Below are 144,179 nucleotides of genomic sequence, written 5' to 3' on the forward strand. Positions count from 1 at the left end.
ACAGGGACCAGCAGGTCACTACATCCCTCCCAAACGTTATTAAAACTGGAACAACAAAGTCCAACATGTGGAAGAGAATAAAACAATATTAGAAACTTCCACTGAGTCCGTTCAGCTGCCTGCAGAAACAAGTCGATGGGACAACTGCAGCTAGGATCACCAGTTCTGCTGGGCACAGTTCAGTGTTGCCCTGCAGGTCCTGTCCTCCTTGGGCTCAAGACATGGAAGTTGACACCAAAGTCTCTAACTTTACAGTTCTCTCTGACGGTTCAGGTGGAGTGATAGTGAATCTGGTAGATGTCACATTTTCACTAACCAGTCCTGGTTATTGACGTTGCATCTTCACAAAGGTAGCATTGCTTCTAGCTACAGAATGGTGGAGTACTTGCAAACATCCCCCTCTAACCAAGATGCCTTTCTCCTGGGTGTTCACCTCTTATGGGATGTCCCGGAAGCCCTCTTTACCGGGAATCCACTGGACTGGGTTCACTCCAACACCACACTCTAGGTTTGTGAAGGAAGCGCAACGAGTCCCACCTTCAAGTCCCTCGCTCCAACTGGAAGGCAATTGTTTCCTGATAGGATTAACCCTGCCACCAAGCACAAGATCTTCGTCTTCCTGGGACCGACGCAGGAGCAGCTGTAGACTCATCTCTTGTGGCGGGACCCACTCTCACGGGCGTCCCTGAGGCCTTTTTCCCTGGGTCACCACAGTCTGGTATGAAATGGTCGGATCCTCTTCTTCAGGACGACTGAGTAGTCTCACCATCCAGTCTCCCGTGCGACCCCAAAGGGGGATGTCACCAGTAGTCCAGCTTGCTCACCTCTGCAGTCACCAGGTTTGCTTGGCGTTACGAAGACTCCTGGTTGGTTAGCTTCTCATGGTGCCACGGATGTTACCAAGGTATTGTGCTCCATTCCAGATGTTCTTGCACTCAGTCATCTTCTTTATCTTCTGGTGTGCCAGATGTCTCATCGCACACTCCATTTTTTAAATTTCTCGTCTCTTCTTTGAACGTCTGCCGTAGCCTCTTGCCACATGATTTCCTCTTTCTGGTTCTTTCACTTCGCAACGCGGTCTAGTCCCTTCAGGTCTTGCACTTCTTCTCTGACCAGGCCTCTCCATGTGACCTGCACTTCACACGGGTCTTCCTGGCCCTGTTCTACCCCAAGGACAATGTATTCTCTTTGTTCGATAAACAGACCTGTTGTTGCAACCTTCTTCCTTTCACTACTTCTAGTAGGCTTTCATCCTCACTGGCTTCTTGCTCTCGGGCTCCAGAGCATACCGTCAGTGTCTGGGGTACAATCTTTGGCGCACTTCTATCCTTGCACCCTTCTTTCTTAATCAGAGGGTACTCCTATGTCAGTCAACTTGGTTACTCACTTCTTTCCAGGGCTCGAGTCGGGGTACCACGTGGGTGGACGGCGTCCCCCCACTTATTTTACCGGGAGCTCCATAACTATAAACTGCAACTGAGTGCAAGCCACCTTTCGTGACGTCACTTCCTGTCGTGACGTCAGCGTCCCCCCACTTCTTTTTTTAGGACTTGTGCCCTGCTTCTTTCCCTTCCAATGGTGTCCTTCCGCCACTGTGCACGCATGCAATGCACTTTCGTCCGTTCTCCAGGGACTTGCTGCTTAGGGCTGTTGTCCTGTACCACACCTTCCCTCCTGGTGGCATAACTTCCTGTGTCCTTGCTGCTGCAGTGACCACCCATGGCCACTAGGCATCACTGCAAATCTCCTTTACAGGCCTTGGTAACCTTTTGCTTCAGGTTCCTCCAGTGTTCACTTGCTTAACTGGGGCAACTGTCTGCTAATGCCCTTCCCCCTCGAGGTTCACGGTGGCAGTCTTTGTAGTGCTGCAATTTCCTTACCGTTCCTGTAGCTATTCCCCCTCCTCTATAAGCCCCAGCAGCATTCCTTGTGCTGCGGGCCACTTCTTCTGCTCAGCTTCTTCTCCCTTTATCTTTTGTTTTTTTTTCTTCTGGAGTCACCCCAGGGCCATCAGGGTTGCACTCTATCGTAGTGTTTCCTTGTCTCCATCCTCTAGCAACCATTCTGTCCATTGCTGGGGTTTGATAATTGGCTTTATTTTCCTCACATGCATTACTACCAACTGGCCACAAGGTGGCACTGTCAATGCTTTGAATTCTCTGCCTCCAGGCCACAGCCTCTGCCTGGCTGCCATCGGCATATTTTAAGCCCCTCACAACCGCTCTCTTAAACTTCGCGGGCCGCGCAGGGGCCTCGCCCAATGCTGGCACAGCAGGAAGTGTTCACTCAGCGGCAGCATATCCTCAGGATTCGTCATGCTGCCAGCAGGGCTCCCGCTAGCGTGGTAAGTGTATGCTCTCTTTTATCTCTCCATTGTGAGCGGGCCCTCATGCTACGTCGTGCTCTGCAGCGGCCCCACAGCTCACTTCCGTCGCGACGGCCGGGCAGTGGAACAGTTCGTGAAACCCGCCGGATACCTGTAAAATTACTAAAGAACTGTAGCTTGAATAAAACATAATATGTACGTTAGGCTGCAACAAGGGCAATACTGTTGTAACATTGAGGAGTTGTGCAACATGTCTGATTTATTACCATGTTAATCATTTTTCGGCTGACGCCAAAGCTATTCTTGGGTTATAGGATTTTGCGTGACTAAAGTAGCATGTACCTATTGTGCATCCTTCTGTATCCAGCAGCAACAAGCATGCCTTTATTGGCGAAACTTGCTTTGGCACAGAATGCAGAGTTCACTTCTCTCGTCAAAGGGCAACTGTTCTCGCAGGCAGTAATTTAGCAGAATAGTGGATTTCCTTAAAGGTGCCAGCAGCACAGCATCCTGTAAACAAAAAAAAACAGAACGCTCTATTCCATGCCCTGCAAACAATCACGGGGGACAGAATATGGCTGGCAGGAGCTCTTTGAACTTGAGAACTCTGAACACCATGCTACATACCTTTCTAAATTTAGACCCATGTTTCAGAAGGTTGGGGCAATTTGGCCGGTATAAGGTTTGTCTGCGTGAGACGTCAATTGTCAGAGCGCGAGTTTTGTTCGATGCTCGACGTCCAAATGGCCGAGCGGCATCACGTGGTACTCGACTTTCAGGGGGTCCACGTGTCCTGCAGTCATCAGTGGTGCAGCGGCTCTACAAGTTAAGAACCTGGCAGAGTTGCATCCCTCACAGGCCGTGACCTGTGCAGAATATGTTAGTAGTCCTAATCCAGTCACAACGGACGGTCTCTAGTTCCTTGGGCCCCAGTTGGAAGTTTCAAGGTACTGGGGCAAACTTGCGACACTGTAGATTTGCATACAAATTTAATGTTACTTTGCAAATACCTACCAAGTAGCATGCAGTTACGAGCTAAACGCCATGGAATGGTGAATTACCATTTGGGCACAGTTGTTCCAGCCATAAACCCACAAGGAATTTTCAATTCCCTGGAGTTTATCTTGTATATTTAAATATATACTGTGGACTCTGTGTTGGGTGGGGAAGAGAGGGGGGGGGGGGGGGGATGGGTGGAGAAGTGAAGCGGGAACATTTTCTAACAGCACGAAGCATGTTATGCTTCCGCCACTTAGAAAACAAGCATTTGCAATACAATCGGTCTCGCTTTAGGGACTTTATGTGTTTAGCCATGCCGCATATCATCCTGAGTCATGTGCAGCTAGGGATGGAAGAGCTATACAATTACTACACACTTGGCCATGTAGTGCGGCACAGGAATACATGCTTGCCTCAGCCGCGCGAAAGGGTGTTGAAAAGGTGAACATAACCAACAGTTATAAGGGGTCTACTGGGGCCAAGGCACGTGTTAGAACTAAAGTCTGTGGTTAAGTATGGTACCTGAGGCCTACAGACAGATTCACTAGTAGCCTTGGCTGTAAGAGATCATGGTCACTGGGGGCCAGCTACTTATATATTCACCTAAGCAAAGAACAATATGCGGGCCACTGGAATGATGTGATTTTGTGGTGGTGGTATTTTCTGCAGAATCAAGGATTTAGTGTATTTGCTACATAATCCATCAGCTGTTGAGTAATTTGCAAATTTTAACAAAAAAGTTTTTGCTAGCTGAAACAGATTAAAGTTACTGACAGGTTAAAATGCCAATAAAATACCACATGGAACTAATAAACCCATTGCAGGATTGTGCGTATAAACTGCACAAAATAGGCTTCAATGGGTTCGAGATAGCTCAGTGGGTCAACAAGCCAAATGAGGACTTACGTGTGAAATCTGAGAATCCTGTTACAAATAGGTATGTTTGTATCCCGTAGGTAAGATTATATTCTAGGTAAGAACAATCAAGAGAATAATAAACTTGCTGCATATAATATATAGAACGGTAGTGGTGGCTAGAACAGTCGCACATCAGACCCTTTCAGTATTCTAAGGTAATTAAATGGATATCAGAAGGAAAAATAAATTACGGTGCCATTCAAGGTGATGCAAGCATCCCACTACCACGGATGCCTAACCCACAGGTATAAAATACCTGTGATCAAATGTCTTTAAAGTCTAACGTACCTCACCACTCTAATATTTAAACACAAGCAATTAGCAAAAAAAAAAATCATAAAATGTCTGACATGAAAAAATCAATGTTCTAAGTCTTACACAGGCGTAAATCACATAGGTGGAGAAACAGTTAAGGTTATATTTCAAAAGAAGAGAACATCCAAGAAATCCAGTATATATCGCATTTGATTTAATATGTGCAGAAAAGTATCACACATCGTACAGGATTGCCCCGAACCACTTTTCCCAAAGAGTGACAGAAACATTTCTTTTGCATCAAAGATAGATGCCATAACTCATTTGGGTGGGGCATATAACCATCAGACAGTACCATTATCACAAGCCTTGAGAAAGTTACAAAAAAGTAACGAAACACGTGTCGGCTGTCATCGGCTGTTCTCCAACTATCAAAACCAGGAAGGCCCTAGGACTAGGAACCCCTCTTGCCCGTCACTTTCTGTCTATAGTGCTCAATGTGCTCAATATAATGATGTATCATGTACTCATTGTAAATACTTTTTGTTTTGCCACCTCGTTCTCAATGATACATGGTATCTAAATACTTTTCTGAACATATTAAATAAAATGCGATATATACTGGATTTCTTGGATGTTCTCTTCTTTTGAAATATAACCTTAACTGTTTCTCCACCTATGTGATTTACGCCTGTGTAAGACTTAGAACATTGACTTTTTCATGTCTGATATATATGAATTTTTTTTGCTGATTGCTTGTGTTTAAATATTAGAGTGAGGAGGTACGTTAGACTTTTAAGACAATAAAGTCTCTGCATATGTTTGAATTAAAGAAATTTGCCACACAAGTTCTAATATAAGTGAGGTACGTCAGTGGGTTAAAACACTTTACTGCAGAGAATCGTGTATACAAATATGTTAGAGTTTCCAACACTAGAGCGATAGCTTGGACCCAGTAGGCAAAGCAAGGCCAGCGTGAGCTCTAACATCAACATACCAAAAATTTTAAAAGTACACTTTTAAAGATTTCATGTTTAAACAAGTGAAGTTTCAAAATGTAAATAAAAAAACTTTTAAAACTTGGCTTTTGCATCCCTAAAGGGTACCAATGTCAGCTACATCATGTACAACTCGATGACCCACCTACACCCAGGGAGCTCTGTGTCTATTAATGTAATCTGTCACTAGCTTTACCTCTCGCTGTATCAAAGCAATTCAGTGTTGAGCTGGTTTTGGATGCCAGTTTTCTTCATTTGGAGATATTTAGGTGGGCAGGCAGGAGTAGTGACTACTTAGCAGGACGCAGGCTTCTGCGAAGGAGGCTAGGACTGTCCCTGAGAGACTGCCAGGTTCCCTGGACTTTTTTGGCACATGCTGGCTTCGCCAACAAGCAACACCCTATTGTCTGAAATTCCTTAGTCAACCATGCTGCACTCCCTCTGAGTTGAAGCGATCCAAAACACTGGAGTGCTAAACCACCAAAATGGCGCTTCCCGGTAGGATCGCAAGCTAAAATAAGGAAGTGGGAGCGGGGAGTGCCCATGTTCTGGTGTTAACATGGGCTTCTATTGGAAATCTCCACAGCATATTATCAAGCCCATTATCGCCGTTTTAGCTGCAGTTTCCTGCTGCTAAAGCAGCAATAATTTTAACACCGTTCCTTGATAATATGCCCCATAGAATGTTGTAAAAGTAAAATTGGGAGAGCTGTGCACAATTAAACTAAGGAGCACTTACACTGGAGTAAAGCATCCTCACAATAGCCCTCTATGCTGTAAACCTGTTGAATGATTCACCCAGCTTGAATACTGTTGAATTGTGATCTGCGTCCTGGTGAGTTCTAAGGATGGTAAAAGTGAGTTGACTGCTTAACATTTTTTAGGGATCCTTTCACCATCATGGCGGCCAGGCAAGATAACAAGTTAAAACGAAGATTCTTTGCTACCAAATTCGACAAAACTTGTTGTATTAACTTTCATGGGGATAGGTGAAGTTTTCTAACACAATATTTCAATGTTTGGCTATTTCCTATAGAGGTGCCTTCCTCTCAGGATGTTCTCGATTGGCAAGCACTCCCAACCCCCGTCCCCGCGACAAGATGGTGCAGACAACTAAATACGGTTTTGTAATTAAGTTTAGTTTAATTAAGTTTAATTAAGTTAAGTAATTAACTATGCAGCACATTCTCCTGGGGTGCAACACCATCTAATGTTATTGAAAGCACACTCAGGGAGCCAAGCCGTTGCCCAAGTCTGTCTGCACACTAGGAAACAAGGTTGTGTGTTACGATGTGCAAAATTGATGAAGATGCATTACGTAAATAAAGCAGTACATGCAAGGCAACCACCTGTGACAGAACATTGTTAACCACCTACCAATATCTTGGCACACCATACTGATGAGGTGCTAAGTCCATGAATGAAACACTGCATTAAAATACTGCCCTTACCCTCAGTAACAGGACCAGCGACCGGAAGGAATCCCACTTATCCGAATATGAGAAGCTTGCTGGATCCAGAACGTGCATTATATACGCAAGTATCGCCATAGATCTTGGAGACGGAAGGACCTGTAATTGGTGAATGTGGTATACAAGGGAAAGTAAAAAAATCCCTTAGTAATGGTGCCCGGATCAGAGGTGTCTGCACAAGGAGGCCGCAGGTTACATGATGTTTGCGCAGCAACTGTTGATCCCCTTCTGGGTGAGTGTGTGTGGATGTATGACGGTACAACGCGTACCGTTAAACGCGTCCCTTTACGACGCAGTTTTAACAACGCAAATCGTTACAACGACTTGCGTTGGGGGGGCGCTGATAGTGAATAGTTTAATTTACTATTCCAACACCAGTCCCCGTGGATAGTAGGGAAGGTGTTGGATAGTAAATTAAACTATCCCCTATCCTAGAGCGCCCTCCAGCAAAAGTCGTTGTAACGACTTTCGTTGTTAAAGCTGCGTCGTAACAGTACCGCGTTGTACCAGTTACGTTGTAAAGGATGTTTCCTGTGTGGGTGTACAGAGTTTTTCTGGTTTTGCCCTCAGTACATGTGCACTCCAAGGCAGGGCGAGTGGGGGTTAAAGTGAGGCGAGGCATGCCAAGCAGCCATTACGAGCGTCTAACTTCTAATTCTAAAAACAAGCAATAGATAATGCCAACTAGAAGCATATACCATAAAAACATTTTTTATTGTAACAAATTTCCAGGCTATAAGTGTTTATTTAACTTTGCAGTGCTTTCTACTAGGGTCGGTACATATAAAAGAAGTTAATGTTTGGTGTACACTAACATTTCACGCCCCTGGTTAGGTGTGATGTCCTCGCCTACGGTAGAGTTTCCAAAGTGAAGCTTGAAAGCTACGGGTATTTTTTGTCTGTTGGATTCCGTACCTTGCGCCATTGTGCTGCAGACAGGGCTGAGATCTCCTTATGTCTGAGTGCCAGGAATCAACCCTCCGTGCAGCAGCTGAGCCTGCTCTCCCAGTATTGGGGAGGTTCATGGATCCTTCCTCCTCCCCCTTGTCCATGCGACTGCGAGCCTGAAAGTGGCAAAGGCACGTGGGAGAACAAGGGCGTCTGTAGATTTTTTTAATTAAAAGGGCGCCGGCTTCGGGCGTCCGTGCAGCGGGTGAGAGGGGGTGAAGAGCATATTTAAAAGTAGTAGCCATTAAAGTGAAAGCGCTGGAGAACTTCATTAAAACAAAGAGCGTCGTGTTTGCATTAAGAGAAACTCAATAAAGAAAATAGTGCTTACAAGACTAATAAATACGTACAGTGTAACAACAGAAGTAAAGGGGCCAGTAGCCATGGGAGGTTTCTACCGGCGATCCTGCGGCATTTCCGTTGTGGGCGGGGTAGGTGACACACGCCTTGCCAGAAGCTTGCAGGTACAGACCTCACAACACTGGCCCCACCAGGTCAGCCGGTCAGACTTCCTACCAGGGACCACGGTCCCAGGGAGGGCCTCAATGAAGGGTTGATTCTACGACACCCCACAGGTCGTATACTTCCTTAATTTTTTGAGGAATTCATGAGCAATCTTATGAGCAATTGGGCCTGAAGAATTGCCTTAGAGGCAAGAAACATGTCGACCAGACCCGGACTGAGGGTTGACTAAGGCCTGATTATCCTTATCGTCACGCCTTAATACCCCTCAACCTTTCACGGTTTTTAATAAGGCAGTGAGCGATACTATTAAAGGTTCCCCAGTTGGACTCTACTGACCTTTTTTAACCTCACTCACGCTCACTCATTGCACTCCCTAGGTCCCTCACACACATGCACTCATTGGCTAAAGGAATAAAAGATCTCCGCTAAAGTGCAGCACTTTTGTGCTGCCCGACGGGCATTGCATCGCCAGCCTGCCGAAGGAGCAGGATAGCCAATGATGACACTGGACAATCATCGGGTGGGGTGACAGTAGTCATCCAGCCTTTGACTTGTGTGAGGCATCCTTGATTCCGATAAGGGACTTCCACTTTCCCTGCTCTATCACACATTCAAGAGAGAGGTTTTAATGGGTTAATTTAGCCAATATCCTTTTTGGGGAACTCTGTACATTCTTTGTTGTTATAGGTTACAAAATAAGACAAGGCCGTACTAAGAAGGGACTAACAAACCAATTACTGAAAGAAGAAGCTTGCATTTACGAAGGACAAAGACAGAAGCCCATGGAAAATATGGGCAGAGAGGGGGCGGGACTTCTCTTCCATACTCCACTACAGCAGCTCGCCAGAGCTCGACCTAAAAATGGAAATGAGACTTAGCTGCTGCTGCTGCAGTCAAAGGCTCATGCGATTTTTCTGGCAGGTTTTACCAGCCTAAAAAATCTATTCAGGTTCTTCCACACCTGAAAAAACCAGTGCGGAAACACCTAACAACTAATAATGAGGCGGAACAAAATGAATCCAGGAAAGTATGCAGTTATCTTGTTGTACCTTACTAGTAGGGGCCTTGGTGTCTTGCCCAAGATGTTAATTGTTAGTAAGCGAGCTTGGAGAGCTAAGCCCTCTTGATGAGATCTGGATAATACTGCAAATGACATCATTGAATCCCAGCATGACCATGCAACCCGATGTCTCTGTGGAGTCAGTTAAATGAGTACTGCTGAATTCAAGCATCTATGGTGTTACAGAATGTGATTAATAGATGCATGCTTGCAGCAGTGAAGAATGTACAAATATTGCATTACAAGATGGTGACTTTCTAAAAGTAGCAATCCTATCAGATCTATGTTAGTTAGAGCTAGCATTAGTTCAGCATGTGTGGCACCTCAGAATTCACACCAACCTCAGGTCGGCCTTCATGCAATTCTGTATTAGTGTTGGTCAAGCTGGCAAATTAGTAGGAAGAGCTTTGTCAGCGCGAACCAAGGGTTTGACTTGGCTTTGGTAGCCATAAAATGAGCTGAGCAATCCACATATTTGGCATGTAATTCATGCAACAAACATCATGTAAAATTATGATAAATCCTCTTTAAAATTCAAAACTGTATTTCTTTAACATGTGGAAAAGTTTCACATTAGTAAATTAGCTTGTATCACTGTATTCAGCGATGTTTATTAGAAATGATAGGGGCAGATTTACAAGCCCCTTGCAATACATTTACGCCACCGTTGCATCACTTCTGTGACGCAGCTGCGGCATAAACCATGCGCCACGTTGCAACTTATTTACAATGTGACGCATCTAGGGAGATGCGTCACGTTGCAAAGTCCTGCGGCACATTAAACCTGTGTCAGGTTTAATGAATGCAGGGTGGGCGTTCAGTCTGAAAAAGCCTTGTAAAAGTGACACCGTTAAAGCTACAAGATTTCACGGAGTAACTTTTCAGAGGCCACTGCAATGAAACCTTACAACTGCTTGAAGCAGGCGTAAGGAGTTGTGCAGCACGTTAGGTATGGGTGGGCCCTGAACATTGCTGGAGTTGCGTCGGTCTTGCGACACGACTCCAGCAATGCGCTGTCCTTACTCCATCAGATGCAACACGCATCTGTCTATCCCTGTGCCACAGTGCACCGCATTGTAAATGCGACACATCCGTGGTGGTGCAAGGGTAGAATTGCGTGCCGCATCAGTACTGGCGCATCCCTGCTAATATGCAGAGATGCACCCGCCCTTGTAAATCTGCCCCGTCAATTTCTAAACATGAACTTAGAAAGTTGACGCCCCTCAAACCCCCAAGGCTGAGGATGCTTTTACGGAACTTGGAGATAAGTCCATGTTTGTGCACCTTATGTGTGAGCTAGGGAGTTATTGTACATGGAGCAATATTATAGTCTATTAAAACCATATGCAAAATATGTTTTTGTACAGCGCAGCTCCTCAACACGGAGAATTGCCTTATGTATTAACTTTTACTGCCTGCCCAAGCTGCAGCATGTTATAGAACATAACTACGTCGTAAAAGACCAAAACTCTAATTCAGACTGTTCCTCTAGTCTACATGAACCCCAGCCATGCTCTTTCCTTCCTGTTTTATAATCTGTGATGTACAAAGTATTCCAGTCAATCTCTGAATCAGATCCACTTTTCTTAAAAGTCTTCCTATTTTAAAGCACATTCTACTTTTGCTCCCCACACCTCATTGTCTGTAAATTTCAAGAAAGTAACATCATATATTCTGTAGCTTTAAAACGGTGAAATCAACTTTACTTTCTTTTTCAAATTTGTATACATTTTTGCAAAATACATAATCAAAAAGCATTCTATAAAATTGCGCTCCTTCCTGTAAAATTTTAAAGATATTTTATTTTAATATTTATTGATCCATTTTTCTCTAAAAAAGAAAGGGAGAGAAAGGGGGGATAATGCTAGCCTCAATGTCTTTAATGAAAACAGATCCCATGATAACTTCCAAACAAGAAGGTTCAACACACCTGACAAAACTATGTTCTTCCCTGCCTGGCCCTACCAACAAATCCTGGTTTACAGGAATAAAAAAAGGTTAATCTTTTGCCAATTTCTACACTCTGGGGACCCAAGTTTATAATGTGTAACAGCTCTCTCTTTTCAACTTCATAAAAACTCTCTGGATCATTGCAAACAATGAGAGTGCATAATGTTTCATAAATCTCCAACTAGGATGAAAAGCATTCACCAGACACGCTTTTGGATCTGGTCTTCAACTGTAGTATTTCTCCACTTGATATGTAAGCCTGTTCACAAACAAATCTACTTCTACGAGCTCCTATTCCCAAGCAATTCCACTAAAATAACACTGATTTAGTATCCAATTGCTAAAGTTTATGAGATCTGTATGACGGAACATCTTCGCTCTGTGCTCGACTCCAGTCAGACTGCGGCACTGGTACTCCTTGACCTTAGTGCCGCGTTTGACACGGTCTCGCACAGAATCCTACTCCAACGTCTACGAGAGGCGGGTGTTGAGGGCACTGCACTCGATTGGTTCCGTTCCTTCCTAGCTGATCGGACGTTCAAGGTTGCCACTCCACCGTTCGAGTCCAAATTCTATCCCCTGGAGCTGGGTGTGCCTCAAGGTTCGTCGTTGAGCCCCACATTATTCAATCTTTATGTGAGGCCGCTGGCTGCTGTCGTCAAGCATTGGGGTTTGACCATGGTCTCCTATGCTGACGACACGCAGCTGGCGGTCACCTTGAGTGGGGACTCCGACCTTGATGCCCCCAGATTTTGGGATGGACTCTTGGCAGTAGCCAGCTGGATGAATACCAACTGTCTCCAGCTTAATGCTAAAAAAAGGAGGTCATGATAGTGGGCAAACAAACGGATCTTTGGGGTGATACGTGGTGGCCCCCTCAGCTGGGTGTACCCCTACTCCAGTCACAGAGGTAAAGAATTTGGGGGTCTGGCTAGATCCTGCCCTCAGTTTCTGTGGCCACACGAAAAAAGTAGCGGCCACCTGTTTTGGCATCTTACGAGGGCTGAGACCTATCCTGAGGTTCTTTTATGCCTCAACTAGGCAGCTGGTCATACAAGCATCCATACTATCACGGCTCCATTATGCCAGTTCACTATTGTTGGGGGCCAACCAGGCTGAAATCGCCTGGATGCAACGTATCCAGAATGCTGCAGCCAGAGCCCTGGTGGGGTTACCGAGGTTCTGCTCTGCAGAGAGTACCATCCGCTCTCTACACTGGCTGCCTATAGCACAGAGGATCCACTTTAGGACCCTGTGCCTGTCCTTCAAGATCCTCAAGATGGCCTCTCCCCAGATTTTTGATAATCTTCTGAAGCCTTACGTGCTCTCGCGCTCTTTGAGATCCCTGGGCCAAAACTTGGTCGTGGTCCCACGGTTTAGACTGTACAGGGCGGGAGGTCGTTCCTTCCGGGTTTTGGCTGCAAAACTGTGGAATTCTCTTCCGTCCCACATCCGCGAAATAGATGAGCTGCTGAAATTCAGGAGAGCCATCAAAACGCATCTGTTCCCTCATAGCTCTTAGGATCATGATCTGTGTGTTTCCACTCTCATACTGCTATGTTGTGTCTGGGTACCCTTCCGGAAGCGCCGGGACGCCCCTTGGCTGGGGCAGCTGTGTGCTATAGAAGTGTTATTAACATAACATAACATCTCTCAAACTCCAATCTACAACCTGATTTTCTACTCCTAGTAAATATTCTGCCATCAAAGAAATCTAATGTAGCAAACATAAATGCCACAAATCCCTTGCCAAGTCTGCCAACTACTTTGATATGATCTCAACTGAATGACTGGTGTACGGTACAGCAGATACACTGTCCATGCACATCAGAACCACGTAGCCTGTCGATGAGTACCTGAAAATCCTCAAGGCATGCAATCCTGCCCTCACCTCTAGACCATTTATATGCAGAAGTATGTTCAAATGCAGACTGCCTCCTGACTACCTAATGAAAATCTCAAACCAGGCTGCTTGCATTTGTCTCCAGAACAAATTCAGGAATCGAGTCAAAGTAGGCCAACCGTTCATGCTTCTAAGCTTTTCAACCACCAAATGTACTCCTTCCTTGTGTACAATAACAAGAAAGGTTGTCTGCATACCACAAGCCTTTTCTCGGGCCTGCAGTCTTCAATATCTGCAGTGCCCTATGTGCAAAGGACCCTTAAAAATTGCCTGAATAGATATAGACAGACAAACAATCACGTCAGCTAATTTTCTCTGATTCACCTCAGAGAACTTTTCTCTTTATCAGCTTCCTCTTGCTTTCTGGTAATATCAATTTTGCTAATGTGGTATTCATCTGAAATCCTAGAAAACCCACTGAACGGTTCAGAATTAAAAAAAGATTTCTCTACATTGACAATTAATTTTTTTTTTATTTTGTTGTATTTTTTTTATTTTAAAGAGTTTTATATAGCGATGGCTAGACCCGGAGGTATCAGAGCGCTTTACATGAGAATCAACAATGTAATAGAAAAAGTTCAACAATTACACAATAAATCCCCCAAAAATAAGCAATACAATTAGGAGAGGAGCGAAAGGATAGAGAAAAGTAGTGGAGGGGCAGGGGAGATGAGAAAGGGGGATAAGGGAAAAAACAATACGGAGATACGAAAAGAAGTCTGTCTAAAGACCGACTGGGTAGGTGATGACCAAGGAGGGAATCCACGGCCCATCTCACCTATAGCTAAACAAGGTAGCTCCATCGGGCATCAGACAAAAAAGTTCAGTCTCAATACATTGAGAGAGGGGAGAAGGAGAGACATAAATAAAGGGAGGATGCGGGAGGAGACGACAGGAGGGACGAAAGGAAGTGCAACAATGTGGTTATAAGTATAACAGAAAAAGATCAACAATTACACATTACATAAAACAATCAGCAATACATTAGGAGAGGAGAGAAAGGAGAGAGAAAAGAAGTGGGTGGTAGGTGAGGTGAGAACGTGAGGATAAGGGAAGAGACAACAAGGAGAGACGAGAGGAAGTCTGTCTAAAGACCGACTGGGTAGGTGATGGCCAAGAAGGGAATCCACGGTCAATCTCCCCTATAGCTAAACCAGGTAGCTCCATCGGGCATCAGACAAAGTAGTTTGGTCTCAAGTATTGATGGAAGAGGTTCGCAGAAAAACAGGATGGGAGGGAGATACCGCAGAAAGACCAAGGAAAGTCTGCCCAAAAACCAGCTGGGTAGGTGACGGTCGAGGGGGAAGTCCCAAAACCCATCTCCTCTATAGCTATCAGGTAGCTCCACGGGCTTTGGCCAAATAGCTAGGTCTCAATGGGAAACATTTAAATAACATGGAGGGCAAAAAAAAATGGAGCGTAGAGGGGAGGGAACAGGGAAGGTGAGAAAGGGAGGATAGGGGAAGAGACAACAAGGAGAGACAAAATGAAATCTGTCTAAAGGCCGACTGGGTAGGTGACGACCAAGGAGGGAATCCAAGGCCCATCTCCCCTATAGCTAAACCAGGTAGCTCCATCGGGTATCAGACAAAATAGTTTAGTCTCAATACATTGAGAGAGGAGAGAAGTAGAGATATAAAAAGAGGGAGAAATCGGGAAGAGAAGACAGGAGAGACGAAAGGAAGTCTGGCTAAAGACCGACTGGGTAGGTGACGTCCAAGGAGGGAATCCCCGACCTGTCACCCCAATAGCTAAACCAGGTATTTCTAACACATTTCTTATCAACCTCAAATGAACCAATAACTCTGAATTATACTGTGACATTAAATAATGTTGTGTGTTAATCAAAAGTGGGAATGGACACTGGTATCTACAATAACCATTGGTTATGTTTGAAAACCCTCATAGACGCTGTGATTTAGATGTTGCGGTGTATCTTTTTGTCCGCTCCTCGTCAAGCGTCACGGCATAGTGATCGGGTTATCAAATGACGTGCTATATGCCTGCCTCACCCGAGGCAACCTCTGGTAAGTGTAGAAGTGTCCAGAAATTATAGGGACAGCCACAGAGGGAAGATATGTAGAGCAGCCAAGAGAATTATTAAAAAGCAGTGTCGCACCAAACCAACATTTATTATAAAGAGGTGGGCTCTGTAATTTAAAACTGGAAGAGTAGTATATTAGGTAATTGAGTTACTGGATTACCATATGTCTCTATTGGTAGGTCGACATGTTTCAGCTCACCTGGGCCCAAAAAGGGTCTATGGAGCTTTCATCAGTACAGTACATAAAATAAGGTTGAATACTCACACAACTTGTGTAAAGTTCAATTACTGTATGAAATTCTCATACTGAGATTCCTGCATTGTGGGAACAAAATCAACATTACATTTCTCAATGTGATAGTTATAGTAGCATATAGCGCGCATACAAACAGTCTTTGTCATAGCCAAGAAAATAAATGATCTTATAACTAGCGAACATTCATTTCTATGTAACGTGCACAGTACTGTGGGCACTCGAAGGGAAGTGAGACTAAAAAGAGGAGAGTAATTATATAAGGTCGGTTCACTGTCAGTTAGCAAAGCGCAGAAATGTGTATATACATAACATGCAATGTGGTCACTATGGCAAAACATATGTAATGACATGTGTGTCTCTCGTAATGCATTATTGGAAGATGTCGGTATCATTAGGCACCCTTCAATAATGCTGCGAGTATCGCAAAAGCGTATGACAGAATCTAACAAATATCGTGCTCAGCTCTCTCAACGCCTAATTACAGGGAACGTGGGTATCATTACGCATATTGTAATATTCAGCACTTTTGAACATGGCCGCGAGACTCGCAAACGCGGGAGGCAGATTTATACAAATATCGTGCGGAAGCTCGTATATGTTAACGGGCTGTTACGATATTAAAGGTGCTAGTTCTGGGCAAAAACGAGGGTCTTACTAGTAAATAGTATTACAAATACACTAGGCAACAAAGAGTTATCATGCATCAAGAGTCATAAGTGCATCGTAAATACCTTCATTATGGGTCAATCTCGCCACATCAGGTTGCAAGAGAGTCGCATTTAGAGTGGTCCCTGCTGGGATATTAACCAATGCAAATTAGTGCGTTTTACTTTAAGCTTCACCATCTTTAAGGTATGTTTACGAGCTAGGTGAACCCCTCATCTATTTCTATTAGAATTTAAAGAAGAGGAGGAAGGGCCATACCCCTAACCAGGGGCAGAGTCAGCACTAGAAGCTAATGCTTCCCTACGCGTGGGTAAGAATGGCGTTTGTTCGTTTTCGAAACAGCCACTGCCTGAAACGTGAGTATTAGTCCAAAGGGGCGTGAATAGTTAGCGTTTTATCTGCTTTAATATCCCAGCAGGGACCACTCTAAATGCGACTCTCTTGCAACCTGATGTGGCGAGATTGACCCATAATGAAGGTATTTACGATGCACTTATGACTCTTGATGCATGATAACTCTTTGTTGCCTAGTGTATTTGTAATACTGTTTACTAGTAAGACCCTCGTTTTTGCCCAGAACTAGCACCTTTAATATCGTAACAGCCCGTTAACATATACGAGCTTCCGCACGATATTTGTATAAATCTGCCTCCCGCGTTTGCGAGTCTCGCGGCCATGTTCAAAAGTGCTGAACATTACAATATGCGTAATGATATCCACGTTCCCTGTAATTAGGCGTTGAGAGAGCTGAGCACGATATTTGTTAGATTCTGTCATCCGCTTTTGCGATACTCACAGCATTGTTGAAGGGTGCCTAATGATACCGACATCTTCCAATAATGCATTACGAGAGACACACTTGTCATTACATATGTTTTGCCATAGTGACCACATTGCATGTTATGTATATACACATTTCTGCGCTTTGCTAACTGACAGTGAACCGACCTTATATAATTACTCTCCTCTTTTTAGTCTCACTTCCCTTCGAGTGCCCACAGTACTGTGCACGTTACATAGAAATGAATGTTCGCTAGTTATAAGATCATTTATTTTCTTGGCTATGACAAAGACTGTTTGTATGCGCGCTATATGCTACTATAACTATCACATTGAGAAATGTAATGTTGATTTTGTTCCCACAATGCAGGAATCTCAGTATGAGAATTTCATACATTAATTGAACTTTACACAAGTTGTGTGAGTATTCAACCTTATTTTATGTACTGTCCTGACGAAAGCTCCATAGACCCTTTTTGGGCCCAGGTGAGCTGAAACATGTCGACCTACCAATAGAGACATATGGTAATCCAGTAACTCGATTACCTAATATACTACTCTTCCAGTTTTAAATTACAGTGCCCACCTCTTTATAATAAATGTTGGTTTGGTGCGGCACTGCTTTTTAATAATTCTCTTGGCTGCTCTACATATTTTCACTCTGTGGCTGTCCCTATAATTTCTGGACACTTCTACACTTACCAGAGGTTGCCTCGGGTGAGGCAGGCATATAGCACGTCATTTGATAACCCGATGACTATGCCGTGACGCTTGACGAGGGGCGGACAAAAAGATACACCGCAACATCTAAATCATAGCGTCTATGAGTGTTTTCAAACATAACCAATGGTTATTGTAGATACCAGTGTCCATTCCCACTTTTGATCAACACAGAATCTACCCAGGGGAACTGAATGGACCTCAATTCCTCTTCCCTCCTTTGTGATGAATGAATTAAATAATGTTGTTCAGATAAATAAACAATCAAACTTCTTGCTCCCTCAGAAAACTCATCATTGGTCCCAAAACATTGGTGAAACACTAAGGGGTTGAAACAATCTGAAGCGTAGAAAGCTATGACTCTTTCTGTGCACTGGTATTGTGAAATAAACTTCTTTCAAGCCTCTCTTCACCAACCAATCCGTTTCCTACAATATGTACCACCATCTTGAAATGTATAAAAACCAAAAAAACATTTTACAGTGTTCATTTTTTTTCTTTTACTCACATAGCGATAAAAACAAACATACATTTAATCAGCTAAGTTCTTGAACAAGATAGCTCTATATCCTTACCTTTAGCACATTCCACTTAAAAACATATGGTAAGCATTATCAGTATAAATTAATTTGGTCAATTTTAACGTCATCTCCATCTGAATAATTTCTGGCAGTCTGCCGTAGCGTTTGCGGACTTTTATGCAGCTTCTCTGTATCTAACAGTCCTAAACTTTCAAAGAGTTGCTGTCTCCCCCTTAATCACCAGTATCAATAGTTTGGTCAGTTTGCACACTTCCTTAGGAACTGCCTCCACATATCCAAGAAGATCCACATCTGTGTATTTTCTATCTTTCATTCCCACTATCTGCGTAACTGTACCCAACCCCTCTACCTAGAATTTCTGAATACGGGGGTGTAGAGCCTTGTAATTGAGGAATGCTGGTTCCCCCTGTACACCTTAAGCCTGTGATATAAATTTTGGAAGGATGAGTTGAAGACAGGCTTAGAATCTTGAGTTCTGACCTACACACAGCGGAATAAAGACATGTAAAATTAGTCTCTGTTGGGGCGTAGTTATTGGCAAGTGCATAGGCTAGCAGAACTCTACAACTGCTGACGAGATAAGGGATCCAAACCCCATAAACTGATAGTGCTCTTCCAGAGAGTTTGCCATGGTCCAACAAACTACTCTTGCGTGCCACGTGTGCCACAGTCGAAGGGTCGTATTGACCCTGGCACAGGTGGTGACACAGCAAGTCTGTATATAATGCTTGAAGACAAAGAAAGTGAAGTTGAAAGTCAACATGTCGGTGGCCAGGAACTGAATGAAAATGCCGCCAATTAAAAGGTACTGCACCACGGCGGAACGTAATGGCCGTGGATAAAAGTAGCTCCGTGATTTTCCCCCTCCCTTCAACATCCGCCGCAAATATTGGTGAGCCCGACAGGTGATTGCGGTACTGGTGTACGTCATAGATCCGACCTGACTGTACCAGATACTGGAGCTGCAACGAGAAACTTGAAACGAAGGTGCTGTGTATTGTGGCCTGCACGGGGAGAGACTCCGGGGCCTTGCGTGATTGAGTGGGCGGGGTGCTGCCCTACAGCCTACGCTCATAATACCTTCGACTGCGCAGTCGGAAGATCGACTTGCCAGCATTGTGGGGGGGAAGCTGTCGGAGGCTCCCTCCGGAGCTCCTGATCTACATCCACTGCTGGAGCCCTGTTGCTACTGCAATTGTGACCTCTGCCCGGCCCCCTGTGGGGACATAGTCCGGATTTGGCTGCGAGGAGGAGACTGCGGTCAGACGACGTGCGGGCCAATTGAGGCCCGCGGCAGTAAGTCCCCAGCTTGGGGGGCCCTGTGAGTGACATTCTGGTGCGGATTGAACCCCAGGTGGGGGAGGGAATGCAGGGTTGAGGTGCAGTCTGCAATGGGGACCCCCAGGAGTTGATAACAGCGTAACGGGGAGGCGGCCCACCCACAGTGGGCTTGATCTGCTGGTTGCATGGGCTTAGCGCCTGAAAGCAAAGACCTTTGGTAGCACCCGCCCTCTACTTTGCCGCCGCCAATGAAGTACACCACTAAGAGGCCCAACGCCCGGCATAGCCTGACTCCATATCAAGGCAGAAGGGAAACCGGTGAGAAGGTGAGCGCGTGATTACACAGCAGGGGAGAAGCTGATACCCGTGGACTACAGCCCATGTTGAGAGGCTTTTGCAAATTGGCGGAAAAGCTTTGCCATTCGCCCATGGTTCCACAGTGTGATGCTGTTCCCGGAGTGAGAAACCAGAATTAGGGAGTATTGACTGGTGACTGCAGGTGACTGCCATCTATCGGAACTAGAGTTCAACTTTTTGAATAAACAGCATCCACGACTGGCTACAATATATACAATACCAAAGATTCATAAATCCATGACGGACCCCCCCGGTCGTCCCATAGTCTCGGGGTGCGGGTCCATCCTTGAACCCCTGGGAAAGTATATCCATTTCTTTTTAAAACCATTGGAAGAGGCCACTCCTGCATATCTGCGCGACACTATGCACACCATCAATATTATTGAAAATGTACCCTTTGATTCTTACCAACAACGATTGGCCACTTGCGACGTGGTATCACTTTATACGTGTATACCTCAACATGAAGCTCTAATGGTTATCACACGTTGCCTGCACCAACGACCTGCACCGGTCCAGGTACCGACTGAATTCATTGTGGCTTTACTCCGCATAGCCATGACTAAAAACTTTTTCATATTCAAAGACAAATTCTATATCCAAACATCAGGAGTAGCGATGGGGGCCCCCTTTGCTCCGGATGTAGCCAACCTGTATATGGCAGCTTTTGAACAAGACACGGTGCTCAACCAAGTGAATCCATTCAGAGACCGTCTCGGCCTCTGGATGCGATATATAGACGATATTTTATTGATTTGGAACAGTGATTTGGAAGAACTTATGTCGTTTTTCAGTTGGCTAAATGAGCAGTCTGAATATCTCAAGTTTACCATCCAATCTGATAATCATCGAATAAACTTTCTGGACCTCACCGTTTATGAACATTCTGGACATTTACTAACTATGCTGTACCGCAAACCCGCAGAAAGGAATTCGTTGCTACACTATGGTAGTCATCACCCCAGAGCTCTACAAGATAACTTGCCTTTTGGGCAGTTCTTATGTATACGTAGGAACTGTTCAAATAAGGACCATTACTTCACGGAGTCGGAAAAACTAAAAAGTAGACTTTTGAGTAGGGGATATCCCAAACAATTGATCAAGCGGGCAATGAAAAGAGCTTGGTTCTATCCCCGTGATGAATTACTCACCCCAAAGATTGAAAATGAGCAACAAGACAACAGAATTGTGTGCGTTACTACTTTTAATACAAAAAGTAACAAAATCAAACGCATAATTAACCACCACTGGGAACTAATTTCGGACGATGTCAAGCAAACTGACCCACCGTTACACGCTTTCAAAAAAGTAAGGAGTGTCAAAGATCTTGTGGTCCGTTCCTTTTTAAAGACACCAGAAGAGCCTACCGTCACCACCCTCTGGAACCTACCTCCAGTAATTGGTCACTTCAGGTGAGGCAATTGCAAAGCATGTGATAGTACTATCCAAACCAAGGAATTTATATACCGTCACCACAAAATTCCTCTCAAGTCACATACCAACTGTAATTCTTCGAACATTATATATGCCATCCTATGCCCGTGTCTTAGGATATACATTGGCCAGACACAGCAAAAAGCCAAAATGAGGATACTGCATCACATGAGCAGAATTAGATGCCAAGTACAGGGCGCACCACTGGTGGATCATTTCTCCTTGGAGGGACACCAACCTGAAAGTCTCAAATGGGTAGTGATTGAGAAAGTCATGTTGGGACCCCGTGGTGGCAGCATTGCAAGTATCTTGAATACCCGTGAGATGAAATGGATTTTTACATTTGACTCCATTGAGGACGGGCTCAATGAACAAGATATCTCTTTCTCTCAATTAGCCACCCTTTCCTGAGTACAGTTAAAATCTAACTTTAAGTGGCACGCGACTATATACCTGGAAGTCATCTGACCTTGCCTGTCACCATTAAGCGGTTTATTAGGTTCTATATGACGTTCACAAAGGCACTAACTTATGTTAACAACCACTAACCAAGTATAGCACCCAATTGATGTCAACAATACATGGCCCTTACCCCCCTAGAGAGGGACGCCACTTGGTGTTAAATGTATCAATCTTTGGTTAATCATAAGCAGAGTCCAATAATATATAACTGTTGGTAATGGTAAATGGCCTTTACCCTCTTGAGAGAGGTACGCCGTAATTGTTGTTTTTTAAGCAACGCTACTGCTGCTGAAATGTATGGTGTTGAACGTATCAATCTTTGGTTAATCATAAGCAAAGTATATTTTATAAATAACTGTTGGCAATGATAAATGGCCTTTACCCTCTTGAGAGAGGTACGCCGTAATTGTTTTGTAAGCAACACTATTGCTGCTGAAATTTATGGCTAAGTTCTCTAACCTCTTGTATGTACTATCTCTGATCAATTCATCTCTCTTAAAAATCACACTAGTCGCAATTACATGTGGCTTTTACCCTGTTGTGAGAGGTACGCCATTTTTTGTTTTATGTAATAATGTCTAGAATGTTCAATTGATGGCAGCTATGTGGTTTTACCCTCTTGTGAGAGGTACACCGCAATCGCCGTTTAAGCAACGTCTATCTTGCTTACGTTTCAACAATGCATGTGATCAATTGACTGTTCTTATGCCAAGAGTTTTTTTCCCCCCTTTTTTAATTAATCTGTCTTTCTCAGATCATGCTAATTCTATGTTGCGCATTGTTGGCCAGTTGCAATATATATATAGCTAATCCCATTCGTAAAAAGTCTGATTTGCCAGATATGTCTCAGTCCGCAAGTTTATTGCGAGGCTCTCTCCAACCCGACAAGTCTTTCCATTATGTCTATACGGGTGCTCGGCACCACGTGACCGCGTTTCCGTGGTGATAATTCCAAACCCGGAACTCATCTCGCCATTGCGAATTGGAGCGGCGACCGGGACGCGATTCTATCCGTACCTGGTAAGAAGTAGTTCAATCGTTTAGGCACCAGCTATTGCAGCAATGCGTTACGGCGGCCCCCGTTTCCAATACTCCACTTTGCTCATTTCTTGTAGATGCCTCGAGCAACTTTCTGAAATAATTTAAAGATTTACTTGATTCCTGGATAACGCGTATTCTATACTACTACTCGGTGAGTGATCTCTCCTTTGCGCATCATTATGTTTTTGATGCTGTAAAGATGTTTACAAATTTCATAAACGACTATATGTCTTTATTATTTCATTTTCTGCTAGATATCACAATACCGTGGATATAGTGGACCACGACTTACCTAACGATCCAATATAGATTCAGTCTATTGATGAAGATGCATTACGTAAATAAAGCAGTACATGCAAGGCAACCACCTGTGACAGAACATTGTTAACCACCTACCAATATCTTGGCACACCATACTGATGAGGTGCTAAGTCCATGAATGAAACACTGCATTAAAATACTGCCCTTACCCTCAGTAACAGGACCAGCGACCGGAAGGAATCCCACTTATCCGAATATGAGAAGCTTGCTGGATCCAGAACGTGCATTATATACGCAAGTATCGCCATAGATCTTGGAGACGGAAGGACCTGTAATTGGTGAATGTGGTATACAAGGGAAAGTAAAAAATCCCTTAGTAATGGTGCCCGGATCCGAGGTGTCTGTTGAAGGAGGCCGCAGGTTACATGATGTTTGCGCAGCAACTGTTGATCCCCTTCTGGGTGAGTGTGTGTGGATGTATGACGGTACAACGCGTACCGTTAAACGCGTCCCTTTACGACGCAGTTTTAACAACGCAAATCGTTACAACGACTTGCGTTGGGGGGGCGCTGATAGTGAATAGTTTAATTTACTATTCCAACACCAGTCCCCGTGGATAGTAGGGAAGGTGTTGGATAGTAAATTAAACTATCCCCTATCCTAGAGCGCCCTCCAGCAAAAGTCGTTGTAACGACTTTCGTTGTTAAAGCTGCGTCGTAACAGTACCGCGTTGTACCAGTTACGTTGTAAAGGATGTTTCCTGTGTGGGTGTACAGAGTTTTTCTGGTTTTGCCCTCAGTACATGTGCACTCCAAGGCAGGGCGAGTGGGGGTTAAAGTGAGGCGAGGCATGCCAAGCAGCCATTACGAGCGTCTAACTTCTAATTCTAAAAACAAGCAATAGATAATGCCAACTAGAAGCATATACCATAAAAACATTTTTTATTGTAACAAATTTCCAGGCTATAAGTGTTTATTTAACTTTGCAGTGCTTTCTACTAGGGTCGGTACATATAAAAGAAGTTAATGTTTGGTGTACACTAACATTTCACGCCCCTGGTTAGGTGTGATGTCCTCGCCTACGGTAGAGTTTCCAAAGTGAAGCTTGAAAGCTACGGGTATTTTTTGTCTGTTGGATTCCGTACCTTGCGCCATTGTGCTGCAGACAGGGCTGAGATCTCCTTATGTCTGAGTGCCAGGAATCAACCCTCCGTGCAGCAGCTGAGCCTGCTCTCCCAGTATTGGGGAGGTTCATGGATCCTTCCTCCTCCCCCTTGTCCATGCGACTGCGAGCCTGAAAGTGGCAAAGGCACGTGGGAGAGCAAGGGCGTCTGTAGATTTTTTTAATTAAAAGGGCGCCGGCTTCGGGCGTCCGTGCAGCGGGTGAGAGGGGGTGAAGAGCATATTTAAAAGTAGTAGCCATTAAAGTGAAAGCGCTGGAGAACTTCATTAAAACAAAGAGCGTCGTGTTTGCATTAAGAGAAACTCAATAAAGAAAATAGTGCTTACAAGACTAATAAATACGTACAGTGTAACAACAGAAGTAAAGGGGCCAGTAGCCATGGGAGGTTTCTACCGGCGATCCTGCGGCATTTCCGTTGTGGGCGGGGTAGGTGACACACGCCTTGCCAGAAGCTTGCAGGTACAGACCTCACAACACTGGCCCCACCAGGTCAGCCGGTCAGACTTCCTACCAGGGACCACGGTCCCAGGGAGGGCCTCAATGAAGGGTTGATTCTACGACACCCCACAGGTCGTATACTTCCTTAATTTTTTGAGGAATTCATGAGCAATCTTATGAGCAATTGGGCCTGAAGAATTGCCTTAGAGGCAAGAAACATGTCGACCAGACCCGGACTGAGGGTTGACTAAGGCCTGATTATCCTTATCGTCACGCCTTAATACCCCTCAACCTTTCACGGTTTTTAATAAGGCAGTGAGCGATACTATTAAAGGTTCCCCAGTTGGACTCTACTGACCTTTTTTAACCTCACTCACGCTCACTCATTGCACTCCCTAGGTCCCTCACACACATGCACTCATTGGCTAAAGGAATAAAAGATCTCCGCTAAAGTGCAGCACTTTTGTGCTGCCCGACGGGCATTGCATCGCCAGCCTGCCGAAGGAGCAGGATAGCCAATGATGACACTGGACAATCATCGGGTGGGGTGACAGTAGTCATCCAGCCTTTGACTTGTGTGAGGCATCCTTGATTCCGATAAGGGACTTCCACTTTCCCTGCTCTATCACACATTCAAGAGAGAGGTTTTAATGGGTTAATTTAGCCAATATCCTTTTTGGGGAACTCTGTACATTCTTTGTTGTTATAGGTTACAAAATAAGACAAGGCCGTACCAAGAAGGGACTAACAAACCAATTACTGAAAGAAGAAGCTTGCATTTACGAAGGACAAAGACAGAAGCCCATGGAAAATATGGGCAGAGAGGGGGCGGGACTTCTTTTCCATACTCCACTACAGCAGCTCGCCAGAGCTCGACCTAAAAATGGAAATGAGACTTAGCTGCTGCTGCTGCAGTCAAAGGCTCATGCGATTTTTCTGGCAGGTTTTACCAGCCTAAAAAATCTATTCAGGTTCTTCCACACCTGAAAAAACCAGTGCGGAAACACCTAACAACTAATAATGAGGCGGAACAAAATGAATCCAGGAAAGTATGCAGTTATCTTGTTGTACCTTACTAGTAGGGGCCTTGGTGTCTTGCCCAAGATGTTAACTGTTAGTAAGCGAGCTTGGAGAGCTAAGCCCTCTTGATGAGATCTGGATAATACTGCAAATGACATCATTGAATCCCAGCATGACCATGCAACCCGATGTCTCTGTGGAGTCAGTTAAATGAGTACTGCTGAATTCAAGCATCTATGGTGTTACAGAATGTGATTAATAGATGCATGCTTGCAGCAGTGAAGAATGTACAAATATTGCATTACAAGATGGTGACTTTCTAAAAGTAGCAATCCTATCAGATCTATGTTAGTTAGAGCTAGCATTAGTTCAGCATGTGTGGCACCTCAGAATTCACACCAACCTCAGGTCGGCCTTCATGCAATTCTGTATTAGTGTTGGTCAAGCTGGCAAATTAGTAGGAAGAGCTTTGTCAGCGCGAACCAAGGGTTTGACTTGGCTTTGGTAGCCATAAAATGAGCTGAGCAATCCACATATTTGGCATGTAATTCATGCAACAAACATCATGTAAAATTATGATAAATCCTCTTTAAAATTCAAAACTGTATTTCTTTAACATGTGGAAAAGTTTCACATTAGTAAATTAGCTTGTATCACTGTATTCAGCGATGTTTATTAGAAATGATAGGGGCAGATTTACAAGCCCCTTGCAATACATTTACGCCACCGTTGCATCACTTCTGTGACGCAGCTGCGGCATAAACCATGCGCCACGTTGCAACTTATTTACAATGTGACGCATCTAGGGAGATGCGTCACGTTGCAAAGTCCTGCGGCACATTAAACCTGTGTCAGGTTTAATGAATGCAGGGTGGGCGTTCAGTCTGAAAAAGCCTTGTAAAAGTGACACCGTTAAAGCTACAAGATTTCACGGAGTAACTTTTCAGAGGCCACTGCAATGAAACCTTACAACTGCTTGAAGCAGGCGTAAGGAGTTGTGAAGCACGTTAGGTATGGGTGGGCCCTGAACATTGCTGGAGTTGCGTCGGTCTTGCGACACGACTCCAGCAATGCGCTGTCCTTACTCCATCAGATGCAACACGCATCTGTCTATCCCTGTGCCACAGTGCACCGCATTGTAAATGCGACACATCCGTGGTGGTGCAAGGGTAGAATTGCGTGCCGCATCAGTACTGGCGCATCCCTGCTAATATGCAGAGATGCACCCGCCCTTGTAAATCTGCCCCGTCAATTTCTAAACATGAACTTAGAAAGTTGACGCCCCTCAAACCCCCAAGGCTGAGGATGCTTTTACGGAACTTGGAGATAAGTCCATGTTTGTGCACCTTATGTGTGAGCTAGGGAGTTATTGTACATGGAGCAATATTATAGTCTATTAAAACCATATGCAAAATATGTTTTTGTACAGCGCAGCTCCTCAACACGGAGAATTGCCTTATGTATTAACTTTTACTGCCTGCCCAAGCTGCAGCATGTTATAGAACATAACTACGTCGTAAAAGACCAAAACTCTAATTCAGACTGTTCCTCTAGTCTACATGAACCCCAGCCATGCTCTTTCCTTCCTGTTTTATAATCTGTGATGTACAAAGTATTCCAGTCAATCTCTGAATCAGATCCACTTTTCTTAAAAGTCTTCCTATTTTAAAGCACATTCTACTTTTGCTCCCCACACCTCATTGTCTGTAAATTTCAAGAAAGTAACATCATATATTCTGTAGCTTTAAAACGGTGAAATCAACTTTACTTTCTTTTTCAAATTTGTATACATTTTTGCAAAATACATAATCAAAAAGCATTCTATAAAATTGCGCTCCTTCCTGTAAAATTTTAAAGATATTTTATTTTAATATTTATTGATCCATTTTTCTCTAAAAAAGAAAGGGAGAGAAAGGGGGGATAATGCTAGCCTCAATGTCTTTAATGAAAACAGATCCCATGATAACTTCCAAACAAGAAGGTTCAACACACCTGACAAAACTATGTTCTTCCCTGCCTGGCCCTACCAACAAATCCTGGTTTACAGGAATAAAAAAAGGTTAATCTTTTGCCAATTTCTACACTCTGGGGACCCAAGTTTATAATGTGTAACAGCTCTCTCTTTTCAACTTCATAAAAACTCTCTGGATCATTGCAAACAATGAGAGTGCATAATGTTTCATAAATCTCCAACTAGGATGAAAAGCATTCACCAGACACGCTTTTGGATCTGGTCTTCAACTGTAGTATTTCTCCACTTGATATGTAAGCCTGTTCACAAACAAATCTACTTCTACGAGCTCCTATTCCCAAGCAATTCCACTAAAATAACACTGATTTAGTATCCAATTGCTAAAGTTTATGAGATCTGTATGACGGAACATCTTCGCTCTGTGCTCGACTCCAGTCAGACTGCGGCACTGGTACTCCTTGACCTTAGTGCCGCGTTTGACACGGTCTCGCACAGAATCCTACTCCAACGTCTACGAGAGGCGGGTGTTGAGGGCACTGCACTCGATTGGTTCCGTTCCTTCCTAGCTGATCGGACGTTCAAGGTTGCCACTCCACCGTTCGAGTCCAAATTCTATCCCCTGGAGCTGGGTGTGCCTCAAGGTTCGTCGTTGAGCCCCACATTATTCAATCTTTATGTGAGGCCGCTGGCTGCTGTCGTCAAGCATTGGGGTTTGACCATGGTCTCCTATGCTGACGACACGCAGCTGGCGGTCACCTTGAGTGGTGACTCCGACCTTGATGCCCCCAGATTTTGGGATGGACTCTTGGCAGTAGCCAGCTGGATGAATACCAACTGTCTCCAGCTTAATGCTAAAAAAAGGAGGTCATGATAGTGGGCAAACAAACGGATCTTTGGGGTGATACGTGGTGGCCCCCTCAGCTGGGTGTACCCCTACTCCAGTCACAGAGGTAAAGAATTTGGGGGTCTGGCTAGATCCTGCCCTCAGTTTCTGTGGCCACACGAAAAAAGTAGCGGCCACCTGTTTTGGCATCTTACGAGGGCTGAGACCTATCCTGAGGTTCTTTTATGCCTCAACTAGGCAGCTGGTCATACAAGCATCCATACTATCACGGCTCCATTATGCCAGTTCACTATTGTTGGGGGCCAACCAGGCTGAAATCGCCTGGATGCAACGTATCCAGAATGCTGCAGCCAGAGCCCTGGTGGGGTTACCGAGGTTCTGCTCTGCAGAGAGTACCATCCGCTCTCTACACTGGCTGCCTATAGCACAGAGGATCCACTTTAGGACCCTGTGCCTGTCCTTCAAGATCCTCAAGATGGCCTCTCCCCAGATTTTTGATAATCTTCTGAAGCCTTACGTGCTCTCGCGCTCTTTGAGATCCCTGGGCCAAAACTTGGTCGTGGTCCCACGGTTTAGACTGTACAGGGCGGGAGGTCGTTCCTTCCGGGTTTTGGCTGCAAAACTGTGGAATTCTCTTCCGTCCCACATCCGCGAAATAGATGAGCTGCTGAAATTCAGGAGAGCCATCAAAACGCATCTGTTCCCTCATAGCTCTTAGGATCATGATCTGTGTGTTTCCACTCTCATACTGCTATGTTGTGTCTGGGTACCCTTCCGGAAGCGCCGGGACGCCCCTTGGCTGGGGCAGCTGTGTGCTATAGAAGTGTTATTAACATAACATAACATCTCTCAAACTCCAATCTACAACCTGATTTTCTACTCCTAGTAAATATTCTGCCATCAAAGAAATCTAATGTAGCAAACATAAATGCCACAAATCCCTTGCCAGGTCTGCCAACTACTTTGATATGATCTCAACTGAATGACTGGTGTACGGTACAGCAGATACACTGTCCATGCACATCAGAACCACATAGCCTGTCGATGAGTACCTGAAAATCCTCAAGGCATGCAATCCTGCCCTCACCTCTAGACCATTTATATGCAGAAGTATGTTCAAATGCAGACTGCCTCCTGACTACCTAATGAAAATCTCAAACCAGGCTGCTTGCATTTGTCTCCAGAACAAATTCAGGAATTGAGTCAAAGTAGGCCAACCGTTCATGCTTCTAAGCTTTTCAACCACCAAATGTACTCCTTCCTTGTGTACAATAACAAGAAAGGTTGTCTGCATACCACAAGCCTTTTCTCGGGCCTGCAGTCTTCAATATCTGCAGTGCCCTATGTGCAAAGGACCCTTAAAAATTGCCTGAATAGATATAGACAGACAAACAATCACGTCAGCTAATTTTCTCTGATTCACCTCAGAGAACTTTTCTCTTTATCAGCTTCCTCTTGCTTTCTGGTAATATCAATTTTGCTAATGTGGTATTCATCTGAAATCCTAGAAAACCCACTGAACGGTTCAGAATTAAAAAAAGATTTCTCTACATTGACAATTAATTTTTTTTTTATTTTGTTGTATTTTTTTTATTTTAAAGAGTTTTATATAGCGATGGCTAGACCCGGAGGTATCAGAGCGCTTTACATGAGAATCAACAATGTAATAGAAAAAGTTCAACAATTACACAATAAATCCCCCAAAAATAAGCAATACAATTAGGAGAGGAGCGAAAGGATAGAGAAAAGTAGTGGAGGGGCAGGGGAGATGAGAAAGGGGGATAAGGGAAAAAACAATACGGAGATACGAAAAGAAGTCTGTCTAAAGACCGACTGGGTAGGTGATGACCAAGGAGGGAATCCACGGCCCATCTCACCTATAGCTAAACAAGGTAGCTCCATCGGGCATCAGACAAAAAAGTTCAGTCTCAATACATTGAGAGAGGGGAGAAGGAGAGACATAAATAAAGGGAGGATGCGGGAGGAGACGACAGGAGGGACGAAAGGAAGTGCAACAATGTGGTTATAAGTATAACAGAAAAAGATCAACAATTACACATTACATAAAACAATCAGCAATACATTAGGAGAGGAGAGAAAGGAGAGAGAAAAGAAGTGGGTGGTAGGTGAGGTGAGAACGTGAGGATAAGGGAAGAGACAACAAGGAGAGACGAGAGGAAGTCTGTCTAAAGACCGACTGGGTAGGTGATGACCAAGAAGGGAATCCACGGTCAATCTCCCCTATAGCTAAACCAGGTAGCTCCATCGGGCATCAGACAAAGTAGTTTGGTCTCAAGTATTGATGGAAGAGGTTCGCAGAAAAACAGGATGGGAGGGAGATACCGCAGAAAGACCAAGGAAAGTCTGCCCAAAAACCAGCTGGGTAGGTGACGGTCGAGGGGGAAGTCCCAAAACCCATCTCCTCTATAGCTATCAGGTAGCTCCACGGGCTTTGGCCAAATAGCTAGGTCTCAATGGGAAACATTTAAATAACATGGAGGGCAAAAAAAAATGGAGCGTAGAGGGGAGGGAACAGGGAAGGTGAGAAAGGGAGGATAGGGGAAGAGACAACAAGGAGAGACAAAATGAAATCTGTCTAAAGGCCGACTGGGTAGGTGACGACCAAGGAGGGAATCCAAGGCCCATCTCCCCTATAGCTAAACCAGGTAGCTCCATCGGGTATCAGACAAAATAGTTTAGTCTCAATACATTGAGAGAGGAGAGAAGTAGAGATATAAAAAGAGGGAGAAATCGGGAAGAGAAGACAGGAGAGACGAAAGGAAGTCTGGCTAAAGACCGACTGGGTAGGTGACGTCCAAGGAGGGAATCCCCGACCTGTCACCCCAATAGCTAAACCAGGTATTTCTAACACATTTCTTATCAACCTCAAATGAACCAATAACTCTGAATTATACTGTGACATTAAATAATGTTGTGTGTTAATCAAAAGTGGGAATGGACACTGGTATCTACAATAACCATTGGTTATGTTTGAAAACCCTCATAGACGCTGTGATTTAGATGTTGCGGTGTATCTTTTTGTCCGCTCCTCGTCAAGTGTCACGGCATAGTGATCGGGTTATCAAATGACGTGCTATATGCCTGCCTCACCCGAGGCAGCCTCTGGTAAGTGTAGAAGTGTCCAGAAATTATAGGGACAACCACAGAGGGAAGATATGTAGAGCAGCCAAGAGAATTATTAAAAAGCAGTGTCGCACCAAACCAACATTTATTATAAAGAGGTGGGCTCTGTAATTTAAAACTGGAAGAGTAGTATATTAGGTAATTGAGTTACTGGATTACCATATGTCTCTATTGGTAGGTCGACATGTTTCAGCTCACCTGGGCCCAAAAAGGGTCTATGGAGCTTTCATCAGTACAGTACATAAAATAAGGTTGAATACTCACACAACTTGTGTAAAGTTCAATTACTGTATGAAATTCTCATACTGAGATTCCTGCATTGTGGGAACAAAATCAACATTACATTTCTCAATGTGATAGTTATAGTAGCATATAGCGCGCATACAAACAGTCTTTGTCATAGCCAAGAAAATAAATGATCTTATAACTAGCGAACATTCATTTCTATGTAACGTGCACAGTACTGTGGGCACTCGAAGGGAAGTGAGACTAAAAAGAGGAGAGTAATTATATAAGGTCGGTTCACTGTCAGTTAGCAAAGCGCAGAAATGTGTATATACATAACATGCAATGTGGTCACTATGGCAAAACATATGTAATGACATGTGTGTCTCTCGTAATGCATTATTGGAAGATGTCGGTATCATTAGGCACCCTTCAATAATGCTGCGAGTATCGCAAAAGCGTATGACAGAATCTAACAAATATCGTGCTCAGCTCTCTCAACGCCTAATTACAGGGAACGTGGGTATCATTACGCATATTGTAATATTCAGCACTTTTGAACATGGCCGCGAGACTCGCAAACGCGGGAGGCAGATTTATACAAATATCGTGCGGAAGCTCGTATATGTTAACGGGCTGTTACGATATTAAAGGTGCTAGTTCTGGGCAAAAACGAGGGTCTTACTAGTAAATAGTATTACAAATACACTAGGCAACAAAGAGTTATCATGCATCAAGAGTCATAAGTGCATCGTAAATACCTTCATTATGGGTCAATCTCGCCACATCAGGTTGCAAGAGAGTCGCATTTAGAGTGGTCCCTGCTGGGATATTAACCAATGCAAATTAGTGCGTTTTACTTTAAGCTTCACCATCTTTAAGGTATGTTTACGAGCTAGGTGAACCCCTCATCTATTTCTATTAGAATTTAAAGAAGAGGAGGAAGGGCCATACCCCTAACCAGGGGCAGAGTCAGCACTAGAAGCTAATGCTTCCCTACGCGTGGGTAAGAATGGCGTTTGTTCGTTTTCGAAACAGCCACTGCCTGAAACGTGAGTATTAGTCCAAAGGGGCGTGAATAGTTAGCGTTTTATCTGCTTTAATATCCCAGCAGGGACCACTCTAAATGCGACTCTCTTGCAACCTGATGTGGCGAGATTGACCCATAATGAAGGTATTTACGATGCACTTATGACTCTTGATGCATGATAACTCTTTGTTGCCTAGTGTATTTGTAATACTGTTTACTAGTAAGACCCTCGTTTTTGCCCAGAACTAGCACCTTTAATATCGTAACAGCCCGTTAACATATACGAGCTTCCGCACGATATTTGTATAAATCTGCCTCCCGCGTTTGCGAGTCTCGCGGCCATGTTCAAAAGTGCTGAACATTACAATATGCGTAATGATATCCACGTTCCCTGTAATTAGGCGTTGAGAGAGCTGAGCACGATATTTGTTAGATTCTGTCATCCGCTTTTGCGATACTCACAGCATTGTTGAAGGGTGCCTAATGATACCGACATCTTCCAATAATGCATTACGAGAGACACACTTGTCATTACATATGTTTTGCCATAGTGACCACATTGCATGTTATGTATATACACATTTCTGCGCTTTGCTAACTGACAGTGAACCGACCTTATATAATTACTCTCCTCTTTTTAGTCTCACTTCTCTTCGAGTGCCCACAGTACTGTGCACGTTACATAGAAATGAATGTTCGCTAGTTATAAGATCATTTATTTTCTTGGCTATGACAAAGACTGTTTGTATGCGCGCTATATGCTACTATAACTATCACATTGAGAAATGTAATGTTGATTTTGTTCCCACAATGCAGGAATCTCAGTATGAGAATTTCATACATTAATTGAACTTTACACAAGTTGTGTGAGTATTCAACCTTATTTTATGTACTGTCCTGACGAAAGCTCCATAGACCCTTTTTGGGCCCAGGTGAGCTGAAACATGTCGACCTACCAATAGAGACATATGGTAATCCAGTAACTCGATTACCTAATATACTACTCTTCCAGTTTTAAATTACAGTGCCCACCTCTTTATAATAAATGTTGGTTTGGTGCGGCACTGCTTTTTAATAATTCTCTTGGCTGCTCTACATATTTTCACTCTGTGGCTGTCCCTATAATTTCTGGACACTTCTACACTTACCAGAGGTTGCCTCGGGTGAGGCAGGCATATAGCACGTCATTTGATAACCCGATGACTATGCCGTGACGCTTGACGAGGGGCGGACAAAAAGATACACCGCAACATCTAAATCATAGCGTCTATGAGGGTTTTCAAACATAACCAATGGTTATTGTAGATACCAGTGTCCATTCCCACTTTTGATCAACACAGAATCTACCCAGGGGAACTGAATGGACCTCAATTCCTCTTCCCTCCTTTGTGATGAATGAATTAAATAATGTTGTTCAGATAAATAAACAATCAAACTTCTTGCTCCCTCAGAAAACTCATCATTGGTCCCAAAACATTGGTGAAACACTAAGGGGTTGAAACAATCTGAAGCGTAGAAAGCTATGACTCTTTCTGTGCACTGGTATTGTGAAATAAACTTCTTTCAAGCCTCTCTTCACCAACCAATCCGTTTCCTACAATATGTACCACCATCTTGAAATGTATAAAAACCAAAAAAACATTTTACAGTGTTCATTTTTTTTCTTTTACTCACATAGCGATAAAAACAAACATACATTTAATCAGCTAAGTTCTTGAACAAGATAGCTCTATATCCTTACCTTTAGCACATTCCACTTAAAAACATATGGTAAGCATTATCAGTATAAATTAATTTGGTCAATTTTAACGTCATCTCCATCTGAATAATTTCTGGCAGTCTGCCGTAGCGTTTGCGGACTTTTATGCAGCTTCTCTGTATCTAACAGTCCTAAACTTTCAAAGAGTTGCTGTCTCCCCCTTAATCACCAGTATCAAAAGTTTGGTCAGTTTGCACACTTCCTTAGGAACTGCCTCCACATATCCAAGAAGATCCACATCTGTGTATTTTCTATCTTTCATTCCCACTATCTGCGTAACTGTACCCAACCCCTCTACCTAGAATTTCTGAATACGGGGGTGTAGAGCCTTGTAATTGAGGAATGCTGGTTCCCCCTGTACACCTTAAGCCTGTGATATAAATTTTGGAAGGATGAGTTGAAGACAGGCTTAGAATCTTGAGTTCTGACCTACACACAGCGGAATAAAGACATGTAAAATTAGTCTCTGTTGGGGCGTAGTTATTGGCAAGTGCATAGGCTAGCAGAACTCTACAACTGCTGACGAGATAAGGGATCCAAACCCCATAAACTGATAGTGCTCTTCCAGAGAGTTTGCCATGGTCCAACAAACTACTCTTGCGTGCCACGTGTGCCACAGTCGAAGGGTCGTATTGACCCTGGCACAGGTGGTGACACAGCAAGTCTGTATATAATGCTTGAAGACAAAGAAAGTGACGTTGAAAGTCAACATGTCGGTGGCCAGGAACTGAATGAAAATGCTGCCAATTAAAAGGTACTGCACCACGGCGGAACGTAATGGCCGTGGATAAAAGTAGCTCCGTGATTTTCCCCCTCCCTTCAACATCCGCCGCAAATATTGGTGAGCCCGACAGGTGATTGCGGTACTGGTGTACGTCATAGATCCGACCTGACTGTACCAGATACTGGAGCTGCAACGAGAAACTTGAAACGGAGGTGCTGTGTATTGTGGCCTGCACGGGGAGAGACTCCGGGGCCTTGCGTGATTGAGTGGGCGGGGTGCTGCCCTACAGCCTACGCTCATAATACCTTCGACTGCGCAGTCGGAAGATCGACTTGCCAGCATTGTGGGGGGGAAGCTGTCGGAGGCTCCCTCCGGAGCTCCTGATCTACATCCACTGCTGGAGCCCTGTTGCTACTGCAATTGTGACCTCTGCCCGGCCCCCTGTGGGGACATAGTCCGGATTTGGCTGCGAGGAGGAGACTGCGGTCAGACGACGTGCGGGCCAATTGAGGCCCGCGGCAGTAAGTCCCCAGCTTGGGGGGCCCTGTGAGTGACATTCTGGTGCGGATTGAACCCCAGGTGGGGGAGGGAATGCAGGGTTGAGGTGCAGTCTGCAATGGGGACCCCCAGGAGTTGATAACAGCGTAACGGGGAGGCGGCCCACCCACAGTGGGCTTGATCTGCTGGTTGCATGGGCTTAGCGCCTGAAAGCAAAGACCTTTGGTAGCACCCGCCCTCTACTTTGCCGCCGCCAATGAAGTACACCACTAAGAGGCCCAACGCCCGGCATAGCCTGACTCCATATCAAGGCAGAAGGGAAACCGGTGAGAAGGTGAGCGCGTGATTACACAGCAGGGGAGAAGCTGATACCCGTGGACTACAGCCCATGTTGAGAGGCTTTTGCAAATTGGCGGAAAAGCTTTGCCATTCGCCCATGGTTCCACAGTGTGATGCTGTTCCCGGAGTGAGAAACCAGAATTAGGGAGTATTGACTGGTGACTGCAGGTGACTGCCATCTATCGGAACTAGAGTTCAACTTTTTGAATAAACAGCATCCACGACTGGCTACAATATATACAATACCAAAGATTCATAAATCCATGACGGACCCCCCCGGTCGTCCCATAGTCTCGGGGTGCGGGTCCATCCTTGAACCCCTGGGAAAGTATATCCATTTCTTTTTAAAACCATTGGAAGAGGCCACTCCTGCATATCTGCGCGACACTATGCACACCATCAATATTATTGAAAATGTACCCTTTGATTCTTACCAACAACGATTGGCCACTTGCGACGTGGTATCACTTTATACGTGTATACCTCAACATGAAGCTCTAATGGTTATCACACGTTGCCTGCACCAACGACCTGCACCGGTCCAGGTACCGACTGAATTCATTGTGGCTTTACTCCGCATAGCCATGACTAAAAACTTTTTCATATTCAAAGACAAATTCTATATCCAAACATCAGGAGTAGCGATGGGGGCCCCCTTTGCTCCGGATGTAGCCAACCTGTATATGGCAGCTTTTGAACAAGACACGGTGCTCAACCAAGTGAATCCATTCAGAGACCGTCTCGGCCTCTGGATGCGATATATAGACGATATTTTATTGATTTGGAACAGTGATTTGGAAGAACTTATGTCGTTTTTCAGTTGGCTAAATGAGCAGTCTGAATATCTCAAGTTTACCATCCAATCTGATAATCATCGAATAAACTTTCTGGACCTCACCGTTTATGAACATTCTGGACATTTACTAACTATGCTGTACCGCAAACCCGCAGAAAGGAATTCGTTGCTACACTATGGTAGTCATCACCCCAGAGCTCTACAAGATAACTTGCCTTTTGGGCAGTTCTTATGTATACGTAGGAACTGTTCAAATAAGGACCATTACTTCACGGAGTCGGAAAAACTAAAAAGTAGACTTTTGAGTAGGGGATATCCCAAACAATTGATCAAGCGGGCAATGAAAAGAGCTTGGTTCTATCCCCGTGATGAATTACTCACCCCAAAGATTGAAAATGAGCAACAAGACAACAGAATTGTGTGCGTTACTACTTTTAATACAAAAAGTAACAAAATCAAACGCATAATTAACCACCACTGGGAACTAATTTCGGACGATGTCAAGCAAACTGACCCACCGTTACACGCTTTCAAAAAAGTAAGGAGTGTCAAAGATCTTGTGGTCCGTTCCTTTTTAAAGACACCAGAAGAGCCTACCGTCACCACCCTCTGGAACCTACCTCCAGTAATTGGTCACTTCAGGTGAGGCAATTGCAAAGCATGTGATAGTACTATCCAAACCAAGGAATTTATATACCGTCACCACAAAATTCCTCTCAAGTCACATACCAACTGTAATTCTTCGAACATTATATATGCCATCCTATGCCCGTGTCTTAGGATATACATTGGCCAGACACAGCAAAAAGCCAAAATGAGGATACTGCATCACATGAGCAGAATTAGATGCCAAGTACAGGGCGCACCACTGGTGGATCATTTCTCCTTGGAGGGACACCAACCTGAAAGTCTCAAATGGGTAGTGATTGAGAAAGTCATGTTGGGACCCCGTGGTGGCAGCATTGCAAGTATCTTGAATACCCGTGAGATGAAATGGATTTTTACATTTGACTCCATTGAGGACGGGCTCAATGAACAAGATATCTCTTTCTCTCAATTAGCCACCCTTTCCTGAGTACAGTTAAAATCTAACTTTAAGTGGCACGCGACTATATACCTGGAAGTCATCTGACCTTGCCTGTCACCATTAAGCGGTTTATTAGGTTCTATATGACGTTCACAAAGGCACTAACTTATGTTAACAACCACTAACCAAGTATAGCACCCAATTGATGTCAACAATACATGGCCCTTACCCCCCTAGAGAGGGACGCCACTTGGTGTTAAATGTATCAATCTTTGGTTAATCATAAGCAGAGTCCAATAATATATAACTGTTGGTAATAGTAAATGGCCTTTACCCTCTTGAGAGAGGTACGCCGTAATTGTTGTTTTTTAGGCAACGCTACTGCTGCTGAAATGTATGGTGTTGAACGTATCAATCTTTGGTTAATCATAAGCAAAGTATATTTTATAAATAACTGTTGGCAATGATAAATGGCCTTTACCCTCTTGAGAGAGGTACGCCGTAATTGTTTTGTAAGCAACACTATTGCTGCTGAAATTTATGGCTAAGTTCTCTAACCTCTTGTATGTACTATCTCTGATCAATTCATCTCTCTTAAAAATCACACTAGTCGCAATTACATGTGGCTTTTACCCTGTTGTGAGAGGTACGCCATTTTTTGTTTTATGTAATAATGTCTAGAATGTTCAATTGATGGCAGCTATGTGGTTTTACCCTCTTGTGAGAGGTACACCGCAATCGCCGTTTAAGCAACGTCTATCTTGCTTACGTTTCAACAATGCATGTGATCAATTGACTGTTCTTATGCCAAGAGTTTTTTTCCCCCCTTTTTTAATTAATCTGTCTTTCTCAGATCATGCTAATTCTATGTTGCGCATTGTTGGCCAGTTGCAATATATATATAGCTAATCCCATTCGTAAAAAGTCTGATTTGCCAGATATGTCTCAGTCCGCAAGTTTATTGCGAGGCTCTCTCCAACCCGACAAGTCTTTCCATTATGTCTATACGGGTGCTCGGCACCACGTGACCGCGTTTCCGTGGTGATAATTCCAAACCCGGAACTCATCTCGCCATTGCGAATTGGAGCGGCGACCGGGACGCGATTCTATCCGTACCTGGTAAGAAGTAGTTCAATCGTTTAGGCACCAGCTATTGCAGCAATGCGTTACGGCGGCCCCCGTTTCCAATACTCCACTTTGCTCATTTCTTGTAGATGCCTCGAGCAACTTTCTGAAATAATTTAAAGATTTACTTGATTCCTGGATAACGCGTATTCTATACTACTACTCGGTGAGTGATCTCTCCTTTGCGCATCATTATGTTTTTGATGCTGTAAAGATGTTTACAAATTTCATAAACGACTATATGTCTTTATTATTTCATTTTCTGCTAGATATCACAATACCGTGGATATAGTGGACCACGACTTACCTAACGATCCAATATAGATTCAGTCTACGGTGAGTCTTTCACCTGCCTTTAACACTAGTAGTGAGACGCCCCTTCTCTACATTACTCACCCTCATGTTGTCTATCATCATTCTCCCTTGATAGACTCGACCGTTATTTCGGTATTCCAGACATTCGACATTGTCCACGTCGGGTCAATACCACGGCTGTGGTAAGTTTACTGAGTTTGAGTTAACAACCCATTTCTACATTAACGATGCTCCGGTACGTTCATTACGTGACTCGGTGACTGCACCCTGGTCCTGAAATATCGGGTTCCAGGTGTATTACCATGTCCCAATTAGCAGTCCTTCATAGTGATGTGTGGCTTTGTCTACCAGTGTCGTGTTGGCTTACCCTCCGCGGCTCTTGAGTTTATGTATTTGTTCCCTAATGCTTCATCTAGTGGTGTGACTATCTAGCGCAGCCCTAGCCATTGTACTATGACTAATGAATATGATCCCAGAATTTGGTTCGGGTTTTTGAATTTATACACCCACTAATCATAACGTGGTTTGATGTGCATTTCTGTTTAATATATCTAGGGATACTCCTTCCCGTCCCTTAATTAATATATTTATATATTGATTAGGTTATGTGTCCCACCTTCCCGTCCTGATGAAGACCCCGCAGCAAGAATAGTACTCCTACCTGCACATATGAGGGTCGAAACGTCGACAACTATCCACCTTTAACGTCAACTCCACGCCCTATTGTCTTCATTTATTGAACTTTGTGGAGTATGCTCATTTGCAGTGTGTGTTTGAACCTGATGGTCATGATCTATGTACAAAATATGTAACATGGACAAATGAGATTTATGTGTTGATTATACTGTTTTGTAAGAATCTTTTTTCTTCTTTCACTATATCCTCACACCATCTCCCACTTTCTTCACCCCCCTCTTCCCCTAGTTGGGGCACTGTGAAACCACTAACTTATTGTTCGGATAACCTGTATATTTTTTATACACTTTCCCATTGTGATTAAAACAATGTGGACAAAATAATTGTTTATTTGGTTCATTTTCAAATTGTGTATTATTGTGTTTATGTAACTGGGACCCCTTCCTTTCATCACGTAGACAGCCCAGGTCCCAGTGACTCTAGCTGGGTACAACCCCCATGTTAATACCCTGCCATTGGGGGAGAGCGGCCGCGGTCGGCTGGCTGGCAAACACCTCACAGTGCCTCACCTACATAGGGCCCTCATGAGTGCGAAAGCAGTGCTGTAAAGTGATGTGAATACAGCGTCAAATCATTGACGATCCTTGTTGTTTTTATCAAGCTAGTTTCCCCCCTGACCGTGAGCCCGTCCTGGTCAGACTGTCTGGGATCCCGAACAGTGTGGGGGGGCGTACCCCGTATTCTGGAGTATTCTCCCCGTGGTCAACACAGATACAGGGAGACATTGTTATGATGTCATTGTCATGGGTCAGCAAACCTGTGCAGCAGAATAGACTGGATCGCTACACTCTCCCCGAAACTTCACTGCTTGAGCCTTCACCCACTGGCAAGCGCGGCGGAGTGCAGCCGAAGACTGACCCGGAGCCTACACTCAAAGATGTCTTGGAAGCTATCGCCGGAATTAAGTCTTCCCTGAAACACAAGATGGAAGTCCTTACAGTGGAAGTCAAACATCTCCGAGCCGACCAAAATAAAAATAGCGAGAGAGTCAAGCAGGTGGAGCTTATAACTGCGATCATGGTGGAAGATACATCCCAGCTGCAAAGGTAAGTCAAGGAACTCCAAACCTTTCGTACATTCGCGGTAACCCCGTTGGACGACTATGAAGGGCGTCTACGGCGTAACAGCATACGTATCCTGGGGGTCCCGGAAAAATCAGAAGGGCATGCCACTGACCTTTTCGTGGAAGACCTCATCCTGAAGCATCTGCAACCTAAGGGACTTAGTAAATTCTTCGAGATCGAGAGAGCCCACAGGGTTCCGGGAGGCTGTCCGAAAGCAGGTGCCCCTCCGCGTCCAATTCTTGCCAGAGTCCTGAACTTTCAAGACCGAGATGTGATACTCGAGCCTGCCAGGGCTGGCCCCTCGCTTTGATTAGAAAACGCGGAAATTACTTTCTTTCCGGACTTTACCCAGATGGTCCAGAGACAAAGACGCTCATTCCTGGGTATAAAAAGAACACTACGAGACAAAGGATACAAATATATGCCATGTTATTCCCAGCTAGGCTCCGGGTGGAGGCGGACAGCCGTGCCTGGTTCTTCGAGTGCCCAGAAGCTGCGGCGGACTGGTTGGAGAGCTGCGGAACTGAGGTGAACTTGGGACGATGACGCTTTTTGACATTGATGCTGGTGGGTGGGTTAATAAGTTGTTGGTGGATTCGGGGTCTCTGCATTGGGACACCAATAGTCCGGGACAGACGAGGTAGCTCTTTCTTCATACACCTACTGGACTGACAAGCACCTGGGAGCTCTCATCTTAAGGGGGGGAGGAGACACCACGCAGCTTTTCTTCATTTAGTTAATGTGTGTGGGCGACAGGCACTCTGCTAGTTGTGTCATGGGCAGTTTGAAGCCCGGAGTGCAGGGGCGCAGGGAGGGGGGTGGTTGGGAAGGTGTGTTTCAGTTTCATTATTTTCAATTGTTTGTGGTGTTTGTTCTGTCGCCAGCATTACATGGGAGCGCAATACAGGGGCGGCATTGTTACACTCGTACTGATGGGTACACAGTGGGATACGGGGATTAAAATCCTCAGTTGGAATGTCAATGGGCTAGGAGATAAACTTAAGTGTAGCATGGTCCTTCAATAGATGAAGAGACAAGCCCCAGACGTCGTACTCCTACAGGAGATGCACTTGTTAGGGAATGTGTGTAAGGCTATGCATAGGGGGGATATAAGCTAGTGGTACATGCAGGCTTCACAACTGGGTCACGGGGAAAGTGCATATTACTGAAAAATTCCTTTCCCTTTGTCCTGCAATCGACATGGTCCGATAATAGGGGCAGATATACAGGTATTTCCGGTCTCTGGGAGTGTAGAACCATAGTCTCAGTATATGTTCCCCCGGGCATTCAGAGCGACACATTTAAAGATAGATATAGATGCAATACTATAGATCTTTCCGGAAGGCCTCCTCCTGTTAGGGGGAGACTTCAACGCAGTTGTATCTGGTACATTAGATCATCACCCCAGCAAGATATCAGGCCTGCGCACAGAGTGTTTCCCAACTTCCTAGAGGCAATGGGTCTGGTGGATGGTTGGAGAGCGCATAACCCAGATAGGGCTCAATATACCTACTTGTCGAGTGCCCAACACAGCTTCTCCCATATTGATTATATACTAGTCCCTGCCACATTGGCGCTGGACATTCAAGAGATAAGACACTTAAGTAGGGGTATTTCGGACCACTTGCCGATCTGTACGAGGGTGGTTCTGAGGCAGAGGAGCTCGGGGAAAATTGCACCTATTAACCCTTGGTACCTCTGTGACCCTGATACCCGTAAGAAGATGATCCAATATACAGACCTATACTTTCGCGTAAATTAGGGTACAGTAGAATCCTCCCAAACGTTGTGGGAAGCTTATAAGCCAGTAATCCGCGGCCAAGCCCTGACATTGATCACAGGTAAGAAAGAAGAAGAGCTGAAAGACTTGATAAAGGCAGAGGATGAGTTACTTGAACTGGAGAGTGAGCTCGAAGCATCAGTAAACTCTGAAAAGCTGCAAGTATTGCAGCTCAAACAAGATGAACATAAAGCCATAGCAATGAATAGAGCTAAAGTTCAGGGAAGGGAAACGCAAAACAGAATCTATAAACACGGGGACAAAGCAGGAAAGCTGATTGCGTGGTTAGAGAAAAAGGAGTGGATCAGCCGCCATGTGCCTGGACTTCGGGTGGAAGGCGTCGGCCTGGTCACTGAACCTCAGGAGATCGCGGACCGGTTTACTGAATACTACCAAAGGATATATAGTATGGAAGGGAGGTACTCACCCGAGGAGAATTGCTCTTTTATTCATGATATATTGCTCCCCACACTGACAGTCAAAAATAGGGACTACCTCGAGTCTGACTTCACTACTGATGAAGTTGCCCAAGCTATACTTGCGATCCTTTCGGGGAAAGCATCAGGCCCTAACAGCCTGCCAATCGAACTCTATGAACTCAGGCCAGACAAGCTGGCCCATATCTCTGTTCAATGTTCAGGAAAAGCAGGGGCAAGGGAACTCTCCCCTCACACCAAAGGATTGCAAACATAGTGGTAATCCACAAGGATGGGAAACCCAGAGATAGTTGTGCCTCTTATAGGCCGATATCCCTCCTAAACGCAGAACCCAAAATCCTCGCCAAGATGTTAGCAATCAGATTGGTGAAAGTGATAGATAGTTTGGTACATCCCGACCAATCGGGTTTCATGCCGCACCATAACACAGCCTGGAACCTTCACCGGTTTCTGGCATTACAGCCCAAAAGAGATAGTGAAGGAGCTTTACACATATGCGTTGACATGTGTCAGGACAACAAGACAATTGAGAGAGGGAAACATCCCGGTCCGCACATTGCTGATATGATAGCTCAACTGAATGCTGCACAGCTCTTCTCACGAGCTTGAAGACACATCCAGGTACATTACAACCTTTTCTAAACATATTGGTCTGTTTCGCTATAAGCGATTGAGTTTTGGTTATCCTCTGCTGCAGAACCATTCCAAGACATCATTTGATTTAGTATACAGCCTGTAGTAAATGCATTTAATTATATTGATGACATATACATTATCAGAGCCATACAGAAAGAATATGACATGGCTCTCATGCACGTATGTTGTTTGCTGACCAATGCATGCTTAACTCTGAATGCTGACAAATGTGAATTCCACAAGAAAAGCTTGGAATTCCTTGGTCATGTCTTTTCTGATGTGGGTATGAAACCTGATCCAGCAAAAGGGCAAGCATTGGCTACTGCGAATCCCCCACAAGACAGTTCTATGTTACGAACCTTTCTTCGACTGGCCAGTTACTGTTTGACATGCATACACAACTTTGCTAAGGTCAGTGCACCATTACAAGAACTAATAAAAAAGACTGTGTCTTCTCATTGGTCACATGAGTGTGAGAAGAGCTTCCAACACATCAAGCAAGACACTGAATGTGCCACTGAAATTGCCTACATTGGTCCCAAACTACACACACAAAGATTGTAGTGACACTATCCCTGTTGTGTTGGGCACAATCATAGCACAGCACACCAGACAGCCAAATACCCAGAGACATATAGTGGCACACACCAGTAAAAGCCTGTCACAAATAGAACGTGCTGATTCGCAACCTGAGAAAGAAAGTTTGATAGTGGTCAAGGCTTGTGAATGTTTCTGTGTTTTCTTGTACGGAAAGTCTTTCACTGTAGTGACTGATCATCAAGCAACGTTGACGATATTTGGCATTATCAAAGCCAAAATGCCTCCTCGAATTGGATGTTGGGGTTTGAGGTTCCATGAATAAAACTGTTATATTCTATATTCCTTATTTATATCTATCATAGTTGGACACTTTGGGAAACTTGATATTAGCCTTTCTCTTGCCCCCACCTTCTCCTTTCCCAATCGTACATTCCTTCTGCTGGGCTAGAGGCTGCCTTGAAATGTTGACAAGAGCAGCCTGACTGAGAGGAGTGCAGAGTGCGCTGTGTCCTGTGCTCCGAGAACTTGTTGGTTGCAGAGTGGAGGCCATAATAAAGAAGGTACTCAACTTATCTTTGCTTCGGTCTTCATTATAACACTGGCAATGACTGATCTGTGTAAGGAAGCAGGACAGCTCTCCTTCCCTTCTGTGTCCTTCAACCATATCAAGTCAGGTTCTCACCTTGTGGCCCACAAGGTTAAGGTACTCTCTACTTCTTTATTTAACCAGCGACCGGCACAAGACTGGATCCCTTTCATCCTTGTGACTTGGAGAGCCTTGCTTTATTGGCTCCATTGTCCTCCCATATTCCAAGTCTCATACAAGACGCCTCACTTGTGTCCTGCTTCAGAACTCTTAAAACTGATTGCCATTGCTCTGTCTACACACCCTGCTGCCACCTGACTCATCACCTCAGAGGGTGACTTCCGAGTGCTAACCTTACACCTGGATCTTCCGCACTCAGCGAGCTGTCCCTACCTTCATAGGTGTTGCCTCCACACCCTCCACTCCCTCTGAGGCTCCAGCTATTACCGACAATGCCTGGAGACATATTCTCCTTGGGCGTTCCTTCCGCTGCCACTCCTCCTCTACACTCTCTGGACCGCCTCCTCTCCTTCCCATACATTTTCACGCTGTATCGAGGTGTATTCGCTTGGGGCATTCCCTTTGCTCCACTCATCATCTGCGCCCCACGGACCGCTTTCACATCCTTTGACAGATGCTGCTGGCTCCCTCATGGCGTCTCTAGGCATTTCCTCATTGGGCGTAACTCTCCTCAACTTCTCCACCATAACGCCGCATATACACCTCAAAAGTATATAGAGGCGTACATTCGCTAGTGTCTTCGGACCGTAACATAATCATCGTCCTTTACTTGTTTTACCTGGTGACATGCACACCATTCTGCGTGTCTATTGCTCACTCAGTGACACACTCACTCTTCCTCATTATTTTGTGGTAATAGGCACACCATTAAGTGTGCCATGATGGGAAGCACCAATTTGTTAAAATATAGCTTTTTCACAACTGCGGTGACACACAGACAATCTTGCATGTCTAAAGTTTCCTCTGCAACACGCTCACTCTACCTCATCAGCATTGCGGTGATTGGCACTACATCCAGCGTGCCATGTTCAGAAACACCATTTAGCTTTAAATGTAAGCATTTCAATGCTGCGGTGACATGCACCCCATTCTGCGTGTCTACCACTTCTTCAGTGACATGCTCACTCCTTCTCTCATCATCCTTACGGTGACACGCACATCATTTAGTCTGTCATCTCAGTGGGCATTATTCACCATCTCAGCTACGTTCATCATTATCATTCCACCATGGTGATACACAAACCATTTTGCGTGCCACTTCTTCCACAGTGATACACACACTGCTACAAAGTTCATCCATATTTACCTTCACATGTGGTGGTGACACGCACACCATAAAGCGTGTCAATTTTCCATTCAGCACTTGTTGTTCGCTCCTCCACGGTGACACGCATACCATTCAGCGTGTCACATGCTCTGCTAGTGATACGCACATATTTATTACACAAATCTTATTGTCCAGCTTTATCCTTTACTCAGCATCATTTTAAAAATCCTACATTTTCCAACCGAGTGTTCACGGTGACACGCACACCATTTAGTGTGCCACTCTACTTTGCAAGGGTATCTTCACTTCTCATGGATCCCTGCTCATTTTGTTCACAGTGGTACGCACACCATCTTGAGATTCTCCTTTCTCCTCTTCATGTTTCCCCATTTCTCAACCTCATTCAGCTATGGCTGCTGCAAGCATGACCCAACCTCCTTCGTTACTTAATGAATTTGGGGAACCAAACCACCCTTGGAAAGAATGGGTTAAAATCTTGAAGTCCTATTTAATAGCCATTGGGGAGGAGAAATTCAGCCCATTAAGAAAACAACATATTTTACTCCACAATCTGGGTAGCCATGGTAGGAAGTTTTTCAGCGCCCTACCAGAGCCAGACATCGACGAGGAGGGCAAAGAAGATGCTGGGGATGCATATGAAACCTCACTAAAAAAACTTGAATTTCACTTTGTAGACTAAGTTAACATTATCCTGGAATGTCACAAGTTTTTTCTGTAGACCCCAGGGAAAACAAGAAAGTATTTCTAGCTTCGTGGCTGTTCTAAGAGGATTAAGTGAACTCTGCGAATTTGGAGAACACAACGATTCCCTAACAAGGGACCCACTGGTACAGTGAACAACAATGGGAAAATATAGAGGAAACTACTACAAAGACAGGAAAACCTTCATGAAGCTATTGAATTGGCCAAATCTATTAAACACACCGTCTTGAGCATGAAAGAAATCAAGCCTCACACCAATCCTGGACAAGTATCAGAGATTGCCAATCTTCCTACAGAAAATACCATATACAAAATTAAAACTGACAAGAATTCCAACCCTGCTCGTGACCACGATTCCAGCAAAGTTAAATGTTACAGATGTGGTAGCAATAACCACTTGGCTAACCATCCTATTTGTCAAGCTAAATCAGCAATATGTAAAAGGTTCAACAAGAAAGGCCACTTAGCAAGGGTTTGTTGGAGCTTACCTAAACAACAAAATGGTGCTGACGAGGTCTCTGACACTAAACTACACCAAGGACTCCATTCCTTTGAAGGGCAAGATTAAAACTCACATTACATTCAAAGACCAAACTACCCTAGGTAAAGTCTACATAGTGGAAGAAGGGCCCAATCTCCTTGGCTGGCAACACCAGAAAGAATTAGGTATTAAACTTGACCCAAACAACCCTGAACAAGTACTTACCATTGACTTATGTGAAATGAAATGAAATGAAATGAAAAAATATTTAATAAAGCGCACTGCGGCCAAGCGGCTTCCTGGCGCTGGGGACCTGGTCAGGGCTCACAGAGGGGATCTGGGGAACCTAAGAAGGAAAGGCCTGGGTGAAAAGAAAGGTTTTAAGGGCTTTTCGGAAATGGGTGTAGATGGGGATGGAACGAATGTGAAGTGGGAGGCTGTTCCAGAACTGGGGGGCCAAAACAGAGAGGCGGGTGCCACCAGTTCTGGATTTGCGGAAGCGGGGGATGTGCAAGAGAGAGAGAGAGGAAGAGCGAAGGATGCGGCTGGGGGCGTGAGATGTAATTAGGGAGGAGATGTAGACAGGGGCAGAGCGGGAATGAGCTCGAAAGGCAAAGCAGGCTAACTTAAAGAGAGATCTGAAGCGAATAGGGAGCCAGTGCAGAGATTTGAGAACAGGAGTGATATGGGAGGATTTAGGAAGGGAGAGAATGAGACGAGCAGCTTGATTTTGAATGGCCTGTAGACGTCGGGACTCGTAGGCTGGAATGCCCACGTACAGGCCATTCCCATAGTCAAGTCGGGAGATGACTAAGGCCAGGACTATGGTTTTGAGTGCATCGGTAGTGAAAAAACGTGAGATTTTCCGGATGAGGCGGAGGGACAGGAAGCAGGACGACACAACAGAGCTAATCTGACTGTGCATTGTTAGGTCAGAACTAACTTTGATGCCAAGAGTGCGAACAGAGGAGGAAGGTGTGGGAGGGGGACCAAAAGAAAGGGGCCAGTGTGCTGGGGACCAAGGGTTAGATGGACCACCCGTGTATTGCTGGCAAAACCATTCTCAAAGAATTTCCTGAGGTGTTCACTACTGAGTTAGGTCTTATCAAGAACTTGCAACATAAGATTAAATTGAAACCCAATGCCAAACCAGTAATACACAAAACCAGACCCATACCACAACTCATGTGGGAACCCCTCAAACATGAGTTATCCAGGTTACAGACCGTGGGTATTATCCAACCGGTTGAGTGCACCGTATGGGTTGTCACTATTGTCATCGTCAAGAAGGCCCTAGGGAGCCGAAGTCGCTGTCTAACTACTTTACTATAGGACGTGCTCACAGAGTGCCGGGAGGTAGACCTAAGGTGGGTGCGCCCCCGAGGCCGCTGATTGCCAGGGTATTCAACTATCGTGACAGAGATATCATATTGCAAATATCCAGGTCTGCTCCTCCGCTGAAAATAGACAACTATGAGGTGCAGTTCTTTCCTGATTTTACTGCCAAAGTTCAGGCCCAGAGACGTAGTTTTCAGGTGGTGAAGCGGGAACTAAGGGATCGTGAAGTGAAATATTCAATGCTCTTCCCTGCGCGACTGAGGGTGGAATCGGATGGGAAAACTTGGTTCTTCGACTCGCCGGAGGCAGTTTGGGACTGGATGGAAGGATGGACAACAGTGGGAAATCGGAGGAGGAATCGGCCTGGCAGACAAGAGATGCTGAAAGACAATCATACAGACATGCCGATTGAGGAGGCGACCTTTGAATCGAGCAGACTGGAAGAGCAGGACTAATCCTACCTTGGACTGACCTGGGACATCTCCCTCTACATAAGTTGCGCAAGTAGAGGGCCTAAGCCTAAGGGGGGGGGGGTGATGATGTGGGTTGAAATTAGTAATGCAACTGCATATTAAGATGCTTGGGGTAAATGATATGTAATGTGTCATGAATAGATTGATGTGATATGCTACTGCTTGACCTTTGTTCTGGAAAGGATGGTGGGGGTTATACATAGCAAGTTTAAAAGTGGCCGTGGATGGGGGAGTGTTGGTTCCTCCTGCGTTTTTAGCATGTTTATTGGGGTGAGAGGCACTCTGCCAAGTTTTGGGGTGGGTAGTTCTGAATCCACAGGCAGGGTAGCAGGGTGGGGGGGAGTTAGAGGGATTGGGGGGGAGGAAGGGGACTGGGACAGAAATTGCTGTTGCTGTGACCACATTGACTTATTGGTAGGGTTTAAAGTTACAACACTACATTGCTAAATCGATTCATTTTTCTATGTTCAAATGTTAATGACAGACTGGTAGCTGATGTTGATTTTGTTCTATACATGATGCTTATGATAATGTTGACCTTATATTCGACCTACAATGTGATGCCTGTATTCTTGACCAATGGTAGTCGTTCGTGAATCAAAGCTCTCTGTACTCACCTGGAATGTTAAAGGGCTAGGAGATAAAATTAAGAGACGGATAGTTCAACAATATCTGAAAAGACAGTCCCCGGACCTGGTTCTCCTACAGGAAACTCACTTAGTTGGCAACAAAAGTATGGCCCTAAATAGGTGGGGATATAAGCTCCTGGTACATGCGGATTACACTACTGGCTCCAGAGGTACGTGTATCCTTGTTAGGAAGAATGTTCCTTTGATTGTACTCAATACGTGGTCAGATGCAGCAGGAAAGTTTGCAGTAGTAGAGGCTCAATGGGAGGGGAGAGCTTTGAATATTGTATCTGTGTATTTACCACCAGCATTGGGTAAGGAGGCCTTAGAGGAGTTAGGTCGGGTGCTCACGGATCTTCCGGATGGAGTCTTACTACTGGGGGGAGATTACAATATGACGAAGAATGACTTAACGGATAGACGCCTGGTACGACAAACTATATGACCAAATGAACTAATGACAGACTTCACCACAGCATTGGGGCTCATAGATGTGGGACGGGAATTGCAAGATGACCCTATAGATTTTACTCATTTCTCCAGTGTGCATGGCAGCCTCTCCCGGATTGATTATTTTCTAACATATGCAGCCTCAATAGGTGACTTCAGACGGCCCAAGACATATCCCAGAGGCCTCTCGGATCACTCTCCTGTAGGAATTGAGTTTGCACATGGTGCTAAACAGCAGAGCCGTACCATTGTCATTAACCCATGGCTACTCAAGATCACTGATATAAGAGAGGAGTTAAGTGTGCAAACTCTCTACTTCTTGGAGGAAAATCTAGGATCTGTAGATTCAGCGCAAACGATCTGGGAGGCGTATAACGTAATTATAAAAGGGCATGCTCTCTCACTGAAAACGCGATATGTATCAAAAAGACAGGAGATGCTGATACAGTTGGAGGATGCACTCAAAGACTTTGAGGCGGAACATGCGCTCCGCCCCTCGGAGGAGTTGCTACATGCATTGGCGCTGAAACGGGAGGAATATAAAAAAGGCCCAAGAACAAATGTTAGCGAAACAGGTGGCTACCCATCATAGAATATATGAACTAGGAGACAGGGCGGGAAAGACCCAGGCCTGGTTGGAAAGGAAGGAGCAGGGTGCGAGGTGAGTACCTAGACTACGGACGCCTAATGCAGAAATCGTGTCCTGCCCGGAGGAAACAGCAGAGACATTAGCTGATCATTTTGAGAAAGTGTACTTGCCTTCAGCAGTATACACGGCGGAGGAGTCGCATTAGCTCTTAGAGGAATGCGTGCTGCCTACCCTGTCTGCTGAGGATAGGGAGTCACTAGAGGCTGATCTCTCGGACGAGGAGATTAGAACAGCCATTGGCCGGATTAAATCCGGGAAGGCGATGGGGCCCAATGGTACCCCGTGGAATTTCTTAAGGCAACAGCTGTCCAGGTGGTCCTACATTTGAGGGCCATGTATCAGGAAAGCTGGGAAAAGGGTGCCCTCCCCCCAGATCAAAGGTTGGCGAGTATTGTTGTTATTTATAAAACAGGCAAATCGGTGGAAGACTATCGTTCCTATAGACCAATCTCATTAATCAATGTGGAGGATAAGATACTGGCGAAAGTTGTTGCCACACACTTGGGGACGGTGATATCCTCCCTTGTGCACCCCGATCAATCGGGTTTTATGCCGGGAAGGAATACAGCCCTTAATATCCGTCGCCTGCACAATGTGTTGGCCCGGCAGATATTTCTTTAAGAGGATGCAGCTGTATCATCCCTAGACGCTTCTATGGCCTTTGATTCAATTGAATGATCCTACATGTTTGAGGTCTTAGGTAGAACGGGACTAGGCCCGAAATTCCTGAGATGGGTGCGATTGCTATATACGGACATATCTGGACAGGTGAGAGTGAATAATTATACGTCTAGGCAGTTTTCTCTCCGTAGAGGTACCAGACAGGGTTGCCCCTTATCACCGTTATTATTTGCGCTGATGTTGGAACCCTTAGCCACATGGGTGCGAAAAGACGTCATGACCAGAGGGCTGAGATGGTCTCCTGACTGTGAGGACAGAATATCACTCTATGCCGACGACATAGTGTTATATCTGGCATACCCTTATAGATCCATTCGGGTGGTTTTAGACATCTTTATTAATTTTGGAAAGTACTCTGGCTATGCTATCAACTGGGACAAGTCAGTATTATGTATGCTCCATGGATAGGTCCCACTCCTTCCAAAAGATTGCGCTCTGATGATCACGAAGGACGGTTTTAAATACCTAGGGATCTTTGTCACGCCAGATCCAGCTCTTTTTTACAGGAGTAACTTAGCACCCTTGCTCGCACGGTTGCGAGCGGATCTCCAACACTGGAGGTCCCTGCCATTGTCATTGCTTGGCCGTGCTGCCCTCTTTAAAATACTTGCTCTCCCTCGTTTTTTATACATCCTACAGAATTGTTCAAATAAAGTTCCTGATACCTTTTTTTCGGCAGTGGAAGGGGAAATACGTACACTACTATCGGACGGAAGGGCTCCTAGAATAGCGCTTCAAAAATTAGCGAAGGGGTGGGATGATGGAGGCATTGCGCTGCCTGATGTTCGATTGTATTATTGGGCCTCGTAACTGGCTACAGTGAACAGATGGAAGTATACCCCACCGGGTGATCCGGCGTGTGCCTTAGATAGATACCAAATGGACAGGGGGGGTTATCTCGGGATGCTTTATTCACCCCCACGGAGAAAGAAGTTTGTAGGACCCACCCAACACAGGCTGCAGATTTGGTGGATGGCTAATTCCCGCCTGGGTTGGACAAATAGACTCACTAATATGACGCCGCTATGGTATACACAAAAGCTCGGCATGCTCTGTCACCATCCAGGGTTTGACAAATGGGACATGATTGGTATCTCAACGGTGGGAGATCTGATTAAGAAGGGAAAGATCCTTCGATTTGCAGAGCTACAGAAAACGTATCAACTGGCGCCTAGCAAAGTTTTTCGGTATCTACAAATTAGACATGCTTTAATGGCGGTATTTCCTGAATGTGGAGATATACCAGACTACTCCCCTTTGGAAGATCGCCTATTTGATGGACAACTGCATGGCAAGGCAATTTCCCTTATATATAGAAAGCTTAGTAATAATATGCCAGACTCCTTCGGGCAGCTCAGAGAGACATGGGAAAGTGACTTGGGACCTATGGAGGAGGAGGACTGGAGGCAAGCATTGATGTCCCCAGGAGAGACTACCATCACACTTAGATATCGCCTTATTCAACTCCGTATATTGCATCGCTCATATTTGACTGGGATCACGCTGGCAAAGATAGGCTCTAGGTCAGATGATTTATGTTTTAAGGGATGTGGACAATCAGCCAGTTTCTATCATATGATTTGAGAATGTCCGTTGGTGCAAAACCAATGGGACAGGATTGTGACGCAAATGCGATCTGCTCTGGGTAAGACAGTTACGTTGACTCCACGGCTGGGTGTGTTAAATATATGGGAGGCTGCAGACCTTGCGGAGACGGAACAACAGTTTGGCACGCTAGGATTTACTCTGTTTAAGAGAGAATTACCTAGGGGATGGGGGGTGCCAGACCGAATGGGATAGAAAATGGGACAATTGGAATATATACAGAGGAGAGATATGTATATCCCCATTGGTAGAACTGGAAATAAGGAGGAACAGAGAAGAGAGCACGAACTGTAATATATGCATGGATTGAATGTATTGGTCAATGTAAAGGTAATTATGATCTGTAATGTGAAAGATTTGCATCACTGTCAATGGTCTGTCATATTTTCACAATTTAAGAATATTTTTTTTTTTTTTTTAAAAGAAGGCCCTATTGGATGGTATTAGATTATGCATTGACCTCAGGGAACTAAATGATAACATCATCGTTGAAAGACACCCCCTGCCACGCATTCACGAGGTTCTGAGCACCATGGGGGAAGCTACGTGCTTCAGTGTTCTTGATCTTTCTAATACATGTCAAAATCACGGGTGTGAGTAACCTGCACTCCTAGTTTTACCAAATTTTAAACAATCAACATAAATTTCAGTGGTACTTCAAAAAGTATACAATGGTGCAGCCCTCTGACAGCCTGATTAGCCTCTAGCCTTTCTAATACATACCATCAGTTAGAATTACACCCCTACTCCAGAGAATAAACAGCCTTTCCTACTCCTCTGGGGTTGTTCATTTTCCTTAGGATGCCGTTTGGGCTAGTCTCAGCTGCAACTGTTTTCTGCAAAATAATGCAGCACATTTTGGAAGGGGTTCCCAAAACCTTATGCTTCCAAGACGATGTCTTAATCTATGGTGCCACTTCTGAAGAACACAACTCGTCTCTCAAAACAGTTCTCAAGAATTTTAAAGAGGTAGGCCTAACCCTAAAAGATGAGAAATGCCAAATTGGGGTGGGAGCAGTAGATTACCTCGGGCACACCATATCTAGGGATGGATTTAAACCCAAATTGAGCCTCCTTGATGCTGTAGAAAAAGCTCCAGCACCCACCACCAAACAAGAACTCTTATCCTTCCTAGGGGTTGCCGAATACATGGCTAAATATGTTAAGAACTCTGCTGACCTCACAAATGACCTCAGGGAACTCACAAAAAAACACACACCATTCAGGTGGCTAGATAAGAACCAATTATCTTTTGATAAAGTTAAAGAAGCTATCTTATGCGCTCCCCACTTGTGCAATTTCGACCCATGCAGAAAGACCATCCTAACCACCGACGCCATCAACAAAGGACTAAGTGGCACACTCTCTCAAGTCATCGGGGGAAAGAACGTATCATAGCCTTCACCTCTTGTACCCTCAGTAATTCAGAAAGAAATTACTCAGTAGTAGAGAGAGAAGCGCTGGCCTCTTTCTGGGCAATCAAACACTTTAAGTTCTATTTATGGGGGATAAAATTGACGGTACGCACTGAACATAAACCCCTCATCTACATGTTCAGCCCCAAAGGTACCGCCAATAGCAAACCTAGAGTGGCAAGATGGGTGTTGGTATTGAACAAAGAAATTTCCTTTCTGTGCACTCAATTAACACCATCAATGCTGGTCTTATTCTCCTCCTGTGCTGATAATGGTTGAATCCCATTGTTCATGACGAGCTGAGCTCGTCATGAGCACAGCTCCACTGTGCCTCATGACGAGCTGAGCTCGTCATGAGCAACAAAGGAGTTAAGTATATCCAAATAACAGATTATTTGTTAAAATGACCATCCCTAATACTGTCTGGAAGGTGGGAAAACAAATATACCCTTGTAGGCTTGGGCAATGAGTAATTAAAGTAAAGGGTGACTACAAGGGATTTTGTTAACAAAGTCACTTCACTTGAGTTGTTTTAAACTTATTGGTTCTTCAAGAAATTGGAACCAGTGTATCCATAGGATTACTTCAAAATTAATTTCAAATTTCAAGACGAAAAGTAAGCAAATACAGTGAAGAGAAGAAACACACAGCAAAGGAGAATACTATTCAAGAGTTTTGTTCTATGTTTATCACCATGAAATTCTTCACTTGATTAATCTTTTATATAAACAACTTTGAATAGTATTCTCCTTTGCTGTGTGTTTCTTCTCTTCACTGTATTTGCTTACTTTTCGTCTTTAAATTTGAAATTAATTTTGGAGTAATCCTATGGATACACTGGTTCCAATTTCTTGAAGGACCAATAAGTTTAAAACAACTCAAGTGAAGTGGCTTTGTTAACAAAATCCCTTGTAGTCACCCTTTACTTTAATTACTCATCCCTAATACTAGCAACCCATTCATATAATGTAGCCACACGTAGATATATGTACTATTCGGTCCTTTCTGGGAGTTTTGGGAAACTCTCTCTTTTTTGAGAAAGATGGGTGTTGGGCCTCGAAAGCTTTTCCTTCAAACTTGAGTATGTTGCAGGTGACCTCAATTCAGCTGTCGACTTCCTTTCAAGAGCACCTTTAGATTTAGTGGAAAATTTTGAAACCCCAGAATATCCCATCTTAGAGAGTCACTCCTCTACTATAAACAACAAGCATTAGAAATGCAATCGGGCTCGGATTTATTTGAGTTTGAGCTAATGGCATTGTAAATGGTAATGTATTTTTGCTAAGTGTTATGGAGTGTGTTAATGTGGTGGTGGGGGTAGTGTTAGTACTGGTGGTGGTGGTACTAGTAGTACTGGTGGTGGTGGTAGTACTGTTGGTGGTGGTAGTGATAGTACTGGTGGCTGTAGTAGTGGTAGTACACACCACCGCTGCAGTAGCATTGGTGGTGGTGGTACTGCTGGCCATAATACTGGTAGTGGTAGTACTGGTGGTAGTGGTACTGGTGGTGGTAGTAATGGTGGTGGTAGTGGTACTGATTATGGTAGTACTGGTATTGGTAGTACTGGCGGTGGTGGTAGTACTGTTGGTGGTGGTAGTGGTAGTACTAGTGGCTGTAGTAGTGGTAGTACTGGTGGGTGTAGTAGTGGTAGTACTGATGGTGGTAGTATTGGTAGTACTGATGGTGGTACTACTGGTAGTACTGGTGATGGTGGCGGTACTGGTAGTGGTAGTACTGGTGGTGGTGGTGGTACTGGTAGTGGTAGTACTGGAGGTGGTGGTACTGGTAGTGGTAGTACTGTTGGTGGTAGTACTGCTGGGCACATTTGCACTACCACTCTGCACTCTGCACTACCACTCTGCACTCGGCACTCTCAATCTGCACTCTGCACTCTCAATTTGCACTCTGCACTCTCAATCTGCACTCTGCACTACCACTATGCACTCTGCACTACCACTCTGCACTCTGTACTACCAATCTGCACTCTGCACTACCAATCTGCACTCTGCACTCTCAATCTGCACTCTGCACTCTCAATCTGCACTCTGCACTACCACTCTGCACTACCACTCTGCACTCTGCACTACCACTCTGCACTCTGCACTCTGCACTACGACTCTGCACTCTGCACTCTGCACTACCACTCTGCACTACCACTCTGCACTCTGCACTACCACTCTGCACTACCACTCTGCACTACCACTCTGCACTACCACTCTGCACTACCAATCTGCACTCTGCACTACCAATCTGCACTCTGCACTCTCAATCTGCACTCTGCACTCTGCACTCTCAATCTGCACTCTGCACTCTGCACTACCACTCTGCACTCTGTACTCTCAAACTGCACTCTGCACTACCACTCTGCACTACCACTCTGCACTACCACTCTGCACTACCACTCTGCACTACCACTCTGCACTCTGCACTACCAATCTGCACTCTGCACTACCAATCTGTACTCTGCACTCTGCACTCTCAATCTGCACTCTGCACTACCACTCTGCACTACCACTCTGCACTCTGCACTACCACTCTGCACTCTGCACTACCACTCTGCACTCTGCACTCTCAAACTCCACTCTGCACTACCACTCTGCACTACCACTCTGCACTACCACTCTGCACTACCACTCTGCACTCAGCACTCTGCACTCTGTACTCTGCACTCTCTCTGCACTCAGCACTCTGCACTCAGCACTACCACTCTGCACTCTCTCTGCACTACCACTCTGCACTCTCTCTGCACTACCACTCTGCACTTTGCACTACCACTCTGCACTCTCTCTGCACTACCACTCTGCACTCTCTGCACTACCACTCTGCACTCTGCACAAACACTCTGCACTCTCTCTGCACTACCACTCTGCACTCTGCACTACCACTCTGCACTCTCTCTGCACTACCACTCTGCACTACCACTCTGCACTCTGCACTACCACTCTGCACTTTGCACTACCACTCTGCACTCTGCACTACCACTCTGCACTCTGCACTACCACTCTGCACTCCGCACCACCACTCTGCACTATCACTCTGCACTACCACTCTGCACTCTGCACTACCACTCTGCACTCTGCACTACCACTCTGCACTACCACTCTGCACTCTGCACTACCACTCTGCACTACCACTCTGCACTCTGCACTACCACTCTGCACTACCACTCTGCACTCTGCACTACCACTCTGCACTACCACTCTGCACTACCACTCTGCACTCTGCACTACCAATCTGCACTCTGCACTACCACTCTGCACTACCACTCTGCACTACCAAACTGCACTACCAATCTGCACTCTGCACTACCAATCTGCACTCTGCACTACCACTCTGCACTACCACTCTGCACTACCACTCTGCACTCTGCACTACCAATCTGCACTCTGCACTACCAATCTGCACTCTGCACTACCACTCTGCACTACCACTCTGCACTACCAAACTGCACTCTGCACTACCACTCTGCACTCTGCACTACCACTCTGCACTCTGCACTACCACTCTGCACTACCACTCTGCACTACCACTCTGCACTACCACTCTGCACTCTGCACTACCACTCTGCACTACCACTCTGCACTACCACTCTGCACTACCACTCTGCACTCTGCACTACCAAACTGCACTCTGCACTACCAATCTGCACTCTGCACTATCACTCTGCACTATCACTCTGCACTACCACTCTGCACTACCATTCTGCACTCTGCACTACCACACTGCACTCTGCACTACCACTCTGCACTATCACTCTGCACTACCACTCTGCACTACCACTCTGCACTCTGCACTACCACTCTGCACTACCACTCTGCACTACCACTCTGCACTCTGCACTCTGCACTCTGCACTACTGTTCACGTATTATGTGTTACTAATATGAAAAGGCATTTAAATAAAAAGATACTCAGGTAGCATGGCGAGAGCAAGCATGAACAAGAATAAAATCTACAAATAACACGAAATGCGACAAACTCTGTGGAGAACTTTCATTGCAGGGGAAAACAAGGATGAAAGAGGATTCATACTTCCATTGATGGTCTTGCTGATATGATTTACACCATGATGCATCTAAAATGAAAATTACTTGACCCAGCACATAATTCGAACTCAGTTTTAAATAAGTTCCTAATGGTGCTGGTTTCATGCAGTAAATAAGACCTGCATTCTGACACCTTTCTAGCCGTGATACCACACTGCAAGATTGTGTCAACTGTTAACTTGCTTAGTCACACAACTACAATGAAAAGCAGGAAGGCTATTACCTGGTTCAGTAACCTAAATGGGCTAGGAAGTTTTACAGAACGACTGTTATGCTTTTATTTAGTCCTGGGCATTAACAAGCAGTCTATTCAGTGTAATCCAAAAAAAGAGTCCTAACTTAGTCAATCTATGCCACTCCGATAAGTTATACTTTGTGTGCCCCCTACACAGCCCACGACTACTACCTTAGCTGTAGGTATGTATGGCTGACTCAATTAACTTTACCAAAATATCCCCAGTGTTATGTGTAGGGGTATCTTCGTGCACGATGGGTGGATCACGGTCAGGCATTGTAACACCTTCTGAGTTTTATGAATTCTTTCAAATTGTGTGCAAAGCGCGCCAATGATTTTTTTGTACGATTCTGACACGTCACACGAGAACACAAGGGATGGCCCAATTAGATGGATTATACTACTAATAAAAACGAAATACACAATTTGTCTATAACCATTCGAGTGTTAGTAAAGTTGTGTAAGCATCATTTGCTCTCCAAAAGTGCTTCACAAATGTAATATACCATACAGGAAATCTGCAGTTAAACAAAACAGTATAGTTAAAACGATCCCCACGTTAACAATTGAAAGAGCAGTTAACGTAACCTGTTGACTAACTGGGGAGCAGCAGATGTATTGAGGATTCCCGAAAATATTGTGGGCAGGTGCTTAACTAGTCCCACATTGAGTTTTGCTAGGGGGAGGGGCTGGGCAGGGCTTTCTATGCAGGCTGCGTTTTGTTCAGACAAGCTTACTGCAGCAGGTCACGGGACAAAGACCACATAAACAGCATCTGGGGATTTTCAATTACAGGCCCTCACCCAGCATGCCTGCACTGTAATCTCTACCAGATGAGGCCCAGGCCTCTCTATTTTCAATAATTCACACACTGTGTACACATAACATGACAATACGGGCATTCATGCCGCCGCCTGATTCGCAGATCAAAGCCCCCGAATGGCCAGCTGTAAGCACGCTTACTGCTGAATAATTCATTCTTTTCACGGGCTTGAAAAACGCTCAGCGGGTCTTGGCAGGCAGGCGCTCTTTCCTATGTGCTATGCTAAACTAAAAATGTAAAAAGAATCTGTAGGAGAGTAGGGTCTGCTATCCTATGGTCACCCCAATTTTTGCTTTTTGCTTCACTGGTTTTCGACTTACTGAGGCTGTGGGCCTGCTAATCAGACCCCCAGCCTGCTGTTCTCTCTCTAAATTTATAATACATGTGCTATAGGTACATACCACAATTGGAAATGGACTCCTTGTTAGCCCCTGTACCATGCACTATAGGTGCTCAGGGCATAGGTGCCACCAAGGCCTACCAGGGGCTGAAGCATAGCTTTTGCCACCCCTGGCTGGTTCTTAAATTGACACAACTGGCTGATCACTCAGCTGGGGCAAGTGGGTGTAATCACCCCTTGCTTAGATATAGTATACCTATATCTAAACCTATATCTGGACACATATATAGCCTGTGAGTCACTCCTATGGAAGGCCTCATCAATCCTGGAGGCAGAGTGCGTGGTTTTATGTGAGATGGAGCTCTGGCATGAGCTGAGCCTGTCTGCAGCTGTCGGGAACAACTCCCTAAGCTGATCCGGGATAATGCCATACCATATACTCTTAAGCGCCTTATAATCCTCGCGGTTATATAGCAACTTTGGTTTGGCTTTATCAAAACATGTCGTGTAAGGTGTCATACGAATTGGAATACTACCCCCTCGCCAGTTCTGGCGACGGGGGTAGCATTCCACCCTTCTAGAGGGAGAAGACATGTTACTTTACTGAAACGCGGTTGATTTAAAATGAGCCTCAGATCCACAAAATGGATGCCCCTGCCACAGACACGGGTCTGGCCTCCTGCTGCTGACCGAAACCCGGCAGAGGAGGCCTGGACAAAGAGTTTCCTGTCACAGGGCGGTGTCAAACCACCCCAGACAGGAGATAGTGGATTGGAGTAGGGAGGTTTCAAAGAAACCAGACACTGCCTGGGGAGCACAAGGCTGCCCCTTGCAGGATCCGGCCAAACCGGTTCTGGGGCCTCCCAGCCCCTGTCCCAGCGCGGCCAGGATCAAAGGAGAGGGGTGTAACCACCCCCTTCCTGGGTCCCACCCATAGGAGGGGACCTAGCAGGATGTCCAACCCCCTAGATTCGAATAAGAGGGGGAGCAGTCCCAACGGACTTCAGATCATCCTGAAGAAACATAAGAAACGAAATCTGGACCCTTCGACTTTCTACACGACGTGAGAAGACTGAAGAATCTCCCTTGTGGTCAAGGAGTGACCACCCTGTGCAAACAGGCACCATCCAGCCCTCGACCCTTGCTTTGTTGCAGTTCCCGCCGGAACTCGAGCGACAGAGATCGACGAGATCAAGCTTGCCTGCCTTCTACCTGCCCGATCCACAGTCCCTGCAGAGCTGAGACCCGTGGAGGCGACCGGAAGCGTGGGGCACGCCATCTTGAAAAGGCCACGAGACGCTGACCGTGCAGCCCACGAGTGACCCTCGAAGCTGTACACCGGGGTTTGAGAAGCCCCAGCCCCGAGCTCCACTTGCACCAAAGCTCACCCCTCCACACTCGACGAGTGCTGCGTGGGGCCCTTCTGCCTGTGTGTGCTCGACGCGTTGGCCCGGTCACTTGCCAGCTGGCTTGTGGCCCCTGTGCCGACGAAACTTGAAATACGACTCGCTTTTCTGGTTGCTCCAGATCTGCACCAGCTCCTGTGAAAAGGAGCACCCACTCTGACCCTCCTGGTTCGAGTGATAAGCAATCTCCCGGTTCCGCGTGGATTGCTTTTGCCAAGTGCTGTTTGCTGCAATCTTGAAGCCGACGGTGCTGACGGCGAGAGCCTACGTGGGACAGATCGTGACCTGCTCCTGGACGTCGCAGATGCCCCAGAGCCCACGTGACAGCGGAGAGAAGCCTATCGACAACCGCCTGATTGCGCCCGACATTGCCTGGTTCCGTCCTGGTTCCACCCTGGTCACTGCTGAGTGACCCAGACTCTGTCCCCTCTGCTTTCAGGTACTTTTCTACTTCGATCCACCCTTGGATCGCACCGGACACTTCTGCTTCACAGCGCCTGCAGCTGCAACAGCTCCAAGCACCAAGAACCTGCGTGACAGAACCCGACGCCACTTCGACCCTGTGCACCCACGGCCTGTGGGTGAGGTAACTTTGCAACGCCGGTGTCTTTACACTGGTACACACCTCTAGGGTCTGTGTCTAAAGTTTTGTGTTCCTAGGTTCAGCGGAAGTATCATTTAATTCACTTTAACTAACTTTTACGCACCATTGACATTACATTGGTGCGCGCCGCACTTTCCGTGCTGCACCCGTCTCCTGTGGGCTACTCCCGACTTCTTCATTGCTTGTCCTGACTGCTCCCAGCGAATCTCTAGGCCCTAGGCCTAACCATTGCTCGATAAGTGTTACTTATACCATTTTTTTAGTATATGGTCTGAGTGGCCCCCCGCCCTCAGCCATAATTGTGCCAACTTTATATGTTTAACAGTGCTTTTGATTTAACGCTTGTGCCCCTTTCCTCATAAAGAGTACTGGGGAGTAATTTAGAAATAAATACATATATTTTTACAATATATACTTGTGTGGTGTCCTTTCATTTGATTACAGGATTGTATGTGGTAAAACAGCTCGCTTAACACGACCTCTTAAGTTAAGCCTTTAAGGCTGCTTAGTCCATGCTACCATTAGGATAGCTTGTCTACAAGGTTGACTTACAACCTGACATCTTTGGGGTTTGTTTGGACTGATACCCAGTGGTTCCAGAATTGGAAACACTACATATCAGGCCAACTTCTCACATTGGTGTGCAGCGGTGCGGATTTGAGCTTGCTGTTTGTTTTACCATTGCAATCTTTATCAAATTGAAAGATCACATCAAGTACCTCTAGGTACATATAAATCAAAAGCTTAGCATATTAAGTTCTACTGAACTTAGTAGTTGTAGGTTAAAGGGATTAGCACACCCTGACTACAACTCACTAGCAAGGTACAGTAGGAAACCACTTAGTGTAGGTAAGTGCACCACTTACACCTCACTAGCAGTCATGTCTGATGCAGATAGAGCCTCAGGCTCTGCTCCTGTAGAAGTTGATCCTATAGGGACAACATCCAGATATGACAACCTTAGCCACAAAGACCTGAGTGCCTTGTGCACAGCCAGGGGGCTAAAAAAGGGCAGAGGCCCTACCATTCCTTCCCTAATAGCTCTCCTAGAAAAGGATGATCTAGATAAGGTGAGTCAGGCTCCCTTAGATTCAGGTGAAGGGAACAACTCCCCTGAGAATGAGAATCTTCCAGAAGAAGAAGAGGAGGAGGAAGAGGAAGAGGAAGGCTCTGATTTAGAAGAGCCTGAAGATCAGGATCAGAGGGGAAACCAGGTACAGGTTGCCAGCCTTAACCAGGCCAACTTGGACCTACATGGGAATGGGGAGGGCCAGCACCACCCCAGATCTCATAACCAAATTCTCCCAGGTAATAGGAGGGAGAGGTCTCTATCAGGGGACTCTCACCTTTCTAGTGCCTCAAGAGAATCTCAAAGAGGGATGACTTCCTCCCAGAGAAAAGAGCATAGGGCCAGAATGAGGGCTGTCCAACTCCAGATAGAGAGGGAAGAGGTAGCCCTGGCTCAAGCTAAGCTTACCTTGGAACAAGCTAAACTTACCTTGGCAAGGGAGAAAAAAATAAGTGGCTTAGATGCCACTGGTGGCAGCAAAATTCCTAAAGAAAAAGACAGGGCCTATGACAATAGAAACCTGACAAAAATTGTGCCCCCCTACAAGGAAGGGGATGATATCCACAAATGGATGACTGCTCTTGAGAGGGCCTGCATGGTACAGCAGGTCCCTGAGGATCAGTGGGCAGCAATTTTATGGTACTCCTTTTCTGAGAAAGGGAGGGACAGGCTCCTCACTGTTAGACCTGAGGATGCCAAAAACTACTCTGTTCTGAAGAGTGCTCTTATTGAAGGGTTTGGCCTAACCACTGAGCAATACAGGTTGTTGTTCAGAGACACCCAAAAAGCACAGACTCAGGACTGGACTGATTTTGTAGATTGTGCCACTAAGGCTCTGGAGGGTTGGCTGCAGGGAAGTAAAGTTTCAGACTATACAGGATTGTACAATCTTATGATGAGAGAACAGATCCTTAATAACTGTCAGAACCAGCTGTTGCATCAATACCTTGTTGACTCTGATTTGACCTCTCCCCAAGAATTGGGAAAGAAGGCAGACAAATGGGTCAGAACAAGGATTAAGCAGAAAAACCAGAACCAAGGTGACCAGAAGAAAACAGACCAGAAGGGTGGGAATCAGAAAGATAAAGAAAAGGACCAGAAGTCTTCAGGCCCCCAAACTAGCAATAAGGAGGGGGGTTCCCAAAATGGAAACAAGAAAAAGAAGAATGATGGCCCAAAGAAACCTTGGTGTAATACCTGCAAATCAGTTTCACACTGGGGCAGTGAATGCACTAAGAAAAATCCAGTCCCCACCACTGCAGCTCCTAAAGCACCTGCACCCCCTAGTACAGTTAACAGTGGTGGTACACAGCCAAAGGGTTTAGTAGGGTTGACCCTGGGTACTGAGGTGGAATCTGGCCTAGTCAGAATCCCCACACAGGCAGTTCTCCTATATGATGTGGACTTATCTTTGCCCACTGCAGTAAGCCCCAGTAACCTGGGCAAATATAGGCAGACTCCCTTAATTAATGAGAAACTGGCTCAGGCCTACAGGGACACTTGTGCCAGTGTCACAATGGTGACACCTGGCTTTGTGGATCCTGGACAGATTGTACTAGGTGAAAGTTACCTAGTGACCAATGCAAGCAACTCCACTACTTCCCATAGTGTGGCTGTTGTGAACTTCTCCTGGGGAGGGGTAGATGGCCTAAAGAAAGTTGTTGTGAGTGCAGACCTCCCAGTAGACTGTCTGTTAGGCAATGATCTTGAAAGCTCAGTTTGGTCAGAAGTGGAGTACAGGACTCATGCAGAAATGCTAGGGATTTCAGCTCATGTCCTTGCAGTGACAAGGTCTCAGGCTAAGAAGTGCCTTCCTGAACCAGTGGTGGATCTTGAAACAATAGACCAACCACAACCCAAGAGGAGGAGCAAGAGGGTTAAGGCTGTGCCTTCCCACTTGCCCCAGGTTGAGGATCAAGTTTCACAGGAAACTGATTCTGCAGTCCAAGAGGAGACTGTCCCAGATGAGCTTGAACCTGAACAGGTTGAGTTTCTGGGGACAGGGGGACCCTCAAGGGCAGACCTGGGGCAGGCCCAATTAGATTGCCCTTCACTTGAACCCCTCAGACAGCAAGCTGCTGCTGAGGCTGCAGGGAATGCTCAAGGTACCCATAAGGTGTATTGGGATGAAGGGCTCCTTTATTCAGAGGCTAGAGACCCCAAGCCTGGCACCACCAGGAGGTTGGTTATACCTTTGAAGTTTAGGGGCTTCCTTCTTACCTTGGCCCATGATATTCCCCTTGCAGGACACTTAGGCCAGAATAAGACTTGGGACAGGCTTGTTCCACACTTTCACTGGCCTCACATGTCAGAAAATGTCAAGGAGTTTTGTCGCTCCTGTGTCACTTGCCAAGCCAGTGGTAAGTCAGGTGGCACAACAAAGGCCCCCCTGATACCACTACCTGTGGTGGGGGTACCCTTTGAAAGAGTTGGAATAGACATTGTGGGTCCCATGGATCCTCAAACAGCATCTGGGCACAGATTTATACTGGTGGTAGTGGATCATGCCACCAGGTACCCAGAGGCAATTCCCCTGAGGACCACCACAGCTCCTGTGGTGGCAAAAGCCCTCATTGCAGTTTTCTCAAGAGTGGGCTTTCCAAAGGAGGTTCTTTCAGACAGAGGTACTAACTTTATGTCTGGATACTTAAAAGCAATGTGGAAAGAGTGTGGAGTAAACTATAAGTTTACCACACCCTACCATCCACAGTGCAATGGGCTTGTGGAAAGGTTCAACAAGACCCTAAAGGGAATGATAAAAGGTTTACCAGAGAAGCTTAGGCGGAAATGGGACATCCTTTTACCCTGCTTGCTCTTTGCTTACAGAGAGGTCCCACAGAAGGGGGTTGGCTACAGCCCTTTTGAACTTTTGTTTGGCCACCCTGTAAGAGGTCCATTGAGTTTGGTGAAGGAAGGATGGGAGTTACCTCTCAAAAAGCCTAAGCTAGACATTGTGGACTATGTACTTGGTCTCCGCTCCAGGATGGCTGAATACATGGAGAGAGCATCCAAAAACCTTGAGGCCAGTCAGGAATTACAGAAAGCCTGGCATGACCAAAAGGCTGTTATGGTTGAGTTCCAGCCAGGACAGAAGGTGTGGGTGTTGGACCCAGTGGGGCCAGCAGCTCTCCAGGACAAATGGACTGGACCCTACCCTATCATTGAAAAGAAGGGAGAAGTCACCTACTTGGTTGACTTTGGTACCCCTAGGAGCCCCCACAGGGTGCTCCATGTGAACAGATTGAAAGCATTTGTTGACAGGGAGGACATGAGTCTCCTCATGGCCACAGATGGGGAACAGGAGGAAGAGAGTGACCCTCTCCCAGACCTGCTTTCCCAGAACCCTGATGATGGTTCAGTTGATGGAGTAGCCTTGGCAGGCAGCCTCACTGAGCAGCAACAGGTGGACTGCAGACAGGTGTTGCAGGCCCACAGACAATTGTTTTCACTCACACCCAGTCAGACTAACTGGTGCACCCATGAGGTGGACACTGGTGACAATCTGCCTGTGAAGAATAAGATCTACAGGCAACCTGACCATGTCAGGGATTGTATAAAGGCTGAGGTGCAAAAGATGTTGGAGCTTGGAGTGATTGAGCCATCAGAGAGCCCATGGGCTAGCCCAGTGGTCCTTGTGCCAAAACCTCATACCAAAGATGGGAAGAGAGAAATGAGGTTTTGTGTGGACTACAGAGGTCTCAATGCTGTCACTAGGACAGATGCTCATCCCATTCCAAGAGCAGATGAGCTCATTGATAAATTGGCTTCTGCCAAGTTTCTGAGCACATTTGATTTGACAGCTGGCTACTGGCAAATCAGACTAGCTGAGGAGTCAAAAGCCAAAACAGCATTTTCGACCCCTAGTGGACATTATCAATTTGTGGTAATGCCCTTTGGCTTGAAGAATGCACCTGCCACTTTCCAAAGGTTGGTGAACCAAGTCCTTGCTGGGTTGGATGACTTTTGTGCAGCATATCTAGATGATATTGCTGTCTTTAGCTCCACCTGGGAGGATCACCTGATCCACCTGAAGAAGGTTCTGGAGGCCCTGCAAAAGGCAGGCCTGACTATCAAGGCTACTAAGTGCCAGATAGGGCAGAGCAAGGTTGTGTACTTGGGCCACCTAGTAGGTGGGGGTCAAGTTCAACCACTGGAGAGCAAGATCCAGACCATACAGGACTGGGCTCCTCCAACTACCCAGACACAAGTCAGAGCCTTCTTGGGCCTGACTGGGTATTACAGAAAATTTGTAAAGAACTATGGGTCCATTGTGACACCATTGAATGACTTGACATCCAAGAAGATGCCCAAAAAGGTTCAGTGGACAGTTAGCTGTCAAAAGGCATTTGATGACCTGAAGAAGGCCATGTGCTCTGCACCTATCCTGAAGAGTCCTGACTACTCCAAACAGTTCATTGTACAGACAGATGCTTCTGAGTTGGGGGTGGGAGCTGTGCTTTCACAACTTAATCAAGATGGTCAAGACCAGCCCATTGCTTTTATTAGCAGAAGGCTGACCCCCAGGGAGAAACGTTGGTCAGCTATTGAGAGGGAGGCCTTTGCTGTGGTTTGGGCCCTGAAGAAGTTGAGGCCATACTTGTTTGGCACTCACTTCCTAATTCAGACAGACCATAAGCCCCTCTTGTGGCTAAATCAGATGAAGGGTGAAAATCCCAAACTGCTCAGGTGGTCCATTTCCCTACAGGGGATGGACTTTACAGTGGAGCACCGCCCAGGGACTGACCATGGTAATGCAGATGGTCTCTCCAGGTACTTCCACTTAGAACATGAAGACTTATCTGGTCAAGGTTAAGTTTAATGTCCCTGCGTTTGGGGGGGGGTTATGTAGGAGAGTAGGGTCTGCTATCCTATGGTCACCCCAATTTTTGCTTTTTGCTTCACTGGTTTTCGACTTACTGAGGCTGTGGGCCTGCTAATCAGACCCCCAGCCTGCTGTTCTCTCTCTAAATTTATAATACATGTGCTATAGGTACATACCACAATTGGAAATGGACTCCTTGTTAGCCCCTGTACCATGCACTATAGGTGCTCAGGGCATAGGTGCCACCAAGGCCTACCAGGGGCTGAAGCATAGCTTTTGCCACCCCTGGCTGGTTCTTAAATTGACACAACTGGCTGATCACTCAGCTGGGGCAAGTGGGTGTAATCACCCCTTGCTTAGATATAGTATACCTATATCTAAACCTATATCTGGACACATATATAGCCTGTGAGTCACTCCTATGGAAGGCCTCATCAATCCTGGAGGCAGAGTGCGTGGTTTTATGTGAGATGGAGCTCTGGCATGAGCTGAGCCTGTCTGCAGCTGTCGGGAACAACTCCCTAAGCTGATCCGGGATAATGCCATACCATATACTCTTAAGCGCCTTATAATCCTCGCGGTTATATAGCAACTTTGGTTTGGCTTTATCAAAACATGTCGTGTAAGGTGTCATACGAATTGGAATACTACCCCCTCGCCAGTTCTGGCGACGGGGGTAGCATTCCACCCTTCTAGAGGGAGAAGACATGTTACTTTACTGAAACGCGGTTGATTTAAAATGAGCCTCAGATCCACAAAATGGATGCCCCTGCCACAGACACGGGTCTGGCCTCCTGCTGCTGACCGAAACCCGGCAGAGGAGGCCTGGACAAAGAGTTTCCTGTCACAGGGCGGTGTCAAACCACCCCAGACAGGAGATAGTGGATTGGAGTAGGGAGGTTTCAAAGAAACCAGACACTGCCTGGGGAGCACAAGGCTGCCCCTTGCAGGATCCGGCCAAACCGGTTCTGGGGCCTCCCAGCCCCTGTCCCAGCGCGGCCAGGATCAAAGGAGAGGGGTGTAACCACCCCCTTCCTGGGTCCCACCCATAGGAGGGGACCTAGCAGGATGTCCAACCCCCTAGATTCGAATAAGAGGGGGAGCAGTCCCAACGGACTTCAGATCATCCTGAAGAAACATAAGAAACGAAATCTGGACCCTTCGACTTTCTACACGACGTGAGAAGACTGAAGAATCTCCCTTGTGGTCAAGGAGTGACCACCCTGTGCAAACAGGCACCATCCAGCCCTCGACCCTTGCTTTGTTGCAGTTCCCGCCGGAACTCGAGCGACAGAGATCGACGAGATCAAGCTTGCCTGCCTTCTACCTGCCCGATCCACAGTCCCTGCAGAGCTGAGACCCGTGGAGGCGACCGGAAGCGTGGGGCACGCCATCTTGAAAAGGCCACGAGACGCTGACCGTGCAGCCCACGAGTGACCCTCGAAGCTGTACACCGGGGTTTGAGAAGCCCCAGCCCCGAGCTCCACTTGCACCAAAGCTCACCCCTCCACACTCGACGAGTGCTGCGTGGGGCCCTTCTGCCTGTGTGTGCTCGACGCGTTGGCCCGGTCACTTGCCAGCTGGCTTGTGGCCCCTGTGCCGACGAAACTTGAAATACGACTCGCTTTTCTGGTTGCTCCAGATCTGCACCAGCTCCTGTGAAAAGGAGCACCCACTCTGACCCTCCTGGTTCGAGTGATAAGCAATCTCCCGGTTCCGCGTGGATTGCTTTTGCCAAGTGCTGTTTGCTGCAATCTTGAAGCCGACGGTGCTGACGGCGAGAGCCTACGTGGGACAGATCGTGACCTGCTCCTGGACGTCGCAGATGCCCCAGAGCCCACGTGACAGCGGAGAGAAGCCTATCGACAACCGCCTGATTGCGCCCGACATTGCCTGGTTCCGTCCTGGTTCCACCCTGGTCACTGCTGAGTGACCCAGACTCTGTCCCCTCTGCTTTCAGGTACTTTTCTACTTCGATCCACCCTTGGATCGCACCGGACACTTCTGCTTCACAGCGCCTGCAGCTGCAACAGCTCCAAGCACCAAGAACCTGCGTGACAGAACCCGACGCCACTTCGACCCTGTGCACCCACGGCCTGTGGGTGAGGTAACTTTGCAACGCCGGTGTCTTTACACTGGTACACACCTCTAGGGTCTGTGTCTAAAGTTTTGTGTTCCTAGGTTCAGCGGAAGTATCATTTAATTCACTTTAACTAACTTTTACGCACCATTGACATTACATTGGTGCGCGCCGCACTTTCCGTGCTGCACCCGTCTCCTGTGGGCTACTCCCGACTTCTTCATTGCTTGTCCTGACTGCTCCCAGCGAATCTCTAGGCCCTAGGCCTAACCATTGCTCGATAAGTGTTACTTATACCATTTTTTTAGTATATGGTCTGAGTGGCCCCCCGCCCTCAGCCATAATTGTGCCAACTTTATATGTTTAACAGTGCTTTTGATTTAACGCTTGTGCCCCTTTCCTCATAAAGAGTACTGGGGAGTAATTTAGAAATAAATACATATATTTTTACAATATATACTTGTGTGGTGTCCTTTCATTTGATTACAGGATTGTATGTGGTAAAACAGCTCGCTTAACACGACCTCTTAAGTTAAGCCTTTAAGGCTGCTTAGTCCATGCTACCATTAGGATAGCTTGTCTACAAGGTTGACTTACAACCTGACATCTTTGGGGTTTGTTTGGACTGATACCCAGTGGTTCCAGAATTGGAAACACTACATATCAGGCCAACTTCTCACAGAATCGCAGTCCGCAAACTGAGAAACAGATCCAACTCTTTAAAGGTGTATTTACAAGTATTCAGTCGCCGGATTCGAAAGCACTCAACGCAGAATGCAATGGTGAACGCGCTTGCGCCATCTGGATTGCATTACACGGGCACTCTCACAGCTCCTAATTAAGATTAATCACTCTCCGTGCTCGTTCGCGCACAGAATATGCCATGACACTAACATCAATGACGGACGAAAAGTAAATATAGCCTATCACGTCAAGGCTACTAAATAGACAGCACAGCGAAGACGAATCACTAGGCAGATGCCATAAAACACTAAGGAATGTGTCTGGCCAGAGCCCTACAGATCCTTTTTTTTTCTTTAACATTAGGATCTCGGAAGCTCCGCTCCCACTTCGTGGTGGCCGAGGCCCGAGCCCTAAAAATGAATGGAATCATACCTCCCGTAAGGGTTGAGAGACAAAATAATACACCTTGTGCATGAAGGAAACCTAGGGAGAAGTTTAACAAAGACTAGGCTTGGGGAACATTACTGGATTCCTAACATGGACTCTATGGTCGAAGCTAAAGTCAAGAACTGCAACATATGCGCCAACAGTGACAAAGCCAAACACACCCAGAGGGCACCACTATACCAGGTTTCCATCCATGACAAACTGTGGGATAAACTTGACTTGACATCCTCTGCCCTGTCAATAAAAGAGGTGTCATCAAAAGATTTGCATTTGTACTAACTGGCTACCACTCACATTGGGTCGTCATCAAAATGGTGAACCAAATCAAAACTGATATTATCATTAATTTTCTGCGATAAATTTTTGCTGCAGAAGGCATACCATCCACCCTGGCCACAGACAATGGAGTACAGTTCACCTCTTCAGCTATGATAAGTTCCCTAACCAGATTAGTCATTACCCACTTAAAAACTGCTTTGTACTGCCCTCAGGCCAATGGCTTGGTCGAAAGGGTAAACAGGATGATAAAAGAGAACATACAACTAGCCTGCATCAACCATCTACCTGTAGAACGGACTCTACAAGATATGCTCTGGACGTATAACACTACTTCCAACCTTGTTATTGGTATCTCCCCTTTATCATCCCACAGAAGACGAAAACCCAGTACAAAATTCTTCCCCAACTGGATTGGGGGGGGCGCAGAAGTTACGGTACACGCATCTGATACTACAAAATCTAAAATTGCCTCCAATCAGGCCAAGTACAACACTCAATACGATTACAAGCACTGCCTCGAACCCCAGAGGTGGGCAGTAGGAGACTGGGTGTCTGTGAAAAGACCCACACACTTTGGAGATAATGAATCCAAAAGAATCATTAAGATCAAAAACAACACTGTGGTCCTCGAGAATGGTCAGAATTGGAGCATGGACCGATTAACGAGGAACCAAGGCCCGGAAGTCATACCTCCCAATAACTCCCCGACTGACCCAGAGGACTTTCCGACTCACCAAAGAAGCAGTATCAAAAGGTCCATAACTCCAAGTAAATGGCATAAAGACTTTGTAATGCAATAACTTTAACTTTGAATTTTCTTCCTTGCTGTTTAGGGGGGAGATGTGTTATATTTTGATTTCCTTATTTATATTTATTATAGTTGGGCACTTTGGGAAACTTGATATTAGCCTTTCCCTTGCCCCCCCTCATCTCCTTACCTAATGGTACATTCCTTCCGTTGGGCTAGAGTGCCTTGGAATGTTGACGGAAGCAGCCTGACTGAGAGGAGCAGAGTGTGATGTGCCCTGTGCTCTGAGAACTTGTTGGCGGCAGAGTGGAGGCTGTAATAAAGAAGTTATTAACTAAACTTCGATTCAGTCTTCATTATAACAAAAACTATATGATTCTTCATCATCCGGAGAAAAATCAGAATCCGGCTGAATATTTTTCAAGAGTGCTGCTTCAATGCCTTCGTACCCCATCTAAGAGAGTGGAGACCTACATCAATTTTATTGTGAATTCGGGCTCACCAACTGCCATGTCTTTAGAACAAATTGTCACTGCCACAAGCTAAGATAGTGACATGTTAAGATTAAAAGACATTATTGCTCAACAATCGTGGAACCAGCACTCCAGAACCTTTCATTAATGACAGTGAGTATTTGAGGTTAAAACATGTAAGAGATGAACTTTCAGTGACTCAAGAAAGCCTCATTCTGCAAGGTACACACATTGTTATTCCTCAGAGTTTACAACAACAGGTAATCAATAGTACCCATGAGGGACACCGAGGAATAGTTGCCTCCAAGAGAGCTTTTCGTGACCAAGTCTGGTTTCTGTATCTCAATGAAAGGGTCAAAAAATAATTAAAGACTACTCATATATGCAACTGTCTCTCAAGTCATTCAGGACTCTTTGAACATGTCACAATTGCCACATCATGCATGGGAGAAAGTTGATATTGATTTCTTTGGTCCTTTTGAGAATGGACAACATCTTCTAGTCAATGTTGAGTGATACTCTCATTATAAACTAGATTGCATTTCAGTGATCTGGGGTGTACCTGCAGTAATAAAGTCTGACAATGGCCCACCCTTCAAAAGTTAAGAATTTAAAGACTTTCTAAATCACCTTAATATAAAGCATCAAAAATCACTACTCTATTGCCCCAGGCCAATGGCCTGGTAGAATAGTTCATGAGTACTCTAAAGAAAGCTGTTTAGTGTGCTGCATTGGAGAAGCTCGAACACAAAGCTGTTTTGAATATTGTTATTGTTATTGTTATAGTGGATTTATATAGCGCCGGGTTTCCTACAGGTCTCAGGGCCCTTTGACCACAGAACATAACATCCGGGATATAAAAAGGGTGGAGTACTTAAGCTAAGCTGAGTGCTGTTCTGAACAAGTTTGTTTTCAAGGCTTTCCTGAAACGGAGTAGATTCCCCTTCTTTCGGAGTGTCTCAGGCAGGGCGTTCCAAAGGTTCGGTAGTAAAACCGAGAAGGATCTCCCTCCCATTGTGGCCAGTTTAAAACGAGGACATACAAGGAGTTTGGCATCAGAGGACCTAAGATTTCTTTCCGGTCTATATATCTCAATCCGTTCCTTGATGTAGGTCGGGGCCTTCCCATAGATGGCTTTGTGGGCTATACAGAGGCTTTTAAAAACGGACCTCTGTCCAATTGGCAGCCAGTGTAGACTTTTTAGTAGTGGAGAGGCATGCGTTCTCCGCGGAAGGTTGAAAATAAGTCTAGCGGCGTCGTTTAGGACTACCTGAAGTCTGTTTGTTAGCATTTTTGGCAGGCCTAAGTAGAGCGCATTGCCATAGTCGAGTCTTGACACTATGGTGGCCGAGACCACTGTGCGTAGCATCGACTGGGAGAGTAGAGGGACTAGTTTGCGCAACTGTCTTAGAAGACCTGTACAAGTGCCAACCACGGTGGAAACCTGGTTGGTCATTGAGAGGGCACTGTCCAATTTAATGCCCAGACTTTTGACCGTGGCTGCTGGCTGTGGGGTTGGGCCCAGCTCCTGGGGCCAGAACATGTCACTCCAGGAGGAGCACTTGGATGGTACTATCAGCACCTCTGTCTTTTCGGGGTTAATTTTAAGCTGGTTGGTGGACATCCAGTGGACCGTATATCTAAGTATGTCCTGAGCGTGTGACTGGGCTTGTGCTGTGTCATCTATGCCCAGCAGCAGCTGTGTGTCGTCAGCATAGTTGAACACCCGACAGCCCATCCCCGCTAGTGTGTTAATCAGGGGCTGTAGATATATGTTAAACAGGAGTGGGGATAGAGCTGAGCCCTGGGGGATGCCACAAGTCAGACTTCCCACTCCTGATACACTATCTCCCATCTGGATTCTCTGGGTTCTCCCAGATAGAAATGATTCCAGCCACCGAAGGGCTAAACCCTGAATCCCAAACCCAGCCAGCCTGTTCAACAGAATGGAATGGCTGACAGTATCGAACGCCGCTGATAGGTCTAACAAAATCAGGGCGCTCGGTCTTTTACTGTCAGCCATCCTTCTGAGTTCGTCCAGCACCGAGAGCATGACCAACTCGCTGCTGTGATATGCACGGAAGCCTGCCTGCCTCTCATGGAGTAGATGGTTAGACTCCAGATAGCTTGACATAGATTTTAGTACATGTTGCTCGAGTACTTTGGAGAGGAAGGGCAGCTGGGATATGGGTCGATAATTTTTTAAGGCATTGGGATCTGCCCCCACTTTTTTTAGCAGCGGTCTTACACGAGCTTCTTTGAAGCTAGTGGGGAGCCTGCCAGTACTCAGGGATTTATTCAGTGTAGCTAGGATATGGTCCTCTAGGATTGGACCTGCGAAGCAGAAAATACTTGGGGGGCATGGATCTGCTGGGGAGCCAGATTTTGTCTTTCTCATCAATGATTCGAGGGTTAGTGAGTCCATAGGGGGAAATGATGATAAGCAGCTGGCAGTTAGGTTTAGAGCGATATGCTGCTCAATTGGGCTGCACCCCATGCTTTTTATTTCGCGCATGATAGTATCAACCTTATCCAGAAAATATTTCTGGAAAGTATCACAGTCTATGCTACTTTCTGCATCCTGGGCTCTTTTTGTTAGTTCCTTCAGGATTTTAAACGTTTCCTTTTGAACATTGTTCGCCCTATTTATACGGACCTCATAGAATGCGGCTTTGGTTGTCCGGATAGATTTTTTGTAGCTACGAAACGCCATCTTGTATTGTTCACAAGTAGCTGTGTCCTTATTCCTCCTCCAGTTTCTCTCTATATTACGCAGGGCCTTCCTTTGGTCCCACAAGGCAGGTGTGAACCAAGGGGCTCCCTTTTTCCCACTATTTTTTGTCTGAAGTTTCTCAGGTGCTATCTGATCAATGGCCTTTACCAAATAGTCCATCATGTCTTTACAATCCTGATCTACATCTTTATTAAGTATTATCGGCTGGACAGTTCCTCTGAGTGATGTAGTCAGTGTATGTTGGTCTACGTTTTTCCACTGGCGGGTCAGTCTGGTTTTTGGTGCTGGACGTGAGAGTATGGTATCCAGGGGGATGTCACAGTAGATCAGGTGGTGGTCTGACCACATACAAGGGAGGATTCCAGCTAGTACCACCCTGAGATCTGTGGTCCATATTAGATCTAGGTGTGGCCTTTTATATGGGTGGGAGCGTTTACAAGCTGCCTGAAACCTAGAGAGGACATGGTTGTCTCTAGGGTACTGGCCGCTGGCTGTTTCCTATCTTTGTCCCAGTGAAAATTGAAGTCTCTTGTAACTATGACGTTTCTATATCTGGAACACATGTCGGAGGCATAGGTCATAAAGGAGTCATTAAAACCTGGGGTGGCGTTGGGAGGGCGATAGACTGTGAGAACTGTAACACACATGTTATCAAACATGATTTTTATCGCCAGCAAGTCGGCCAAATCCGCCGACTCCGCCAGTATTTTAGTCACTGCTAGATGTTTCTTGAAAATTATTGCCACCCCTCCCCCTCGGGTGTTCCCTATGCGATTCTGCCAGTGAATGTCGTAATTTTCAGGGACAGCAGCTATGATGTCTGGTAGGGAGTTATCCCCCATCCAGGTCTCGGACAAGGTCAGGATGTCAATGTCTTCGCCCTGTAGTAGAGTGTAAATCTCGAGACTATGACAGCAAAGCGACCTAGTGTTTAGGCTGACGAGCTTTAAAGTATGCGGGGGGGGTCGGGACCTACCTATCTGCGGAGCCTGGATAGACAGTTCTTCAATACGAGTGAGTGTAGCCAGGTCTAGAGATGTCATGGGCCCATTCAGATGACGGATTTCCTCACCAGAGTATGTAATCCGTTTGGTGGGGGGCCCTGCCCCTGCGCCCTTCCGTGCGCGGACGGGCGCAGACGGGCAGGACTCTGGCACGACTCCGGCACAGGTCCGGCGCGTCCGCTGACCGCGTCCGCTGCGCGGAGACATGGCCGACCGTTTTTATACTGGCAACTACAGCCCAACCAAAGATGGCCGCCACGTAATCCGGGACCCGGGGCTTCACCAGCCCTGCCGAGCACCTTGGGATCGTGGGAAGAGGGAAGTAGTAGTCCTCACACTATAGCGCCTGTTCCCCAGGTAAAATTATGGCTTTCAAGAAAAGCGAGTGGCTTGCAAGAAAAGCGAGTGGTCCAAAGTGCAATTGTGCAAAGCAGCGAGGGGATATTTTAAAAAGGGGTCGGACACAAGGGAGAATACAGTTTTTAAAAATAGCACTGGTAAAAGAAGCGATCCCCCCGAATCAATCTCGGGGGTGTAATGAAATGAAGGTCTCTTCAAGCTTACCATTCGACCCCTCACTTAATGACAGGGGAAAAGTCCTGCAACTCTAATGTTGAAAGAGCCATGATTACAAAGCTGCCCAATGGAACTACCTCAGATATAAGAATGAGGAAGACATTCACACTATAGACTTTGGTCGCAAATAGAAGATGAAAATATATGCTGACCGACAACATCAAGCAAAGGACTTTACTTTTACAAGAGGATATCAAGTGCTTGTTAGACAATATAGAAGAAGGAAATCCGATGCTCCTTTTGAGGTTGAACCCTTTACTGTCACTAACACCAAAAGGCATATGGTGACATGTGATTCAGGCGCCACAAAGCTTAATTGTAGAATCGTAATTGCTTGTGTATCTTTGTATTTATTCATCTATTTATTCATATACTTATCAATTTATTCATTTTTTTTTAATCTATGTTTGAAAGTTGTAAGTTTTTTATTTAACAAAGTGGTAGATGTAGTGTTTTGTAATAAAGGAAAGCTGGAACTCTTTTGGTTCCTACTGTACACCATAGGTCTGTGACGTAAGCGTTAGAGGGATGATTTGAAGACAGGGTTAGAATGTTGAGTTCTGACCTACACGCAGGGAAATAAAGATGTGTAAAATTACTTTCTGTGTCTGGCAAAGTTATTGGTGAGTGCCTAGGATGGCAGGACACTACAGCAGGCAGCACTATGCCAAATGTAGAAAATCAGTGTGTCATATGGCATCAAAAGTACTTATTTGGTCTGGAGGGGTCCAGTTTGTGAAGCAGTTACAGTGTATAATTTAGCTTATACAGGAAGTTAAAATACACTAATTTGCATTAATAGTTCATGGATATACATTGCAGTTGGGCACAACTATATGACCATTTGTGAATGTCCCTAAATTTGCTGGGTTTATGATCTCTAAGCCTTGGGCCTCTGAGGTCATCAGTTCGGCAAAGTCCTGACTTTCCGGGGTGAAGGGCATCCACAGATGACAATACTCATAAAGTGTTTCAGACTTCATCCCTGAAGTTCTGAGGCTGCATGTCAATCAGGGAAGTCACAACCCCACTCTCTCCCATCACCTGTGATGTGGAATCAGTAACCCCACCCAGCAACCTCGCACTGGTCGTGCCTCAAAGCTCAGCGTTTTTTTCTTCTGGGCTGGGTTCGTCACAGTTGAACTAAGTAAATAATCTAAAACTAACTAATATTAGTGTCTGCCCAGGCACTGTCTGCGTTGTTCTTTCCTGTGCACAAACATCATGAATACAACGTCCCATCAAGAACCAGATTCGGTAAGTAATTTGCGTTAGAACAATATGCAAGCTACGCAAATACAGTTCAGTCTGACTAGCATTTAACAATAAAAATGTAACATTTACTTTAAGTATGCATTACATGTGTGTAGCTATTAGGTCAGGTGTACTTTACTGCAGTAGCCTCTCTGATCTCTGCAGCAAACCCTCAACACCTGAGTGGGCTTATGGTATGGTAGAATCTCCCTGCAGTTCCACCTCCTGGATATGTTCACATGTGCAGCCATAGGATGTATGATGTTACAATGCATACTTTTACAACACATACCTTTACAACGCATTTTTTACAACGCAACATCCATTACAACGCGTTCCATTACAACGCATGCCATTACAATGAGTTCTTAAAAACTACCTTTACAACGCATTCCATTACAACGCATACTACCTTTACAACGCATACCATTACAACGCATACCATTACATTGCATGTATGGTAAGTATTGGATTATTGGATAGTGTAGGGGTAATAATTACTATTCTAACTCCAGTGAGTGAAACAGTAGGGTAAGTGGTGGATAGTGTTGGGGTAAAAATTACTATTCTAACTCCAGGGGGTGCAACAGTAGGGTAAGTGTTGGATAGTGTAGTGGAGGAGTGTGGCTCACTGATTAGAGCGGCAGACCCTGATGCAGAAGTCTGACCCGGGACCAGGGTTCAATTCCTGACGCGGCAGGTTCCTGAGCCCAATAATGTCCACGGACTCGATAATTCTCACCTCGGTGCCTACTCTAATCATGGGGTCCCACGCTGCAACTCTGGGCAATAGCTTGCTTAATCTCCACTACGGCGGCCCACCCGCTACGGGATGCCTGGCTTTCACCTTGGGGATGCCCAGTAGGGGTTATCTCACAGGGAAAAAGCCAGGACGGGTTCCCAAGGCAAGCGCCTTGATGCCTTCGGGTGATACGTGCGCTATATAAGTCGCAATACAATACAATACAATAAGGGTACTATGCGTTGTGATGGTATGTGTTGTAATGGTATGCGTTGTAATGACTGCGTTGTAATGACATGCGTTGTAGTGGTTTGCGTTGTAGTGTCATGCGTTGTAATGGTTGCGTTGTAATGGCATGCGATGTAATGAATATTGCGTTGTAAAAGTTTCGTTGTAATGGTAGTACGGTGTAAAAGTTGGGTTGTAAAGGTTGTTTCCCGCAGCCATAAGGCGCTGTTTGACGGAACACTAGTGAATAGGTGAGAAGTCTTTCAGACACACAGGTTGTAACTGATAGTAATCAGCTCATCTTCTAAAAATGAGCATTTTATATTTAGATCCACTAAATATAAAATGCCTATTTTTGATCTGTGGAATGTTTCCAACTTGAAAGAGGCTTTTAAACGTGCATACATATTCATCCTGACAATGCTGAGCATGCTTATAAGCCCGGTGTACCGAAGACCAATATCTGCCCTGGACATTTCGTGAAAAATGAGACTGTGACTTTTGTTATTTTAAAAAATAAACCTTCACTGTAAAGTAAGGGTTTAAATAATTTGCCCAAAAGACGCTCAAGTCTAGGCTCATAGATATAACGCACAGACTTATGTACATCAACATGCAGAGACGCAAAAGCACTTACATATCCAGAAACAGATACAAACAAATACAGAAGCACAAAAACACAGTGACACAAACAACCAACACATACATACATAGCCACACACAAAAATAAACAAATAAACACACATGTGCAAATGCACACACATACACTAACCAACACAAACAGATCGATTCACAGTAACTTAAAAAAATAACACATTTTTAGGACGAGACATAATCGGGACACCCAGGTTTGTTACACAGGTCAAGTTTGGATCTATACTTGTGCCGCAGCACTTTCAAAATCCCCAGCCGCCACTGATATGCGGTACAGCTGTGAAACTCACTTGCAGCTGAATTCCAGCTTTATCACTTTGGACAGAAAGGTAATCTCCGGGAATTGCTGTAGGAATGTTGCTGAGTATCTCTTTACAGCTTCCCTGAGAGTCTGTAGAAGAAGACACCATTTTCGTAAAGTTAAGTGATCTCTGACATGCCATGGCTGGGTAGTCTATTCTGCACTAATTTTTAGATGTCAGTGGGAGGGTAGGATCATCAACAAGTGTGATATTTGGGTAGTAAAAAGTGGATAGCTGTTCCAGTTTGCTAGTGTGCCACCAAGCCTTGTTAGTCACGGTGACAGTGCTTATTCACATTTCTGTAGTGTTTCATGGGTGCATCAGGCAAACCTTAATTTTCCCTTCTCTATTTCCTCCACCACTATATGCAGGAGGAGGGGACGCTGTAAGTACCAGAACACTGCAAAAAAGGTCTGTGCGACCAAATGGTATCTTTAGACTCCAGTACTGCCAGCCTTCCCTAAGCCCATGATTGTGTCATTATCTCCCATCGCAATCTTATTCTTTCCAGCCCATATCAGTCTCTGTATCTCTGATCTGAGTATGCAGGAGAAATGCTGCATAAGAGTGATCAGTATGTTCCTGAATAAATACAATAGTTTGCGTAGAACCAACAGAATAGGTATTCTACCAATCATAGCTTGTGGCAGCCTGACCCATCTCGAAATTTGTGGTTGTATTTTCAGGATCACTGAACCATAGTTGTCTTTAATCACAATCCTCGTCTCTGTGTATTTGCATACCAAGGTATCTTGCTGATTCCATGCTCCAAATCAGGGGATAGGGTAGAGTGATGGGCAGCTCTTTCTTAGTTAAAAATTAAATTTCGGATATGTCCCAATAATTTTCAACAACACAGTGTTTGCCAAATGGAATTACTTCTTCGATGTCCGGGGTCAAGTTGATCTCTGGGGGGCAGATTTACAAGAACCTCGCAACACTTTTGCCTCACTTTTGTGACGAAGCAGCGATCTAAAAAATACAGCCAATTTACAACATAACGCATCCAGGGAGATGCGTCATACTGTAAAGCCCTGAGTCATATTATACCTGTGTCAGGTATAATGTATGCAGGGTGGGCGTTCCCACGCAGGAAAGCCTCGTAAAAGTGAAACAGTGAAATCTACAAGAATTCACTGCCCACTTCTAGGACGCCACTGCATCAAAACCTTACGCCTGCTTCAACGCAGTGCAGTGAGAATAGGTCTCAACATGCATTGCTGGAGTTGCGTCGTGCTTGCGACACGACTACAGCAATGCGGGACTCTGTGACAACAGATGCATCAGAATTTCTGACGCATCTGTCAATGCTTGCGCCATGGTGCACTGTATTGTAAATAGTGCATCTATTGTGGCGGAAGGGTTTTGCAGGCTGGTGCAGGGAAACTGATGCATCTCTACAGATGTGTCAGTTTCATGTATATCTGCCCTAGGGTGTTTTATGAATAGTGTGACATTGTTTGCATATATAGATATCTCCTGGCCAACAATGAAATTCTCCTGTTTGCATGATGCTGCCTGATTGTATATGCCAGTGGTTCCGTTGCTATCGGAACAGTCGTAGGGACAGGGGGGTATCCTTGTCTAGTGTCCCTCTCCAACTTGATTAGGTGGGAACTGAGATATTTACTTGTATCCTCGCCATAGGAGAGGTGTCCAACAGTTTGATTAATGTAATCATGAATGCCCCTAACCCCAGTCTCTCCAATAACATTTTGAGTAATGGCCATTCTAGTGAATTGAATGACTTTTTGGCATTTAAAAATACTGCCACTACCGGAAGAGCAAGGTAAATTCATCAACGTAAATTATGTGTGTATATTCAGCACTTTGGATCTGGCCGGCATGAATTCCATTAGGTCTGATAGCACCAACTCCTTAATCACCAAGGATTGATGTTTTACTATTACTTTGTCTAGAATTTTACAGTCTAGGTATAATAGGTATAGTGGTCTGTACGACTTAGTACGTTGTGGGTCTCACCCAGGTTTTTGCAGACTGATAATCACTGTTGTCTTTGGAACTATTTTTTGTTTAATGGCCTCCTCATACACCTTTAAAGCTTGGGGTTAACATTTTAAGGTATGTTTTATAAAGTTTGGCTGTTAGGCCATTAGACCCTGAAGCCTTGCCATTGACCTTGTCATCCATAGCCTGTTAAATCTCTTCAAGAGTGATCGGGTCTTTTAGTAGTAGTCTATCTGTCCTTTCTAGCCAGGCCATGGCAATGTCATTTAAGCAATTTCTTATTAATTCTTTGGGGAGTGTTGCATGGTCTGCATACAGTTCTTTTTAGTAAGTTGTGAACACTGCCAGTATGTTCCAAGACATCAATATCAGCTTGTCACCATGGTCTCTTATGCGGACTATAATGTTGCTTTTAGATCTATCCCTTATCAGGCAAGCTAGTGTTTGAATGGGGCGTTCTCCATCGGGATCGTGTCTCCCATGTGCCTTCTTACCCAGTATTTGAATCTCTCTATCTGACAAATCTCTAAATGACCTCAGTGTTAAATTTATGTTGGCTCTTAAGGCATGTTTTTGATGCAATGTCAGCTTCTCCTCTACCTCTTTAAGTTTTTTCTCTATTTCTGATAATTGAGTTCTTATGGCCATCAAAACTCCTTTCTATTTAGAAATGCAGGCCCCTCAGCACAGCCCTAAAGGCCTTCCAGAGGGTGGTCTGTGTCTCTAGTGTGCCGGTACTTAATTTAAAATACTCTGCGATTGTCTAGGTAATCCCTGCATAAAATGGGGCATCTCATAGAGCCTGTGATGAGACTCTCCAGGGTGTCACTCAATCTGTCCTACAAGGGAATGAAATCTTCAGTTCTACAGGTGAGTGATCAGATAAAGTGTGGGGGAGGTAAGACCGTTCTTGGATCCATCCGGCACACCACGGGAGCACAGCCAGAAGTCGATTCTGGATAACGTGCAATGGACATGCTTTAGCCTCACCATAGTTGGCCCTCCATGTATTGTGAAGGTCCAGAAGCTCTATATCCTGTTTCAAGTGCATGCTAATGTCTCCTACCTGTGTGGAACAGCTGCATGTCCTGTAACTTGGTGTATTGATCACAACATTGAAGTCCCCTCCCCAAATTATCTCCTGATCCACGTGGCGGTCATATATTTCTCTTTCATGGTTCCACAACCATGCCTGTGGCATGGTTGTGGAACCAATGACATTGACGTGCATTACTGGATGGTCATGTAGCTGTCCCATCATCTCCGTGTAGCAGCTATCTGTGTCCCATGTTGTTGTTTTGTGTCTGTAGGAATCGGAAAAACAACAAAGGAGCGTCATACCAATGTAGTCTATAAAAAGAGCAAGCATGTAGCAACACTAACAGTCTCAGTCAACTGTGAGGGGAACCTCTTTGGGTTGTTCAGAAACAACCCAAAGAGGTTCCCCTCACAGTTGACTGAGGCGCTCCTTTGTTGTTTTTCCGATTTCTCTCGAGGGGAGTAGGAGCGCCAGTTCCGTTCCCTTCCTCTCTTGTTGTTACCAGTGGAGAGTGTTTTGTGTCTGTAGTCAAGTGTCTTCACCTCTTCGATGCGTCAGACGGCCCAACGGTGGGCGTGTGCGTCGGACGGCCGGGGGCCGTCCGTTCTGGCACGTGTCAAATTCCGCTGCAATTTGCACCGAGGCGAAGCGGTTTAAAATAAATATTCCAACGCCTCTAGTAAAGGAGCTATAAGACTCATAATATCTGTGATGTCCCATCTTAGTCAGTAAAAGCTTAGATTCTGCTTGCATCAAATGCAATTCTTGCAATAAGACAATGTCAATGTGTAGCCTGTCTAGCTAAGCCTGTACTACTCTAATTTGTTGGAGTTAAAAAACCCTTGTACATTCCAGGAGACAAATTTTATATTGAGCGCCTCATTATCGTATGTAGTTGGTCATAGCTTTTTTCATGTTGCAAATTGCCTGATTCTGCAAATCGGGCCGTTTGTGACTAGAAAAAAACATTTTTCTATCTACAAAGGCCCGATTTGCCGTTCAGCAACATATTACCTAATCAAAATGGATTTGGTATTCGGTATTAGGAAGGGCATCATTTCCTAATAGAGATTCACAGTGGTATATAAGAATGTTTTGAAACTGAAATGCGGACGCAAAACATTTGCATTTACCACCAACTTGAAGTTAGTGGTGACCCATTCGCAAACAGGAAGGGGTCACCAGGGGAACCCTCCCACTTTGTGAATGTATGCAAAAATGTTTTTTAAGAGCAGGCAGTGGTCCCATGGACCACTGACTGCTCTTATAAAATTAAAAGAAAGCTTTTAATTTCTATGTGTGAAACGCATCTAATTTTTCTATATGGAAAACAGACTGTATTTAAAAAAAATGTTGCTTTATTTAAAAGGAAACACAGGCGTGGTGGTCTGCTGTAACCCAGCAGGCCACCATCCCTGTGTTTTAACGAATACCACAATTTGTAACCTACCTCATGAATATTAATGAGGTAGGTCAATTGTGACCCATTAGGAATCCCTAAATGTGTCAAAGATACATTAGTACATAGGTGTTTGCGATTACCTAATAACGAATCGCAAAAATTCGCAATTAGGTCATCGCAAATTTAAACCTACGTACTTGTGGCCTAAAATGTCTTGTATCGTCTATGTATTAGTTGTGTTATAGCCAACTTTTCAAAGTTAATACTATTTACCTTTTAGGTACATAGCATCTTATGTGTCCAGCCAGTCTCGCTTCATGCTGCAGTATATTCAGCCCCAAAACCCTCTCCTGCATCATAGAAAACAGCCCCTGAGAAACCCTATGTACTGCCATAAACATACTAACTAACAAAATAAAAGCTACAATCATACAAAACATACCCATGAGCCGTCTACACATGGGAGGATGGGGTTAGCCAGCCCTTCAGTTGTTGCCTCCAGCCTCACAAAATTCACAGCAAACCTGCCAGATTTATCCTTGTGGAACCATTTAATGCCTCATTTATGTATTTAACTTAAATTGCCTTTCCATGACAATCATTCTATTTAACTTCTTCAGTTTATATGGCCTAGCTTTAATTGCACCACAGCCATTCATTATTCATTCAGCACGTCAGGTCTGTACCAAGAGCCTAAATGTAGTGGATCCTCAGATTCAATTATCTCAACATTTTTCTGAGACTTTTTATATCATCTTATTTTTTGCATGCTTCAAAATGCATTGAAGAGCAGCTTTAGCATTCATGATTATTTGCTGTTTCCCGTTGAGACCAAAACAAAGCCTAGCTGGGTATAACAGAACATATCGCACTTCAAGTCCTTGAAGTTTCTTCGTCATTGGTATGAAGGCCCTTCTGTTCTCCTGCACACTGGATGTGAAGTCCGTATAAAAGGATATTTTTGAGCCCTCATGTGTGCGGTCCCCTCTTACGAGCTATTATGGGGTATGTGGGTGTGCCACCTGCAAAATGTTTTTTCTACTGGATAACGTTATCAGTAGAATTTTTATATGTTATATTGTACTATGGTTCCCCTGTGTCTCCACAACACACACTTGAATATGGTGACATCTAGAGCGCACCTCAAGGTCCCACAATTTGTTCCATGGCTCTATGAGCATTTTCTACATTTCCACAGTTTTACGGATAAGAGTGGCATTCGAGTCCTCTATATTAAAAACGTATTGTTCCACAACATCCCTTCAGAAGAGACTTGTTTGTCCAAACATTCATATATTCTGTCAATTCTTGTTGAAAGACTGTCTATCTTGTCTATTGATCATAGACTGTAGGATTTTTTAGGTCTCAGCTCTAGATAGCGCATACGCTGTCTCGAAAAGACATGCTGCATATGCTTTGTGGGCTTCAGATCACCCATAGGCTTTCCATTTGCTGGCTCCATCTCGCTCTCCTAATCTTTCTCCCCATTTGTTCATTGTATGCATGTGTCATGCTCTTCCTGTGTTTAACCTTCACCAAGAGCAGGGGCCAATTACTACAATCCATTCACTCCTCCCATTTAATGACCATTTTAGGAAGTTATTTTTTCTTTGCATACGAGCCAACCTCATGAACAGTCATGTTTTCACTCGCTCCAAGTGCTGTGCCATTTCTGTAAACAGGCCTGTAAATCATGTTCTCATTTCTTGTCCAATTGCCTTCCTCCCCCTTTTGCTTTCTCCAGTGTCCCAGTGTCTGCTTGCCCTGTGTTTCTCCAACCGTCGAGAAATTGCTCTCCCCCTCCACATTTTTTCTTAGCCCATCCCCCAATTACCCTCTTCCGCTGTCGTTTGCTCCCTCCTGCGATCTGTGGTTGCTGGCCCTGTGCTTCTCCATTCATAATGGAACAGGCCAGTAAATCATGTTTTTATCTATTTGCAAGCCCCAGCATGTTTTTCAATTAACAGGAGACCATTTGGGGGGAGAGAGTGAAAAAGACTACAATCCCTTCCATGGTCTCCATTGCCTTGACCGCTTAGTTTCAGTTGCCCTTCCCACACTAATTCTTACCCCTTACCCCTGAGATAGTTACACAAACCAGGAACAGATGATGCTAGCACCCAAGTAAATTCACATTACTAAGATTTTGAAAACTGCAATCTACCAGGGGCACCAAAGAGACACTTTACTCATGCACGGTCTCTAAGCCCTGTACGAACCATAATAACAACAGTAGTAAAAAATAATACAATACTATCACATAACACTTCAAGTCTGACATGTCTAAGTACTGCAAGTATTTGTTACTGTTACACAAATTAACATCATTAATTTGATCAACCTCAGACGGTGTCACACCAGATAGACACAACAGTGACCCACAAAACACCATGTATTAGGAAGCAGGAATAGCTTTATTAAAGGATTCCTGAATTTAAGTCTACTCATGCTATGATCTCTGCATGTTGATGATTGCTGGCCCTGATAATTATAGCCAGTCAGATAGCTCAGTAGGTTGAGTGCCTGCAGCAGGCATGTGTGTAACATGCACGTCATAAGAATGAATTGCTCCAAGGCAGACAATATCTTCAGTTCTTGAGAGGTGAACAAAATAGGTATCATGATTTTACTAGGTAATTTTTGCAGAACTCGTTAAAAGAAATTGACACATTTCATATTGTGTTTTGCTCTCTATCAAATGGTAAATTTAATTTGGGATGCCTTGTTCATGTATGCCCGTGGTTACACAAAGGAGTAACAGTGCATCAGTTGTGGGCACCTGGATGCTGCATCTGCCCGGGGAACACTTACCATCTGGCCAGGCAATGCTGAAACAGATTGACACTGACAAAGCCAATAGCTCTCATATTGCTCAGACCAATTGGCTTTGCCAAAGCTTGTTTTTTATATCAGTCTATTGTGTGTCCGATTCTGCATCATCCTGCATGTTGCCTTTTTTCTACATATCTAGCTGGCTTTCTGCTGTCAAAAGTTAGCTTCTGCTGCTTTGCATCCGCTTTGCTTATTTTGGATGTCTGGTGTTGTAGCTACTGACACTTCAGTGTTGGGCAAATTATGAGATGTAAAACCGCCAGTGCTCTCTATAGTTGTCTCCTCTTTCTTTTCTGTTATGCTGATGCAATGGTGAGGAGAAGGGGTATGGCAGAGTCACTGTTCCCTTCTGAAAGAAATGTGGGTGTCGTGAGGCCCACCCCTAGTCTAGGAGAAAGGAAGGGTGCCGCTACCCATCACAGGAAGCTCTCTGAGTAGTCCAATCTGGGGCCACGTCCACTGTAGGCTCCTCCTCCGATTGTAAATCCCCTCTGCCATGCACGCAAGCATGAACAGGTCAAGGGCAGTAGCACGGTAACTAGGGCTCCCCCAAAGTTGATCATCCTCACAGCTCTTCGCTATGTTATCCTGGGACACAACCCCAATTTTGGTACCATGTAGTTGGGTCTGCAGAGTCAGCATGCTATTCCTGGGCCCCAGCTCTGTTTTTGCCTCTCACAGGACTCCACCTCTGCTGCTGAGCCTCTGAGCAGCCTTCTCCTCGCACCACCTGTAAGTCAGCAGTGTATACAACTGTTATATAGAATGACTACCCCAAGATAAGGTTGGATAATGTAAGACGTTGTCACAGGTTGTCGGAGCTTTCTCAAGGCACCGTCATCTTGGTGCCTGCCTGGCTTTACCACCAGATTGCATAAATTCATAGCAGGACATCAGCCCTTGCCATCTTTCCTCACCGAAAAATTGTGCGCACAAGACTTTTGCCTGCCTCTTCACCTGAATAATATCACCTTTCTGCAACAAATGACTCACCTCCACATTCACCAAATCCATATGTTCTTTTTCAGAAACAATTCCCCTGGTTCTGTCATTCGAAACATATTGCCTGAAGACTAGATAAGCCCATTTCCAAATACCAACCCTTTCAGTTCCTCTGATGCCTCTGTAGGGTTGATTTTCATTAGAATGGTCAACTGTTTCTCCGAAATCAGTCCAGCATTGCCATTACCCAAAAATTAACTTGCTCATTGATTCCAACAACTAATTAGATTCCCTTCTACCTCCAATCTGTCCTGGTCTATTTTCAAATAGCGTTGTTTACCCCTCCTAGAATCTCTTCCGAGTTTAACAGGAAGGAAATTAACTACAGGTAAAAATTAGAAGTTGCACATATTTTGTCTCCAATAACTGGCCTAGAACACTCTGCTTCAATCACATTGCGAACCTCCTTCTCCACAGACCTTCTAGCCATCCCTTATCAAAACTGCTGGCATGTTCTATATGCCACTGATAAATCAAATTCTTAAATAATAAATAATGACTGCTTGGTGACATAAATGATTTCTAACTAACTTACTGCACACGGTAGTACTTTGTTTTCCTTAGAATGACCAAACTAGGCCCGACTCAATTTTGATATTAAAACCATTAACATGTTTTCATTCTTACTATCTCCACACACAGCAAAATGTGCACTGAAATATTATGAACTGCAATGTGTTTTGCTATTCTGTCATTTTCTTTGAAAGAGATGTTGGTCTTTGTAAGCTTTTCCTATCAAATGTATCAGTTCAAGGTTTTTCTTGCCTAAAGCTCGGTTAGCCCATTCATTTCATAAGCCTATCATTGTTTTATGTGTGACTATATCTTCAGTCACATCCGTTGACAGTAAGGCAAACAGGGACTAATTAATATTCATTTAGGGGTGGTGTCAGGTATTGTTGCATTTTCTTCTGTATTGTGACTTGCTGAGCCTATGAATCCTTTGCTCCCCTAATCCTGGCTGTAGGATATGTACTAAGAATTTTGCTATAAAAGACTTGCTTTGCCTGTTCCTTAGTAATCAGATCTCATAATCCTGCTGCAATTCGATTCAGGATCTTTAAGCACACCTTTGTCCGATGCTCTCTGTAAATCGTCATCCAAATCCTCTGACTCCTTCATCTCATCCTGGAAGTCAAGAACATATTTATCAACATCAGCTCTTTCCTTGTGTTTATATAAAACACCAAACTCATCATCATAATCTCAAGACTCCAGTCTCTTTCAGTCCTGCCATGAATACCCTGCTTATTTGTGTTGCTCAAAACACAGTTCCTACCACTGTTTCTAGTGCTAGGATCAGCCTTCTCCATATCCCTTGATTTCGTTCTTTTATCCTTCTGATGGTTTGACATTTTAGCAAACTTTCACACTTTAATCTTTTTTTAACTCATCCTCAGATATGGCCCCAAATTTCTCATCTGAAGGTACTTCTTTTTTTCTTATTAAATTCGGCCTTTATTAGATCTTTAATTTAAGCTTTCATGGCTTCCTCTATGAACCTTGCAATAATCTCATAACTAAGATGATATCCCAATAGATTTGTCCTGCTCATCAGCCATTTCTTTAAAATATTTATACCACAACTAATGTAACTACCTTCCAAACAACCCCTGACCTTCATACATTCTGTCCTCAAACAGCTCTAACTGGTACTGAAAAACATAATATACAGTTATCTTACCTTGGCAACCTGTGTGCTCAATGTGAATGCATTGCTATGAACAAAAACGTTTATGCGCCCTATCTAAAATGGCGCCCAAATATTGTGTGTGGGAGTTGGTAGCAAATACGGCATCACCAATTTACAGCATCTGACTGTCAGGACACTCTAAAACAATGGTGCTCGAGAGAAACTAGCGACTTGCTGAAATCAACAGCGCGTGCCCATTCCTGCGCAGTCATAACCCACAGTTCAAGTAAGGTTATTTAAAATTAGCTTTTTGCAAACTGATTTTCCCATACGAGCTTTCCTAAAAAAACACTCAATAGCTTCTAGCAAATCTAAGATTTGTCGCTCAAAAGAAATGAACCCAGAAAAGTAAAACACATATTTCACTCAAACAATCAAGAAACCTGGACTAAAGAAAAACTATATAAACATACTTAAACCCAGTTTCGATATATTTGGAACATTTCAGCACTAACTCAAGTATTTCATTGCCATGAAAAGAAAGCAAAATGATAAAGATACAATAAAATGCACTTGTCCTGCATGGAGTAGCCAATAAAAGAGGAAGAGAAGAGGCTGTATGGGATTTATATTCACCATAAGAACATACTGAAATAGAATTTTGGCCTTTGATGATGTAGTTTTGTTCTTTAAAGCGCTACAGAACGGGCAGCCTTTGATCTTGTAATGAAACTTACATGGAGCAATTGAAGTGCAGACCTCAGCTGACAGCAGACTTCTTCCCAGAGCCCAAACTGTGCACAGTTTTTTGCATTTCTCATTACCCTCTGGGGGTGGTTGTAGTGGGTCAAATGGGCTGACTATCAAGGCCCTCGCTATCACCCCAGCTGCAGATCTGAACAGCAAATCTTCAGCTGTAGGAGTGGTGAGAAGACGATGGGCTTGAGACTGGGGTAAGAGAGTTGATGACTGAAGCCATATGGAGGCTCAGCTTGTTTGTGGCTCGAGTGTCCAAGAGGACCTTCGGCTAACCCAGACCAGGCATCTGGTTGGATCCTCCAGTGACTCGCCCTCTCCGTTTATGCTGTGCCCAGCTTGTCTGTTTCCATTTGAACGAGAGCAGCAAGGGATCCTCTGTTTGAAAGGAAGGACAACCTGAGCCGGAGTTGGATTGGGATCAAAAATAGGCACAGGCACCCTAAAGAAGAAAAGGGGCAACAATTGCAGATTTCACCTTTTTTGCAAAACACTGCTTCAGTGTTTTAAGTATAATGAAAAGGAGGAGGAGCAAGGGGTTTCTCTAAAAGAGACATTTTTTCAGAACTTTACTGAGATATAAAACAAGCATTTGCAATGCAATAGGTCTCGCATTATTTAAGTTTGAGCTATTAGCATTGTAAATGGCAATTGTTTTTTGCTTTGTGCTATAGTTATTTTTTTACATAAAAAGCTATATATAAAATATGTTTTATTAAAGTTATTTATGCAGTATCTAAATTTTGTTTGCATAAAAGAGTACAATAATATCTTAGTAAAAAAGTCAAATATTTTAATGGTAATTCACCAAATGTTCATTTATGTGTTGGTTTTGAAAATAGCTAAATTAATAGCTTTGTCATTTACAATGCCAATAGTTATAACTTTCGCAAATGTGACACCTATAGCATTTGTAATGCAACATTTGTATTTACGTGACTTAGATGTATTGATATTACAAATAACAATGGCTTTTAATTTTTTTTAATACTTAATAAAAGTGATTGTAATTTATAATGGCAATAGCTTAAACTTTTGTAAATAACTTTTGTGAAGATTATGTTCAGTGTATTTTATTGTAACGAAATCCAAGAACAGAAGTGAAATATTAACATCTTTTTGTGACATTTGTAATAAAGCTTGAAACATTGAGAGAACATATTTGTGCTGTGGTGGTGCTGAGTGATGCTGTGGTGCTGCTGAATGGGGCTGTGGTGGTGCTGAATGGGGCTGTGGTGATGCTGAGTGATGCTGTGGTGGTGCTGAGTGGTGCTATGGTGGTGCTGTGGTGGTGCTGTGGTGGTGCTGAGTGATGCTGTGGTGGTGCTGAGTGGTGCTGTGGTGGTTCTGAGTGGTGCTGTGGTGGTTCTGAGTGATAATGTGGTGGTGCTGAGTGACTGTACTCACTGTCACTCTGCACTCACTGTCACTCTGCACTCACTGTCACTCTGCACGCACTCTGCACTCACTGTCACTCTGCACGCACTCTGCACTCACTGTCACTGCACGCACTCTGCACTCACTGTCACTCTGCACTCACTGTCACTCTGCACGCACTCTGCACTCTGCACGCACTCTGCACTCACTGTTTATGCACGCACTCTGCACTCACTGTCACTCTGCACTCACTGTCACTCTGCACTCACTGTCACTCTGCACTCACTGTCACTCTGCACTCACTGTCACTCTGCACTCACTGTCACTCCGCACTCACTGTCACTCCGCACTCACTGTCACTCTGCACTCACTCTGCACTCACTCTGCACTCACTGTCACTCTGCACTCACTGTCACTCTGCACTCACTGTCACTCCGCACTCACTGTCACTCCGCACTCACTGTCACTCTGCACTCACTCTGCACTCACTGTCACTCTGCACGCACTCTGCACTCACTGTCACTCTGCACGCACTCTGCACTCACTGTCACTCTGCACACACTCTGCACTCACTGTCACTCTGCACGCACTCTGCACTCACTGTCACTCTGCACTCACTGTCACTCTGCACGCACTGTCACTCTGCACGCACTGTCACTCCGCACTCACTGTCACTCTGCACGCACTCTGCACTAACTGTCACTCTGCACGCACTGTCACTCCGCACTCACTGTCACTCTGCACGCACTCTGCACTCACTGTCACTCTGCACGCACTCTGCACTCACTGTCACTCTGCACTCACTGTCACTCTGCACTCACTGTCACTCTGCACTCACTGTCACTCTGCACGCACTGTCACTCTGCACTCACTGTCACTCTGCACTCACTGTCACTCTGCACGCACTCTGCACTCACTGTCACTCTGCACGCACTCTGCACTCACTGTCACTCTGCACGCACTCTGCACTCACTGTCACTCTGCACGCACTCTGCACTCACTGTTTCTGCACGCACTCTGCACTCACTGTCACTCTGCACTCACTGTCACTCTGCACTCACTGTCACTCTGCACTCACTGTCACTCTGCACTCACCCTGCACTCACTGTCACTCTGCACGCACCCTGCACTCACTGTCACTCTGCACGCACTCTGCACTCACTGTTTCTGCACGCACTCTGCACTCACTGTCACTCTGCACTCACTGTCACTCTGCACTCACTGTCACTCTGCACTCACTGTCACTCTGCACTCACTGTCACTGCACTCACTCTGCACTCACTGTCACTCTGCACTCACTCTGCATTCACTGTCACTCTGCACGCACTCTGCACTCACCCTGCACTCACTGTCACTCTGCACGCACTCTGCACTCACTGTCACTCTGCACGCACTCTGCACTCACTGTTTCTGAACGCACTCTGCACTCACTGTCACTCTGCACTCACTGTCACTCTGCACTCACTGTCACTCTGCACTCACTGTCACTCTGCACTCACTGTCACTCTGCACGCACTCTGCACTCTGCACACACTCTGCACTCACTGTTTCTGCACGCACTCTGCACTCACTGTCACTCTGCACTCACTGTCACTCTGCACTCACTGTCACTCTGCACTCACTGTCACTCCGCACTCACTGTCACTCCGCACTCACTGTCACTCTGCACTCACTCTGCACTCACTCTGCACTCACTGTTACTCTGCACGCACTCTGCACTCACTGTCACTCTGCACGCACTCTGCACTCACACATGCAACAGTAATGTAAAGCTCTCAATGGACCTTAATCGGAGCGCGTTTCTGATTTAAAAGGCTGGCATGAAATAAATTAAGCGCATGTAAATTAGAAAGGAAAAAAAAACGAAAAAGCTATTAATATTGGGATAGAGTTTACGACATGCAGAAACCACACAGATTAAAGATGCAATCTGGCTGGGGACAAATGCCCACAGGCAAGACAGCAAACTAGAGAGCGCTAGAGTAAGAGTCTTCAAGGAACAAGAGCGGACGCACCGTAATCTCTTGGTGCTCACAGCTGCTTGGAAACTGTAATCAACGAACACGGGGAAATTCTCCGCATCACTGCCTGTAATTCTCTCCCAGCCTTCCACCAGCCCATCCTCTATGCACGTATGCTCATGTTACGCTTAATAAAATATTGACCTTCTATTCAATAAAAAGTGGTGCTATGTCCTTTATACAGCCACTCCATGTAGGCTCTGCGTCCCCACGCTCCAAGAGAAGCAAGGCACAAAATGTGCACTGCATTCAGAAATAATTTTTTTTTAAACATGCCCTAGCTGCGTAGTTGAGGTTCATTTCCGTCATAATGAAAACAAAAAACCCAACATGAAGATAAATCCTTCAGAAAGAATAACCTTAGCAATTGTGTGCAAATGGTGTGTGATAATTAATAGGAAATGTAATATAATATTAGGAGTGTGCGATATTTGCGTAAATTCTTTTGCAAAAAATACATGGAATTCTTCAATAAGTACACGAAATAACAAAAAAACATCGGTCCAGCATTTGGCAGCTGTTTTGCCATGTACATCCTCGCATTCATTCTTGGATACAAGGACATATTTTGCACTAAGAAAAAGTCGCAAAATCACGCGTGCACGAACAGCATCTGCACACGTTCTCTTTGCAAACCTTGTTTCCTGTGTTTATGCCATGGGATATTGACCCGAACAGAAGCTTCTTTACTTGATCTGGTCACGGTGTAATCACGTAATTGCCATGATTTCATCACAAATGTAAAGCAAATGCCAGAAATTAACTGAGATTACACTGTGTAACAGAAATTTCACCAGGACATACATAAAACCACAGAATTAGCGATAGCATCATAAGCGTGTCCTTTCACTGCAATTGCTTAATCCTCTGCATGTACACGGAAATCATTTGTCAAATATCAGGAAATGTAATCAAATAATGGAACAAAACAATTAAATGGAAAGGATAGCAAGGGTTATGAAAACATGTTCTTTGCTCACATAGATTGATTATGCACTCAGCTGTCTGTTGTACGTGCACCACAATATGCTTACAACGTGTGCAGTCTCCGAAGCTGTACGTCGTTACCGAAAGCACAGTGACAGTCCAGTATGCAAATAAACACAGTGCTAGGTGCTTGTGTGCTGACAAAATGGCCGTCTCTTCATCGCGGGCGCACTCTGGAAGTCAGGCAGCCTTTGTTTGGACGTGGGCGGGGCTCGTCAAAGAAACAGGAAGTAACTGCCGAGGAGGACGTCCGAAACATGCAGGCTTCACGCTGAAGTCCCGGGGCGCTTCAGAGAGACCGGGCGAAAGAGCGAGGGCAGACTGCATGGTAACAGAGGCAACACGGGGCTCCCGAGTGGTGAGGAGACCCCTGCGGCGTGCCAAAAGACGGCCCAGGAACCTGCACACCGAGCCGGTAAGTGAGAGCTTGCAGGCGGGGCGGGGCGGGGGGATTGTCTGTGCGTGTACTCTCGTGTGTGGGCGGCGGCGGCTGGGGGGGCGGGGGCGGCGGCGGCTGGGGGGCGGCGGCGGCGGCGGGCGGGGGGGGGGGCCGCCTGGGGAGGTGTAGTGTGTGTCTGTATGTGTGCGCTAGTGTCTGCCTGCGTGTGCATGTGTTGTGAACAGCCTGCTCTGTGTGTGTGTGTGTAGGTGCGGCGGCGGCGGCGAAGGGGGGGGGAGGGAGGAGGTGTGGCTGTGACTGTGATGTGCGCGGCTGTGATGTGCGCATGCGTGAATGTTGACGCGCGTGCACGCAGCTCAATCCACGCTCGTCACAGTTTTGTGTCCCTCATTCCCCGGTGTCAGGCAGCTATAAGTCTCCGACCCTGGACGCATCCTTCGGATGCGAATTCCAGGGCGAGACCTAAAAATGCAAATGTTGCTAGGTGTAATTATGCACTAGAACTTCACAGAGATAAAAAAAACATGCAAAGGTTGCCAGGACTAATTGTGCACCAATTAGTTTACAATGGTGAACCACACCTGAATATATGTACGGCCGCTTCTGCTCAGGCCCCCTGCCCCTGCTCAATCTGCATTCATTATTGGGTTAGAATGACATCACCACCCCGTTGGTAGAAAGGAGGCAATAGAGGGTCATCTACCTCTGGAAAGGCCGCTTGGGCCCCCACTGGGCCGCTGGTGGCATCTGAAAAACTCAGACACAGACCAAATTAGCAACCACATTGTCCAGAATGGTGGACAACAGCTGTAACTCCGATACGGGCCCTCCGTCCATTGCCCAAGTCCCTGCCTTACCAACCCAACGCTCAGGTTTAGGGCTGCGCGTCTTGGTGATGAAAACAGTGATATGGATAGAGGCCGCTCCAACCATCATACCTTATCTGGTGAAGGAGACCAGGGACTTGGGCTGTTTATCTTCATGCTGCCAATACTTGCATTGGTTCTGTGTGTAAGAAAGGCAACCCATGGAACAAGGATTCCTTTTACCTGGACTGTACTTTACTGGAGCAGAGATAGCAGCAATGAATTCTTCCCTGAACAAGCACAATGGCAAAGCTTGTGCCACCCACACTACAGCCAAAGACCACTGGCGCTGCAGGATCTCGCTGGGGCGTACTCCAGTTTGCACTGGTTTTATTCAATCCATATGGAGCTTTGGCCATCTAATGACCCAGGGATGCAATCCATCTGATTAAATATTATTTTGGAACTGGCTATTGTTGCCCAGTTGAATATATTGGTATCACTTAGTGTTACAATTCAACTGGTAGAATTTGTACCCCTGTACAAAAACCTGTACGAGTGGAGTAGAACTGTCGGTGCCAGCTTCAAAATCTGAAAGTTATTCATTTTTGTTTTACAAAATACCAAGAAGCAGCAGCATACGCCCTAAACCAATTGTCAGTCAAATGGCAAAATCCTTTGAAGACAGAAAAAAAGAGAATGCCTCTGTCTGTCACCCGCTGCACATGCACTGTTTCACTGGCCCTCATTGCTTTCTGAGAAACTCCCCATTCCTCTCTAAGGTACAATAAACGCAACGGGTACTCATTATACTTTTTAAAGACTGTTTTGATTCAATGTCTTTAAACACCTAATTAAAGCTAGAAGATGTAACTGATTTTATTGTCACACTACCCATCTGCTGCTCACTAGCGAAACAGCACGTCTCCCTAAAATACATTCACATGCTTTAGAATTCCCCTTTGTAGTTAGGTGCGTGTACGGTCAGAACATTCTGACAGACCTATCACTGCAGACAGACTGCAACCCAAGTGCATGTTGGATTTAGATATAAACTACTGACATGTTGCCTTATGTCAAGTATTTTTCTTATGATTCCTTGCCCCCCCCCCCTCCCCCCGCTGCACTGTTATGCGGCCAAGAAGCCAAATATATATTTATCTCAACTTGCATTTTTATTTATATATGTATTTGTGTATTCATTTTTCAATCTCACAGTGCCCAGGCCACCTCACAACCGCATTAGAATGCTTGCTTGGGTGAGAGGAGAGAGGTCACAGTGTGACCTCTGCACCAATAGTAGGAGTGCATGGTATTCTATCTGCAGTGGAAGGGAGGTCCTGGAATTTAAGGAAGTCAGCGTCAATACCTTGTGAGGGCATGAGGGAGCTCTGGAAAGGAAAGTCTTGTGAGTGGAGAGATCTTCACCCACAGCGGTAGCATCTTATTATTCAAGGCTTCCTAAATGGCTCTGTTCATCTACATTTTCAGGGCAGCCCTGTGCCAAATCAGGAAGAGTATTAGGTAGGGAAACTCCATTTTATTTTTTGCGCAGATAACTACTCCATTAAGACATGAATTTAATGTCACCTTCATTTCAACTGTTAACGGAAGCATCGCCCAGCTGAGCAACCAGCTTCCATGGAAGGGTCATGTGGTGCCTGGCGGTTTCCTCTAGAAGGGTTCACTACAAAGCAAGGTAGAGGGTGCGGCAACATAGGAGTATTTTGAGGTGAATGCAACACTTCAGGAGGAACCTCAGGTAAGGAGTGCCCTTTCTTCCTAACCAAAAGTGGTTGTAAGGCTGGGATTGTTCCTATCCAAAAGGAGGGAGGTATTGGGAGATTTTAGGTATTGCTGACTGTTGCATGTTTTCACTTACAGTTTTGGCAACTCCAATACAGAGGAGGAAAACACAATCCACTCAATTCAATTCAAGGATTCTTTATTCGATGATTAAAAATCACCATAAAAGCACATACATATATACAACAATTAAAAAATGTCATTAAATCTTTATCAGAATCCTAATTATAATAGTTTCTTATACATGTAATAAAAAAGGGAAGGGGAAATGAGACACTTTAAAAGATATAATAACAGTTTTGTAAATCATTCCTCTCCTCTGGTTACCCTTAGTCGGACCGCCACTTTAATAAAATTCATTATACAACACAATGTTAAAGGGTCAGATGCTTGCTGTAAATAGATTAAGGCCTCTCGAGCATGTTTCAAATTGGCTTGTTTTAAAATGTTTACCAAAAATCTACGCCTGGGCATTGAATAAAAGGGACACAGTAGTACAAAGTGAAGGGAATCCTGCGGAGACCTATTGTCGCAGCCGCAGGTTCCCTTCTGCTCAATTGTAGTTAAAAACCCTGCTGGTGATGCCAATAAATACGGTAATAAATTAAGTCTAAAACGGCACATCAGAAATCTGTCCTGAGAGTTATGCATGAGGTACAAGTATGGCTCCATTCCCTCGGTGCTTTTAACCAGGTTATGAACCCTCACAGTCTTTTTGGACCCTTCAACCTCAGCTCTCTGTGATGCTTTTTGGGCTAAAAAAGCTTTTTTTACTATCGCTTTGTGCTGGGGTACAATTGCTACCGGGACAGTAAAGAGATTCCTGTAGCCAAGAGCCTCTAAGGTACTCTTTACATAATTGAGCCATGGGATTCTCATACATTTGTCTCTTCCTAGGCAATCATTTAAAATTTCCCTGCTCAGAGACGCCTCGGGGTGAGACCACATTTTTAACCAGGCCACTATAGGTCTAAGTTTTACCAGATCTTCTAAATATGGCCTCCCTGATTCCCTGTGAACTATGAAGCCAGCGGTGCTTGGAGGGACTTTCAAGATGGTTCTTAAATATTTATTTTCTTCTCGCTGAATTTTCGCAGTGTTGGCAAAGCCCCATACCTCTGCCCCGTAGGCCACTTTGGAGCAGCATATGGAGCTGTACAGGTTCATCACCTGTTCGGGACACCATCTACCTACTCTCCTGCCATAACTTGCAACAGCACCATTAGTAGCAATCATTTTACAGCAACGCTCCTCAACCAGTGAATTAAATTGTAGAGACCCATCAAAGAGTAGACCTAGATAGGAAAATGTTTTGACCTCTTCTATTTTGTGGCTTCCTATCATGTGCGTGGATTTGGTGCATGGTTTATTACCAGCCAACAACACATATGATTTACCCAGATTGACAAAGAGATCTAAAGAGCCCATAAACTTGACAAATCCATCAATCAAAATCTGTAGGCTCTGGGCCTACGTGCGAGCAGCACCGCGTCATCTGCATAGAGTAAAACGGGGATATGATGCGACCCCACCCTTGGACAATCTGTCCTTAAATTTAACAGGAACTGCTCCAGGGTATTTATGTAGAGTGAAAATAAAAATGGGGCAAGAATGCAGCCTTGCCGTACCCCACTCTTACAGGGAAATGAATCGGTCAACCCCCCTCCCTGTTGAAACGGACTTTTGCAGAGGTGTCACTATGGAGTTCCCTTAAGATATTAATTAGGCCAACCTCAATCCCCATAAGGGACATCATAACCCAGAGTTTCTCCCTATTCACGTGATCGAATGCCGCTGCCAAGTCCATGAACCCCATGTAGATGGCTTCATTGCTGGCCTTGGTGTATTTGGCAGTCAGCATATAGAGGTTCAAACATTGGTCGCTGGTGGACCTCCCTGTCCTGAATCCGTACTGAGTGTCCGAAATGATGTTATTTTCCTCGGTCCACTCAGACAGTCGGTTGAGGATCCCCCTTCCCAGGAGTTTGGCAGACATGTCAATCAAGAAAATCGGGCGATAACACTGGGGATCGTCCCTATTGCCCTTCTTAAAAATAGGGACGATTATGGCCTTTGACCATGAGTAATGGCAGTATTTATAACCCTAGTCATTATGGGGGCCCACAGTTATACACAGCTCAGAAACAAATCAGGGGGGATCCCATCTGGGCCAGGGGCTTTATTTTTCATCAAAGGCTCTATTCCAACAGTAATCTCCTTAATGGAAAAAACTACCTGTGTGCCCTGATGTGAGCTCCCTGCATACTCTTCAATTATTCCTGGCTCGTGGTTATACAGCCCCTTATAGTGGGAAACCCACTGATCTGGTAGAATGTTTGATCCTATCTCGGGACATTGTTTTCCTGGAAATTTGGACGGTTAATGATTCTCCAGAATTCGGACATGTCCCTGTTTTCCCCCGCGTCTCTTAAGTCTGCCCGCGCTTCCCCCTGTAGGGCGAGTTTCCTCCTCTTGGTCTCCCTCTTATATTTGTTCCTGCACATAACAATTTGAAGGATATCCCTTGGTTTGTTTTTGAGGCTGCTTTTAAGCTCCCTTAAGGCTTTTGAGCAATCTCAATCAAACCATTGTGGGTTACAATGGTTAGTTATGGGCGCCCTAGTTTTTAACAGACCATCTATCAGCTCAGCGATCTGGCCAAATGCTTCAAGTAACCGAGGACCTTGTACACTCTATTTTTCAGAGGACAATTCGCTTCTGATGGACCTTGAGGTGCAATCTCTACTTAACAAAAGTGCATTGGTACCACCTGTCTCAACCCTAGAAGGTTTCTCAGAAACATTTTCCTGGTTAAAAAAGAAGGGCAAAGGTTATTGAATTGTAATAAATTTGAAGTTCGACAAGTAGCTCATATATCATTAATTTAAAATGAAAGAAATACACCTTCTAAATGACTTGAAGATAAGATTGGATGTGAAAGTTGCATGTTTTACCATCCAGATTTTGGCACCACACAGGAGATTTCTCCAGTTCATGTGGCAACAAGTGCACAAGTTCTCAACTCAGCAGATTCTCCCCTCCATGGTGCTTTATCAAGGTGCTGCAGCCAGTCCTGGAAATTCTTTGCTCTGGTTGGGGAGGCAATTGTGTTGCTTGTTCTACCACAATTGAGGGCAATGAATTTGTCCATCTGGGAACTAAGTGGAGACATACAGAATTCTCCAATTGCAAAACGAAAAATGTCGTTTACGGAATACTTTGCCCGTGCCCACTAATCTACATAGGCAAGACTAGCCAACAAGTCAACCACAGGATTAGCCAGCATCGATCACGCATAAAGAAAAAAATAATGACTGCTCCGCTGGTTGAGCATTTCTGTGATAAAGGCCATAATGAACATGAATTTAAATGGTCGGTGTTATTCACTGTGAATTCATTGACAAAATGCCACGATATTGAGTGTGCCTTACTGCAGAAAGAGGCTTATCTCATTTTGAAATACCATAGCACTCAAACAGGCCTTAATAGCTTGTCCGAGATAGCCCATATATAACTGGCATAGACACAGAGCATAGCGGACTGGCATCTGTCAGACATCCCTGGACTTAATCTCTAGCCTTACGTCCTCTTTTTAATAATGGGTGCAGCGTCACCTACGGACTCCCCACATGCTCTGTTACTAAAGTTTATTTTTTTAAGGGTGCATGCAATACACAATCACAATAATGACCCTCAATGTGCTCGCCGTACTTATGGAATAAATGCTATTTAAATCAGCATTTATCAAATTTAAATGAAATGGCCCGTTTTAACATTAGTGTTCAGATACGAGTTGCCAATAAAGTTTTGAAGTTTTTTTTGTTCCAACCCAGCGCGTAACCAAAATAGTTAAAAAATAGATTTTTTGCCTCCATTCATTGGCAATGACACCACGTAACAGGCGCGCCCTGATTTTACATGCGCTTCCCATACTAAACATAATTTTCTCGTAGCGCAAGTATGAGGACACTACAAGTCCCATCATTCCCTTTTTGGAGGTGGGCTTTAAATACAGGAAGTGCTTGCGCGGCCATCTCTTGAGAGAAAACTTTGATCACACCAGCGGCGTGCTATTTTTTTCGAGCAGGTAAATGCCAGGACATGTTTCCTGTCTATTTCACGCTTATAATCTGTTTGAATGGTCATACTTTTGGCTACAAGCGCTTACACTCGCATTTTCGTTTTTTCGCTAACACAGGATGGCAAATTGAGAGCACATTTCCAAAAATTAAAAAGCGAATAGAAATACATCATTAAGGTAGGCAAAATTATTCCTGCCTTTCTTGGTATTTTAATAATGCATGCACTATGCGAACATTGCAATTAACAGCCCCACCACTAAAACATTTGTCACTATTGTTTTAGGAGCCTACCTTCATGGTGGTGGATTACATATAAGAATGCCGGTTGGCGGCAGTCGACAATAGCAAGGTATGCTTTATGTAGCACTGGGTGACGCCTTAGTAATGAAACCACGAGCTGGTTAGATTCACCAATGCAAAACAATTTCTTAAAATTTCTTGTAGGTTGTCCTGCCTGGCCACATTTAGAAATATTTGGTTTGAAATCCTTTACGCCTTAATGCCCTGCTCTACTTATAACCAAGTTTGGTATGTAGCAATTTTCTTTCTCAGCCCATTGCCTTAAAAGAAGTTCGGTTTTGAGAGTGATGAGTAAAATATTTTCTTTGCATCTTACAGATACAAAGAATAAAACAGCCCTGATGAGAGATCAGCGACACTGTGCCCGATCTCTAAACGCGTCGGCACTTTCATAGGGTGGAATAAAATGTCATCTCTACGATACTAGGACCGGCTGGTCCAGTATTGATTTGTTTAAGAGACATTCATTTGCTTATAATTCCCCCTTGATTGGTTTTTCCTATTTTTCTCATTTTTTGATTGTCATGTTTGTTCTAATGTTGTTTGTGATATATTCTTAGTTTTTTGTAATGCTTGATGCAAGAAATTTTCTTTTTGTACTGTGTAAAGAATCTGTTTTTCATGTATGTACAAAGTATATATAGGTGTGTAAATATTTAATGTATTGTTGTTTTCTGTCATATAGCTTGTCATAACTTGTAAAAGATAAAAAACATTGACACTAAGTAGGATGTTGAGGGGGATCACAATAAATTGATCTTTTCCCTCCTAATAAGCTTGTAGAGATTTTGTGGTTCGGGAAATTTGTGTTATATATACTGGTTGGGGAGGGAGCATGGGGGGGCAGACTAATAGCGTATTTGGATGACATCCTACAAATGATTCAGGATGCTGCGTGACTATGCAAAGACATCTCCACGAGGAAGACATTGCTCTAGGACATGGGATTTTTACCCATTAAACAGAAGTCTATGCGGAAACCTGTGCAAACTATAGTTTTCCTGGGATTTATCATAGAATCAGAACTACAGATGCTGAAACTTCCCCAGAAGAAAATAGCATTAATCCTAGAAGATCTGAGAAGGACGGTGCAAGTGAATGGTATCTCTCAAAGACAACTAGTCAGAATAGTGAGTCTTTAGGCTTCATCCATATAGGCGCTTTTTCTAGGGCCCCTCCATTATCACACACAACATAGACTGAAGGTCGCTCATTTAAGGAAAGGACTGACCTATGCATAAGAAGTACAGCTCAAAATGGAATTCAGGATGGAACTTCAGTGGTGGCTCGACCATATGGAAGCCTGCAACGGCAGAGCCCTCTTTGAGTTTGTACTGGACCTCGTGATCAAGTCAGATGCAAGACACACGGTTGGGGTGCCCAATGTGGAGATATCACCATGGGCGACCAGTGATCGGAGCAGGAGAAACAATTGCACATAAACTGCTTGTAACTACTATCAGGATCATTTGCAGGGAAACATCTGACGAACAGGGTCTCGTGTTACATATTGCTATAAAATGAACAACATATCAGCAGTCCGATACATAAACTTACTTGGAGCCCTGAGATTGTGAGCTCTTGCAGAGCTGGCCAAGGATTTCTGGCACTTCTGTCTGGACAAAATATTTTCAGTCATGGCTGAGTACCTGCTGGGGAAACTCAATTTGGTAGCTGATTGAAATTCTGAGTACTTCATCATTTGGAAACTGAAATCATTGTGTTTAAGAGGATTATGCACAAATGTTGTCTGTGCCAGATACATCTGTTTGCATCTTGACTCAGCGATCAACACAGATGATTAATCAATTAGAGCCCAGACCCACTGGTAGTGGCTCCAGTCCAGAGCAGGGGATATATAGGTTTCCGCCTTTTCAATGATCTCAAAACTCATTGCACAGGTCAGGAGACAGAAAGTAACATTGGTGTTGGTGACACCTGTATGAAGTCGCAAGCCTGGTTTCCAGTTCTTCTGGAACTTTCTTTGGATTTTCTATCCCTGCTTTCCCAGAGTTGGGGCATTCTGAAGGATGTTCATGGCAGGTCACCTCAACTGGTACATGACAAGACTCGCTTTCTGATGGAGGTAAAAACTACAGGCGGAACTGGGAGATCCTAGGCCTTACAGTGCGAGCTTCAGACCTCATTAGGATGGGATGACCAAACAATATTACTCAGCTTGGCATAGATGGCCCGTTTATGAATGGGATGGAATCTGGATCCCGTGTGGGCAGATGTAGAGTGGAATGAATCCGAACTGGCGGATAAAGTAAGAGCTATCTTACTATTAATAGCTGTGGATTAGCAATTTCCACTAGCCACATGCCATGAAATGGTGTCCTGATGGGCGAACACACCCTGGTCTGTGAAATACTTAAAGGAGTGAGATTGTCAGTATCACCAGAACCAATGGACTCACAGTTATGGGATGTGAATGTAGTCTTTCACCTTTTGGAATCCTGGCAAGTAAACCAGTTATGTGGAGAAAAGAGTTGTCAGGTAAGTTGCAATGCTTTGATGCCTCATTACCTGTAAGAGGGTATCTGATGTGAAGTCTCTGAATGTATCATATATAATGTTTACCCCTGATGGGGTCACTTTCACAGTGGCTAAGAACACCAGATCTCAGTACCCAAATGGTTTGTGTAGTAGTTTATGGGGCTCACAAGATGCCTCTTTGGCAGCTGAAAGGCGTGCATGCATAATTGAAGAAAGCTGATAACATAAGGTGCCCCTCCATCCGTGAGCATGCTCTTGAATGCCTGGATAAAGGTACCAGATAAGGCTGCCAAGGATAGATCCAGCAAAACACACAATGTCACAGAACAAAAAGGAAGTTTATGAGGAAAAAAGTGAAGTGCGCCCTTTAAAGCGTGCGTGGTACTTACCAAGCACCGCTCAAGTCTGAGACCGGGCACAGATGGCCTCCGTAGATGCCCCACATTTATAGCTCCGTGTAATCAACATGGCTGTAGGCACAGGTGGCTCCTCTGCTAAGGTGGAGGAGCATCGCCCCACTGTCAGGAGCATCAAAGAAAGGGAAAAATAAAATGAGAATAACAGAATGTTATTATCATTTAATTTTTCCTCCTGCAGCAGCAGTGCATGAGAGGGCGGGGCAGAGCTGCAGGGGAGGAGTGGACAAACACTCCTGTGCACAATGACTGTTTGGTCGGCTCTCTCGGGCAGCCCAAAACAGTCATGAACACTCCCCTGTTCTCCATGCAGGCAACAATGCAGCCTACATGGACAACATTCTCACTCCTACAGCCCTGGCTGAGTACCATGTCAAAGCACTCAGACCAATCACAACGCTCCATTGGAGTGTTGTGATTGGCTTAGGGGTGGGAGCCTGGACTGCCTGCTTCCTGTTCCGACCTGGATTCGGACACACACGAGCAGGGAGAAGGTGTGGCAGTGGCGGAAGCAGCAAGGCAAGATTTATTTATTTATTTATTTTAAAAGCAGCCCGTACCTCCCCCACCCTCCCATGCCTGCCTCTTCACCCGTGAGCCGTGCCGGCCACCCCTGGCTGCAGGGGTTGCAACTGAAGCTGCTTTTCAACTGCCTCACAGAACTCTGGAATATGGAGTTCTTATACCAGGTGAGTGTAAAGACACACATGCATTCCCCTTTCATTCTCCCGTAACCCGGTTATACCACACGGGTTGTTGTTAAGCCGCTGCTGATGTATTATGCCTACCCCTGGACAATATTGGTCACATTCAAAGTAATGCATAAGTAGTCAGGCTATTTCTCTTTTTCTCTTTTTTCTCTTTTTCTGTTGTTATTGGATGTGTGTGTTATTTGTTATCAGGTTTTATAAGGCGCACAGCTACTCAAAGGGTGTCCCGGGGCGAGCCCACGTAAAAAAACAGGAAAGGAGAACGTAAACACTGAGAAAATCTGTTGAAAAGGAAAGTTTTAAGTTTTTTCCTAAACTGAATGGGATTCTGCAAGCTACGTAAATGAAACTGACATGAGTCCCAGGCCAGCACGGCCAGATAGGCCAAAGAACGGCCACCTTTCCTTTTCAGGCAATATCTGGGCAGGGAGGCCTTTAACAGATTAGAAGAGCACAGATTTCTTCAGGGAATGTAGAACTGAAAACGCATCCTGTGATAGACAGGGACATACTTGTATAGGGTAGCTTGGGTCATTACCAGGACCTTGAACTTAACCCTTGTTCTCACAGGCAGCCAATGAAGATTATGCAAATGTTACCTGACACTCATACGTTTAGGGAGACCGAGAAGCAGTCTGGCAGCGGCATTCTGAACCACCTGGAGTCTATCCAGGAGGAAGTCAGAAAGGCCCACATGCATTAGCATGTCGATAACGGAGGTGACCAGCGCACGGGTAACCAATTCCTTAGCTGCTAAAGGGAGAAGAGGCAGAAACCTTTTGAGTAGCTTCAAAATGCCAAAGTAAGTACCTGTCAGCTTACTGATTTGGCTGCTGAAGCTAAGCCTTTCATCAAACCAGATCCCAAGATTCTTGACTGGGAGGCCCGGTGGTGAGGGTTTAGGGTACTCCTCCAGTCAAAATGAGTCATGTTTGACATGTTTTTTTTTTTTTTTACTTGAAGTGGGAATGGTGTCTTCCGGCTATGTTTTTCTTTCTCCAAAACAATAGAGGAAGTGTAGAGGTAATGATAGAATCACCCTCCTAACTAATCTATCTAAACAAAAGGATTCTATAAATGTGTGATGGTGACTAATTTTTTATTTTTCTAAATATAGGTGTGGTACTAGGCTCTCTCTCAGGTTTGACAAGACGAGGGCGCTATGTGCTTTCAAAATACCCCTCACACACTAAGAATCCCTTAGTGTCATGCTTCATCATGGGGGTCTTCCCGTCCCTCTGCGGGGCGGGGCTTGCTACAACCTACGGGCTACGCGGGAGCACTAATTTCTGTGACAGAAGGCTATGTGTTGGTGCAGTGTAAGTGATATCAGTGAGGTATAGGGACCTAAATATGTGAGTGCAAGTTTTTAAAAAGAAATTAAAAATTCCCTGGCTAGTAGAAAAATATATTTTATTCACTTCTCTGGCTAGGAACATTAAAAAAGGGGGGGGGGGGGTTGGTAGAGCTATTTGCTGGCTACCTGGTCGACGTGTTTCATAAGCAGTCCCCTACTGCTTATTCATCAGGACCTCTTAATGGTCCCTACTAAATAGTACTCAGTTCTAAAGTAGTAAGCCTAAAGTCCTACAAACAGGTAGCAAAAATAGGCTACCCGTTTGAGCTTCAGGGCATGAGTTGGCCCTAGGTGAAGCGTAGAAATATTGTCAAAAATATTGACCTATTGCGGTCTCTGTAAAGGAAAATAGGGAAAAAAAGAGACAAAAAACAAATGTATATATTTATAAAGTTGTTTGCGCACAATTGTCAACGTCCGTTTTTAGTCGAGGGCCACAAAATTCATGGGTGAAGCGCGCCCCCTAGGCTCCATAGGCAGAGAGAGAAGTTAGATGCAAAAATTTGCTGTTATTCGTTTGCCCACTGTAGCTAAACGCATCTCATATAGCCCCACAGATGTGAGGACAAATTAATCTCAACAAACACACACACACACGTGACTCAACACATTTAAGACTGCACCCTGATCTTAACCACAAATTACCAGACCTGAGTTTACTTGATCGCAATGAACGGGTTTCCTGATGTCCACACTCTTTACCATCAGGGTAGAGTCTTAAATGTATTAAGTGGTAGGGTGTTAAAATATCGATTACAAAAATATAGCTGACATAAATATAGTTGTAAAAATATCGTTTACAAAAATATCGACACCCTATACTTAAACAGGAAAGTACATAAATATTGACTCCAAAATATTGTTGTAATTAATATAGATGTAAAAAATATCGACTTTTTAAAATAATTAAAATTACATTAAATAATAAATAAATATAAGTACTATTAACAAAATACATTACATTACTTTTATTTTTTAACTATTTAAAACAAATTTACTACACTTTTTAATTATAAAGTTAATAAATGTGGACATATAAATTGATTTTACACATTACTTTATATAACAACAATAATACATACATATAATTAAAATATACAATATATTACTAATTAAAACATTTGATAGCGTAGGAGTAAAAATTACTATTCCCACTCCAGAGGGTGCAACAGTAGGGAAAGCGTTGGATAGCGTAGGGGTAAAAATTACTATTCCCACTCCAGGGGGTTCAACAGTAGGGAAAGCGTTGGGGTAAAAATTACTATTCCCACTCCAGAGGGTGCAACAGTAAGGAAAGCGTTGGATAGCGTAGGGGTAAAAATTACTATTCCCACTCCAGGGGGTGCAACAGTAGGGAAAGCGTTGGATAGCGTGGGGGTAAAAATTACTATTCCCACTCCAGAGGGTGCAACAGTAGGGAAAGCGTTGGATAGCGTAGGGGTAAAAATTACTATTCCCACTCCAGGGGGTGCAACAGTAGGGAAAGCGTTGGATAGCGTAGGGGTAAAAATTACTATTCCCACTCCAGGGGGTGCAACAGTAGGGAAAGCGTTGGATAGCGTAGGGGTAAAAATTACTAAATGTATTTAATAATTTAAAAAATAACAATAATTATTATTTTTTTTGTAATCATTAATTAAATAATTAATCAATTAAATTGTAATTAATTTACTACATTTTCACTAAAAATTTCCTGTACACACACCTAAAATTAATTAAAAAAGTAACATAATTAATTACATAATTATTAATCAATTAACTAATTGAAATTAATGAACTATTATTTATTACACTATTTATATTCATTTAAAACATTAATTAATTTATTATTTCATTATATTTAAATTACTTCCCACCCTACTCCCCTATAAACCCACAACCCGCTACGGAACTATTAATACTAAAGTCAACTTAAAATACATTATTAACTAATAATATACTACTAAAAATACTACTTTGACTACAAATATTCATTAAAAACACTACATTACTTATAATTATTTAAAAAACGATATTATTGTAAACTATGTTTTTGTAAACAATATTTATTACAACTGTATTAATGTTAACGATATTACTTGCCTGTCTGTCGATATTCTGGTCAGACTATATTTTTGTCATCGATATTTCTTCCTGTAGATATTTTTGCAGCGATATTTAGGTAAGTCGATATTTTTGCGACGATATTCCCGTTCTGTACCGTATTGAGTCACGTGTGTGTGTGTGTTTGCTCTTAAAAAAAAATTTCACTACCATTCCCAAAGGGGAAAAGGCCCCCTGGGTACCCGTTCCCAAGTGCAACTGGCTTACCACCTACTTGAAGTAGGTGGTAAACTGCGATTGTTTTGTGACCACATTCCGGTTGCAAAACAATCGTCCAGAGTACTGCGACTCTCCATTAGGAAGAGACGCCCTTGGCATGCCCCTTCCTAATAGCGACTCGTAAGCCCTATTTTGCCAGTCGGTAATAGGTTACCCACTCACAAATGGGGCTTTATACATTTAAAAATGTACAAAGTCGCAAACGGACAGAGAGGAGAGTCGAGGAGAGTCAAGTCGAGTCTCTCACTGAGAGCATGGCCCAATGACCCTGCACCAGGCCTGGAACACCAAGAACCAACTTATTTAATGGATATGAAACATGTAGGGTGCCCAAATGGATAACTTACTTTTTGATAAATTCGAGATTTATAATTTAAGCCATGTTGATCTAGGCATGTGACGATCCAATGAAGTCTTTTTAAAAAGAGATAGAAAATCTAGAAGATTCTGAGTTCACGAATGGGTGCAATAAGACAGCTAATTAGCCAAACTATACTGCAGAATGCCTTCCAACTCTTCATCAATGGTATTGCGATTGTATGACAAAATATTGACTATAAAAATATCGTGAAACAGTAATATACTGGCAAAAATATTGTCAACAAAAATATAGAGTTTAAATACTTTGTATGTCAACTACAATAATTCATTTTTTAAAACGTTGTGGACCAGAATATCCTCAAAAAGATAGGTACAATGAAATATATATTTAGCTCCGTTCTCCTGTGTATTAACCGCTGCCTGCCATGAGAGTCGCGTCGTTGATCAGACCCCACTGGAGCAGATCCGTAAAATGCAATGTACGTTACCCTTTTCGCTGCCAAAAGATAACCACGACGCCATGTGTAGCTGGCTCAAAATCAATTTATTTCGGCCTAACTCGAAGGCGTTTTGGCTGTCCTTGCAGCCTTACTCACCGATATTTACAAAGCCAGAAGCAGCCATTTTTAAAGTCATCAAGTTACGTGTCACGTGTTGAACTACAAAATCATAAAAAGTGTAGAGAGACTTGTAGTTTTTTACATGCATTATCCAGTTCATAAATTATATAAAAAACGATTTTATATCAAACTTCGGAATATTTTGCATGAATCAATGTCGGGAAACAAACAGAATAAATGTTATTTTATCAACATTCTCATTTTATCTATCGCACACATTTACGCTATAATCATTAATTTTTTAAGGGCGTGTATGTGCGCGTTTTTTTGTTGGACACATCTTTCGCACCATTGGGTAAGACAATTGTGAATTCTGTGTAACTCCTTGAATTTATCCAAGTTTCACCCATGTACTGCCCAGGTGGGCAATTACCTATATAACATCATGTTGAGCACAAAGTTGTGCAATTATTAAGCCCATGTGGGCGTACTCTCAAGGTACACCACTAAATTTTAAATTAATAGCCCAATTTAAAAATAAATACATTTCAGATTGAAAATTACAAACTATGCTATAAAAATACAGATATTATCATAATACAATTGCCTTCTAATAATATAACTAATATATAATAAATTACTTACAAAACTATATTTTATACAACTGTACTAAAGAAAACAATGTTATGCACAACAATATTTTTAAAATGACATTATACTCTCACAAAAAACGATATTCTTACCTTCTAAATTCTGCCCAATGATATTTTTTAGTTGATGATATTTTTTACATGATATTCTTGTATCATTATATTTTTCTTCAATATTTTGGTGGAATACCGGTATCCCACTCAATGGGGGATATTCACAAGACAGTGTGCTAAACATCACCAAAAAATGCGAAGGCAACTTTAATGATTGATTGATTTGATTTGATTTATCTATTTCTAAAGCGCACGAATGCCCGGAGGCGTCTTGGCGCTATGACATGTCCGTAGTCCTGAACTGGTCTTAGGTTTATGCAGTGAACAACCATGTTTTAATTTGCTTTCTGAACAAGTCCAAAGATGGGCTGTTTTTTATATCTAATGGTAGTTGATTCCATGTCCTTGCTGCGTGGACGAAGAAACTTCTTCCCCCCCAGTTCGCTCGTTTGAACTTGGGTATTGCTATCAGTTTTTGTTGGCCAGATCTAAGTAGTCTGGATGGTTCGTATTTCCTCAACTGCGTCTTTATGAAAAGAGGTCCTTTGCCCTGCAGGGCCTTATAGGTCAAACATAGTGATTTAAATTTGACTCTTTTGGCGACTGGAAGCCAATGAAGTGATGCTAATTTATGGCTGACGGACTGAAACTTTGGTATGTCCAGGATCAGTCTTGCTGCAGCATTTTGAAGGCGCTGCATCTTATCTATGATTTTTATTCTGGCTCCTGCATACAGTGCATTTCCGTAGTCCAGGCGGGATAATGCTAGAGCTGTGACTACCGTTTTATGTGCATCTTGGGGCAAATATGGTAGTATTTTTTTTATCATTTTTAGTATTAGCCAAAAAGAAGATGCCAGTTTGTTTACTTGGGCTTCGTATGCTAGCTTGGTGTCTATCATGAATCCCAAATCTTTCACCTTCTCCGAGGGGTCTGGGCATGTTCCCAGCTTGTCAGGCCACCAGTCTGGGGACCAGATGTCTGCATTACCTCCCAAAAACATCACCTCACTCTTTTCTCCATTGAGTTTAAGGCAATTTTGTTGCATCCAATGACTAACTTTTAACATGCAGTGTTGGAATTTGTCGGCTGTTACCTTTGTGTCTTTATCTATGGATATGACGATTTGGGTATCGTCTGCATACGAGATTGGCGTGAAGCCATTTTCCCTTATTACTTCTGCCAGGGGGGCCACGTACAAGTTAACAAGCGTTGGGCTTAATGATGAGCCCTGCGGGACACCACATGGTACCTCAAATGAGTCTGATTTTGAGTTTCCTAGTTCCACTGTAAACTTTCTATCCTTCAGGTATGATGTGATGAGATTGCATGTAGATTCGCTTGCTCTAGCTTCTCTAATGCGGTTTATTAGAATCTCGTGGCTTACCGTGTCGAAGGCCGCCGAGAGATCCAACAATACCAAGGCGGCCTTCTCCCCATTGTCCAGTACTTTCCTAAGTTCTTCAACTGCCGTGAGGAGAGCTGTCTCTGTGCCGTGCCCTTCACGGAATCCGAATTGGGAATGGTCAAGCCAATTATTGTCCAATAGATAGCGTGATAGCTGTTTATTTAGTAGTTTCTCTAATACTTTTGCGGCAAAAGGGATCCTAGCTATGGGTCTATAGTTGCTAGGGACCTCACAATCCAAGTTGGGTTTCTTCAGGAGTGGTCTGATCGATATAGTTTTCCAATCGTTTGGAAATGTGTTAGTGTCTAAAATTATAGCAAACAGTTTTTGTAGTACCAGTCCTATTTGCTCTGAACAGCCTTGCATCACCTTAGGTGGACAAGGGTCTAAGGGGCTGCCCGAGTTAGTTACCATTATTTCTTTGCTAATTTGTTCCACTGTTGGTAGGGCCCAATGAAAAGATGGTGGGCAGATGGATGGATTGGTTGGTTTTACAGCAATAATGGGGTCTTGAGTAGTTTTTTCTGCTTGATTATTTTTAAACAGCTCATAGACTGATGACACTTTACTTACAAAGAAGTGGCCTAGTGTGTTGCAGAAGTCGGATGATATATCCTCAGGGTTATTATTTTCAATTTTAGCAAGTTTTTTGACTACTGCAAATATGTCTTTGCTTGAGTTTTTTGATGCATTTGTTTTCTGTACAAAGAATTTGCTTTTTTCTGCCCTAGTCATATTTTTGTAAGTAGCCAGTTCATTTTTATAGTCTTTTCTTAGTTTGGGGTCATAATGCGTTCTCCACTTTTTCTCTGCTCTTCTGCAGGTCTGTTTTTGTGTCTTCACGGCGTCTGAGTACCAGGGTTACAAAGGGGATTTTCTTTTAAATGTCACTCTTTTTTGAGGTACTGAAGTCTGGATTGCTGTTTAAAGCCAGTCATTAAATTGCGTACAGGCTGTGTTACAGTCGCTATCCAGAATTGGGTATGAAGACTTCAATGTCTCTACCAGCATGTGGGAGTTGACTTTAGACCAGTCAGGGTAGGTGGCTCTTTTTTGACTTTCGTTTGGTTTTCTCAGCTCCTCAGTAATTTCTAGTTGGAAAGAGATCAGTTTATGATCTGTCCAGGCGATTGGGTGGACTTCCACCTTCATTAATTTTTGACATGAAGTAAAAATACCATCTAGTGTATGTCCAGCTACATGCGTATCTAGATGGACTTTTTGATCTAGGTCAAAATTGTCCATTGCATCTTTAAAGGCATTTACCTTGGGGTCTGAGGCTTTCTCAAGATGTAGGTTGAAATCTCCCAGAATTGTATAGTCTGAGTTCGTTACACTAGATTCTAGGAATGGGCTTAATGATTCAATGAGCGGTCTTTTGGCATTTGGAGGTCTATAAATTAGTAGTCCATTAAAAGTGTAGTTGTTAGTGATCTGGATTTGGAATGTCATAGTCTCACAGTCAGGATGACTTCCTTTTTCAGAGCTCTTGACTCTGAAATTTTCTTTAGCTATAATCGCTAATCCTCCTCCCCGTTTAATTTTTCTGTCTGCTCTGAAAAACGAGTATCTTTCAGGTATTGCCAAAGATATGTCGGCGTCTGATGCCTCGTCTGCCCAGGTTTCAGTTATAAATAGTACATCAATTTCTCGATTTTCAATCATGTATGCAATATGGGTACTGTGTTTAACCATTGATCTAGCATTTATTAGCCCTGCCTTGATCGTAAGGTTCTTGATATTCTCTATGTTACATTATGTTTGAGCTTTGTTGATATTTTTTATTGATGTGAATTCAAAAGTATGAAGGCAGCAGGGGCATTGCTTACCTTCTTCCTTTAGGTCTATTGGTGGGCATGTTGCGCTATGTCTTAATTTCAAAATCTCCTGTGATGAGTATTTCCTAGGTTCGGTCTCTGTGTCTTTTTGGGCAGGGGGTCGGGCCCTGGGCTCTGTCCTGGCTCGGACGGGCGCAGACGGGCTTGCGTTAGGCGCGCAAACGGCGCTCCCGCTGCGCTTCCGGTGGCAACACATGATGTAGGCGTAGTAGGTGGGTGTGGCCTAATTAGTGGGCGTGTCCAAGGTCTCGCCTGGAGTGGCGTGTCAAGGATCGATGCGGCCGGCGCTTTGAATCGCTGCCCGGACTGATTTAGGTAGGCTTTAAGTACTGCACAGAGTATCTAACACACAAATATTCAACAATTAGTTACAAAGGTTTTAAAAAGATAGCGACGTTGCTCGTGGCGATGCCAGTGGAGTTTAGGACAAATCTGTCTGAGCGCTGAGTTCTCGCGCTTAAATGTGATGCTCGGTGGGCGTGGCCTAATTAGTGGGCGTGTCCGAGGTCTCGCCTGGAGTGGCGTGTCAAGGATCGATGCAGCCGGCGCTTTGAATCGCTGCCCGGACTGATTTAGGTAGGCTTTAAGTACTGCACAGAGTATCTAACACACAAATATTCAACAATTAGTTAAAAAGGTTTTAAAAAGATAGCGACGTTGCTCGTGGCGATGCCAGTGGAGTTTAGGACAAATCTGTGTGAGCGCTGAGTTCTCGCGCTTAAATGTGATGCTCGGTGGGCGTGGCCTAATTAGTGGGCGTGTCCGAGGTCTCGCCTGGAGTGGCGTGTCAAGGATCGATGCAGCCGGCGCTTTGAATCGCTGCCCGGACTGATTTAGGTTGCACATTGCAGCCTATCACGGGAAAATAACCCCTTGTCAACGTGGAATTCACAACAAGGCGGTACCATGCGACAGTCTGACGAAACCGCGGTCAATGTCTGCAATACAACCACCTCAGCGGAGATAAATACACAAACCACAACACCAAAAAACATGCGATGGACCAATTCGCGATGAGGAAAGCAGGGATAAGCACCGTCAGGCCCATGACACACACGGCAGGCGGGAATAAGCACAACAAAAGCCTGAAAAAGAAAGCCAAACCAAACAGAAAACAACAGCCAAGCACAATGGAGGCAACCCGAGCCAGTATACAACTCCACAAGCCCCATTGGCAACAAAACGTTGTACATGGCAGGCCATCTAGGACAAGGGGAATGCAGCCTGAGAGCGGAGGAGGATAATGGAAGAAAACCAGAACATTCGAATGATGCAAAACTCACAAATAAGCAGAAAAATGCCAACAACAAGAAGGCAGCAATGCACACCGGAGGTGGGAGCCCAGTGCCACACCAGGAGCTGGATGACATGGAGGAATGGATGTCCACCACATCAGTCTGGAGATGGTCGCAGGACTCAGGGACCGGAAACTGCCCAAAACATCAGACACAACAGCAACAGGGAGAGGAACCAGCAGGGACTGTGCAGCACACACACATAGGAAGCAGAGCATCCCAACATCGAACACAATGTGGTACAAACACCAACATTTGCACAACGAACACAGGACACAAGTGACCCGCCTGTGGCCGGTAAAGGGCCGTACGCATCTGGCAAAGCACGAAACAGGGACATGATAATGAACAAGTACGGGGGCGAGGCTTAGGAGCCGATGGGACAGGCTGCGTGAGCACTGAGCTCCGCGCCCGATCCCCCGAATTTCTCCTGTTACCGACGCCTCCCGATCCCCCAAACGGAGCCACTGGTGCGGGAGGCGACCTAGAGCGGAGGGAGCACTGAGGTTTGCCCAAAAACACACGAGAAAGGGTTGCGCTAGCTGCCGGACTGAGCGGGGGTGCCGATTGACGGAATACCCAAGATGGCACTGACCCCTGGTTTCGTTTTCGGTCGGAACTGGCACTAGGCATATCGAGTGGGGGCAAAGAGCTGCGGCTGGGGACACGCTAAGAGGAGGAGCGCTGGACCCCCCCCCGAGGATGGTTGCTGTGGTTGCTGTGGTTGCGGTGGCGCTGCTGGGTGGTGCGGCACCCTGGGCGGAGGAGATAGGGTGCCCGACCCCTGAGAAGACGGGAAGATCGGAGCTGGTAATCCGAACTCCAGGGATCGAGGCGGGTCCTGAGGTACGCCAGAGCTGAGCGACCGGGAGTCTGACCCCACCTCACACGCCCGCACTGAACTGCCCTTGCGGGGAGTGTATTGGGGAGGACAGGCGAGCCAAGCGGACCCCACCGCGTTGGCCGCAGCAGAGCCCCCACCACGGTGAAACCCTTGCGGAGCCCACCCGCGTTGCAACAGTGACCCGCTGGCCGAAGGTGAGCCTATGCACGAAGCAGAGGACAGAAAGTGTGTAAAGTGGAGCCCACCCGCTGTGAATTGAACACCTTGCCCCCAACGGCGCAAAACCAGCACTGGAGCTGGCTGCTGCACCCCCAGCGGGACCAGAGGAACCCACCGAAGCCTTCTACCGAAGACCCCTGCCCCCACCGCGCAGCGTGTGACTGAGGCTGCTGCGGCGGCGGGGAGAGTAAACCTTGCTGGGTGGCGCGGACTGCCCGATTGACAAGTGCCCCAGCGGGAGCCCACCCGCGTCTGCTGGACAAAAGAATGGCCGCACAGTACGGCCGGTAACGAATCCCTGTGGTGCTGGTGATCCACCCCCACCCCGCGCGGCACAGGATCTGAGTGAGGCTGCCGCAGGTGAGGGTTGGGAGGACGAAAGGGAAACTGAACCTGCACCTGCCCCACAGTGCAGTGAGTAAGCTGGGAAGCTGCCACGAGCGGGGAGAGCACAGAGGAGGCAGCGATTGTGACTGCCCCAGGGGGAAGTACAGGGACTCACCGGAGGAAGCGGAGTCCCCCGGCAGTATCGGACTACCGACATATGCCCCAAGAAGACGCCGAGTGTATGCCTGAGCCGGGCCATTGAGAGGGCGACTGGTGGCGGGAGTACTGATGAGCAGGCTCCAGGGGTGTGGGCGCGAGTTGATGAGCCACAGAAGCGTGGCGTTGTACCCAGGGGCCGAGCTGGCAGATTGAGAAGTACGAGAGGAGTGGCCCAATAGAAGTGAGCGGAGCGCGTGGGTGCAACGCAGCGTGGGATTAGAGTGCATCACCGGTCGCAGTCATGGGCAAGCCTCGGGGATGGAAGGAAGGAGACCCACTGCCGTCAGATGCTAAATCCCCGCCACAGGAGAACAGGAGTGAGCAGGAACTGCCACAGGACTCAGGGATTCAACTACACCTAGATAGAATATTGGCAGCCATAGCGGACACTCGAGCTGCTCTCCAGCACGACATTGCGCAGGTTGCAACGGGACTGGGTCTGCTGCGAGCAGACCACTTGAAACTTGCTGACCGGGTGAAACAGACTGACACTACACTTCAAGAGATTGGCCCTGCACAGGCTGCACTAACTGCGTCAATGGCGGGTGTCCTGGATCGTCTTGCGGTACTAGAGTGGCGAGCTGAGGATTCGGAAGGCAGGAATAGACGCAATAACATCCGCGTGGTGGGTCTGCCAGAGAAAATTGAGGGATCGGACATGGTGGCCTATTTAGAGAATTGGCTTCAAACTGTTGTGGCCCCTGAAGGGCTATCGAACTTCTATACCCTGGAGCGGGCGCATCGAGTCCCAGCTAGACCACTGTTACAGGGGCGCCCTCCGCGACCGGTGGTGGCACAGTTGCTACACTTTCGGGACCGTGACTTGCTTCTACGGAGGGCCCGCAGCGATGGCCCCTTTCAGGTGGACAACAGTAATGTCACTCTCTTTCCGACTACTCCTTTGACACTCAGCAGCGCCGCATGTCCTTCCAAACTGTGAAGAAGGAATTGCGTGCGGAAGGGATTCAGTATTCCCCATTCTTCCCAGCCAAGTTGCGCATAGTACTAGACGGAAAGACCCATTTTCACGATACGCTGGAGGAGGCCTGGGATTGGCTAGAGTCTTACAGAGCGGGAAAGGATGGCCAGGAAGCGGAGGCACGGTAGCTGGCCGGTGGCTCTCAACCTCGCAGGTCGCAACGTCTGCGACCCCGCAGGCAAAGCCTGCGGAAACCATCGACCTCGCAGACGGCCATAGAATGCAAGGGAGCCCTGGAAGCGGTGTCGGCGATCTCCGGAGAACTGCTGAAGACCACATCGGAAGCTTCTGAACATGGCAGTGATAATAGCCAATCGGAGGGGGAATCCTCGGTGTCGGACGATCAGAGACTGCCAACGGTCACCCCTAGAATGGCAGAAGGACTGTTGGGTGAGTAGATATTGGGATGTCTGTGGGGACGGGGGTTCTGCCCTGGAATGCTGTGCTGCAGCGATTGTCTTGTTTTGACTGGGGGTTGTAGTGGTGACTTGGAAACGGGGGGTGCTGAGAGCCTGAATCAGGAGTGACTGGGGTTGGAGGGGCGGCAGGGTTTGCGAGGGGATCTGGGGGGACCTGGGAGGCATTGCATCTTGGGGGACCTGGGGAGCGGTCATAGATGGTGTTATTGGATCTACTGCAGATCGTATCCTAGGCTCTATTCAACCCCCACTGGATGGTACTATTTAGTTAGCCTTAACTTTACATGGGGCGTGCAGTTAGGGTAGTTTGGATGGGATTCACTATGATGGTGCCTGTTCTTGGGGGGGGGGGGAGATGCATTGGGAGGTGTGGGTAAGTTTGGGGTTGGAACTGGTTTGTTTGGGGGAAATTGCCTGCTGATGAGATTAACTGATGAAACGGTACTATTGAGTGTTGTGTCTTTGTATAATGGTGACACTGCCTGGCAGCTGGAGGAGGAGGCTGCCTTAGGCGGGTTTTTGCATTACTGTTATGGGCTCGTCTCCTGATGTGAAATGTATAACCTGGAATGTTCGGGGATTGCACTCCATGCAGCGTAGATATAGGGTACATTCCTGTCTGGTCTGTAGTAGCGGGCAGGTGGCTTTCTTACAAGAGACACATCTGACTAAATCTGAGGGGCAGGCTCTGCAGCGCAGGTGGCGCGGACAGCTTTATTACACCACTTACTCAGCCTTTGCATGGGGGGCCCTGATCTGGATTAGGGCGGGGGTCCCATTTCAAATGATAGATCAACTGGTAGATCCTGAGGGCTTTTATGTTGTGGTTAGAGGCCGCCTTTATGGACGTGAGGTGACCCTCTGCAGTGTCTATGCTCCTAATGTCGAATAGGCGTCCTTCTTGGAGACTTTGTCTTCTGTCCTCGCCGATTATTTCACGATACCGGTATTGATGGGGGGAGACTTTAACTCAGTTGCTGATGTAACCATGGACAGGTCCCATCCTCCACTACCCACGGCCCTGATTAATAAATTGGCTGGGGTTTGGGCTCTCTGGCAGGACAATTGGGGACTTCTTGACATCTGGCGAGTGCAGCATCCGACTGATAGGGATTATTCCTATTATTCAGCTTTGCATGACCTCCATGTTCGATTGGACGTCATTTTATGTAGATCCGGTCTGGCATCACTGGTGGTCAACAGCGAGTATTTAACACGCACCATATCGGACCACAATCCGCTTTTGGTGAACTTCTGTTGGATGGTAGAGTGCCCCAGGATTCCTCACTGGATGCTGCGCCCTGAGATGTTGGAGGATCAGGTCTTCCGTGCGGAGCTGAGCGATGGGGTGGAGCACTACTTTGCAGAAAATGCGGGCACTGCTACGACAGTGGCCTTAGAATGGGATGCCTTCAAAGTGGTGGTCCGCGGGATCTGTATCGCTAAGTGGGTGGGTGTTAGGAAGATACTTCTGCAGGAAATCGAGACGGCTGAGCTGGCCCTACGCGAAGCTGAGAGGGCTCATTCGGATGGTTCTGGGACGCGTGACGAGGTTCTGTCTCGGAAGGAGGCAGTAGCGGCGGGGGTAGAGCGGCTACGATGCTTTGACTACAAGGCTTTCGTGGCTCGCGCTCATGCAGAGAGGGACAAGGTAGGCACATTATTAGCCTGGCCTGCGGGCCCTGCCCCTAGGTGCATGCCTATTCTGGCGCTGGCCTTCCCCTCGGGACGGCTGGAGTATGAGCAACATCATATCAATGAGCAATTTCGATCCTTTTACGTGAAACTCTACACCAGCCAGCTGCAGACTGGCGAGGTGGATACTCAAGCATTTTTGGAGAGCTTGGACTTACCCGCAATTGAGGAGGAAGAGGCAGAGGCTCCTGGGCAAGAAATTACATTGGCTGAGGTTCGCTGCGCCACTAAGCAATTAGCGCGCAACAAAACACCTGGCAGCGATGGTTTGCCTATCGAATTCTATCCGACATGTATTAACCTCCTGGCTCCCAGACTATTGGTGATGTACCAGGAGGCTAAGAAGACGGGGATATTACCGGCTTCTACTAGGGAGGCCATCATTGTACCGCTTCTCAAGCCAGGGAAGCCGCCGACTGACCCAGCTGAGTCTCTCTCTATGCTCACTACTGATTATAAAATACTGAGCTGTGTGCTTGCCACTAGGCTCCTTCCCTTAATGACCCGGCTGGTGCATTCAGACCAAGCTGGCTTTATCCCGATGCGCAATACCGCCAGTAGTATAGGTAGATTGATAGGAATCTTAGATGGAGGCTGTGGAAGGCAGAGACAAGCAATGGTACTTTCGGTCGACATTGCTAAGGCATTTGACAGCCTGGAATGGCCCTTTCCGTTCTCAGTTATGACGGCATTTGGGCTTGGCGCCGGATATGTCCGCTGGACTGAAATCTTATATTCATCGGCAACGGCTAGAGTTCGCGTGTGAAGGGCTGTTTCCTCTTCCTACCCAGTGGGGCGGGGCGCTAGACAGGGCTGCCCACTCTCCCCGCTGCTGTTTGCCCTTGCGATAGAGCCAGGCCAGGAATGACGACAGGAGTGCAGTAGCTGGCTCCTCCCTCCGACCACGAGTCTGATGGCGACCACCGTTGTTTGGCGTGCTGCTTGCTGCCGGTGCTTCTGAGGCGGCGAATCCTGTCATTCTTGCTACCGTGGGAGATTAATCGCTACGGGTCCGAGGCTGAACCTGAGCCTGTCTCACGGGGGGTTGTGAGACGTGGTGTGCGGCTCTGTATTCTCGATGGGGACTTTGATGTAAGGGAATACCTTGTAACAATCATTTCCAACAAAAACGCTGAGATTAAAACTATCTCTACCCCGTTTTCACTGACTTTTTCTGGGAACCTTTCTTGGCGGCATTTGTTAAACGCTCACAGGACACTTTGTGCAGCAGCCGTTTTTCTTATGAGTAGCAAGCAATGAATACAGGCCACGGATCAAGCACATACTGTTGAATCCCGAGGACGATACTTTACTTTATATTGTTCATTGTGTGATTCTCTCGAACCAAGGGACTCAGGCTTTATTATTTAAATTACAACGATGTCCCTGAGCAAGAAACTCTGCCTTTTCTACAAATGCCGATTTCTCTAGCCGTTTTGCCCAGGATTAAATAAAACAGGCGATTGCAGACTGGACTACAGCTCCCATCCTGCATTGCTGCATTGCTATTTGGCCTTATTTTCCCTCTCCTGTGGCTGAAGTGTGGGGAAAAAAAGAAGTTTACTGGTGAGTGGGCATTGAAGCTTCATTGTGCTGACTTGCATGGATTGGTCTCTTTGAGTGGCATCTTCTCTTGGGTACCTCTCGACTTTGATTGGGGAAATCTTTGCACACAACGCCAGCTACCTTGGTGCACGCTGCTGCTTTTCCTGACGGGCTCCTGACATCCGCCCTGGTTCCTCACGGCTTCGCCCCCTGCTCGCTATGGGCTGGGGTAGGGCTCCTGACATCTCCCCAGGTCTCCCCCCGCCGCCAGTGATGCCACACCATCCCGCGTCGCGGCCGCCGAGAGGGGGGGACTACAGCCCCCAAGAGCCTTTGCGCCGCAACCTACACCTGGCGCGCGGAGGCGCATAAAACGTCCGGACTCCTCTCGCGACGGGAGCACGCCGGGAGAAGCTTGGGACAAGGGCGGGGCCATCTGTGGCCATCAGGGGCCAGCAGAGGTTGAATCGGGCCACCCCTCTAACACCTGTCATGGGGAAGAGAAAAAAGATATGCCGGGGCGACCAGGAAGGTAAGGTTGCCAAGATCCCTCGGAAATCCGAATCCATTATTTCATACCTTACGTCTGCGGTGGGGGTTTTGACAAAGGAGACAGCCCACGCTGAAAAGGACTTGGCCCTGATGGGGTCCCTGCAGATTTGTATATCCTTTACCCTCAATTCTGGTCTAAAATTTTAACTAACGTTTTTTATGCAATTCCCACTGCAGGTTTCCCATCTTCCTGGTCATCTTCCATTATTGTTCCCATTTTTAAGAAGGGGAATAGAGGGGATCCCGCTTGCTATAGGCCGATCTCCCTGCTGGACTCTGCCATTAAGATCTTGGGCAGAGTCATCCTACAGAGACTGGGGGATTGGCTTGAGGGGAGTGGGGTCCTCTCTAACCTCCAGTATGGTTTCAGAGCTCACAGGGGGACCATGGACCAATGTTTAAATTTGCACTTTATTATCAGCAAATACACAGTGGTGAAGGAGGGACTGTTATATTTGGGTTTCATGGACCTTTCTTCTGCATTTGATTTAGTTAACCGTTCAAAACTTTGGTTTATTTTGCGGGATATGGGTCTAGATCTCCACCAGAACCTGTTGGCTTCCGTTAGAGTAACAAGGGAGGGCAGGTGCACTGAGCAATTTAGTTCGGGAAGAGGGGTCAGACAAGGCTGCATTCTGGTCCCTCTTCTATTTACGATATATATCAATACTTTGGGCAAATCTCTGGACCTGGCCACCTTGGATGTTCCGCGTATGGGAGGGTCGGGCATCTGACGCATTTCCAGGTTTCTGAATTCTTTTAAATCTGGAAATGTGGCAAAATACATGGGTGTTTCGTGGGAACACCCACAGCAACACCCATGTTACGCCCCTTTCATGCAAAGTGTTAAGTGAGAAGGGGCCGTATTTACAAGGACAGGGAAAGCCACCCAGGGTGGCTTAACCTGCCCTTGTAAATATGGGGCAGGAGTGTGCACCAGCGGTGCATCACAAAAAGCGGTGCACCGGTGTCGCAAGGGGCGTGTATATAAGCCTCGGAGTTCGATATACAGCTGCCACTACCATGCTTGCGCTATTTCTTCTTTAGTAAGGATGTTTAGGGAGCGCCAAAGGTTCACATCTCCATCAGAACTGCCCATATCTTTATTGATACAACCACAACAGCTTATCTATTCTTTCCATTGTCTGTCTTGCCAGAGGTTCTCTTGCATCTTCTTGACAGCCCACCTGCCAGCAGATATAGAAATTTAAAATAAAACATTAACAAACACTTGTTTATTATCGTTTTATTTTTTCACTCGGAGCCGTGGCTTGGGGGCAAGGCCAGGGTAATGAAAGGCTGGTGGAGGAGTGTTGGGCACTGCTAATCAGTGCGCATGATGGTCTAACCAGCCGTCTCAGGCCAGCCAAACTGTCATGCGCACTGAAGCTCTCTTCAACCCGAGCTGCTTTACCGGGTTGGAGAGAGTAGGCACAGGCTCCCAGTCTAACTGGGAGTGCAAATATTTGGTGCTCAGGCCAATCCTGACGCTGCTTTCAGCAGCATGAAAGCAGCATCAGGATTGGCCGCAGGGCACTTAGTGAGAGTGTGCCTGCAGAAGAGAGGGGCGCGATGCAGCGAGGCAGGTAAATGTTATTTTAAATGTATTTTCTGTCTGTCCGCCCCCCACCCCAATCTTTCTCTCCCTACTTTCCATTTAATCCATACACCGGCTGCCACTGCTTCTTGACATAGCTGAAGTTAGTCAAGTAAAAGGTGGCTTGCTTCTCCAGATGGGTTTTGAGGTTTTAAACAAAAGGGAAGGGATTCCAAAGTGACAAAAGTTCAACCGCAAAATGTATGTGTTTTTTTGCAAGCCTCGCATCCACAAAGATTGCAAAATTGAAAGAAAATATACTTCTGGAAAAAAAGTTAGTCAAAATTAGGTTTGCCAGAAATTACCGCCACATAACCTTACCTTTTGCAGGGCTATTCTTTCCCCCAAAAAATTGTGGAAGAATTCTTTAACTCACATGAATTGATACATTTTGCAATGCATAGTTCAGCAACTTTCCAAACCGTTGAGGCTTAAATTTGAATTTTGCACCCCATTATCTATACTACTATTATAAAGAGAGAACTTGCACCTTTTGGCCAGGTAAACTCGGGAACCACAGCACCAATCACAACACCCAGTACAGCGTTGGAAAGGGCAGTTGCAGCAGAAGGACATAGGCTATACATTTGTACAACATATAAATTACGAAGGGCAAACAACATTCCGGAGAAAGTAGTTCCTTGTGGGCGTTGTTCTCAATGTGGGCGGTAACATTGGCAGAGAGGCATGTTCCATTCGCTCGGTTTCAAGCACACACAAAGCAACAGATTCTGCAACCACACACAAGCACACACACAACACAGCAACTTCACCACTGCAACCACACACAAGCACACACACAGCTACTTCTGCATGCACGTCCACTTCAGGAGCGATAAACACCATTTTATGCACATAGCCTTGAGAGCATAAACATCGTTTTCCTTCAGGAGCATAAACTTAGTTTTCCACAAATGTGCACTAAAAGAGGTCGGCAAATTCGGTAATCACTGCCTCCGTAAGGGTTTCGAGCCAAGATAAACAAAGGGGCGCGGCTTCGACCAGAAAAGGAACAGTAACATCCAATCGCGTAACACTCTTGCCCGCCCCTTCCACCAAACAACCATCCAATCGCAGCACAAAACCTTCCCACACCGTTTTATACATGTAGCCTTCTGGAGCATAAACATCGTTTTGCTTGATGAGCATAAACATCGTTTTTTTCAATATGTGCACAAGAAGAGGTCGGAAAATACGGTACTCACTGCCTCCGCAGGGATCAGAGCCCAGATAAACAAAGGGGCGCGGCTTCGACCAGAAAAGGAACACTAACATCCAATCGCGCAACACTCGCCCGCGCATTCCAAAACACAACCATCCAATCACGGCACACTGTTGGCCACGCCTTCCACAAAACTACCAATGGCGCCACAAACACGCAAGTACCACATTCATTGGCCGCGCCTTCCTGCAAACAACCAATGGTGACACACACATTACACAAACAACCAATCACGCAAGCAAACACACATGTATCACATTCATTGTAAAGAACAATACGGAAAAACTTCACCCATTGGTCCACGCATTATTGCTGTCGGGGACACTAACGCGGGCAGATACACACTGGCACAGGCCATGGACAAATTTGCACGCCGAGTTCCACAAGCCATTGAGGTTTCAAGTACGCTCTTTACACGCGAATTCCATAGGCGCACACTGTTGTTGCAAGGGGCTACACAGGGGACATCCAGCAACATAATACACGAGAAATCACAAGCCTCTTTCACATTCTACAACGAGGCATCATCTACGCTCATTAAAAGCCATTACCGGACTCGCGCACTGTTGGTGGAAGGTGCTTCACAGGGGGCGGCCACAGAAATATTCAGGAAAAGAACAAGTCTCATTGCACGTTAATTCACGGTGCTTTACTACCGTCTAACGTTCTTGCAAGGGGGAAGCTGAAAAACGTGCTCAGAACACTCCCTGTAAACATTGCTGGCAGGGCCGGCCCTAGGCATGTGCAAAGTGTGCACCTGCACAGGGCCGCCAAACCCCAGGGGCCGCCACGACGAGGTCGGATCATTAACTTTACAGTAAATCTCTGTATTTCTACTACACACATAACATCGGAGGTCTGTTATTTCTTCCTTGCCTATCTCCGGCTATAAACAAAATGCAGCTGGTTTTAGAAAAGGGGCCCAGCATCCCCAATGCAGAGGAGGACATGGGAAGCAAAATGGGTAGAGCGAGTGGAGGGAAGCAACACAGAGGGCGCAAGAAAAGAACCAACTGGGGGAGAGAGCTGCGAGGAAAGCAAACGGATGAGAGAGAGAGAGACTGTAACGTGAAGCGCGGAGGAGAAGCCCAGGGATGAGAACACAGTGCAGGGGGAAGCACATTAGGGTGTTATTGTTAATTAGGACAATATTTCCTAAGTCAGATGAACTTAAGTTAGCATATCTAGGCTGTTCGGGGAAATCCCCCCCCCCCCCCCCCCGAAACGTGAAATTAAGACACTCGGTGTGTGGCTCGAACCAGAGCTTACTATGAAAACACAAGCAACCAAAACCTCGGGCACCTGCTTCGGACTCATGCGCACGACCCGCAAGATCCTGCCCTTACTGCCACCTACTTCTAGGAAACTACTCATTCAGGGACTAGTACTGTCCCGCCTGGACTACAGCAATCTGGTTTATCTGGGAGCCCCTGAGGCCACCCTAACGAAACTCCAGCGGACACAAAATGCGGCGGCACGCCTGCTCACTAACATCCCCTCCAGAATGTCCGCCAAGCCGGCCCTCAAAGCTCTGCACTGGCTCCCTGTGCACCAAAGGGTGCAATTCAAAGCGATGTGTACGACACATAAGCTGATCAACGGATCTGGCCCGGCGATCCTCAGCAAAATGATCACCCCCTACACAGCAACCAGATCCCTACGATCCCAGAATGAGAACCTAGCTAGCATTCCTAGATTCGAAAGAACCCGCACAGGAGGACGACAATTCTCCGTTCAAGCAGCTACGGGATGGAACGCTCTTCCCCGCTCCCTCAGACTTGAACCTAACTACCTAGCATTCCGCAAGAAATTAAAGACTCATCTGTTTCCTAAATGAAGTCCCCTTGACTGTCTCCCCTCCCTCTCCTCCCCCTCAACAGGATCACAAATCTTATAGCGCGGGGATGCCCTTGGGTCACCAGGCGCTTTAGAAATCGTTATTAAATTAAAATTAAATTAAATCTATTCATACTTGCAGAAATAAATGTGCATTTATTTTATGCAAACAAGCTTGTGCACGAGTGCTTTTCCATTTAAGAAAATGAGCAAACTATACAAGCCTAATCCATTGCCTCTGTATAAATAAAATGTATCAGTTTGTACAGCTCTCCCCAGGAAGCCATGTTACGGTTGTTCCTGATGTTCCTGTCCTTGTAACTTTCAAGGTCCTTTGATAGAGCCTTTCCAAAGCACCATGCATTAGATGAACTGTCCGTTGTATTTCTCTATTACATAAGCGTAGTGTAATTTCCTTCATTTCATATGTACTCCTCATTCATTACTATGCAGTAGTAGTAGATATTTCTAGATGTATTTTATTCAATGTAACTTATGTATCAGAATGTTCATTGGTTTACTAGAATTATACATTTCTATTTCAATCCTATTACATCAGATCTCACCACTAAATATGCGAGGCTTTTCTGTCAGAAACCCTAAAAAAGATTGTTTTTGGGATATGTGCCAGTCTTTCTCGGCTTTTCTTTGGAGGAAGACTATGTCAGTCCTCTTGATGAACTATGCTTAGTTCTGGCGGCTTCCTTTCATTGGAGGATATCCTTAAGCGATCTTCTCAAATTACTTGATTTTGATTTACTATTGAGGCACTGACTGCTTTTGATTAGCCACTTTTTGCCTTCTGAAATTATCTTAATGTTGGATAAACCTATAAAGTTTAACTTGAATCTCTGTCTTGAGTAATCTTAGTTACCTTGACTTTCACTCAGCCTTTAACCCCTTAAGTGCTGCTGACGGCCAATGGTCGTCAGCAGCGCTACCTCCCCAGTGCTGCGCACGACCATTGAACGTCCATTCAGCACTAGTTCTAATGGACAGCGCAGCACTGGGGAGAAATGTTTACACGCAGCTAAGGTGTTAAAACTGGGATAGTCCTGATTCTATGTATCGTCCCTCTTAATTATTTTAGTTATAGTGTCTAGAAAGGCGAGTGTATCACAGGATGGGCTGATGCACAAGGGTGGACAAAGAGCCACAAGACCATGGCAGAGCGCTGTGAGGAGTAAGGAGGGAGACTGCTGGAAAACATATGGATTCATGTGAGTACATAACCAGGACTAAAAGTAGCACCTAAAAGCCAGGATAGAGTGATCTGCGGCAGCGCGCAGACTCAACCTAACCTGCTGCTTGACTTCCCCGCGTGCGCAACTAACTTGTGGGACTGGTGGCGTATGACTTTCTCTGCACAGCCCAGCCATTTGGTGGTCGTCGACGTCGGAGTCGGACAAAAGCTGAGCGGCCCCTGAGCTCAGACTGAGAATTAAGTGAAGAAGTGTGAACGCACCTGCCGGGTAACGGCAGAATAGATCCATTCTCTCAGATGATTGATAATGATATTTCGGCACACTGTTTGTGGCACTGACTGACTATCGCGACGCGTCATGGCAAGCAAGCAAGTCATATGAAAATAGGTAGCCGGGCGTGAGTGTAGCTGTTAATGCTTGAGGTCGGAGGGGCGAATTTACTGCAGCCGGGAGTTTTGCCGCATCGAGGTAGGCCGCCCGCTGTCTGTCTTCCAGTGGCAGCGCCGCCGGCCACTGATTTCCTTTAGGCCCCTCTCTGCCTGTGCCTGCAGGGCCTATAATAAAGGTGGAGTCGGGGGCTGTACTTTTTTGCATTAAGTTAAGCGGCAGTATATGGCTCCCAGCCAGTGAGCGGAAGGCCTATGCAGTGTCTGCAACGGACGTGGCCATCCGCCAAGCGTAAGACACCATATTCGATATGGCATCGATATTACTGTTTCCGGGCAAAGAGCCACCGATTATTTCTCTGTGGGGGGTTGTGGGGCTCCGGTGCCCCTGTCATGGCCCTGGCACTGCAGCTTTCTGTGCGCCCAGTCCCTCATGTCGTGTGTCACAATGCCCTCCTCCTCCTAAATTGTATCGTTCTGAGACGAATTCGGAAGGGTAGGAGCAGCCGCAGGTACTGGTCATCTAACAACTTTTCTGGACGTATTATTAAAACACCTTCCTGAGCTCTGCCCTGTCCGGACCCCCTCTTCCGGGGCCCCCACCTACGCTCCCTGCACAGGGCCACCATGAGCCTAGAGCCGGCCCTGTTGCTGGCAGGGCCACGAACGCGATAATAAATAAATCAGCACTACTTTCGCACAAAAAATACTCAGAGGCCAGGGTAACATTCAAACGCTCAATTCCACAAGCCTCTTTTACATTCCACAACGAGGCCGTATAAAGCTGTTGCAAGGGCCTGCACAGGGGGCAGCCAGGGAAAAAAAAGCACACTGAACAGGGGGCAACCAGGGAAAATACAAAGGCACATACAACAAGGCACATTTACATTTGCAAGGGCCTGCACAGGGGGCAGACAGGGAAAATAAATAGGCACATTCAACAGGGGGCATCCAGGGAAAATACAAAGGCACATACAACAAGGCACATTTACATTTGCAAGGGCCTGCACAGGGGCAGACAGGGAAAATAAATAGGCACATTCAACAGGGGGCATCCAGGGAAAATACAAAGGCACATACAACAAGGCACATTTACATTCGCAAGGGCCTGCACAGGGGCAGACAGGGAAAATAAATAGGCACATTCAACAGGGGGCATCCAGGGAAAATACAAAGGCACATACAACAAGGCACATTTACATTTGCAAGGGCCTGCACAAGGGGCAGACAGGGAAAATAAATAGGCACATTCAACAGGGGGCATCCAGGGAAAATACAAAGGCACATACAACAAGGCACATTTACATTTGCAAGGGCCTGCACAGGGGGCAGACAGGGAAAATAAATAGGCACATTCAACAGGGGGCATCCAGGGAAAATACAAAGGCACATACATCAAGGCACATTTACATTTGCAAGGGCCTGCACAGGGGCAGACAGGGAAAATAAATAGGCACATTCAACAGGGGGCATCCAGGGAAAATACAAAGGCACATACAACAAGGCACATTTACATTTGCAAGGGCCTGCACAGGGGCAGACAGGGAAAATAAATAGGCACATTCAACAGGGGGCAGTACCGAGAAATATTAAAAGCTTCATAATATTTTTTCACACATTACTTTTCTCCCCCGGACAACGTCGGGACGGGCTGCTAGTTAAGACATATACTTGTAGAATACAATATTTTTCATAATGCTTCATATGTATATTTCAAATGTTGACCCATCTGATAGAAAAATACTTAATGTCAATTACAATTAAACGTTTCAAAGGGCAAATGTTTTCATAGAGGCTTACTCACAGGGCCAGTGGTTACCGGTGGAGGGCACTGGCACATACATATATATATATATATATATATATATATATATATATATATATATATATATATATATATATATATACTTTTTTTTTGTCACAAAGGGAGCGGCACACCAAATTTCTGTTTGAAGCCTTTTAATCAGAGCTTCACCCAGCTTCAAACAGAAATTTGGTGTGCCGCTCCCTTTGTGACAAAAAACTAATTTTGGGTCTGGATCCGACCCCTGAGCAGAGCACGCGCTGGTGAGCGCATCGTAGTTCTGCTGGATCACTTTGTGGCACAATATATATATATATATATATATATATATATATATATATATATATATATATATATATATATATATATATATATATATATATATATATTTTGTAAGTTCTGTTTCTTGAATATATAACAGACAACAAAAGCCAAACAAAGAGTGTAAGCCTTCTAGCTTAAGTAGGCTGTTCTGGGGATGCCGGTTTCCGACCCCTAAAGTATGGTTCAAGTGAATTATCAAACAATTACAAGGCTCGTATTGGGGGGTGGGGGACCAACTGGGAATGCCTGGTATAAGTGGCTGCCAAATGCAGGTAATTCTGGTATATGTGTGGTTGATGCGGGCAGTAAGTAATTCAAGGGCTAAAACATTCCACAAGCGAGGAAACCAAGTGGCTGGGGGGGTGCAGCTTTTTCCAAAATAGGGCTATGGACTGTCTAGCAGATCCTAACTTGTGGAGAATCAGGCGCCAGTCCATATATGTAATGGCAGTTAGTGTTAAGGGCTTAATATCTAATAGGGTGACTGACAGAGAGGAAGGAATAGGGAACCCCACTACCTCTTTGACTAAGGACCTCCTTCCAGAACCTCGTAAGACTCTGGCAGGACCACCATATATGGATGAAGTCTCCTCTATCTCCCTGGCACCTTCAGCGTATTGGGTTGGGGTGTAATGCCACTGTGTCATTAATTTGTATGCTGACTCACATTGCAGCGTGCTATGGTATACCTTCAGGATATCCCACCTTAATCGGTGCCACCCTTTTGGAGGTATATCCTCTTCCAGGTCTCAAGCCCACAGCGTCTGATACCCATGGGGCACCGGTCGCCGGGAGTGCTGTAAGACAGTGTATGTATGAGAAATCAGACCCTACAATCCCTCGAATTTACAAACCAGAGATTCAAAGGCAGTAAGTTGTCTGGTAGCCCCGTGGTTTTAAGTCGGGGATCTGAGCCAGTGCCGTATTTGATAGTAATGCATCCGTGCCCCCTTCGTGAGGTGAAAAGTTTGCCTACATTGGTCAAATGTAAAAAATGTATCGCCCTAAAAAAGTTCCTGAATAACTCAACATTCACCATGTGTCCATGCACTAAATGCCTGCGATTGCATTGCAGGAGGAAACATGGGGTTACGAGCTATAGGCATATGCATAGCTATAGGCATAGCTATAGGCATATGGGGGAGGGAAATCCTCTCCCTCACCAACGACCCCGCCACCGCCAGAACCAACCTACACGAAGGGATGAAAGAGGGATGAAAGGGATGAAAGACGTAGCCGAGTGGATGATGAACAGCCGCCTGAAACTGAACTCAGATAAGACGGAAGTCCTCATCCTGGGATCTTCGCCCTCCGCCTGGGACGACTCCTGGTGGCCCCCTGCCCTGGGCAGCGCACCCAAACCAACAGACCACGCACGCAGCCTGGGCTTCATCCTGGACTCCTCCCTCTCAATGACCAGACAAGTCAACGCTGTCTCCTCGTCATGCTTCAACATCCTGCGCATGCTACGTAAGATCTTCCGGTGGATCCCCACACTAACCAGGAAGACTGTCATCCAGACCCTCGTTACCAGCCGACTGGACTACGGCAACACCCTCTACGCCGGAACCACAGCAAAACTCCAGAAAAGACTCCAGCACATTCAGAACGCCTCAGCACGCCTCAGCACGCCTCATCCTGGACATTCCCCGACACAGCCACATCTCCGTACACCTGAGAAACCTGCACTGGCTCCCCGTCAGCAAGAGAATCACGTTCCGACTCCTCACCCACCAACACAAAGCTCTCCACAACCAAGGCCCAAGATACCTCAACGACTGCCTGACCTTCTACACTCCCACCCGCCAGCTTCGATCGACCAGCCACGCCCTCGCCGCCGTCCCCCGCATCCGAAGAGCCGCCATTGGAGGAAGATCCTTCTCCTACCTGGCTGCCAACACGTGGAACTCCCTCCCCATCCACCTCCGCCTGACCCAAGACCACCTCACATTCAGGAAGAAACTCAAGACCTGGCTGTTTGAGCGGTAGCGGACCCCCCTCCCCAAGCGCCTTGAGACCTTCCGGGTGAATAGCGCGCTATACAAATGCATTGATTGATTGATTGATTGCCAGCTTATCCCAGATCTCTAATACTGTCCTTGTGGGGGTGGCTATGTAGGCACTACAAAGGGGTTAAGGAATCCCCAGTCCACTCGATCAATGGTTTTCTCTGCATCGAGGGACACCAGACAGGCAGGAATATTCCTGTAACATGCTTTTTCCACCAAGTGGGCTATCTAGCAGATGTTATCTGCTCCCTGGTGATGGCGGATGAACCCCACTTGATTGGGGTCAATGAGACCCAGAAGGTGAGGCTCCAGGCGGTTTTCTATGATTTCCATGTAAATCTTTGCATCGGTGTTTAAGAGAGCAATAGGGCGGTATGACGTAGGTAGGGAATGGTCTTTATCTGGCTTAGGGATAAGTACCACCTCTGCTTCAGACAATGTCGGAGTGAGACCCGAAAGATCTGTGAAACTATTAAAAAGATGTAACAAGTGATCCCGTGGCTTCGGGTAGAAGACCCAGTAAAAAGTGACTGGCAAGCCACCCGGGCCCAGCGTTTTACCTAGAGAAAGTTGTTTCAGAGCCCGTGCGATTTCTTTATGAGTAACGGGGTATTCCATCAGTTTCGTGTAGTGAGCATCAATAGGATACCAGGGGCAAATAGTTAGAAAGTCAGTAACATCTTCATAGGAACAGGGTGCATTGGCATGGATGTCCCTATACACATTTTTTTTAACTCCGAACCTTTATCAGCCTCCGAAATAGCCTATGTTCCGTCTTGACGTTTAAGTTTAGCAATATGAGTTCTTGAAGTCTGAGCCCGGAGTTGCCACACCAAACACTCCCCAACCTTATCCCCCCATGTAGAATTTCTGCTTGAGGGAAAGTAGAAGTCTCTCTGCCTTATTGGTGCGGTGCAGGCGCAGCTGGATCCGTAGCTCAGCAAGCAGCCATTAATTGCGGAGGGACGGTTGCGAGTGGTCCTTATGTTCTAGAGTTTTAATATCCCTAGAGAGCGTGGATTCTCCTAGCCTATCCTCATGGGTTCTGGAAACAGATATAGACGTAATGACCCCACGGATGGTAGCTTTAAAGGTGTCCCATCTAGTGGCTTCAAAAGTGTCAGAGAGATTATTTGCAAGAAAGAAGGCCTCTATCTCCTTCTGAATTTCTGCCACATCTACAGGATCCCATAGGACCTTGGGGGGCAATTTCCATCTAGGGTCCCCTACGTGAGTTGGGGGGTTGCAGAGATACCTGGACATGTGCATGTTCTGATAGGGATATCCCGGAGATCTCTGCACCACTCAATGCGAGTATCAAGGAGAGAGAAAGAAAGTATTAATCAATACAAGAATATGACCGGTTTGCATGGGAGAAGAAGGACAAGTCTTTAGAATCCGGATGTAAATGTCTCCAGGCATCTACCAAGCATAATTCTGTGAGGGTGTTTCTCAATGTTGCCAACGTAGCCCCAGCACTTTGATGTGTTTGCCCAGTTCGATCCCATTCAGGGTTCCAAGCCAAGTTAAAGTCTCCTCCGAGAATAGTCAGTGTTATGACTGCCTTCAGGAGTTCCCTAAGGTGTACCCGTAGAAAAGCATCCTGGCTGTGATTAGGGGCATATATGTTGACAAAGGTTAGCGTACACCTACCCAAAGCCATGTGTGCTTTAAAAAAACTCCCACTTCCATCTGCTGTTACCTTGGGATTCATCGCATGCCAGCCAGATTTAAATAAAATGGCAACCCCTCAGTTTTGGAAGAGGAGAAGGGCCAATATTGAAGAGGATATTTAGGGTGAGACATAAGGCGGTTATCAGAGGGAAGCAAGTGAGTCTCTTGTATAAAAGATAACATCGGGGTCCTGCTGAAGTAGGTAGCGCCACACCTGGTGCCTCTTGTTAGGGGAGTCTAATCCTTTTACATTTAGGGAGAGAAACTTAAGAGGGCTAGTAATAAAACATCCAAGAGAGAGATTTATCCACTGCAGTCCTCACATTAGTGCCATGAGCATCCACCTTCCCCCCTTGAGCCCCACAACAAACCCATAGGCCTGGAGGGCCATCAGGGAGTCCCAAATCGATAGGACACTTGCAGACAGTCCCCAAAGAAGCACACCCAGTGACCCTCATTCCCCAAACCCTCAGAAACAGCGCACCCAAGAAGAAAAAACAATAGGTTAAGAAGGGAAGAAAAATAAAAAATACAACAAAAGCCAACTGGGCCAGACGATATCAGAGTCAATCAAGAATAGCCCAATGTCACTCACACAGGCCGTTCAGGAAAAGTCACTCTCCTAAGAGACTCTGAGGAGGTGGTATGGCAGACACAAAGTGTTTTGTGGACCTCCGTAACCACCTGCCCATGGCAATACAAGAAAAAGAGCCATAGTTGCTCCATCCAGTGGGTCGTCTCCAAGGGAGACGACAGCAGTATCGGTAAGGGTAAAGTCTTGAGCTACAGCTGCACCCAGCGGGAGGTAAAGGTGGTACCTTTCGGATATATGCGTTCCTGTAGTCCACGTCTAGAGACAAGCTAAATTAGGACTATATACCAAAGATTGTAAGCCAGACACTTTCATAGTCTAGATGTAAGGATCACCAAAGAAAGCTGAAATCTGGCACATCCAGAACACTTCCACTCCTTATGGTCCTGCGAGCCAGTTGGGGAGGAGGAGCCACTCATAGAGCGAATGCGGCTAATAATGTCCTGCTTAACATGGGAAGATTCAAGTTCCTGCATGCTGCGTTTAGATCTAGGCGGCATAACTGGGGACCATATCGGGTGAAGAGGCCCTTCTCAGCGCTCTTGTGGTGACAACAAGTCCTCTCCCTCAGGCTCCAGAGGGAGCTGCAACAGCTGTTTCACTTCCCTCAGCGAACGAAGGACTCGCCGTTTAACCTCCCAGGAAAACTTCAAAGCGAAGGGGTGGCCCCACTGACATTTAACATTAAGGTCCCTCAGCTTATGTGTGTTACAGGCTTCAAGTGTTTTCTCTGTTGAAGCGTAGCTGGTGCCAAGTCCTAAAAGATTTGAATCGAGAGACCATTATACGAACTACCTCAATCCCTTGGACCTTTTTCAAAATGGCTTCCTTATTGGCAAAGTGGTGGATTCTAGTAAGGATGTCTGGAATGAAGTCAGGCCGATTAGGAGGGCCGAGGACACGATGGGCCCTATCACGCATAGGCGGCGAAGCTTCTTCGTTCTCTCTGATGGCTTGTAAAATTTCCACAGTGAATGCCAAAATATCCTTTCCTTCCGCTCCCAATGGAACCCTCCTGATGCGCAGGTTGTTTCACCTACTGCGATTTTCAAGATCTTCTTGCTTTAGCTGTAAGGTAATATTTTGCTCTTCTATTTCCGCCATTTTCTTCCATAGGTTTTCGTGGTCCTCTGCTCTAGTGTCCAATGTGCGTTCGAGGTAGTCCACCCTTCCACCAATCTCTGTGACCTCCCGACGGATATCCTGCAGCCCAGCCTTGAAGTCCTGCTTAAGACATCCAATTTCATCTTTAATTTCCTAAAGAAAGGACGCCATGAATGCCTGAGCCAGATTTCCCTGATGCCGCAATGGAAGAGTTAGGATCTTCTTGTATCTGAACATTTGTTTTGGACCAGAGGGATGTTACCAGAGTCAGCATCTTTATTGGCTTTATTTTTAGGAGGCACGGCGGAGTGACTAATGATGAATGTGACACCAGCGATAGAAAGGAGCCCAACCCTGAAAGTGGAGTGTAGAAGGGGTGAGTAGGGTAAGTTCGGCGGTCACCCCACCAAATGATCAAATCCACCCGAGGCGTGGTCAGGGGGCCGACAGATGTTTACAAGGGCATTGCGTTTCTCTCCCCTAGTCGACTGGTCCATATCAGGGATGTGCAGGTTAATTCCACAGTACTCCACAATCAGGTCAATCATCAAAAGATAGATGGGGGTCTCTCCCCCGCTGTAGTCCACTGTGTAAGGCCCAAAAGCAAGAAAAGGGGAGCACTCAGCATGCACAGGGGGCCTTCGGGTGCACTTGCAATCAAGCAGGCTTCCCAGCTTTACCAAGGGCGCTACAAGGCAAAGCAGCTCCTAAGCGATAGAAAAGGAGATCAGTCCACAACTGCACCAACTGTAGGGCCCTTCCAGAAGAGAGCGGGCCAGCACCTCAAGCGCACGAAGCGCACCACAGGGGATCGATTCTCCCCCGCTCTCCCTGCGGATGGTGGTCAGTTCAGATGTTCCCCTATCCACTGCTTTGCCGAGAGACCAAGAACCCAGTGCGCATCCTGTTGGCTAGATGCTGCCCAGCTAGCACGCCAACAAATGGGGGGGAGATTAAATCCAGGCAGCAGGAACAGAGCCACCCCCGTCATGATGGGGGGAGGGGGGCGGGGGAGCGGCTTGAAAATACACGCATGTAACTAAAAGTGTAAGGTTAGGTAAGGACGCAATTAAACAATCCTTGTAATGCATCAGAAAAAGCATGTTTTCAATGCATGTTGGGCTGGAAATGAAGCAAAATGCAAGATGAAATAATCAGTTTTGCAGTGAGTGCCGCCACTAGCGCTTATTAAATATGTGCAGGAAGGGTAATGTTAGAAAATGAGAATGCAAATAATAAAAGTCTGTGCATGGTGGGACGAGAAAAATTGAGCCAGATTTAAATTTAGGCAGGCATGGAAATATTAGCAAATGTGTGTGTAAGCATAGAAATTGTAACAAGCTCATGCATTGCTGTGGTGGGGGGTGGGGGAGCGGGAGCGCATTCCTTTGAAGTCCGATGGAGGGGCGGGGGAGCTGCTTGGGAGCGGATTCCTTTGAAGTCTGATGCCGAGGCTAAGACAAATGGTGGTGTGCGAGCGGATTCCTTTGAAGTCTGATGCCGAGGCATGGTGTGGGAAGTGGCTGGCGGTGATGTGCATGCGCCTGCCTCACACGCCTACCTCACATGAACTGTACGAGATCCGCAGGTTGGTAGACTTTTTGAACTGCTTACTATAATCTCGCCTATTCAATCTCTTACGGGATAGAATAGTCAAGACCTAAAAATGGATGGGCACAGTAACAGAGGGTAAATAACAGTAGAATGGCAGCGCACAGGTGGGGAAAGCACAATTAGCACAAAATATAGAAATAAACAAGCACAATTACAGAATAGCACAGAGCGGTCTCGAACCCTACCTGGGTTGGGCCAAGGGGATCTGCGGCAGAGCAGAGCACCACAGAGCTGCTGGGGAGAGAGCAGGCATCAGACGGGGGTCAGAGGTCTTTATCTCTCCCCATATTTAACAAATTAGATTTTGCATTGGGGTAGAGCCATAATATTGACACAGCACTGACGCAAAATCTGGCTTAACTCATAATTTTTTTTTCTGAAACCCTGCCACAAACAAATTGGCAACAACAAGAAACGTGGCAGGAAATCTATTCTGTTTAATTGGGTGCAATGTCTGTATTTTAATAATATCTTATGGGGTTAAGGCACCTGCTGCAGTGATCTTTGTGTGCCAGCTAAATCTCACGAAATAATAATAATGATAAGATAACTCGGGAAGATAACGTAGTTGCTGGAGAGATTTGTGTTTTGCCTTGTCCTAGTTTTGAAACAAAGTAACACAGAAGGTTAATATGTCTCCAGCAAAGCACATTACGTAACACGCAGATGACAGCTTTGTATTTTATGTAAATAGGTAAGTGGGTTACTGCTTTTAAAACAGAGATCCTGTTGTTACTTGCAGTTCATAAATTGTAATCCTTCTAATATCGCACAGTGAGGTATGAAGGGCATGTCACTCCTACAACTTGTAACCCTCACTGTCTTATGTAACACATCCTTTATATTAATGTGCAAACATATGATTTATTGTCAATGTATAATCTATACATGTGATGTAAAGCGCTCCTACACTCGGCCTTGGGATGGGTAGTGGTAAAGCGCTATAAAAGAAATAAAACAAAATTGTGGAATTTAAATTGTTACTTGTGTAAATACTGCGGCAACCAACACATGTAACATTCTTGAAATGTATGTATACCTCTTACATACAAGGACTGAACAAAGTAAAGAGCATTTATCTCTTAAGTGCCAGTGAAGGGATAAGATGTGAGCCTTCGTTTCCACCCCTTTGCATCTAGGTGTGAGACTCCCCATAGCTCCTAGACAAAATGAGAAGCCTAATGACTTCTTAACGCCGTCTTTTATTATGGGCAAGGCTGGACTCTGATAAGCCTCTGCCCGACAACTCGAAGGTGCCACTGAAAGTGTCTCCTTGTCAGAAAATGTCACCTGGACAGAGTTCTGCATATGTCTGTGAATCCCGGGAGAGATGAACGGAACCCTCGTCTCGAGCCCTGGACTGGTGTGAAAAAGACAGGGGGCGAGAACTCTGATATTGCCAATGATGGCAAAAATCGTGGGGGGCAAGATGACCAGTCACTAGCTGTAGGAAATAGGAATGTGAGGAGCAGGGGGGGTGGCTACTGAAAGTGCAGTAGTTGTAGTGGCAACATATGGTTTTGGGGGGCATGCTACACCCCATTTCTAGCTGTATTTTTACTACCCAGGTGGGGCAAGGAGAACTAGCTTACATCAGGGCCCGTGACACCTTTGCTACGTCACTGTTTTGACGCGCGGCATGTCCTGCTAGGGCCTTCAGCTCCCACTGGCCTGCAGTGTTGTTGCTCAGGCCGCGGGTGATGCTGCTTGATGGGTTTCCCTCCCACGTATCTGGTGTGTAGATAAGGTTTTCCAGGAAGCGGCCCTCCCCCCACAGCACTTATGCACGTGCCGAAAACCCATCTCCCAATTGTCAGGAGACGAAATGTCATTACGTCTCACGCCGCCCCAGGACAGAATCGAGTTAAAAAGCAGCATGTCTAAAATGAAATGTACAGTTACGATCCATTGTCCATAATTTAGATTAATAGGAGTTATCTTTTGCCGGAAGTACAAAGCAGATGAGAGACAGCAACGCAAGGGGAGGGTTCATTACCATCCCAGTGGTGGCGGGGGACAGACACGCGCGTGATGGGGATTCTGCCACCCTCAGGCACAATGTGACTTCTACGCTAAACCGAGACATCAGTCACAGATAGTGTTAATGTATTTACAGTCGGCAGGAGGCAGCACGTAGCATGAGTGACGGGCACCCTGCTGTCATCTTAAATACAGTGCTGCATCGCATATTCCATAGCGGCTCAAACACAAATGTTAGAATTAATAATAAGAACAAAAGATGTGCACATTCATAAACAAGTGCATCAAAATATGGCATCAAACCATATCTGGCCCAACGAATACTTTTATATTTACCTGTCAACTTCCCTACAGTCAAATCATCCAGACCATTCGGCGAATCATGTCACAGTATGCCGCTAAGCCCCTGCAGACGTCAACATCCCACCATTCTATAATGTTTTTATTGGCGCCTGTTATTTAGGCAGGACTGGGTACAGATAACTGCGCGTTTTTTCTCTTCAATGGATGGCCCCTCTAACTTGATTTTGCTAAAATGTAACCATTATCACAATATACTTTTGATGCGCTTTATCACGGTAGTTCTGAAAGCACATTACATTTGGAAAATTAAACTGCATCCCTTCTGTTATGGTCAAACACTTGTTCAGTCAGCGCTACCATGCACGGCAAGCAATGAACATGAACTTTAAGCGATAATGCCTGCGTTGTACTCTCATTTTCATGAACTCGCTGTGTAGTGTGAGATGATGACATTTGTAACAATGCTTGTTAGGTCTCGCCTGGAAATCGCATCCGAAGGATGCTTCCAGGTTGGAGACTTATAGCTAGCTGACACGGGGGAATGAAGGACAAGAAACTGTCACAAGCTTTTTCTAAGCTGGATTCAGCTGCGTGCACGCGCTTTTTCCTTCAGTTTCTTTCACAATGTTTCTTTCTTTGTGTGAGCTTGCCTTCACTTTCGTTTCCTGTCTTAGACCAGAGCGTGTTTGTTTCCACTGTTCGCTTTTACTATGGGCATTCTTTGAACACGAAATAAATAGAAATGCGGCATTTAAAAGTGTGCGATGCACGGGTGATTGCAGAGGCATCGAAGGTGACACTACTGTGCTTGATGTTTTAATGAAATAAATAGAATATCATGTTTCTTTCTGCCTTGACTTTCGTTTCCTGTCTTAGAGCAGAGCGTGTTTGTTTTCACTGACCGTTTAACAATGGGCATTCTCACGAACACAAAATAAATAGATCACAGCCACACCTCCTCCCTCCCTCCCCCGAACCCCCCCCCCACCCCCCGTCGCCGCCGCCGCACCTACACACACACACACAGAGCAGGCTGTTCACAACACATGCACACGCAGGCAGACACGAGCGCACACATACAGACACACACTACACCTCCCCAGCCCCCCCCCGCCGCCGCCCACACACGAGAGTACACGCACAGACAATCCCCCCCGCGCATACACACACGCGCGCACGCACATACTGCATACATACACACTCCCCCCCCACCTCACCAGAGACACACGCGCGCGCACACATCCCTCTCACACCCCACTCACCAGGTTCTTCTTGCGTGTCCCTCGGCAGCCAGCGGGTCATTCCGGTTAACAGGCGGGGGCCGCGGGGCTCTCCACGAGCACGGGAGCCCCACTAGCTAACACGGAAATCCTCCGGCGGGCACAGGAGCGCCTGCTTCCTGTTTTTGTCCAGCCCCGCCCCGTCCCAACAAAGGTTGCCTGGCTTCCTGTTAAAGCCGGGCTGTGGCGGTGAGTTTGCTTGTTTTCTCATTGCGGACCTTTAATTTGAGGATGCAACGCGGGCCTGACACTGGCACTCATGAGATCCCTTCTGACTTTGCGGCAGCCTGCTCTCATGCCAGGCGTTTCCCTGTGTTTCTCTGCAGACGCGCATGCATATGAACCTGCCTGTAACAAAGTTAGCGCGGAAAGGTCTAGTGCTCACATGACCGGGGTCCCGCGCCAGGCACCCGGACTGGTGTGCAGCAGCAGGCAGCGCCCGCAGGCAGCAGAGGCTAACTGGGAGGCTGTGATGAAAGGCACGAGCCTGCCTCTCACACAGGTGTGGTGTATGTGCACATTAAGGCTGCCTGCACGTAGAGGCCTCTGATTGAATTATGGGATCGGTGCTTGATACCCAAAAGCCGCGGATTCAGCAGCCAGCGAGGGGAGCTGCTGGGGGGCCTCCCTCCCCTCTGCTTATGGCTGCATTATTTTACCTCGTTAATTGTCAAAGTTGCCGTTCGCAGGTCTTGGACAGACTCTTTGTTTTGCAGATGTGTGTATACCTCTCACTGTTTCACTCTTGCTGGTAGCGAGTGTGCCTAGCGCAGCACGTCATATATTCAGAGCAGGTCCGATTCTTTATCATTATTTGATAGTGCTCGTGGTCCGGCGTGCAGAAAGAGAAGCTGCAGTGGGCATGATATTGAGAAACCCTTTCTTAAGTAGCACTCACCAGTTTCCGTGTGATTATTCAGAAGTGGGTTTCGCATTTTCCTCGAATTATGTTAAAATGAAACTTGTGCTCCCAAAATTGTTTCTAGGGATGGCATGTCTGTAGCCACACTGCACCCTCACACACACCGCACCCTCACACACCGCACCCTCACACACCGTAACCTTACACACACTGCACCCTCACACACACTGCACCCTCACAGACACTGCACCCTCACAGACACTGCACCCTCACACACCGCACCCTCGCACACACTGTTCCCTCACGCACACACTGCACCCTCACACACACACTGCACCTTCACACACCGCAGCCTCACATACCGCACCCTCACACACCGCACCCTCACACACACTGAACCCTCACACACTGCACACTCACACACAACACACCGCACCCACACACACACACCACACACACACGCACACACACACCGCACACACACACACCGCACCCACACACACCGCACCCACACACACACACTCTGCACCCTCACACACTCTGCACCTTCACACACTCTGCACCCTCACACACACTGCACCCTCACACACACTGCACCCTCACACACTTTGCACCCTCACACACAGCTTATTTGTTATTTTCTTCATTCATTGGAAAGTTTGCTCCCTTTAAGATCTGAGCACAGCTGTCTGGTCCTGTTTATGGCTGATAGATCATGTCTGTAGCCACACTGCACCCTCACACACACACTGCACCCTCACACACACTGCACCCTCACACCACACCCTCACACACCGCACCCTCATACACACTGCACCCTCACACACCGCACCCTCACACACCGCACCCTCACACATCGCACCCTCACACACCGCACCCTCACACACCACCCCCCACACACACCGCACCCTCACACACACCACACCCACACACACCGCACCCACACACACTGCACCCTCACACACCGCACCCATACACACACACTGCACCCTCACACACACTGCACCCTCACACACACTACCCCCTCACAACCCACACCCTCACACCCCACACCCTCACACCCCGCACCCTCACACACTGCACCCTCACACACCGCAACCGCACACACACACTGCACCCGCACACACACACTGCACCCGCACACACACTGC

The sequence above is a fragment of the Lissotriton vulgaris genome, chromosome 5 (genome assembly GCF_964263255.1).
Source record: "Lissotriton vulgaris chromosome 5, aLisVul1.2, whole genome shotgun sequence".
NCBI classification, from domain to species: Eukaryota; Metazoa; Chordata; class Amphibia; order Caudata; family Salamandridae; genus Lissotriton; species Lissotriton vulgaris.